At 39.4% G+C, this 112184-nt stretch overlaps 1 protein-coding gene across 1 annotated transcript; it reads left to right on the top strand.

Moving 5' to 3' along the window:
• Window positions 1-2217: 2217 nt before the first annotated feature.
• Window positions 2218-77125, top strand: bak1.S (BCL2 antagonist/killer 1 S homeolog). The gene is given in 6 exon segments (NM_001096118.1): window positions 2218-2279; window positions 13573-13636; window positions 36615-36747; window positions 44063-44209; window positions 74483-74663; window positions 75448-77125. Coding segments are annotated over 6 exon segments (678 nt in total). The 5' UTR covers window positions 2218-2225; the 3' UTR covers window positions 75547-77125.
• The last annotated feature ends 35059 nt before the right edge of the window (window positions 77126-112184 follow it).

The following is a 112184-nucleotide window of genomic DNA, read 5'->3' as shown; positions in this document are numbered from 1 at the left end:
TTCCTGGCCTCTGTGCTGCAGTGGCTGCGACCAAAAAAAAATTAATATTGTTTGCATTTATATGGCATATTTTTTCTGGCCTCTGTGCTGCAGTGGCTGCGACAAAAAAAAATTAATATTGTTTGCATTTATATGGCATATTTTTTCTGGCCTCGGTGCTGCAGTGGCTGCCACAAAAAAAAATTAATATTTTCAGCATTTATATGGCATATTGTTTCTGGACTTCTGGTTCAGTGGCTGCGACAAAAAAAACATAATTTTTCAGGAAAGTACACATGCCTAATTTTTCAGGGTTCTGCAACAGTGGCAAAATCGCATCTTTTATGGTCACCGCAGGTGATCAATAAAGTAGACCAAAACTGGGCCCACACTGCAGAATCAGTGTTTTTTTGGTTCGCTTCACTGTACATTGAATTACCTCTGCCTGACCGTGCACGTGCGCACAAGCACGGTGACTGCTAAACACACCACTACAGAAATATTGCCACCAACAGGACGAACATCCTGGAGGTGACAAGCAACTAGTAATTAAAAACTATTATTTGCTCACTTGACGGTATCATTCATTAAAGCTCTTTGCGTCTTTTTGCGTTGCAGTAAGCACCGCGTTTCGTCTTTGCGTGTGAACAGGCTGTAACTTTTACACGACTTGATTGGCATGTAGACGCCGGACGTTTTAAAGCATTTTATTACACAGGTTTAGAAATGTAGTGTGATTTCTGCCCAGCACAAAACGCAGCGCTGTGTCAACAATGGATTTTTTAGAAACATTTTTGCCCTTGATCCCCCTCTGGCATGGCACTGTCCAGGTCGTTGCACCCTTTAAACAACTTTAAAATCATTTTTCTGGCCAGAAATGTCTTTTCTAGCTTTTAAAATTCGCCTTCCCATTGAAGTCTATGGGGTTCGCGACGTTCGCGAACCGTTCGCATTTTTGACGCAAGTTCGCGAATATGTTCGCGAACTTTTTTTCCGACGTTCGCTACATCCCTATAGGTTGTATACAGGCAACTGGGATTATCAACGTGATTAGAAGCTTTGGGGCAAATTTACTAAAGGGCGAAGTGAAAATTTGCCAGAGTGTCGTCATTTCGGGACTTCGCCGATTTACTAGCTGGAGAAAATTCACTAGCAAAGGAGACAGACTCTAGCGCTACTTTGCACTCTAACGCCAGTCGAATTTTCGCTCTGGCGAATGGACGTAACTACTCAAATTCACTAAGATGCGGATTTTAATGAACGTTACCTCTTGCGCCAGACATGCCTTCGCCACCTCAGACCAGGCGATGTGCAATAGAGTAGGCAGGAGTTCCTCAAACAAAGTTGAAAATTTTTCTAAGTCTCAAAAAACGCTGGCGACTTTTACTTTTTTTTTTGGGTTCCCTCCTTCTCCCCTACATTTCCTAAATGCACATAAACTATACAGTGGGCACATGTGTAGGGCAATATAAAAACTCTATTTTATTTTATTAAGGTTCCCTGGGCTTGTGTAGTGTAATGTACGTCCATTGTAGTTTAACTTCACGCCGTATGCTAATTAGGCATCACTTTGAACTTCTTATCATATTATAGCTAGCGCAACTTCGTAAGTGTTCGGAACCCTGGACGCAATTTTGGATTTTTATGAATTAGCGTTGTCCTTGCAAAGTGTTGCGATGTCAGCGAAGCCGTCGCAAGTGCATTTTCGGAGGTAAGTAAATTTGCCCTTGTTCTAGAATCTGGACGATCTAGACACCCTTGTAATATAAAAATGCGCGCGACGCTCTCAGGCTGAACTGTCGGCTCAAAAAATCACAATTCCACCCGCCTCCTCCTATCTATGTAAACTCCTCCAGGAACTGTGCTACAGATCATCATTTCTCCAATGAAATCTGATACAGGGTGCTTTATTTCCCTCCGCACCCAACACAATCCGCCGGTCTGATTTAGTTCCGTATGGTTTAATTAAGACAACGTTAATCCAGCAGGGGCAGTCTAGTATGAGGCTGAATATAGCAGTGATCGGTACCGGGGCAGCGCCTCAGTTCATATACTTCCTGTGCAGAGCTTCAAGCCGGTGTTTTATGTTACTGTGCACGCGCGAAAACTCGTGAATATAAATATTACGACTTAACTCCTAGCTGCTCATTCAAAACCACTGCTCCTCGCTCTCCCTTCCGTTCTAGTATTACGTTTCCAATACGTCAGCTTCTCAGATGCCATTGGTTCTGGGCGTGGCAAAGTAAATGATCTCTTCCGCATGTGAAGTAGAGTTTTCATACCGAAATAGTGCACTGAAGGTAAGTTGCACGTAAATAGTTATATGGCGTTTCAGCTGGCACGATTCCTTTAGTTATAAACACACGGTGGTACTTCTATCGTTTAATTTCTTTTATCAGATATTTTGTATCACACCCTCCGAGGAATTACCAGCCCTGTATGCAATCTACATCTCCATACTGACACGTCTGGATTATAAAAATCTGCAATGTGCAGGGTTATGCTATAATCTTTGTAACCGCTAAAATATTAATTCATAATCATAAAGCTCACGTTTTAAAAAAGTTAATGTTGACCTAATTAATACAAATAACACCAAATCAGAAAATGTGAACAAGGCAAAGCTGGGTGACATTTGGCAGCTCTGAGCTATCACGTCCCGTAGTAACCTAAGGATATTCTGTAAGAGGATGTCCTAAAATGCGTTCCGTAGTTGGGAACTTACAGTTCTTCCTAAGTGTTACCTGGTTCCATCAGAAGCTGCAGCCACAGTTTTTACAAACAAAGACAATATAACATATGTGTCCATAGTTTCATTTAAATAGCGTAACTAACTTGTCATATGTTTCATAATTCCAGCATTATTTGAACAGCTCATACAGGGCATATATTTATAACATTTTAACTTGGAATGCATATATATTATACATAGGAACGGGGCAAATTATGGGTGCAGATCAAATGTTGCCTGACATTGGTGCAATTGACTAATAAAGTAAATGAGCCACGGTTTTCGCCTCATCCATATAAAATTGGACACATGGGGGGAAATTTACTAAAGGGGGAATGTTCGGCCTCGGAAGGCTCTGCCACACTTCAAAACTTTGTTAGCGCTGAGCTCTTTCGTTAGCAAATTGTCCTCTACGTCTGTTAGTAAATTGAAAATGTCCCTGCTGATGGTCTGTTTGGCGAATTTTCACTACTGAGGCCACTTTGCCCTTTAATAAAACTGCCCCATTAAATTTAGATCTTGGCCTAGGTGAAAATTACTTTCATCAAATGTGTTGGTTAGGCAGTAGTGATAAAGAGTAAACATGTTGGGACACTGTATACAATGTAAATGAGAATGGGATAATTTGCACACCATTACCCCTTTCCCCTTTCAATGGCAGCCATATACAGAAACATAATTTATTTTATGGATGAAAACCATAAATAAAGATACCCCCATCTATTATTAAATCTGTAATTTCACCAACTGCTAAATTAACACATTTACCCATATTTATGAGCGGTAACGCAACAAAAAGTATACTCACCCCAGACAGTCATATACTTTTGGAAAGTACGTTTTGCCCCAAATCCAAGATTATTTAGGATTACCCAAAGGCACATACAGGTGTGGGACCTGTTATCCAGATTGCTCGGGACCTGTTCTTTTCTGGATAACTGATCTTTCCGTAGTTTGTATCTTCATACCATACAAGTTTACTAGAAAATCATGTAAATATTAATGGGAAACTCCACAAAACATAACTTAAGCTTTTTGAAAAGTAAACATAATTTCAAGCAACTTCGCAATATACATCAATTAAAAAATATGCAGACTTTTCATGATATTAAATGGTGTCGAACAGTTCCCTAAGCCTAGCCCCCTAATCTCCTGCTCATCTGTCTGACTACTTTGCTGAGCTGGCTGGCTACAGTTACTTTGTATCAGCAGCCATCTGTCCTTAGCCTGCATCCTCCAAACCCACAAACGTGAGGAATGGAACATCATAGTGCAATGCATTGTGGGTTATGTAGTTCCTGCATGCTGTTTGTAAGCTGTGGAGAAGTTGTTACAATTTGTATCATCAGTGTTTAGTCCCTCCTTCCCTGCCAGGATTTCAAGTGATGCAGAAAGATAAAAACAGCTGGATTTCAGCATAGAAAATAGCATTTATTTATACTTTTTGAAGAAACAGGTAACTGTGATGGATATATTAGGGGTTTCTGTGGTATGTGGGCCTCTTCTTCAAATTTTGGCTCGGAAGCCGGAGTTCCCCTGTATATAAACCCAATAGCTGATTATACTTCCAATAAGGATTAATTATATTTTAGTTTTGGTCAGGTATACTGTACTGTTTTACTTTTACTAGGAAAGCACCGAATCCACTATTTTGAATTCGGCCAACCCCCCGAATCCTTTGCGAAAGATTAGGCCGAATACCGAACCGAATCCTAATTTGTATATGCAAATTAGGGGTGGGAAAGGAAAAACATTTTTTACTTCCTTGTTTTGTGAAAAAAGTCAGAAGATTTCCCTCCCTGACCCTAATTTGCATATGCATTGGATTTCGGTTCGGCCGGACAGAAGGATTCAGCCAAATGAGAATTGTGGCTGAATCCCGAACTGAATCCTGGGGGGGGGGCTGATTTTTAGTTTACCTAGGAAAACTATACATTGTTTTTTTCAGGAGAACTTTATCTTTCTAAATCTTCTGGAACAATATTTAAAGATCTAAATACCACAAAAAGTTTTTGATAAACAAGATGCTGTGTAGCCATGGGACAGCCATTCAAGACTCAGGTTACATAGCAGAAAACAGATGCACTCTGCAGAATACCATTGTATTACTCTACAGAGCTTATCCGTTATCGGATCTTGTGCCTTTTCTCCTTTTTCATCTTAAATGGCTGCTCCCAAGGCTACAAACAGCATATTCATATAAACTATAGTAGACTTTCTAACATAAACAAATAACTTTTACCAATGCAGGGCAACAATATATATTTTTATTGCTTTAAAACACGTTTATGTTTTGTTGTTACTGTTCCTTTAAATGCTCCCTCAGGACCAGTATAACAAGAAAATTATTTGTTATGATACAGTCATGTGAGAGTTAGAAAAACAGGCCAAGGTATCATAAAACATTTCTGCACCAAAATCAAATAAGGTCTTGAATCACCCATGTGTAAAGAGGTCACAGCCTGCGATGCCCTGCTCCAAGCCCTGGCTGATAAAAGCCATTTCATGTGGAGGGGTGAAAACTCATAGATGGGGGCTTTCAATCGAGTCCAAACAGGGCTATGTTTGGCTCTCAGTATCATCATCATCATCATTTATTTATATAGCGCTCAGTATAACAGCTGGGAATATCTGGGCAGGGACAAGTCACACTATTGTTGTTTAGTAACATAGTAAGTTAGGTTGAAAAAAGACACACGTCCATCAAGTTCAAGCTTTTAACTTTTTTTTTTTAACCTGCCTAACTGTCAGTTGATCCAGAGGAAGGCAAAAAACCTCATCTGAAGCCTCTCCAATTTGCCTCAGAGGGGGAAAAAATTCCTTCCTGACTCCAAAATGGCAATTGGACCAGTCCCTGGAGCAACTTGTACTATGAGCTATATTTTATAACCCTATAGTACACAAAAGCCATGAATATCTTGTAAATTATATCCTTATAAACTTCGCAATATACATCAATTAAAAAATTAAATTTTTTTGTAATTTCTGTCACATGACTCACTGAAACTTGTGTATTATAATAAATAAAGTACCCCCAGTTGCAAAATATGAGGATATTATAAGTTACCGAGGAGTTCCATGACCTGTATAAAAACACTCGGCCTTCGGCCTCGTGTTTTTATATGGTCATGAAACTCCTCGGTAACTTATAATATCCTTATATTTTACAAGAGGGGGTACTTTATTCACTATGTATTCCCTCACTTGCAAAGAAGCCATCCAACCCCTTCTTAAAGCTATCTAATGTATCAACCAGTACAACTGATTCAGGGAGAGAATTCCACATCTTCACAGCTCTCACTGTAAGAAACCCCTTCCAAATATTTAGGCGGAACCTCTTTTCTTCTAATTGGAATGGGTGACCTTGTGTCAGCTGGAAAGACCTACTGGTAAATAAAGCATTAGAGAGATTATTATATGATCCCCTTATATATTTATACATAGTTCTCATATCACCACTTAAGCACCTCCTCTCCAGCATGAACATCCCCAATTTGGCCAGTCTTCCTTTATAGCTAAGATTTTCCATACCTTTTACCAGCTTATCTTGCCCTTCTCTGGACCTTCTCTAATACAATAATGTCCTGTTATGCTGTATAGCATATTCTAGATGGGGCCTTACCAGTGCTCTATAAAGTGGAAGAATGACTGCTTCCTGCCATGAATCAATGGCCCTTTTAATACAGCTCAAGGCCTTATTTGCCCTTGATGCTGCTGACTTGCATTGCTTGCTACAGCCAATTTTATCATGAATTTCAGTCCAGTCTCTACTCACAGGAAGTTGTAAAAAAAACTCCATCTTTGTCCTGCTAGACCATGCCCCCTTGCATTTCAGAGGGAGAGGAGAGTGTCCATTTGCCTGATACCCTGAACTAATTGATAAATAGCTCTTTTGACTAATCCTTGGATTTACTTAGGAAGATCCATTTCCATGGGGAGTATATCCAGTTTGTTTCCAGTTGCCTCCAGGACCAGGAAATTGTATATTCAGAACTAAGTATAGGTTTAGCATGTTTTTCCTTTTTATTTTATAAACTGTATTTTTAATGCATGTCTCCTTTTGTAAAATCTATGTTAATGTACACTGTTATACCTTTTATGATATTACATTTTTTATATTATTTTAAATATGAATTAATTTAATTATATTAAAATAGTAATATTTACATTTATAAGCTTGTCTTTAATGCTCTAGCCCACAAGCGTGTTTGTTGTATAACAAATGAAGGTATCTCTCCTGAGATTGGTGGCAGCAAGATTGTGGGTGTTGGTTGGTCTTTGGGGTGCTTCTATGTTAGTCTAACCTGTGTGTGAGCGACTAAGTTAATGATCCCTGAAGCCTAAAGTCATGTGCAGCTGGAAGTGCCATAACCCGTGAAAGTATTGTATCTGTATATTATTATTATTATTAATAACAACATATATTTTTAGAGTGCCAACATATTGCACGGTGCTGAATATGATTTTAATTATAATTTACTGTTATCCTGCAGTGGTAAAAAATGTGTATTTGCTTTCTAAACACTGCTATTTATATGAACATGCTGCTGTTTAGTCATGGGGAAAGTTATTCAAGTTGGATGGGTTAAAAAGACTTGTTACATAATGCAATTTATTAAAAATATAAACTGTGCAAGATAAAATTGTTTTAGCTTTTACACAGGGATTTAATAACATTCATGGGTCTCTATAGGACTAGTATAAACCCTTTTTATATAAATTATGATGCTTGTGGCCTAAAAATAGTGAAACAAGCTTTAAATGTAAAAACATTTCACTTTTTGACATTTCTGGTCTGTCAACTAGGGCAGATAAATGGAATGGCTTTAAAGGGGACCTATCACCCTAATAAATAATTCCAAATTATTTTTTATCATGTTAGTTGAGAAAAATATAACTTACACTACATTTATTGTTTAAATTGTATTTCCTTCAGTCTTTGAATTACACAATCACAGCACACAGGCAGGAGCCATTTTGTGGACACTGTTATTAAGACAAGTTGTGTATCACCCCCAAAATCTTGTGTATGTGCCCAAATGGGGGACGTAATGCCCATGCGCAGTGCCCTACACAATTATAGAGTGGGAGGAGGGAAGGGGGAATGTGGAGAGTGCAGTGACATCTAGGAAGTGCTGAATGGAAAGTGAAAGTAATTGACAGGCATAGAGGTGGGGCAGGTAATATTTGATTGACAGCTCAGATATTTAAACGCCTTTATAACAGGTATGGATGCTTTAATGAAAATAACAATTTGGGTTCTTTGTTTAATTTGCAAACAACTTTTGTTATACAGCTTTTTATGTGTAGGTGACAGGTCCACTTTAAAGCTACTAACCATATAGACATTTCTGTACAGAGCTATGGCTTGGGAAAACAAGTAGAGTCACCTCGCACACCCTGGCTGTCCGAATTTTTTTCAAAACCTGGTGCTCGATGAAGGAGGTATTGGCAGCCTCCACAACAGACAGAGAAGTAGAAAATCACCGGCACAACAGGATATTTCTAGCAGGGAAACCCTTGCTCGTTTATTTGCGGATGCAATGTTTCGGGCGTACCCCTTTGTCAAGCATACCGGTAATTAGTGCTAATAGTATTTAAAGGCTTAACAATTACGTGATTAACAAACGTGATTACATAATTAGTAAAAATTGCATAATTAATTACTAAGCAAACAAGGCCATAGATACATAATTCAGCAAGGCGAACGTGCAAAAATTGTCCAGTATAACCATCAGAAAAACTGGTTAAAAACACCAAGGATTGTCCTGTATTATATAAATGTAAAAAGTTTAAAAAATATAAAGAATTGTGAAAAAATGTTTTCCCTCTTTTTCATTTCTGTTCCAAGAGTGTCCTTCCAGTGGTAATCCGTGTGAATGATTCAGGTAATAAAGGGTTAAAAATACAAAAAAATCCAGTGTATAAGAAACGGTGTGACAACATTAAAATTATCAGTACAAAAATATATTCAAGTTTAAAAAAATGTAACTATTCTGTGACCACTTTTCATAGTATCAAACCATTTTAACTAGTACATAGTAACAATGTTGCATAATCATGCATCAGTTAGATTTCTATCTTACCCTACACGTATGAAGAGGAAAATCTTTCCCTGACACATATCAACAAAATCTTTATCTAAAAGAGAGAAGTACAAGGGGTTAATACTGGTAAAAATTACAAAAAATAACTTATATTAAATTCCTCATTTAACCCTTTTGCATGGCATGATTGCAAAAGCCAAATCCAGTAACATTCTCTCTGGAGTAGTAATTTCTTTTTATCCATGCCAGGTTTGGGAAAAACTTTTTCTAAAATCTGCCAGCGAAGTTGTGAAAGTTGATGTTTATGTGAATGAAAATGTTTGGCTAGTAATGTTTCACTTCTTAACTTTTCTTTTGGCTTTTCTGTCACTTTCATGTCTGGAGTCTCCAAATTTGCAGGTGGTGATTGGAAGTTGCGAATTACCGATTTATGCGCATTTAACCTTAGCTTTATGGCCCTGCTTGTTTGTCCAATATACAACAAACAAATTTAATGCTGTACACTACGTCCTTAGTATCACATGTGCAATATCCATGTATTGTGTGTTTAGTACCTTGATGTGGATGTATTACATAAGCCCCTGGGATAATGGCATTACAATGACCGCAATTCCTACAAGGGTAGGTGCCTTTACTTTGTGTCCCCAAAACTGTACGAGCCCCTTTCTGTACCATAGGTTTTTTCTTTATAAGTTCTTCTATATTTCGACCTGTAGGAAAAGAGGGGTGGTGACCCAAAAAGATGTACGTATTTCTGGTCTGTGCTCAAAATATTCCAATGTTTTAGAATAATATTCTTAAAAACCTTGGAATTGGTGTCAAAGGGAGTTATGAAAGGCATTCTGTGGGATTTGGGCTTGTCTTTTGATTTCCGAATAAGGGCCTCATCTCTATGAATTGATTCCACCTTCCTTTTTAATATCCATGAGTGTCGATTGGTTGTATCCTTTATCCACAAATCTCTGTACCATATTTAGAGATTCTGATTCAAATTGATCAGGTGTGGACGTAATACGTTTTACACGCATTAGCTGGCTCCTGGGTAGTCCCTTAAAGAGACCTGGGGGATGGAAACTAGTAGGTTTAAGTAAATTGTTTCTATTGGTGGGTTGGCACCCGCGTATGCCAACATATTTATGGATAATTTTGAAAAAACCCATATTTTTTCAAATCCTGACTTTAATCAGTGTATTCATCAATATATGCGATATGTCGATGATACGTTCTTTGTGTGGACGGGGTCTCTATATATGTTAAAATAATTTGTTGATTATTTGAATAGTGTCCATCCGACCATTAAATTTACCTTTGAGTCTGATCCAGAAAAATTACATTTTCTGGACGTTAATATCCTGGTGGAGGCACACCGCTGGTTACCTCATTATAGAGTAAACCCACCGATAGAAACAATTTACTTAAACCTACTAGTTTCCATATATTTTTGTAGTGATAATTTTAATGTTGTCACATCGTTTCTTATACACTGGATTTTTAGTATTTTTAATCCTTTATTACTTGAATCATTCACACGGATTACCACTGGAAGGACACTCTTGGAACAGAAATGAAAAAGAGGGAAAATTTTTTTCACAATTCTTTATATTTTTTAAACTTTTTACATTTATATGATACGGGACAATCCTTGGTGTTTTTAACCAGTTTTTCTGATGGTTATACTGGACAATTTTTGCACGTTCGCCTTGTTGAATTATGTATCTATGGCCTTGTTTGCTTAGTAATTAATTATGCAATTTTTACTATCTATGTAATCATGTTTGTTAATCACGTTATTGTTAAGCCTTTAAATACTAATTACCGGTATGCTTGACAAAGGGGTACGCCCCGAAACGTTGCATCCGCAAATAAACAAGCAAGGGTTTCCCTGCTAGAAATATCCTGTTGTGCCGGTGATTTTCTACTTCTCAGAGCTATGGCTTAACACTTAGCTTGCTGGAACATATCTATGGTATGCTGGCAGGCAAAGGCTAAGATAGGCTGTTTTCAAGAGCTGCTAGTGTTGAGAGTGAAGACAGATGGCAACATTGGGCAGCGGGCCAAGGGCCAAGTTCAGTCCTCTAGTACTGATACAAATATCTTTCTGCTGTCCTCTGTAAGAAAGACATGCACGCTTTACTAACGTTCATTTTTTGCCACTGTTTTGCACACTTTTTGCTTTTCTTGTGGCATCCAGTCATATATAAGAATATGCAAATAACTCAGAATGGTAGAGGCATGTGCTATATCATTTGTTGCCTGAGTTTATTCAGTTTGCTGCAATTCTGCATTAATTTAGCTTGATATGGAGTTTGACTTCAAATCTGGGTGATGTCACAGTCCTTTTCCTTCTGTAGCCAAACACCACAACTTCGTGGCACAGGGCTATGCACACTCATTGTACCAAAAGCCGCACTGCATTCCCCCTTTTCCCCTGAGACCTCCTTCCAACCTTCAACAAAAAAAAAACAATTGCACCACTCTATTGTCCTCCACCTTGTTACATAGTTGCATTTCTTTTGCTGTGAAAGACAGTTCAGGCAGAACATGCAGTGGGTCTCTACATGGGAATTCTATATTTCAGAATACAAACATATCTAAGTTTTCAGGCAAGTTTTATTAATGTAATAAAAACACTAACTTTAGCAAAGCTTTTCAGTTTCATTTTGGTCATGGTATTAAAACAACATTCTGCCAGAAACAGATACAGGACTGGAATCAGCCTTGTATAAAGGGGTCACAACCTTTGATGCCCTGCTGATAGAGCCATGTGGGGGAGTGAAAGCCCACACAGGGACAACTTAGACTTCACATCAAGACCCATAATAGGTTTATGGGTTTAATACAATATTAACTGTTGAATGAGCCCAAACATAACTAGGTTTTACACTCAGTTTATTAGATGGGAATATCTGGGCAGTGGCAGGTAACAAAGCATTGATGTTGGGGAATGATGAAATAAGTGGGAATATTTGTGACCAATGAATATTACAATAGCATGGCCATTTTACATTTTTTGGGGACCAGGAAAAATATATGTAAAATCCAGGAAAATGTATCCAGGACCAGGAAATTCTTTCTCTTTGGTGAGAATATAGGTTTTCTATGTTTCCCCTTCCTTTTTCCATGGCCTTTTTGTACCATACTTTTGTACATATGTACTGTTATGTTATACCTTTTATAATATTAAATATGAAATTTAATAAGTTTTGTCTTTGATGGTCTAAAACAGTGATCCCCAACCAGTAGCTCGTGAGCAACAGGTTGCTTTCCAACCCTTTGGATGTTGCTCTCAGTGGCCTCAAAGCAGGTGCTTATTTTTTAATTCCAGGCTTGGAAGAAAGTTTTAATTGCATAAAAACTAAGTATACTGCCAAGTAGTAGACTCCTGTAGGCTGCCAGTTCACATAGGGGCTACCAAATGGCTAATCACAGCCCTTAATGGCCCGCAAGGGACTTTTTCAAGTTTGTGTTGCACCCCAACTCTTTTTACATTTGAATGTGTCTCACAGGTGAGAAAGGTTGGTGACCTCTGGTCTAAAAGGACCCTAGCTTGAAAGTAACTGTGTGCCTTAGCCATCTGTTGGTGTTGATTAACCAAGTGACAACTGGTAGGAAGAATGTGTCTGTCAATTACATAAACCCTTTTACTGCTAGAGTGCCTGGCATCTCTCATCTCCAGTGTGTGAGGGGTGGTAGCTAGTGTTTTATGAATTTTGTGGGTGTTGGGTGGTCTTTGGGGTGCTGTTATGCTAGTCTAACTTGTGTGCAAGGTGAGTGAGCGACTGAGCTTATGGCCCTTGATAGTCACACCTAAGGGCCTAGAAGCCTAGAATTTTTCTGGTCATATTTTAAAGGTGGAAAAATCTGAATTTTTAAAGGAGAAAGAAAACTGCTAATAGCTGAAAATCCAAATCCAAAAATACTCCTGTCGAAGTCATGTAAAAGTCAATTGCAGATGGTTCCTTTAACAATTGGAAGATATTTTTTGCCTTCATGATTCTCTATAGTTTTTAATTAAAAAAATAAGAAAAATACAAGTTTTAATAAATATATAAAAATTTGTTATTGGCGTGTTCAGGAGAAATAGAACTTTCCAAATCTCATCTGTGTTCTCATGCATAAAATAAATTGTGTTTCTGATATATGTGTTTGTATTATGGGAAATCTGTTTATTTTTTTTTTGTGGTGCTCAGTTGCAGAACCCCAGGCCGGTGCAGTTTTCTGCTGATAGGATCACCAGCCTGGGGTGTCAGGTAAATACAATCACTTGGGGGTGCCTAACTTTTGGCACCCCAAGTATAAATTGCCTTTCCTACTCCTTTGATGAACAAATAAAAGTGGACATAATACAGAACCCTATGGGACCCACTAAGAACCCTACTTCAAGTAGAGATTGTAGCATTGACAACCACCCTCTTTACATGACCCTGTACCCAGCTTCCTATCCATGTACAACCAACATCACAAAGACCAACAGACCTTATTTCAGAAAACAGTCATTTGAGGGGCATTGTATTGAAGCTTTGGCAAAATTCAAATAGATCATATCTACTGCAAGTCCACTGTCCAACTTGTAACTAACCTCCTCATCATGAAAAGCAATGAAATTTGTCTGACATGACCCATCCTTCATAAAGCCATGCTGTTATACTAATCATAAAGCTATTCACCAGAACATAATTTTGAATGTTAACACAAATTAGTATTATAGTTTGAATGCTTTTATTTTTATGTATTTAGAAGTTTTATATCTTGTTACTGAAGAAAATGAGAATTACAAAGAAATTCATATTAATGATATGATGTCTTTTTTTCTAGGTATCTGGCCTTCTAATGGCAGCTAAAGACGAGCAAGAGTCAGACCAATTGCAAAAATCTGATGGTGAGATATTGTTACGGTACTGCTGTGTACTTTTACAATCTAGGATAAAGAAAAGTTTGTGAACCTCTAGGCTATTCAACTTTTTCGAAAGCTAATTGTAGCTTGTGTGTCAGTCTGTCAGATTGGAGCAGGGGATAGTTGTTTAATGGGTTAAAGAAAGGGTTGGATAACTTTTTACCAAATACAGGGGGATTTAAAGAAGCTCTTAGTACAAAGCTGATCCAGGAATGGTCCAAGTACAACGTTAAAGCCAGAAAGGAATCCTCCTGGAATCTACCATTGCTTATACTTTTTGTAGATGGGTATCCCAGTTGGTACAAAAAGTGAAAACATCACCTGGGTATACAGAGGCATATTTACTATGGAGTTTGAAAAATTATTCTCTGAAATTAATGTAGTTTTCTCTTTATTGCTGTCCCTAAAGGAACAGTAACATCAAAAAATTAAAGTGGTTTCCCCTCTATGGACATCCTTAGAAAATTGGTTTGTGACCCCACATACAGCAGATGCCTTACTCTGGACACAGGCGAACTAGAGACCATTTATCACTAGCCCCACTTTGCGACATACTTTAAGTATCTGGGATACTTAAGCACAATCCTATACACTATTCTCCTTACACCATGGTAACCCAGTTTTTTCATAACCCTCAATTTATCAATTGTGGGTTGCTTGTGAGAAACTTACTTCCTGCAAGATGTCCAGCCACCCTAGACTACTTATGAGAGGTCCATAATCCTCCGGAAGCAGAAGATTTCCGAGCATATCAATTATTCCACTTTTTTACACAATGTTGGTACCAATGTAATCCAGATACTACAGACCTGACCTTTACTGAGAAATGGTGTGTTGATGGGGTTACACCTCTGAGATATATCACATTTCTATATAGATACATTAACTCCCCTAAACCATTACTAGACCTACATTATATACAGATGTAGGAGAATGAACTGGGGAAAACGTTAACAACAGAGACAGAATGGAGTAAACTATGGGATAACCGAAGGAGAAGTTCCAATAACAAAATATTACTTGAATCAGACTATAATGTTCTTTTTTCGTTGGTACCATATATACTCGAGTATAAGCCGAGTTTTTCAGCATCCAAAATGTGCTGAAAAAGTCTACCTCGGCTTATACTCGGGTCAGCGGGCAGTAGCTGAGATTGCAGTCACTTTTAATCATTCCTATACCAACAGTTCACTTGGGGAGAGACTGCAATATCCCACAATGCCCTCTGTTGGTTATATGAAAGAATAACAGTGCGCCCTCTGTTGGTTATATGAAAGAATAACAGTGACTGCAATATCACACAGCACCCTCTGTTGGTTATATGAAAGAATAACAGTGCGCCCTCTGTTGGTTATATAAAAGAATAACAGTGACTGCAATATCACACAGCACCCTCTGTTGGTTATATGAAAGAATAACAGTGCGCCCTCTGTTGGTTATATGAAAGAATAACAGTGACTGCAAAATCACACAGTGCCATCTGTTGGTTATATGAAAGAATAACAGTGCGCCCTCTGTTGGTTATATGAAAGATTAACAGTGACTGCAATATCACACAGCGCCCTCTGTTGGTTATATGAAAGAATAACAGTGACTGCAATATCCCACAATGCCCTCTGTTGGTTATATGAAAGAATAACAGTGCACCCTCTGTTGGTTATATGAAAGAATAACAGTGACTGCAATATCACACAGCACCCTCTGTTGGTTATATGAAAGAATAACAGTGCGCCCTCTGTTGGTTATATAAAAGAATAACAGTGACTGCAATATCACACAGCACCCTCTGTTGGTTATATGAAAGAATAACAGTGCGCCCTCTGTTGGATATATGAAAGAATAACAGTGACTGCAAAATCACACAGTGCCATCTGTTGGTTATATGAAAGAATAACAGTGCGCCCTCTGTTGGTTATATGAAAGATTAACAGTGACTGCAATATCACACAGCGCCCTCTGTTGGTTATATGAAAGAATAACAGTGACTGCAATATCACACAGCGCCATCTGTTGGTTATATGAAAGAATAACAGTGACTGCAATATCACACAGTGCCCTCTGTTGGTTATATGAAAGATTAACACTGACTGCAATATCACACAGCGCCCTCTGTTGGTTATATGAAAGAATAACCGTGACTGCAATATCACACAGCTCCCTCTGTTGGTTATATTAAAGAATAACAGTGACATTCTGCCGCTTTGGCAGAATGTGCGCTGCTGGGAGACAGTGCTGTAGTTGTGTCTAGGCTTATACTAGAGTCAATAAGTTTTCCCAGTTTTCGTAGGTAAAATTAGGTACCTCGGCTTATACGCGGGTCGGCTTATACTCGAGTATATACGGTATGTTATGCCTAGTATTTTAGCATTCATGTACCCAGACCTTAATGGTTGCTTTAGAGCAGTGATCCCCAACCAGTAGCTCGTGAGCAACATGTTGCTCTCCAACCCCTTGGATGTTGCTCCCAGTGGCCTCAAAGCAGGGGCTTATTTTTGAATTCCAGGCTTGGAGGCAAGTTTTGGTTGTATAAAAACCAGTTGCACTTCCAAACAGAACCTCAATGTCAGTTTACAATCCACATAGGGGCCACTAAATGGCCAATCACAGCCCTTACTTGGCACCCCAAGAACATTTTTCATGCTAGTTTTGCTCCCCAACCCCTTTAACTTCTGAATGTGCTCACCGGTTCAAAAGGTTGGGGATCCCTGCTTTAGAGGATGGGCTACACCAGGAACTATGACCCACATATGGTGGGATTGCTCCCGAGCATCTAAATATTGGATACATGTATATAACCTGATATTTGCAGTCGGGGTCGGACTGGGCCGACTGGGAACAGGGAAAAAACCTGCTGGGCCCTGCCCTCGTGGGCCCCGGGCAGGCCAGACACGCTCCCCGATCAGCTGGGCCCATTAAAAAAAATAAATAAATGTGGCGTGGAGTGTTCGAGCATACAAAGCTTGTGTCGCCGTTAAGGGCATGCACTTTGCAGAACCCGGTGGGCCCCCAATGCTCCATACGTTTGCAGTATTGAATGTGAACTTTAAAAAAAATCGTTACGAAGCACTAATGGGAGCACCACCACAAAACACAACAAGGGCACAAAAAGGGTTAATCAACCACATATTCTTAGCTGCTAGACAGGTCTTAGCGAGATCTTGAAAGTTCATATCCATTAATTCTAATCAAGCCTAAAATCGACTGGATATTTGTAAATGAATAACTGACTAGGGCTGCACCGAATCCACTATTTGGGATTTGGCCAAATCCCCGAATCCTTGTTTAAAGATTTGTCCGAATACCGAACCAAATCCTAATTTGCATATGCAAATAAGGGCAGGAAAGGAAAAAAAGGAAAAAAAATCTTCTTTTGTGACGAAAAGTCACGTGGTTTCCCCACCCGCCCTTAATTTACATATGCAAATTAGGAGTCGGATTCTGTTCGGCCAGGCACTAGGATTCGGCCGAATTCTGCTGAAAAAGGCCGAATACAGAACCGAATCCTGGATTCGTGCATACCTAAAATTGACCAACATTGGTATAGATAAATACCCCTCATTCCTAAAAGTGTGGCAACCCTGGATAGACTATAGATATAGAGGGACCCTCTCTTCTCATTTGTTATCACTGTAACTACTGGGAAATAGAATAGAGATCTTTACAAACTGATAATTTATAGAGGCTTAGAAATTGTGAGTCAGCCCACTTTCTAGTTCTTTCTTTTCTTCTTTTAGTTAGATTGTCTTCCTATTTTCATTTTATGTTTCTATTCTATATTATCACTACATATGTTCTATTGTTGGAACTAATTTTCCAGAATCAATACCAGAGTGTACTCTGATAGTGTTATGCGTTCATAAATATGATAAACTGAAATATTGTCAGAATCACTGGATATAAATACCATATGAAACTGTAAACTATTATTGGTAAAACAATAAAAACATATTGATAACAAAAAAAAATGATAGTGTTTTTAAGTTATGAATAAATAATGTAGTGTTGCCCTGCACTGGTAAAACTGGGATGTTTGCATCAGAAAGATTATTATAGTTTATATAAACAAGCTGATGTGTAGCCACAGGAGCAGCCAAGACACAAGTCAAATAGTAGATAACAGATAAGCTATGGAGAATTGCATTGTGTATATATATATATATATATATATATATATATATATATATATATATATATATATATATATATATATATATATATATATATATATATAGTCAAATACAAGAGTCCTCTGCACTCAACCCATTATCAATATATTTAAGACAGCGACATTTTGTGCATACTGCTACTAAAAAATGCCTTACCCTTTAAACAAAACAGGGATTGTTTGTCCATATATTGCAATATATTTAAGTTGGCCAACTACGTCAAAGTCATCCCATATCTGGCCAGTCCTATGCTCAATTTTATCTGATTCATTAAGAATTCTGTTGCTTCATTATACATTTTACAAAGGGACTTGGTTTTACCTGCAACTTAACTTGCTGCTTTCAAAGTAAACCTCCATACTTGGCTGCCCTTTTATTAGACACCAGTGGGATCACCTGACTATAGCTGGGAAGGGTGGGAGCTACAACATGGAGCTGGTCACTGCTCCTGTATAAACTATAACAAACAAGGGAAAGTTGTGCTCACCACTATTTTTTAAAACCATTAGGTGGGGGTGCAATGAGGCTGTGACCACAAAATACATATAGTCAAATACAAGAGTCCTCTGCACTCAACCCATTATCAATATATTTAAGACAGCAACATTTTGTGCATACTGCTACTAAAAAATGCCTTACCCTTTAAACAAAACAGGGATTGTTTGTCCATATATTGCAATATATTTAAGCTGGCCAACTACGTCAAAGTCATCCCATATCTGGCCAGTCCTATGCTCAATTTTATCTGATTCATTAAGAATTCTGTTGCTTCATTATACATTTTACAAAGGGACTTGGTTTTACCTGCAACTTAACTTGCTGCTTTCAAAGTAAACCTCCATACTTGGCTGCCCTTTTATTAGACACCAGTGGGATCACCTGACTATAGCTGGGAAGGGTGGGAGCTACAACATTGTTTGTCCATATATTGCAATATATGGACAAACAATCCCTGTTTTGTTTAAAGGGTAAGGCATTTTTTAGTAGCAGTATGCACAAAATGTCGCTGTCTTAAATATATTGATAATGGGTTGAGTGCAGAGGACTCTTGTATTTGACTATATGTATTTTGTGGTCACAGCCTCATTGCACCCCCGCCTAATGGTTTTAAAAAATAGTGGTGAGCACAACTTTCCCTTGTTTGTTATAGTTTATACAGGAGCAGTGACCAGCTCCATGTTGTAGCTCCCACCCTTCCCAGCTATAGTCAGGTGATCCCACTGGTGTCTAATAAAAGGGCAGCCAAGTATGGAGGTTTACTTTGAAAGCAGCAAGTTAAGTTGCAGGTAAAACCAAGTCCCTTTGTAAAATGTATAATGAAGCAACAGAATTCTTAATGAATCAGATAAAATTGAGCATAGGACTGGCCAGATATGGGATGACTTTGACGTAGTTGGCCAGCTTAAATATATTGCAATATATGGACAAACAATCCCTGTTTTGTTTAAAGGGTAAGGCATTTTTTAGTAGCAGTATGCACAAAATGTCGCTGTATTAAATATATTGATAATGGGTTGAGTGCAGAGGACTCTTGTATTTGACTATATGTATTTTGTGGTCACAGCCTCATTGCACCCCCGCCTAATGGTTTTAAAAAATAGTGGTGAGCACAACTTTCCCTTGTTTGTTCTATATATATATATATATATATATATATATATATATATACTGTACATATATATATATATATATATATATATATATATATATATATATACTGTACATATATATATATATATATATATATATATATATATATATATATATATATATATACAATCCAGAGATTTATCAGCACTCACAATTAAATGGTCCACAAATCTTTCGTTTATATTACAATGGAGAAGCCGCACAGGTCTTAAGAAAATACAAAATTTCTTCATTGTAGAATCACTAACGTTTCGGCTGTGTCTGAACTTTGACAAAAGCTGAGACAGACGAAACGTTAGTGATTCTACTATATGATTCTACTATATATATATGATGTAAATAAATAAAAGCAAATTTTTCTTCACATCAATACAGTGAGTGCTGATCCTTCTTGTTCTATATATCCTGTATTTGATCGTGCACCACGAACCAGTTTAAAGATCGGAGTGCTGGTACTGCGGGACTACATATATATATATATATATATTATATGTATATATATATATGTATGTATATATATATATATATATATATATATATATATATAGTGTCCAGCCAGATCGCAACACCTTAGTAAACGTAGCATTTATTGTTACTGTTAAAACATTCAAATATGTACTTCCGTTTGCAACATTGTTTCATCTTATCTGTACAGAGTCCAGCATTATTAAGTCCAGAGATATATCGCCACATATTTAAGCACCCACGCGACGTTTCGGGAAATCCTCCTTCCCTTTCTCAAGCGTTTCCAGCGTGCAGTGGCGTCTAGGACTCCATAGTTGCATCTAATGCGTCTCTATGCGAGGCGGAAGTAACGTGGCCGATCACTGTGATGACGCGTCTTCATATTGGAGACGCGTCAAACGACGTTCCCGAAACGTCGCGTGGGTGCTTAAATATGTGGCGATATATCTCTGGACTTAATAATGCTGGACTCTGTACAGGTAAGTTGAAACAATGTTGCAAACGGAAGTACATATTTGAATGTTTTAACAGTAACAATAAATGCTATGTTTTACTAAGGTGTTGCGATCTGGCTGGACACTATATATTTATTGAAAGCGGAATTACTCACCGCTACACGGATCAGCACCCTATTCAGGTTGTGACACGGTTTAATTGATTGGTGCATCATAATTGTTGGAATATATATATATATAATATATATATATAATACACATAAGCCATGAATATCCTGTAAATTATATCCTTATAAACGGTGAGTAGTGATGTCATCAGTTATAAACGGTGAGTAGTGATGTCATTTCTGTCACATGACTCACTAAATTTTGTGTATTATAATAAATAAAGTACCCCCAGTTGTAAAATATGAGGATATTAGAAGTTACCTCGGAGTTCCATGACCTGTATAAAAACACTCGGCCTTCGGCCTCGTGTTTTTATATGGTCATGAAACTCCTCGGTAACTAATAATATCCTTATATTTTACAAGAGAGGGTACTTTATTCACTATATATATTCCAACAATTATGGTTTGTTTGCTTCAGCAACAGTACTATAGCATATATATATATATATATATATATATATATATATATACATCTTCCTGAATCTGAGCGTGTGCCCTGACTCTTAACTCCAATAATACTCTAGTGTGGTTTCAATTTCTTGTAGTCTGGTAGAGACAGTGCTGTCCACTGACAAGCCAATAGCAGTGGCATATTCCTATGATTCCATAGAGTTATTTGAGGACAAGTAGAGGCATTTGAGGACAGTTGCAATTTTTTTGGAAACTTGACCTTCAAACCTCTTTCCTTTTTTAGGCAAATATTAACTTGCAGCAATTTGCTCTAAAACCCTCTTGCCAATTTTCAGGTGGAGTAATAACTTTAAATTTAACACCCTTCCCCCTTTTTTAGGAAGAAGGTTAAAGGACAAGGAAAGACTATAAACATCTAATGAATGAGTTCCCCTAAAATTCTGTGTCCATTCTTGAAAAAAGTTCCCTAACCAAATAATCAGGCCTCAAAAAAACAGTGTTGTTATCCGAAATGTGGTCTCCATCTTGGATCTGCTTTGTGACCACATAGCTCCCACAATCCTCAGCACACATGCACAGTTAACACTACCTGTTGCCCCTGATGAGCTTTAAGCACTGCTATTTTTTTAGGTATCAGCAAGCCTGAACTGCGTGTTGTGCACATGCGTTTGGTCTTGGTCTGAGACACCTAGCAAGTGACAACTCATTTACATTTTTCCCCTTCCCTTTTTAAGGTTTAGAGGTCATTTACCCATTAACCAATTTTTTTTGTGAAGGAATAACTTGCCCCTTATTCTGTCCTTTTGCAGGTGGCTTGGTAACTAGCACTAAACTACCTTCCTTTTTTCTGCTTGAGAAGGAACCTTAACTTTAGTTCAGTTTTTCTGTGGTGGGTTTACTCACCTTTCCGATAAGTTGCAACAAAAATTACATTCACACCAGGAAACCATATATAGCAACATATGTTGCTAGCATATGGGAAGGTTTGTTGTATAGAAAATAAAAGGTAAAATTTACCTGTGATTCTAGTTGCTGCTTTCTACCCTTTTCCTCTTAGTGCCATGCCTTATTGTTCGGGTGTCTCAGGCATCCCCTCCCCATATTGAGACTAGGCAGATGTGCAATGTCAGAAAAAGGCACAGACTTGTGCAGTTTTTAAGAAAGGAGAGCCTGCCCAGGTAGGATGTAAGTGAATACAATTCCTACCTCTTTCCTTTTTAGGCAAATAGATATATAAAAACTGGATAAATAGATAGGCTATGCTAAATATGTTTCTATTATATGTAACATGTTTCTATTATAGTTAGTTAGCCAAACATTTAATTTATAAAAGCTGTCTAACGGATGTTTAACATAATAGAACTGGAAACAACTTCCTGCTTTTCAGCTCTACCTAACTGTTAGTCAGACTAGAGTAGTGTTGGGGTGCAACATAGGAGTGGAAGCGTGCCTTTAAACACTCCCCTTACGCTTTCACGCAACTGTGATCTGTCTGCATATAAATTGCTTAGCCAAAGATTGTAATGTTTATGATCTGTACAGGTTAAGTGGTTATTAATCTTCATAATGTATTCCAATGGGAAACCGAACCTGGTTAGGGTGAGATGGACTAAAAGGAGCCAAAAAGCCCTTCACAAGCAATTACATGTAAAGTGAAACCTTCTGAAATCAGAAGGTATTTACTAGTCTCATGCCATACACACAGCACTGCCTAGATACCAAAATTTGAGTTTTAATTCTCTCATAAGGCATCATGGGCGGAGATATGCAAATCACTCCTTTTTAATGTATTCAAGTTACCGGTTAGTTCAGGCAGCAAAGAGGAAGTTCAAATACCGGTATATTGATAAGTAACATCAATTTAGAGCACACCAGGAACTTATTAAGGAAGTCCAATAGTAACTGGAGTATGGGGGCAAAGGCCACCATTTTGGATGCAACATCAGGGAATAATATCCCCTCCCCCAGGGGGGCCATTGGACCACCATGACCAGGTTTCTGTGGAATCCTCCTGAAGAATTCTCACACCAACTGAGGAGCTTGCGCATCAAAATGTTTCACTTAAGAACATTCCTCAAGACTGAAACCTTTCCACTGGATGAGGTATTGTAATGAGCCTCTTGAGTCAAGAATTTTATCAACTTCATACTCTTGCTGGCCATCCACAATGACAGGAGTTGGAGGAGACTGTCCAGAGGAGAAATGGTTAGAAATTGCAGGCTTATTAAGAGACACATGAAACAAATTAGGAATGTGCATCTCAGGAAAAAAATGGCATTAGAAAGCTACTGGGCTAATGATCTCTAGAACAGGGAAAGCACCATTAAACTTAGGCCCAACTTGGGAGAATGAATCTTAAGATGGATATTCTTGGTGGAGAGCCAAACCTTCTCCCAGTCAGAGTACTGAGGAGAAGATTTACGCTTCCTATCACGCTTTATTCCTCTACACAAACTCCCATCTGCTGTGGAACTGTCTCAACTCTCTATTCATCACATTTTACTCCATGGTTTTCCCAGTAGAGATTGTGTCTGACAGAGGCATAGTTCTTTTAGGCCATTGAACTCTTCTCCAAACCGGATTAAGTAGAATTCTAGATTGTAGACATGTGAGCCACTTGATAATGGACTGCTGGAACATCAGGAGGGGGGAAGTCCTGGGGAAAGGCTTGGGGTTATTGACCATAAACACATAAGAAAGGTGATCTTCCAGTAGAGGCATGAGAGGCATTGTTATGAGCAGATACTGCCCAAGGGAGAATGTCGGACAAATCATCCTGGCAAAGAGACACATGACATCTTGAAAATTGATCACCCCTTCAGCAGCTCCATATGACTGGGGGTGATTAGCAGAGGAAGATTGGAGAGAGGAACAATGTTGGAATTCCAGAATTTGGAAATCAATTGGGAGCCTCTGTCAGACACAATCTCTACTGGAGTCAAAAAATGTGATGAGGTAGGGATTGTAGTTGAGACAGTTCCACAGCAGATATGAGTTTGTGTAGAGAAATGAAATGTGCCATCTTACTTAAGCAGTCCTTTACCACCCATATGACTGTGTTGCTCTTGGAAGGTAGTAAGTCAACAATAAAGTCCATAGCTAAATGAGTTCACGGCCGAGAGTGAACTGGAAGAGGCTACAATAATCCACATGGGAGAGAGTGGCTAGGTTTGAAAGAGGAGACAGAGCAGGTTGCAACAAAGTCTTTGACATCTTTCTGCATCGAAGGCGACCACAGTAATTTTCACCCCAGGATGACTGGCTTGCATGGAACTGTGGGTCTGCTGTAGAATCAAAACTGAAGGGAACATAAGCCATGCCAATAGGGGTGAAGAGGATTGAGCAACTTGAATCTGAGAAGCAAATTGTGTTAGCAGAGAAGTAATAATCCTGCCAAATGGAATAATAAGATTGTTTTTGTCACAGTGACGATCTTTATTTATGAAGCTTCGAGCGAGTATGTCTGCTTTTTTATTCCTGGAGCCACCAAGTAATGACTAAATTCAAGTGGGAGAAAAAGAGTGCCCACCGAGTGATGCTACCACAGTGCTGGAATTGGTTCTATTTCTGCAGATGGAGTACTTAAGCTGGTAACTGTATGAAGATGGCCACAAAAATAATCACTTCCTAGGTTTACCTATGGTCACATGGTACAATATGGCAACATAAGAAAGATAAAAGCAATGCACATATACATCAACTAAACCAGTACAAACAATACAACAGTGCTGGAGGCATAACATTTAACTATTTTTTGTAGCTAATGCTTGAATGACTAAAGAGACTCCGTAGCCCTCAGGGTGGTCATTAAACTTTATAAGTCCTTTGATGACTTATAAAGAAATTGGCAAAGTACATTGTGGCCTGGTTTAATAGCAGGAGCAGAAGGTAGATTAGTGTAATAGTGAGAATGTGGTGTATAATCAGACCTGTCTGAAGGTTCTCAGATGGAGTACTTGAGCTGTCATTTCTTGGGTTTACACATGGTCACATAGTACAATATGACAACCTAAGAAAGTTAAAAGCAATGCACATAAACATCAACTAAACCAGTAGGTGGTCCTATACAAACAATAAAGCAATGCTAGAGGCATAACATTTAGATTTAGCTCTTTTTTGTAGCTAATGCTGGCATGGCCATTTAAAGAGGCAAGCACTGGATCTAAGGCAATGTTAAAGTCTCTGCCTACAATTAAAGGAACCGTAATACCAAAAAATAAGTAATTAAAATATAATGTCCCTGCTACTGAAACACTACTATAGTTCATACAAACAAGCTGCTGTGTAGCCATGGGGACAGCTGTTTAAGGCTCAGCTTACAGATGCACTTTGTAGAATCCCATTGTATTATATTACAGAGCTTATCTTTTATCTGCTGAGTATCCTGTGCTTTTTCTCCTTTTTCAGCTGAAAGGAGACAAATAGGATAAATGAAAAACCCCTAATTTTGTAGGCACTTATAAGCAATATATGGTGTTGCTTTTACATGGTGCTAAAAATTAATATTATCTTGAAAAATAGCCCCTAGATTGGAGCACCCTATAGATGTTCTCTGGTCCCTGTCTGTGTTTCATATGAGGGTGGGCGTGTTCTAACTGTCCCTGCCAGAAGCATAGTAGGAGTGGGACAGCCAATCACAGCACTGCAGCCACACAAGCACAGACAGGCTTCAGTTGACTTGGGGCAGCTGGGAAATTGACAATATGTCTAACCCCATGTCAGATTTCAAAATTGAATGGAAAAAAATCTGTTTGCTCTTTTGAGAAATGGATTTCAGTGCAGAATTCTGCTGGAGTAGCACTATTAACTAATTCATTTTGAAAAAAATGTTTTCCCATGACAGTATCCCTTTAAGGAGCTAAATGCGTGGCTCAAGTCCTTGTGTAGGAAGGTAGGGTATGGGTTCCTAGAGCCCTGGGCTGATTTTTCCTTGTCGTACAATCTATTTAGTCGTGAAGGCTTTCACTTCAATGGAAGGGGGTCCACTGTGCTTGGGGAAATAATGGCTAAAAGGTAAGAGTAATGTTTAAACTAGGCAAGGGGGGCTGGGTGAGCAAAAGAATTATAGGGATGCTAGGGTAGACAGGCCAGTGGGGTTAGTAAGGGGTCATGGAGGAGGAGTGAGGGGGGCATACAGTTTACCAGCTAAGGAGGTCCCTCTGTTACAAGGACAGGCTAATGCTAACTTAAGATACAATTCTCCATTAAGTAATGTAAATTACAAAAGGAAAAGTAGTGACCTTCACTGTATGCTGGCAAATGCACAGAGTTTGTCATTTAAAATGAGAGAGCTAGAGTTTATTGCATGCTCTAAAAATTATGATATAATTGGTATCACTGAGACCCGGTGGTGTGACTGGGCTGTGAATTTAAATGGTTACGCCCTTTTTAGGAGGGGCAGAAGGATTAAAAAGCCATGCACCTTAAGAAATATCCATTGATGCCACTGTGGGGGGGGGGTAGAATCCCTATGGGTAGAGATTTTAACAGGGCAAAAGGTTACAAGGAAAATGATCATTGGTGTATGCTACAAACCACCTCATATAAGTGACGAGAATTAAGCTACTTTTGCAATAGTAATTCATAGCTAGGTCAAGTTAATATTATGGGTGACTTTAATTTTTCAGACATTGACTTGGGAAATGGGGTTGCCAAGTCAGAAAAAGTTAACAGGTTTGTAAATATGCTGAATGACAACTTTTTATTTCAGCTCATTCAAGAACCAACTAGAAATCAGTCTCTTTTGGAACTTGTAATAACTAATAATATGGAATAATGGAATTTATCTCTAGTAAAGGCTAATCACAGAGGTAAGCTCTTTTAGTACCCTGGGATGAATACCATCTGGTCCTGAACATTTGTTTATTTTTACATGTTCAAGTCTTAATTTAATTTCCTCTTGTGTGAACCATGCATCATTGGTTGTTTTACTAGAATTGGGACTATTAAGAAGGAAACCTTTATTAGCTGGTTCATAATTTGTGTAGATAAACAAAAAATAACAGTTTATTAAGGGTCCCACCCCTTCCTGATTCATTTCTATTGTTGCTATTTACATATTTAAAAAGTTTTTCATTCTTTTACTTCTTGCTGCAATACTCATTTCCATCTCAATTTGATTTTTTTTTGCATGATTTATTGACCCTTTTGTACCTGATAAATGTTTTGTTGCAGCTTAAAGTGATACTGACATGTTCCTATAAAAAAAGGAACGTGTCGGTATCAGTGAAAAGAAGCTGCACGCAAACTATAAAAGCTGCCCAAAACTGCCCCAAACCCGGCGATCCTTGGTAACGGCGACCCTCCAACACCATTAAATCATCTTACTGAGTAGTTTGTCACGCTAGGCTGGGGGTGCAGCGCGATCCCTCCATAGGCTGGAGTCCTTTTTTCATTTGTAATTAGCCTATGGAGGGATCGCGCCACCCTCAGCCCAGCATGATTAAATCAATGAAGCAAGATGATTTAATGGTGTCGGAGGGTCACCGTTACTAAGGTTCAACGGGCTGGGGGCAGCTTTGGGGAGCTTTTAGCTGATATATATTAATTGAATGCCTTAAAACCATGTCTTTTCTTACCCATCTCAACACCAACACTTCTATCAAGCCACAAAGGTTTTGTTTTAAGACAAATTTCCTTGCCTACAAAGGGAAAATACTGATTTATATTTATTAAGCAGCATTTTAAAGACATCCCATGTTTGTTCTGTGTTTAACCCTGTGAAAAGCCTTTGCCAGTTAATATGTTGTAGAGATACCCTTATACTGTCAAAGTGTGCACGTCTAAAATTTAGTGTTTTAGTTGCTCCCTTAAAGAGTTGTCTCTGCAACATAATCTCAAAGGAAACTGTTATGATCACTATTCCCTAAATGCTGACCCATGCAATTGCTAGAGATCTGTATTATTAGTTATTAGTTCCTAGAAGTAGGCTAGAACTTTTGTACATTATGTTTTGGTTTTCTGTAGCAGCCCAAGGCAACCACAGCCCTTTAGCGGGGCAGATCTGTGCCTCCAAAGAAACCCCAGCAGCTTCCCGTCTTTGTTTCTGTTGGTTCACTGTACATGCTCTGTAATGATGTCAGTTACTGAGTTTAGGGACCCACTAACAATATACTGTGCACAGAGAATATCAATTTCACAATATAAGGCTGATTAGTAATTACTACATATTATTACTACATAGTAGCACAGAAACCATTGCAACTAGCATTAGAATTTAAAAATCAGCCACTGAGCATAAGTGTCGAAGACACTTTCCAAGATGGTGACCCACTTCTGACACGTTTGAAGCCCTGGAGTATTGCTGCTATTGAGAAGCTTAAAATTTAGGCTGGTTAAATAAGTTCAGTATATAAAATATGGCATTTTTAGCCATATTTATTTTTAGGGTTAAGTTCTCTTTTAAGTTCTGCAGGCTACTTGACACTGCACTATATGTGACAGAACTGTCATGTATTACAAGAGTGCTTCAAGAGGTACAGGGCTTGATTTCCATGCCGGGCGCCCCTAGGCCGGCAGGTCCTAGTGCCCCCCACTTCTATGAGTGCCTCTGTCCCAGCGCGAGTGCACGCTCATGCAGCTGCTCGCTTGGGGAGCTGGGGCTCCCCATTGCTAAAGGAGAATGCGGCTGGGCGGCATGCCGCCCCTGAAAATTTGCCACCCTAGGCCCAGGCCTATGTGGCCTCGTCACAAATCAGGGCCTGAAGAGGTAGTCTTTGAGTTTATTTTTGAAGAAACTGAGGGAAGATTCTCTCTGGAGCAATTCAGGGATGACATTCTAAATGTAAAGAGCAACAAAAAGATTTAATGCAGAAAACAGCAGTAGTTGTGGGGGTGTGACCAAGCAGTTGACCTAAGGGGAGAGGAGGAGACAGCCATGAACATATAGAGACAAAAGAGAAGAGAAGAGACATAGTGGGGAGCAGAGGAATGAAGGCCTTGAAGGTTATAAGAATGACTTTATGAGCAATACTTTCCTTTATGGGAAGCCATGATAGGACTTTAGCAGTGGAGGGGCCTGTACTCTTCAAGTCAAGAGTGAGTTTATTGTCATTTCATCCATATAAGTTTGTACAGTACACAGTGAAACAAAACAACGTTCCTCTAGGTCCATGGTGCTACACACAACATAGAAGTACCGGACAACAGACAAAAAGTGCAAGTGCAAAAATATGCAACTCCTGCACGGCAGGACAGCATAGTGCAGGGACAGGACAAGACAGTGCACACTCAGCAGAATATATGTTAAGTAAATAATGCTAAACGTCAGATATTATGGATAAGAGGAGGAGAATTCTGGCAGCAGTATATTTCATACATATTGTAGTTGGAAGAAATGGGAGTTAGGGAGGCCAGTTAGAAGAACATTTCAGTAGTCTAGGCAGTATAGGATGACAGCTTGTATGAGCCTCTTAGCTGTTACATTTGAAAGACTGGGGTGGATTTTGGCAATATTGCATATGGTTTGCTTATTGCATACTTCCAAAGCCTATTATAGTGTCCTGGACTAGGATCAAGCTTACCACCTAGACTGGACTACTTGTAAATCTTTTCACATCCTGGACTTTCTACAGGATGGAGCTATTTTGGCCCCAGTGTTTCTGCATTTAATGTGCAAGTCTATGCCCTTTCAGTCCTGTTTCAGACACAATACGCTCTTTCCAGAGATTCAGCAGTACTTTCAAGCCTTACTTAGACTTCATTCCCCACTTAATGAACCTCTAGCTCTGAGACCATAATCTGGTCCTTACTACATTTCAAAAACCTCAATTTGAACCTATGGCTTCAGTGCACATTAAGTTTGTAACATGGAAGTTGACACTACCTGAGCATAGTACCTTTGCTCCTGCCAAAGGTTACTACATACCACACTAACCAGGAGATAGTAATTCCATCCCTGTGCCCCAAACCTTCCAATGCGAAGGAAGTGGCCTTACATAAATTAGATACAATTAGGGCCTTAAAGTTCTATTTGTCCAGCTGACTTTTTGTTCTGTTTCTTAGAGCCAAAAATGAACTGGCACGCTCTAAACCTCTAACATGGTGGATAGTTCAGGTAATTATACAAGCGTATCAGTCCTCAGTGAATTACCACTACCAAACATCAAAGCACATGCCACAAGGAAAGTCAGTACTTCATGGGCATTAAGAAACTAATCACCACTACATATGATTTGTAAAGCAGCTCTACGTCCTGTTACTATACTTTATAAACTGACGGTGTTAGCATCTGCAGCATTTGGCAGGAAGCAGCAGAGCACTAAAGTAGTTCCTGCAACTATATATGTTAATAGGAAGGTGCTACGACCAGCAGCAGTGGAAGTTTGGGAGTTACTGTTCAGTTCTATAGTTACTGCCCCCCCCCCTTTTTTTTTTTGACGGCGTTGGGACTTCCCCAGTTATCCTGTACAGGTAGGGACCTGTAGAGAAAGGAATATTTTTTTATTAAAAAGATCCTTTTCTCATAGGCCCGTACTCTTGCAGAACCCCACCCATGTGGCAGGGGTGCTGGGTTTTTACTGTTCCTCCTAAGTTTGGTTAGTTGGGATTCTCTTCTATATCTCCACCAGAAGGCTTTGACAAAAAAGGATGGAGGTGGAAATACAGGGAGAGAAGCAGAAGAAAGAGTTCTTTAGTTTGTCCTGCCTACAGAAAGGAGCAACTTAATCCTTTTTCATCCTGTACTGATATTTATGGGCCTTTGAGAAAAGGTTTTTCTGGTAAAATAATCTTTCTAACCTTTGAGCTGCTGAATAAAGGATTAAAGTTGCTCATCTATGGGGGGGGGGGGCGTGACCGGCCAAGCAGCAACAAGGACGTGGATCTGGGAGCTCCAGGTTATCCACAAAAATCCCTCTTCATCTGCCAACTACGGCCACACATCTTGAGGAGCATCCCACAGCTGTACAGAGGTTCCCGGGAAATGGTTGCAGCCTAGCCGCGTGGAGGAGCTGGGGACTCACGTAATTGAGTTCCCCGCGGCAGGCCCAACCCGGAAGTGGCTACAGACTCACGTGGGACCCTATACCAGCACCACAACAGCCCGCAGATAAGGTCCCATCCCCCATTACACAGCAGCCTGCTTTTAATAAGGACAGATTGGGGTGTGTGGAGTGACTGCCTCTCCTTACCCGAACTCTAAGGACAACCATACCTTATCTGGCAAGCAATGGTCACATGGTGGGCAGCAGACACTCTCTACTACATTGACAGAACAAGCATCTGGCTGTATTAATCCCCTACAGAGCAAACACCCATAGGGGGATACTGAAACAAGTATGATGAGTCTCGAATAAATGATGCACAAATAACTGTCTGAGCACTACTCCACTGTTATCCTGACATTCCTCCCTGTCAGCAATCACAAGGAAGCTGCCCTATTCATCCTGAGCAATACATGGCTCCTACAAGCACAATGGGTAAACATTCTAACAGGGCCAAATCAGATGCAGCTGCCAAAGTGGATCAATTTGCCCGAGTGCAGCCCCGGGAGGACAGTACCTCTGTGCACTCTTCACTATACCCTCACACAGTTTGGAGCCTAATACAACGTCCAGTCCTCCGACCCCCACAGCAGCTGAGATAATGGCTCCAATCCTACAGTGGCAATCCAGCGTAACGTCTATGTTTACTGCCAAAGTGGAAGAATTGAAAGTGGATTTGTCATTTATTAAGCAAGATCTGCAAAATCTACAGGAGCGTACGAGGCACCTGGAGGAAAGACTAGGAGGGGTGGAGGACCGCGCCAGGGACATCCCCATAGAGATACTGAACCTGAAACAACAACTGGGCCCTTGGAAATTGCAGGGCCCTTTGGAGGCTTCCCCCTAAGTGGATTGCCCACCCTAAAGTGGCAGAGAAATCAACTTGAGCACTGTCACTGTGCTAAAGTTAACTATAATACTAGCATTTGCTCAGATCACTCCCTGCTAGTACTTAAGATCGCCCAAGACATAGGAAATTGCAGGGCCCTTTGGAGGCTTCCCCCTAAGTGGATTGCAGAGAAACCCACTTTAGCACTGTCACAGTACTGGGAGAGTAATGTGGGGTCGGCTCCTGAAATTATTGCAAACTCCTTTGTGAGGGGCAATTATATCTCCTTAATCAAAGCTGCTAGGAAGAATATGTTAGTTGATATTAATGAAGCCTGGATAAAACTCAATGCCTGTGAGACCACTCTTGTGGCAGACTTCTCATGGAGTAGCAAAAAACATGGCAGCTGCCCAAACTCCGTTGAATTTGCTGCTCACTGAAAAGCACTCCCAACGAGAACAGGTCAGCAGCATAGTATAACAATAATGAAAAAAATGGTAAGCTGCTGGCGATGCTAGCTAAAAGTAGCACTCCCGGGACTGTGATTACCAGGTATGCAGTGAGACAAGGGGAATTTGGTAACGAAGCGCGACTTAAAGTGGACCTGTCACCTACACATAAAAAGCTGCAGAATGAAAGTCCTTTGCAAATTAAATATGAAACCCCAAAAATATTTTTCATTAAAACATCCATACCTGTTATAAAGGTGTTTAAATATTTAAACTGTCAATCAAATACTACCTGCCCCGCCTCTATGCCCGTGGCATAGAGGAGGGGCAGACAATTACTTTCACTTTCCATTCAGCACTTCCTACATGTCACTGCTCTCCTCACATTCCCCCTTCCCTCCTCAGGCTCTATAATTGTGTAGGGCACTGCACATGGACATTAGGTCCCCCATTCTGGTGCATACACAAGATTTTGGGGTGATACACAATTTCCCTTAATAAACGGGTCCACAAAATGGCTGCTGCCTGCTTGCTGTTATTGTATAATTCCAAGACAGAAGGAAACAAAATTTAAATAATAAATACAGTGTAAGTAAAGTTTATTTTGCTCAACTAACATGATAGAAAAGAATTTGAAATTATTTCTTAGGGTGACAGGTCCCCTTTAACTGATCAGTTTCATAAATATAATCAGATGATATACACCTCAGTATCCTCTCACTCCCTGGATAGCTTCAAATAATTTCTGGACAATATCGACCTTCCCTCAATTCCCCGGAACAGGCAGCCTGGTTAGACCAGGACATTTCTTTAGTGTAAATCAAATATGCCATTCAGCACTTCCCGTCGGGGCGGGCTCCTTGCCCTGATAGCATCCCCATTGAGTGGTATAAGGCACACATGGAAATACTCTCCCCCAAACTGTGCTCCCTGTTTAACAATATTGGAGACACCACTGTCCTCCCCAAGTCATCCCGGATGGCATACATTTTCCAGGAGAAACCACCAGGGGCATGTGACTCCTACAGCCCAATTTCGCTACTAAACTGTGATGTTAAATTATTTTCCAAAATAATTGCAAGGCGGTTGAATACTGTTATTAGGGAGCTAATACAGCCAGACCAAACGGGCTTTATGCCAGCCAAAGCCACTGATATCAACATCCGTTGGTTATATACCAACCTTGCCTTTACGCATGATAACACTGGTAACAGGATAGTTGTCTCCCTTGACACAGCTAAGGCGTTTGATACAGTCCAATCGCAATATTTGTGGCGACACTTGCCAAGGTACGGCTTGGGACCCAGACTCTGTACCTGGATTAAGCAGCTATATTGCAACCCCCAGGCTAAAGCTGGCCATAGACACAAAAAAAAAATCGAGGATTCTTACGATTTACGGACTGTGTCTGGAGAGTCCCGACATTTTTTGTCCGGCGAAGATTGGTCGTTTGGTTGATCAGACAGGTTAAGATTTCTGTCGGCTGGCGATAATTTCTCTGCATGTATTGCCGATCATATGATTTTCAGTGGGAGACTGTCATTAACTTTTGTAAGATTGCTGTCAGGGGCAGAACATCGGCTGATCTGTGCTTTAACTACTTTATTTGATCGGAATGGTTAGTGGCAGGTCAGGAGATGGGGAAGTCCGATCGTTCGAGGTTTCTATTGATCTCTGCATCTATGGCCAGCTTAAGGTCTTGGTAAATGGAACGCTCTCAACAGCAATTACCCTACTGTGAGGCATGAGACAGGGATGTCCTTTATCCCCAATATTGTTTGCCTTAGCAATTGAGCCTCTGGCCACACAAATCTGGGTGTCGCCAGAGATTGACTGACTACACCCCACTGAAGAAAAGATTTCTTTATATGCGGGTGATATGCTCATCTACCTGGCAAATTCCAAAAATGTTTTGATAAAATTAATGCGGGTGGTCTTGGTCTTTGGATCGTTTTCGCCTCCAAGTAAATGAGGCAAAAATCAATTATCTTCCCAACAGACCCCCTTCCAGGGACCCCACTAACACACATTGAGCAGCTTCAAGTGGTGCCTAAATTCAAATACCTTGCAATAATAATCCACAAAGACTCAATAGGAGGCTCTTAATCTTACTCCAATAGTGCAGTCCCTGATCTCCAGAATTCAGGTGTGGCAGGATCTTCCACTAACTCTGCCTGGAAGGATCAATTTACTTTCTCCCTAAATTTAATTACGTCTTTCATAATTCCTCAGTGATTCCGAGGGCCCAATGATTCAGTTACCTTAACAAATTAATATGGGGGTTTCTTTGGGCAGGTACTCACCCAGGTCTCAATATGGCAATACAGCAAGCACCTATAAGAGGGTTGGCATTACACGACTTCCGATTATATTTCCAGCAAGCCAACTGGTTTATGCCCACTGGTGGTTTACACCAGAGGAGGATAATCTAGCTGTCAGGCTTGAGACGGCTGCCTTACATTCTCAAGATGCTCTGGCTAAACTTCCCTACCAAGGTGTAGAATAGAATCGCTACTCCTATACGCACTGTGATTACAGTGTTCCAAAAATCCCTTTGCCTGTCAGGGAGACCCTCTCAGGCGCAGGCCCGGACTGGCAACCTGTCAGGGCAGGCAAATGCCCGAAGGGCCGCTCCATTTACTGGAGAAATGGGCTGCTTCTGTTTTGTGGCGTCTGGGCAGGGGTAGAGAGACTACAGGATGCTGTGCTTCTCCTTTCACACACTGAGCAGTCTTGTGTTCCTCCCATCAGTCAGGGAATGACTGGCTGCCCGGCACTTTAGCACCCTAAGTAAAATTCATACCTTTCCCTACTTGGGCCTCTGACTATTAATGACCATTACTAAAGGTGAAGCTGGAACTAAAGGTGCGCGGCAGCAATTTCTGGCCGGGTTCACTTGTATCAAGCACACAAATTGTTGCTAGGAGACTCCTTTTGCCTCCTTGTCGCACCTGGAAGGCACCGGTTCCATGCAGCAGGGGAAGAGAATGAGCTGTCAGTGAGTATTGCGTACATAGTCCGGAAACGAAAGGACTCCAGCCTGTACAGCCAGCTAGAGAGGGAGGCTTGGTTGAGACCGGCCGGGAGACATGCGTTAGGCTCGGGCCCAACTTTGAATCAGATATATCAGAGCTGCATAATATGTTTCATTGCCACTAGGTGGCGTATTTAGTCTTTTCTCTCACACAAGCGATGCTGTCATTTCAGTGAATGGGAAGTGTTTGGAAGCAGGTTTGGCTCAGAGAAGTAATGACCATTTGGTATCCAGTATTTCAGCACTGGAATACACGTTTACTATAAAGATTAGGGACTTCAGTCTTGCTGCTCACAGATGTTGCTACAATGTAGCAGAAGGCAGCTGTGACTAACAGACCTGGAGCAGGAACAGCCACTTCTGCTTCATTGTTCCAAGAGTCAGAACCACAGAACAGAGAGAGGGATAAACAAATACTGCTTTCAGTCACATTTAAAACCATTTTTTTTTTAATAAACGTATATTGGAAATAGTTATTTGTTCAGTATGCAAAAAAATTGATTTTGGCTAGAGATCCCCTAGAAAAATGTATATTACAGTCCACAGCCGGACTGGGAGTGTGTGTGTGTCTGTCTGTTTGTGTCTGTCTGTTTGTGTGTGTGTCTGTGTGTTTTTACATTTGGGCTGCTTTTTTTTTGTTTTGCCAGGGCTGCTTTTTTCTCCTAGTCCGGCTCTGCTCAGGCGTGCTCTCTGTGAACACCCATGTGGGGGAACCCTGCTCTCTCCCACTTATCAGCATTAACTGACATCAATCAGTGGGCAGACAAAGGTATCAAAACACTACGGGACGTAGCTGACAGAGAACTTAAAAACTTAAGAGATGAGTTTGGGATGCCCCCCACCACGTCCTTTCGTTTTTCGTTATGTTCAATTTAGCCACTCTTTCTACTCCCAGTTCCCCACTATCCGAAACTACCCTGGAAGTTTACCTACATAGGCGAGATTTAAAAAAAACTGTCATGGTACTATACCCTGTTGTGGCAAGCCAATCCTGATCCGCTGGCCAGGATAAAAAAAAAAAAAATGGCAGAACGATATACCAGACCTCGAGGATGAAATGTGGGTAGATGCCATAAAGCAAGTTTCAGTTATTACAATGTCCATTAGGGACAGGTTTATTCAAATTAAATTCATTAACTAGGGATGCACCGAATCCACTATTTCGGATTGTGCCGAACCCCGAAACCTTCGCGAAAGATTTGGCCAAATACCGAACCCCCAAGTATGAGATACGTGCCAATTGTAATCTTGTGGTAGGCAAGATTAAAAATTTCTGGTGAACGATCTGAAAACAACTGAACTGAAAAAAATTGTTTGGAAGGTGAACAACCCTTTTGTTCTTCATTCACAGTTGAAGAGGTCACACAGCAAACTGAGATTGTTTTTCAAAGTTACTCCTTTCATCGTCTGCAACTTGAAAGGGATCAGAATGAATACTCTCCTGTCCTGGATGAAGAAATTGTGGAGCCCCAGCAGTCAGAAAGGTACTGAAAAGAAAAAAAAGAAAGTATTCCGTGTTTCAATAACTGTTACTGGTTATATGGAATCTTTGCTGAAAAACAGGGTTTTTTTGCCTAATAACATAATAAAAGAAATTGTAATTCCAGTGTATCGTTTATTAAAAAAGTACATGGCTTTAAATTTTGGGTATATGTAATTGCTGTTGAACGTAGTGTAGTAATATATGTAGACCATGTATTTATGAATTCACATTTCTTAGTTCCTGCCTACTTCAAAGCATTGTAATTAACCCCCAGTTAGCTAGTAGACGTCCTGAGCTTTTATGACCCAAACTGCTTTGTTTCCTAAATGATATGCTAACAGGTGGGTGACAACAAAATACCCAGAGAAACCATCTGGAGAGGGTCTTTTACATTTCAAAGAGGAACTGTTTGTATAGTTGTTATTGGTAAAAAGAAATTAGCTGGTTCCTGTTTAACTTGTTGACAGCCAATTAGAACCATTCCCCATATTTGTCAATAGGATAGAAAACAGTGGAGCTGTTTTTGTGAGAGGGAATCAGGGAAAGAAGAAGAGGGAGAGAGGAGAGATGGAAGGAAGTATAACCCATGGGCACATTTTGAAAGACCTCTGTATCATTTGCTACCTGGCTGTGTCAGAATCTATATTTCACCACACGGATACTATGATATTATTTTTTGAACACAACATTTTGGTGTCAAAAACGGTAGTACTGCAAATATAAACAACCAGGCAGATGTGCTTTCATATGCAATTACATTTACAAATAACATTAAAACCACTGAATGTTTATATTGCTGGTCATTTTACTTAAACTGGGCGCTAGACAAAGTACTTTCAAGGTGGCATATATACACCTACTCAAGGGGGTTTGTAAAGATGCAGAGTAAAAATGCCATATGTGGCACTAGTCTTGGGCCAAGCACACATTTTAAAGCCTGTGATAAATTTCCTTCAGATGAGGCAACAAAATGTAGAAAAATAGACGTTAAAACACTTTACTCCGCTGACGTGCTTTCCACTGTGGAACACACAGCCATCTTTAATTTATAATAATGAGTAGTGTAGCGGGAATGTTTTTGGCTGTGGTGGAATTGGAGTGGCGCTGGCTGGGTGGTGGTCCCTTGAGTTGGGAACCCAGTGAGCCTTTAAAGGATTGTTCACCATTAAATTAACTTTTTGGGACAGATTTATCAATGGTCAAATTTCAGATTGATGTGAATTTTATTTTACTCTAATAAATTTGAATGTACTCACAACTGGAATGGGAGGTTATTTATGAAAAAATACGAACGTCTAAAATACGACTGATTGGGAACGATCCACAGGGACATTCTAAAACATAAACTAGAAAATATAAACTATATTTTCTGATGTACAGTTAATTATTTATTTTAAAAACTTTTTCCACTATCTTTCGACCTAAATGTTTTCTCTGTTTTTGCATACTTGCATGCCTTACATGAACTGCAGCCATAAAAACCATTAAGAGAAAGACCTTTCCAGCTATTCCTATTGTACCTAGTAATGTTTTCTGTCTCAACATGTCATCTTTTCTCCATACAATGTTTGGTTTTTCAGTGTTTTTTTTTTATAATCATGCCAATCTCCAATGCCAATAGGGGTTATATTGTTTTATATTAAATCATATTGTTCCAAACCTCTTTTCTAGCCTTATCTAAAGCTGCTCCACTACTTGCTTTCTATAGCCCATTTAATAGAAAATCTATCCTTTAGTACTTTTGCCTGGGCTTTAAATGTTTCCACATCTGTGCAGTTTCTTCTTATTCTTTTAAATTGACCATAGGTATCATTGACCATTGTCTTATTTCTGCTGTGAATTTTATATTGTTAACATTCGTGTTAATATCCCTAAGAAAAGTTTCCAGGCTGTTAAAATCCCATACCATTGACATTGTCAATATAGCACCACCAAAGGGAAAGGCCCACCTCCTGTTCGATATTATGGATCTCCCAATAACCCATAAACAGGTTGGCATAACTAGGAGTGAACCTAGTCCATATGGTGATGCAACATATCTAAAGATGCCAGAAAAAACATGTTTAAGAATAAAAACAATAGCATGAAGTATACAAGTACAAAAATACTGTCATCAACTTATAAATAATGTTTCACCGACAACAACCCCTACTCAGGCTTGATGGAAGTGTAGAGGGAGTTACCAACCAATTGTCTGGTTTCCTTACTAGACCCTGAAGAACTTGAAGTACTTGTGTGGTGTCCCTTAAAAAAAGTGGTAACACATATTTTACAGTTGTTGATCAATGTATAGTAATAGATTTACTGATTCAGTTGGCTTTTTTTTTATTTGTAGTTTTTGAAAGATTTGCCGTTTTCTGACTCTTTCCAGTTTTCAAATGGGGGTCACTGACCCTTTCTAAAAAGCAAATGTTTTTTTAGGTTACAAATGTATTGATATTGCAATTTTATTACAGATTTTTCTATTCAGGTCATCTCATATTATTATTTGTCTTATTCAAATCAATGCATGGTTGCTAGAGTAATTTGAACCCTGGAGACCAGATTGCTGAAACTGCAAACTGGAGAGCTGCCGAATAACTCAAAAACAACAAATAAAAAAAGAAAACCAGTTGCAAATTGTTTTAAATGTTAATTTAAAAATTGAATTTTTAGCCTTGAAATCTAAAATATTCAGATTTCTGGAGCAGTGGTTGGGAAATTTGGTAGTGGTGTTTTTGAATTTTGTGAAGTCAGAATTCCCCATAAAGCTATACATATTTGCATATAACATATGTCTCTAGCAGGTACTGATATTATGAAAAATATACTTTTTATAATTTTCTGGTATTCCAGACGTTTCAACTAACCAAGCACTTAACCAAGCACTGGATGTTTTTTTTTCTGTCAATAGTAAAACAGTTGATCTGTACTTAGCTGCAGAGAGACTAAACAAACCTTGCATAGATTGTTGCATAGTCGGAATCAAGTGCTACTGTGTGAGGCACCAATGCTGCCCACCAACTATTATTATTGTATTGTGTGTATCGTGTACAGCAGATAGGTGTTACAGCCAGTTAAGGCACAATTTGTGCATATTCAATAAAGGAATAATTTCATACAGTGGCACAAAACACAGTTGTTGCTCTAAAGACTCACATATAGACATCATTTTGATGCTGAGTGCCAAATAAGATATAATCTAAACTCCTAAAATGTTCAGCACAATTGCATTCATTTTGTGCTGAAGTACAGTTGCATGAATTTTATGCACTGGATGCAATTGCATCAGTCGCATTTTCTACTTGCAGCATTTATTTTGGAATTACAGGGGGACATGCTGCATTGTTGGTAAAAAAACATGGTGACTTTTGTATGGAATTGCACTTTTTGTTGCTAGCTGCATACAGATGAATTCATTAACTGGGTTCTAAAGCCAAAAATGACTTAATAAAATTAAATTTTTTATAATAAATGTGGAAATATAGTTTTATGTTTTGCTGTGCCAACTGATGACAGAAAAGCTGCATTTCTTATGTAAGGATACATATTTAGAAGCCCATTACATTAACCTAATAAAGATTTACTGCTTTCCTTGCCCCTAAATGATTGAATATCATCCCATTCTCTTTTAAGGTAAAATGTACACACAACTTTTTTTGAAATAGAGTTGTACACTACCAATATTTCCTCCAGATTGACAGATAAAGCTGTCAATGCAGCTGTTTGGGGTGTACTAATAAGTTGAATTAGGGAAATGACACACAGAATGTTTTGCTTCCTGTGGTACATCTGTAATCACCACTAGTTTCCATCAACTAGCAGTGATGTGAATCACCAGTAGGAGTAATATGCACATCTTAAAGTAGTCTGGTGTTTTCACGTAAGGCAACTCCGAGCTACATTGGAAAGCAGAAGCAATGAGTTTGTTTTTCTAATATTTAGGCAGAACCTCTTTTCTTCTAATCGGAATGGGTGACCTCGTGTCAGCTGGAAAGACCTACTGGTAAATAAAGCATTAGAGAGATTACTATATGATCCCCTTATATATTTATACATAGTTATCATATCACCCCTTAAGCGCCTCTTCTCCAGCGTGAACCAATTTGGCCAGTCTTTCCTTATAGCTAAGATTTTCCATACCTTTCACCAGCTTAGTTGCCCTTCTCTGAACCCTCTCTAATACAATAATGTCCTGTTTGAGTGATGGAGACCAAAACTGAACGGCATATTCTAGATGGGGCCTTACAAGTGGAATACAGTGGAAGAATGACTCCCTCCTCCCGTGACTCTATGCCCCTTTTAATACAGCTCAAGACCTTATTTGCCCTTGATGCTGCTGACTGGCATTGCTTGCTAAAGCCAAGTTTATCATCTACAAGGACTCCAAGGTCCTTTTCCATAATGGATTGGCCTAGTGCAGTCCCATTAAGGGTATAAGTGGCTTGGATATTTTTACATCCCAGGTGCATGACTTTACATTTATCAACATTGAATCTCATTTGCCACTTAGCTGCCCAGATTGCCAGTTTGTCAAGATCGCGTTGCAAGGATGCCACATCCTGGATGGAATTAATTGGGCTGGATAGTTTTGTGTCATTTGCAAACACTGATACATTACTTACAACACCCTCCCCTAAGTCATTAATGAACAAGTTAAATAAAATTGGACCTAATACCAAGCCCTGGGGGATTCCACTAAGAACCTTACTCCAAGTAGAGAATGTACCATTAACAACCACCCTCTGTATCCGATCCTGTAGCCAGTTTCCTATCCATGTGCAAACGACTTCATTAAGCCCAACAGACCTTCGTTTAAAAAGCAGTCGTTTGTGGGGCACAGTATCAAACCCTTTGGCAAAATCCAAATAGATCACATCTACTGCCCCCCCACTGTCCAGCATCTTACTTACCTCATCATAAAAAGCAATCAAATTTGTCTGACATGACCTATCCTTCATAAAGCCATGCTGATTGCTGCTCATAATGCCATTCACTAGGACAACATTTTGAATGTGATCCCTTCAAATAATTTGCCCACCACAGATGTCAAGCTTACTGGCCTATAATTGCCAGGCTGAGATCGTAATCCCTTTTTAAATATTGGAATAACATCATCTTTTCTCCAATCCATAGGCACCATACCAGATGAAAGTGAATCGGAGAAATTCAGAAATAGGGGCTGGTGTAAAACTGAACCAAGCTCTCTTAGAACCCGGGGTTGTATGCCATCAGGCCCTGGAGCCTTGTTTACATTAATTTTTATTAAAGCTTTATAAATCATATCCTGATTCAGCCACTGATTAGATTGAGCTGAGCCATTAGTGCAGCTATAAAGTGAGCCTGGGAACTCAGACTCCTCTATTGTATATACTGAAGAAAAGAACTGATTTAACACATTTGCCTTTTCTGTATCTGTTACAACCATACTGGTACCATTATTTAATGGAGCAACACTCTCAACCTGCATCTTTTTACTATTAATATATTTATAAAACTTTTTAGTGTTAGTTTTCACCTCCATCGCAATGAACTATTAATTTCCTTTCTTTGCCTTCCAGATTGCTGATTTACAATATTTATTACAGTGTTTATATTCATTAAATGCAGCTTCTGTCCCAACAGATTTGTAGTTTTTAAGTTCCTTTCTCTTCTTTCCTATTAACTTCTTTACTTCTGTATTAAGCCACATAGGATGATTCTTAGAGCTTCTACATTTACTCCTTAAGGGAATAAATTGAGAACAGTAATGATTTAATATCATTTTAAATGACAACCATTTCTGTTCTGTGTTTTTAGCTGAAAATATAATGCCCCAATCAATACTCTGTAGGGCAGCCCTCAAGGCACTAAAATAAGCTTTTGCAAAATTCATGGTTTTTGTTGCCCAAGTATATATTTGTTTTTTGCACCAGACATTAAATGATATAACATTATGGTCGCTGTTACCCAGGGGTTCAATGACTTGCACATTTGCCATAAGTTCAGGGTCATTTGAGATCACTAAATCCAGAATAGCATTATTTCTGGTAGTCTCCTCAACAACCTGTGCCATAAAATTGTCATGCAACAAGTTTATAAATTTGTTCCCATTAACTGATCTGGCAGTACTGTTGCTCCAGTCAATATCTGGGTAATTAAAATCCCCCATTATCCCGACTAAACTAGCGGCCTTTTCTATTTGCATGAGAAGCTTCGCCTCCTCCTCCTCACTTACATTAGGGGGTCTACAGCATACACCTACAATTAATTTGCTGGACTCTTTACAATTGGTGAAGAACTCCACCCATAGAACTTCTGCCCCCTCATTTTCTAACATACCCTCCTCCTTTATATAAGCTTTTAAATCCTGCCTAACAAACAGACATACCCCTCCTCCTTTTCTATTGCCTCTGTCCATCCGAAAGGAGGGACACTAATATTTACTACCCAGTCATGCGACTCATTCAGCCATGTTTCGGCCACACCAATCACATCATATTTTCCCTCCAGGACCAGCACCTCCAGCTCTCCCATTTTACCAGTGAGACTCCTTGCATTTGCTAACATACATTTAATACTGGTACCATATTGAACATGTGGTCCTCCCTATCCTTAACAATACCCCCAGCCAAATCTCTTCCCCCCATTTTCCCTTTCTTTGCCCACTATCTCATCTAACCTGTTTTCCACTGAATCTTTTACTGAATCCTCCCCCCACCACGCCTAGTTTAAAATCTCCTCCAACCGTCTAGCCATCTTCTCTTCCAAAACAGCTGCCCCATCATCATTGAGGTGCAGCCCATCCCTAGCAAAGAGCCTGTAGCCGACTGAGAAATCAGCCCAGTTCTCCAAAAACTCAAAACCCTTCTCCCTACACCAATCTCTCAGCCACGCATTAATCTCACTATGCTCCCGCTGTCTCCTTAGCGTTGCTCGTGGCTCAGGTAATATCTCTGAGAAAATCACCTTGGAAGTCCTTGCCCTCAACTTTACACCTAGTTTTTTAAAATAGTTCTTCTAGTGCAAAATTACTACAAGAAAACAGAACATTCTGTGTTCCAATGCCCTAAGGGAGTTTATATTTAACAACTGCATGCCTGTGGTTCATACATCTCTGAAGGAAATTTACATTACTCTATGTGAGTCAATATGTCTGAAAAAGTAGATTGTTATTCATTACTCTACCTAACTATAATTATTTTGAAAGTAGGGACAAATGTCAAGTTGATCCGTATTATGCCTAATTTTCTGTAATTTTAGAACATTGTTTTGATTGTTAAAACTTAGCACAACGTACAAGATGCTGACTGAAGTGTTCACTAATTTATGCCATTACATTCCATGTTTCCTCACAGTGCAAACCTTATCAGTGTTGGCCAGCAGTTAGCAAAGATTGGTGATGATATTAATGAGCGTTATCAAGAACAATTTGATAACATTCTGAAGAATCTGAACCCCAGTCTAGACAATGCTTACTCATACTTCAAGAAGATAGCATCCAGGTAATGTAGAAAAATGTAATATGTAATGTGAGTGCATTATTTATGTCTATAGACTAAAGAACAGAAAATAGGGATAAACGTTATTGAAAAGTTGCCTGAAAGAAAAATACACAGGACAACAAATGAGAATTGTCAAAATTGTTTGTTAAACTGGTTGTAAAGATTCAATGTGCTGTGTAACCAGTTGATGTGAACTGTATGTTTAACAAAGATTTAATAACGAAAAACTGAGAATACAGACCTCTGTAGAATGTAACAAAGACGTGGGAAAATAATGTTCAGGGTCAGGACAGGCAGCAAGCAAAACCGATAGTCCGAGAACTAGCATAAGGTCAGGGCATGCAGCAGACAAGCGGAAATTTAATGAAAAGCCAGGGTCATAACTAGAGATGATAAGCAGAGTAAGAACAGACTTATAGAATGGGAACTCAGGACAGTAACACAAGGTTTAGACAAAGCTTATGGGCTAATGATCCAGCACCAGGGTATAGGAGAGACAGGCTTAAATAGCCCTATAATTTTGCTGTTGCCTATAGCTGTATTAAGGGTGTGGTTACCAGGGAATAGACAGGGGAATAAGTCACTGGAATTCTTTAGCACACCTCGACCACACTGCCTTATGTGGCTGAGGCTAGACTATCGGCACCCAGTACAGCAGGTCCCTGGTTCTAAACCGGTGCGTTCCTGACAGGAATAATTGTACTTCTGAAAAAAGTTGTAGCAACTTTTTTGTAACCATATTTCTTGCTTACTTTCCTCCAGTGCTGTTGCCCTATTTGAGTTATATTGAAAGCACTGTACGTGCTGGAGTTTGTATCTATCAATTAATGCCTCCTTGCTTTTGTAGGTTTCCTCAAAGTATTCTGGTTTCTTTCCACTTGGCAGACCATACTGAAAAGTTAATTGACTTAACTTTACCATTAAGTTAGTTAACTGAACAGTTCTGTCCCATGTGCCCCCTTCTTCAAGATGCTGACTAAGAGGTTGGACAGGGTTGGACTGGCTTATAATTATTTCCAACATGGAACTTTGTAAACACCTTCACTATCTGCCACTATCTATATTTATTTGCTGTGAGAGTGAGGCCAGGCTGCCAAGTTCTCTAGTGGGCCCTAGGAGATTCAGTCCAAAACTGGTTATATAGCTGCAACGTAGGAAGTTGTGTTCTGGCTATTAAGCTTACTAACAGGCTGGTGACTGGTGAAAGAAACGGAAGCAGAGAACACAAAAGCAGAAGTATTCTTTATTAACTGTTATTTAAAAAGGTTTGTATATTTAACTACTATGATTTAATTTTTAAAAGTTTTTCCGTTATAGGTTCTAAATAGCAATGTTTGGTATGCTATTCTGCTTACTGTTGTGTCCATGGAATATAGTGAAATACACAGACAAGTAGCTGCAGGAGTAATTACTGTAATGCTTAATAGGAAGGAGACTCCATAACACAGTAAGATTAAGGTAGCAGAGAAAACATAACAGCAGATTCAACATAAGCCTTATGCGTAAGACTCTAGTACTAGAACAGCATCAGCAGATTCAACAGAAAATATGCACAATTACTTTGCAGTTAGATTTCCCTCAATTTGAGGTGGGTGGGGTTTGATTAGCGCACCTGAACAGACTGTATAAAAACAACCCCTGTGACTACAGTGGAGCTTGCTCTAGTGCATAGCTGTTCTTTATTTGTGTGCTTTTTAAGTGCAGTTACAAACACTGGAGTTTCAAACAAAAGTAGGTTCAAACAAGGGTAAAAGTTTGTTATAAATTATTCATTTTTTCCCCTGTTTTTGCCCTGTAATGAGCTCTAGCAAAACTGAAGGTCTGACAGCACACAGTTTGCCAGCACACAGTTTGCCATATGTATGCAGATTTGGAACAAGAATTCCAAACTGCTTACCTCTGTGGTTGATGTGCGCAAATTGCCACTTGAGGCTTGTGTTAGAGCCCTAGTGCTACAAGTTGCAACACTGCAGTTGATTGATTCTCTTTCTCACTGAGCAGGACCTAGTTGGGTCAAATAGGTTGATTAATGGAGAACAGCAGCAGGATAAAGAGGCGTTAGCTGGGTAACCGTTAGAAAATCAAGTGTAGGCAAAAGGAAAAGGGAGGCTTCTCCAGTGTATGTGCATCCCAACAGATTCACCAGATTGTGTGAAGGACATGGGAGTGTGAACTCTGGATTGGCAGTTCTAGATGGGGCTCATCTCTCTTACACCCAGGAGACCATTTTTTTTAGTGATGGGAGGGAGGAGAGCAGATCCAGGCCTAAGCAGATTGTGGTTATAGGGGATTTAATTATTAGGAAAGTGGATAGGGTAATCTGATGTCCAGAATGCTACAACCAAACAGTTTGCTGTCTTCCTGGTGCCAGAATGTGGTTTATCAGGTAGACAAATTATTGGGTGGGGCTGGGGTTTTCATTTTTTAAATATTGGTACTAATGACAAAATTCATGGTAGATGGAGGACCTTAAAGAGTGAGTTCAGGGATCTAGGCTCTATGATTAAGGGAAGGTCTTCTAATGTAGTTTTTTCAGAGAACTGTGCTGATTTTTCCTTGGGGTGCAACCTACATAGTCGTGATGGATTACACCTAAATTGAAGGAGATTAGCTGTGCTAGGAGAAAGAATGGCTAAAAGGCTGGAGGAGTGTTATGAGAGAATTATGAGAAAGATAGGAGGAGGAGCAGTGGGATTAGTAAGGGGTTATGGGGGAGGTGTGAGGGAGGCATACCGTTTACCAGCAAAGGAGATCCCTCTGTTACAAGGAAAATAGGCTAATACTAACTTAAGATCTAATACTCCATTAAGTAATGTAAATATTCAAGGGAAAAAGTGGTAACCTCTGCTGTATGCTAGAAAATGCATAGATTTAGCAGGCGGAGCACGGTGAGGCAGGAAATGGTCGCACGTTGGGAGAGCTCCGTGCTTATCTCCAATTAAATACCTCAAATAACGAACCTGGCAGCAACAGAGGCGACCAGACACCCGAGGACATGGGCAGAAAGCATACGAAGGACCTAAGCCGCACCTTGTCTCCCTACCTTAATCGCAAAACTCCATACCGTACAGAGGACAAGAGCCAAGATGGCACCAACCATCTTTCCAGTGCATCTAACTGACCCAGCTACTCAGAGATAGCGACGCTGACGCAGTCTGAAATGGCGGACATCCAACCTGACTCACAGGTGAAACAGCACCACCACACAACCCGTGATCACAGCAGACATACTCTCTGCTTAGTTAGAAACGCTACACGACAAGCTTACACACAGCACCACAACCTCACTAAAATTAGCAGTCACAGAACTCAGGCTGGACATCTCAACATTGGGGAAGCATACAGATAATCTCGAAAATACCACAGATGAGTTTATACAAAAGCTGTTATATCTGGAGGATGAAAATTGAGGTAAGAGCTGTGTCAGGTAATGCTGCTCCAGGAAGACTTGGAGAATAGAAAGAGGAGACAAAATCTTAGGATCCAGGGGTTCTCTAATTCTCTAATTCTATTTAAATCAGAACATATCTGAGGAGGAGCCTCTTTTCAGCAACAATTCCCGACCTCCCACCCAAAGCCTGGTGGATGAACAGGGCCCACAGAGCACTAAGGACCCCCCCCTGCAAACTCCAATCTCCCTAAAGATTTCATGGTGCAACTTCATTACTTCGAAAGCAAGCAATCCATAATGCTAAAACTGATCCAAGTTTTAAATGACTTGTCACTGATCACACTCTCTAAGAGGAGAGCCATGAAACCCAATGTTGTTGCAAAGCAAAACTTTTGTGGTTCAACTTTTGTGTTGAGGTTGGTAATACAGCCATTGGATCCATTATCCAGAAAGCTTCTAATTACAGAAAGTACGTCTCCCATAGACTCCATTTTAACCAAATAAACCATTTTTTTGTATATCTGTTTATTCGTTTTAACAATAAAACATATATTTTTCAAACATTTTATTTGATTGTTCATTTTGCGGTTATTACATTTTCTGTGATGTATTTTGTTGGTACACAAGTTAAGTCATCGGTAACAATGTTGGAATTGAAAGGTTATGTAATAAGAATAACATAGTGAATAAAAAGAAAAAATAATAACAAATCATAATAATATTCTGATGAAGTATTTTTATCTATTACCTCTGGAAGACAATATGTTAAACCTTTGTAACTTTTTATAATATATATAAAACCTTTGTCATGATATTATTTAAGGTAATGAAAATTGTCTTGAGGGTATATTCTATACTTTATTTATTTTGTGCAGGTTGGTCTTAGTCAATGGGTAGCAGTTTAGTTTAGCTAATTTGTAACAGAAAGGAGGGTGATTTTTTTAAATCCTTCCCCTGGTTGCCATATTGTGGCATGAGTCTCACTTTTGTTCTCATTTATTGCATTTCTTGGATATGGTTGAGCAGCCCATAATTGTAATAATAAATAGTTAGTAGATTTGTTTAAACCTGGGAACGGGTAGTTCAATAAAATGTACTTTGGGGATCGCATTAGAGGAACCTTTAGTGTTACAAACGCTATCTGGACTATGTCACTGCAAAAATTTTCAACAATCGGACATGTCCACTAAGAGTGCTTATAATCACCTTATAGGAAAAAGATTAGAAGCGCACATAAGGATCACCAGATCGGTCACAGGATATGTTTCATAAAGATCTTTGGTTAAAATCCACGGTTATTGGGTCTTGTTAAAAGCATGTGACATATCAAAAATAGGGTAGGAGAGTGCAATGCTCAACGCGTTTCGTGACTGTGCTAGTCACTTCATCAGAAGCCAGTAGGCCCCTGCTGGCAGCATACTTATATAAATATTAAAACCAACAAGGGATATCAATTAAATAAAAGGATCACAATCACGATAGCATCAGTTGATTCATGGAATATAAGAGCATTTTATGTGTATAAATAGATAATTAGATAATTGATTGTAAATAAATAAATAATCAATTAGTTTAATAGCCTGTAGCCTACAAGGATTAAGTAGTTCATTCAGTGTGTATATAATACCAAAACATAATATAATATAAATACAATTAGGTAGTATAGCATGATGAAAAGGTAAGACAAAGTAGCAGACTGACATGTATAATACGGATTATAAATTAATAATGGACATGAAATGAGAACAAAAATATATATATCCAAAAGAATAAAGAAGCCACATTTTTTAAAGAGGCAATCATAATATGTTAAAGAATGGAAAATATAAAATAAATAGTGATTCATAAAGAAGTTACCATAAATACTCGGGTATAAGCCGAGTTTTTCAGCACCCAAAATGTGCTGGAAAAGTCTACCTTGGCTTATACTCAAGTCCGCTTAACTGCGCAAATGTACAGAATGTTCAGCAGAACACACGGTCCTGCGTGCGCTCTGCTGGGTAAGAAATAAAAATTATATACCAGTATGTTAAAGTTTCTTCTTACTCATTGATCTGAAGCATGCAGTTACTCCTCGGTGCTGCCCATACTTCTCCCCCCTCGTGGCTTGATCCTCCTTCCTTAGCCTCAGCCCCTCCCCTCTCAGCTCTCGTCATTCAGTCCTCCCTCCTCCTCCTAAGTCTGCGCAAGGGACAACCCTTACCGGCTTCTTGCTGTTCTAGGGATTCCTTTGATAATGGTATGCGCAGCATATGGTGCGTCACGGTAGGCGGGTCCAGAGACTTGTCTGCCTGAGATTACTGGCGCGAAAGAGAAGCAAGTGCGGAGAGATAAGGAGGGGGCATAGGAGAGACACAGAATAAAACGGGGTGAGTTGAAATATGACAGGGAGAATAAAAAGCAGCATGAGGAGGGAGGGGGAGGTGCGGATGAGATAAAGGCAGGAAAGTGGACGGGCACACTGTGTATAAATAGGAGAGCTGCAAGCTCCACCACAGACAGGGAAGCACTAAGCCAGAAATGAATTTAGGAGTCAGGACCCAAGCATAGCAAGACAGGCATGTTAACCATTTAGGAAACCAAAATATGGGTACCGTACTAATAATTTGAGTTGTCTTCCTTGCCCGCCCCCCCTGGAAAATTTTCTGCAGACGCCCATGCATACCGGTATATTTTTTAGAAGACTGCTTACTGATTTGCATTGTAAAACAAAACTGTACAATACAGTGTAAAACATTATGGGATTATTAGTGTCAACAAAGATGCTGGGCAACACCAAAGACACTCATCTGATATTCACTAAACTTCTTTTACTTAAGTGCCATTTCTTCCCTAGCAGAGCGCACGCAGGAACGTGTGTTCTGCTCAACATGTCCTAAAATGTATTTCTCATCCTAGGCTTATACTCGAGTCAATAAATTTTCCCAGTTTTCTTTGGTAAAATTAGGTACCTCGGCTTAAACTCGGGTTGGCTTATACTCGAGTATATACGGGTAAAGTATTATTAAGGGAACAGTTCAGTGTGAAAATAAAAACTAGATAAATAGATAGGCTGTGCAAAATAAAAAATGTTTCTAATATAGTTAGCCAAAAATGTAATGTATAAAGGCTGGAGTGACTGGATGTATAGCATAATGGCCAGAACACTACTTCCTGCTATTCAGCTCTATAACTCTGAGTTAGTCAGAGACTTGAAGGGGGGACCACATGGTACATATCTGTTCAGTGCATTTGCAACTGATCCTCAGCATTCAGCTCAGATTCAAAAGCAACAGATATGACCCATGTGGCCCCCCCTCAAGTCTCTGATTGCTTACTGCTTGGTAACCATGGTTACCAGACATGTAAACCAAGAGAGCTGAAAAGCAGGAAGTAGTGTTCTGGCTATTATGTTAGACATCCAGTCACTCCAGCCTTTATACATTACATTTCTGGCTAACTAACTATATTAGAAACATATTTTATTTTGCTCCCAGTTTTTATTTTTACACTGAACCATTCCTTTAAGACCAATATAGCAAAATATACATAAACTCATCAATACATAATTGGTTATCCATTAAGAGTATATTGAACACTTAATCAGTGAAACAGTTAAGATCCCATTCTTTATTAAGGCCCCTGGGGCTAACCATGTCTTGTTTAAAGATCCAAAAGGCTTCTTTTCTCAAGAGGGATTTTCTATATCACCTTTCCTAATTCCTGGAACGACTCTATCTATGACTTGGAACGAAACACAACTTTTACCCGCATGTTGTTCAATTAAGTGTTCAGATATCTGTTTTCTGACTGGTCTGTTGGTTTTGCCAATGTTTACCACAGACACAGTTGATCATATATACTACATGTTTTGTACCACAATTAGCATAAAACCTGATCTTATGTCTTCAGGGGTTGTTCCTAGCTGTGAACTCCTTCGAAGGTTTCATTAGGGCACAGGCATGGCAACGTGTCCTACCACATCTGTAACAACCCTTGACACTAAGCCAATTAGATGGACCTACTGGCTTATGTTCCAAAAACAAACCTGGGAATAATAATGAACCAATGTTTTTCCCCCTCTTGAAAACAAAACCAGGTTGGGATGGTTACATAGTTCTCAAAACAGGATCCTGCCTTAATACACTCCAATGTTTTCGCACTACCTTCTGTAAATAAGGAGTGTCTCTGGAGTATGTAGTAATAATACGAGGAAATCAGGGTGGACTTCTGAACGCTCTGATATAACATTACTGAACTTGTTGGAATATTTAGTCTTGTACAAGATCACATCGGTTGGCACCCACATCATATGCTCTTTTGATGTCAACCTTGGCAAATCCTTTGTATAAAGCGGTCCCACAGGGACATGGCTTGAGAGTAGGCATTAAGGAATTACAGTCGGATTTACTAAGACGGGAGGCTGATGTGGAAATAGCAGAAAGATTGGATCATTAAACATTGTGTCCACAAATTAGAGACGGAAGTGAAATACACCAAAAGGGATACATTTTTTTGCCCCTCAAAAATGTATCCCTTTTGGTGTATTTCACTTCCGTCTCTACGAAGGGAATATTCAGAGGAAAGAATTTACAAATTATAACATGTTTTTTACTGAAAAACCCCTCAAAGGCACTAGGAAGCATGAAAAAATAGTTAGATTTAAAGATGCAGATAACTAACTGTCGGATAGCTCTGCCTCATCCACCATTTTTTTACATTTCTCTTGGCGAATCGGAGGAAGACTCCAGGGGAAGGACCCACAGAAACTCTCCGATTTACAGGGAACGAGTAAAAACCAGAAGCCAAATGCATGTGATGGATTCGGGGGACTCGGAATGGACCCGGAGGGGGAGCGGCGAGCGAGGATGCAGCAGTAATTTTTGACATCTGACTCCAGTCTAAGTGTCCTTGGAAAAGGCTCTGATTTGGCATGTGATGTTATTAATATATCCCAACAGGTACTGACTGATATTGAACTCAAGGTGTTAAGCCTGGGATTGAACTTAGTCCCGGACAAGGGGATGAAATTTTTGATACCATACCGGAGACTTTATCTGTAGACTTACCTTGAAGAGACATTTTCACTCTGTCCCTAACCCTTGTGAAAATTTGTCAGTTAGTGTCGAGGAACAGGATAATTCATTGTCTTCACTTACTCCTTTTACATTGCATAATATCAATGATCAACATACAGTACTAGATATGCCCAGTCTGTCCTATGAGGATATATGTGCTGTTAAAGTGATGGAGGACCTTTTAGCTGAATCTAATCAGGGAGAAAATGTGTGTCGTTCCATCATACATACAGCATTACGAGATAAGACTAACTTTTATCCTGTTGCAAGTAGAGGCACATATGTTGATTTTTTTCAGAAGCTTGTGACTTGATCTGTAATAATTAGATAAATTTCAACAATCAAGAGGCAAAGGCCTTAACAGATCTAATGTCCAACAAATCAATTGTCATAACAAATGCTGACAAAGGGGGATCTGTAGTAGTTCTTGATGTGGAGTACTATAAATCTGAAGCTTTGCAACAGTTACATGATGGTAATACCTATCTTGTTCTAGTGATCCGACTACAGGCTTTTTTACTAGAATATTGAGATTACTGGATTGAGCCAAGTTTGAATCTATTTTGAGTGATAGTGAATACACCTATTTGAATAGAACTGATCCATGTATTCCTATCTTTCATTGGCTCCTTAAAGTTCATAAAAGTTTACGGAAGTTCAAGGTAGGCCAATAGTATCGGGCATTGGTTCTTTGAATGAAGCATTATCGGAATATGTTGATCGCCTGTTGTTATCAATAGTATTGAAATTGGCCAGTTATTTAAGGGATAGCATTGATTGCATTAATAAAATCCATAATGCCACCTGGAAGTCAACATACAAGTGGGTAACCTTAGATGTATCTGCATTATATATATATCAGCCATTCGTTTTTGGTTGACACATTTTGGATTATATTTGGATGTACAAAATGAATTTTTGATTGAGGCCCTACATTATCTTTTGTGTACCAATTATTTCATGTTCTATGGTTCATTCTACCTCCAGAAGGTGCGCTTTCATATGCAAACCTCTTTATGGGGACTTAATTTAATTTACAGTGATCTCAATCCCTTTTGTAAAAATGTTATTAGTTATTTTCAGTACATCGATAATTTGATTTTTATTTGGGACGGAGATAACTCCTCAATTGATGAATTTGTATGTTATTGTAATACCACAGTTTAGGGCATTTCGTTTACTAGCGAAATGAATCTCCTATCTAGACATTAAGTTCACATCTAAATTAGAGATGATAGATACCGATTTGTATCTTGAATCCATCACTCGTAATACCATACTCCATGCGAACAGTAGTCATCCTAGGCATGTTCTACGGGGAGTACTCTTTGGTCAGTTCTTGATACTGCATAGAATCTGTACCACATGGGACTCTTTCAACTCTCAAGCCATGTCCCTGTGGGTCTGCTTTATACAAAGGGGCTATGCCCAGGTTGACTTCAAAAGAGCATATGACAGAGAGGTGGGTGCCAAATGTTGTGATCTTCTACAGGGTGAACTTAGTTCTAATAACAAAACACACTCTCATAAGAATAAATATTCCAACCAGTTCAATAATGTTACATCAGAGAGTTCAGAAGTCCACTCTGATTTTCCTCGTATTATTACTACATACTCCAGAGACACTCCTTATTTACAGAAGGTAGTGCGAAAACATTTCAGTGTATTAAGGTAGGATCCTGTTTTGAGAACTATGTTACCATCACAACATGGTTTAGTTTTCAAGAGGGGGAAAAGCATTGGTTAATTTTTATCCCCAGGTTTGTTTTTGGAACATAAGCCAGTAGGTCCATCTAATTGACTTAGTGTCAAGGGTTGTTACAGATGTGGTAGGACATGTTGCCATGCCTGTGCCCTAATGAAACCTTCGAAGAAATTCACAGCTAGGAACAACCCCCGTAGACATAAGATCAGGTTTTATGCTAATTGTGGTACAAAACATGTAATATATTTGATCACCTGTGTCTGTGGTATACAATACATTGGCAAAACCAACAGACCAGTCAGAAAACAGATATCTGAACTTGAATGGTGTATCTAGAGGGGATAAGAGCTCTGCTGCCAAACATTAAATTGAACAACATGCCGGTAAAAGTTGTGTTTCTTTCCAAGTCATAGATAGAGTGGTTCCAGGGATTAGGAAAGGTGATATAGAAAAATCCCTCTTGAGAAAAGATCTTGGACCTTTACACTAGACATGGTTACACCCAGGGGCCTTATTAGAGAATGGGAACTTAGCTGTATTCAATATACTCTTAAGGGATAACCAATTATGTATTGATGAGTTTATGTATATTTTGTTATACTGGTCTTAATAATACATTAACGTCTTTATGAATCACTATGTATTTTATATTTTATATTCTGAACATATTATGATTGCCTCTTTCAAAAATGTGGCTTCTTTATTCTTTTGGATATATATATATTTTTGTTCTCATTTCATATCCATTACTAATTTATACAAAATTCCACACAATAATGGAGTGCTCTGACCTCATGCGACGAATCCTTTCGGATCAGGTGCTTGAGCAGTATTTGATCCAACCGGCCACTGATCAGAAATTCAATGCAAAGTCCAATATGCTGCAGCACACAGCGAAATGTATAATTTTCAAAAAGTGAATTTATTGGCTCAAAACATAATAGTCTGCTCACATGTTTTGAGCCAATAAATTCACTTTTTTTTAATTTATAATCCGTATTATATATGTCAGTCTGCTACTTAGTTTTACTTTTTCATCATGCTATACTATGTAATTGTATTTACAGTATATCTTATTACTTTTTGATATTATATACACGCTGAATGAACTACTTAATCCTTGTAGGCTACTTATATATTTAACTATTTATCTATTTACAATCAATTATCTATTTATACTCATAAAATGCTCTTATATTTCATGAATTAATGAATGCTGTCGTGATTGTGATCCTTTTTATTAACTGATATCACTTGTTGGTTTTAATGTTTATATAAGTATGCTGCCAGCAGGGGGCGTGCTGGCTTCTGATGAAGTGACAAGCACAGTCATGAAAAGCGACGAGCCTTGCACTCCCCTGCCCTATTTTTGATTTTTTTATATGTCACATGCTTTTAACAAGACCCCATAACCGTGGATTTTAACCAAATATCTTTATGAAACATATCCTGTGACCGATCCTGTGATCCTTAAGTATGTTTCTGATCTTTTTCCTATACGGCTGCCCACGTAACCACAGTGGAATGGTTCTACAGGACAGCGGGTAATGATTTTCTCTCCCTCCTACATGTGGCGTTCCGATGCGTGTATTCTCTCTTAGTTACTTATAATCACCTATCTCTCTTAAACCAAAATTTTTAAAGGGGAACTATCGTGAAAATGAAAATTGTATATGCCATTTAGCACACTGAGGTAAATATAATCAATAAAAATGATGTACCATTTCTGAAATAATCAAGTTTATTTCCCTCTCAGCATCTGTTTCTCTTCATTCTCTCTTCATACAGGAGTTGGGTGTCAAAAATTAATTGACAGATCCAATATATCTTATAGGGGGCTCCTTTTGCCTAGAAAATGTATTAGAGCTCACTCTATTAAAATCACTAGCATCATGTCTCTCTACATGCAGGATTTGTGCAAAAGGCAGTTATTATGTTAGATTTTGTTTGTACTGGAGTGAGCTTGAATTCATCTGATAGGAAAGGAAGCCCCCATATAAGATATATTGGATCTAACTGTCAATTAATATCTGACACATTACTCATGCAAGAAGGCAGAATGAAGAGAAACAGATGCTGTTAGTGGGATAGTGAAGATAAACTTGAGTATTTCAGAAATAATTGAGAATATTTAATTGATTGTGTTTAGAAAGTTTCTTATTTCAGTATGATGAAGCTTATATTACATTTTTATTTTTTGAGATAGTAAACCATTAAAAATAATTTCCCTTATTTCTGTAGTAATAAAACAGTACCTTGTACTTGATATAAACTAAGATATTATGAACCCTAATTGGAAACAAAATTAGCCTGTTGAGTTTATTTATTGTTTACATAATTTTCTAGCAGACATAAGGTGTAAAGATCCAAATTACGGAAAGATACATTATCCAGAAAACCCCAGGTCCAAAGCATTCTGAAGTCCCATACCATGCTTTTAAGGCATTCAAGTTAGCTGAAACAGACAAGCTTAAATTAAGAAGGAAAAAGGGTATTGCAGCAAGGAGTAAAAATTAGTTTTTACATTTTAAAAATAGTAAAAAATTAAGAAAGGGGTGACCCTAAATATTCCCAATTCTAGTAATACAACTAATGATGACATATGGTTCACACATGAGGAAATTCAAAAGAGACTTGAACATGTAAAAATAAACAAAGGTCCAGGACTGTATGGGGCTCATCTCAGGGTACTAAACGTACTTAGCTCTTTATAAGATTGTATATTTTCCAGGGAGAAAGGGTCCATGTGATGCAAAACATTTTGTGTAATAAAATAAAGTAAAGTAAAAAATAAAGTAGCAGCACAGTTCTGTGATTCAATTGGTTCCCTTCATGTTTTCTATTTGAGCTTAGCTCTGTGATTGCCAAACCATACTTCATTTTCAGGATTAGATGAGGTCTGGCATGGTGAATTACTGTGGAGTTGCTATTCAAAAAGGAATCCTGTTCTCCTCCTCAAAACTATTGGCTGGTTAGTCTGACATCAATGATTGGAAAGCTTTTCAAAGTGGTATTAAGGGATAATATGCTTTACTTCATTGCAGATCATAATACTATGAGTTTGTGCCAACATGCGCAACAGATCTTGCCAGACTAATTTAGTTGCCTTTAATGAGAAGGTGAGCAGGTGGTAGAAATAATATAAATGTGAGTTATGCACTGAATGGTAGTGTGTTGGGGTTTTTCTTGGTTAAGAAAGATTTGGGAATTTTTGTAGATAAGTTGTTGAATTCCTGGCAGTGTCATTCTGTGGCCACTAAAATAAAGTACTGTCTTGCCTAAAAAAGGGCATTAACTAAAGGGATAAAAACATAAGGTGCCCCTTTATAGGTCCCTAGTAAGGCCTCATCTGGAGTATGCAGTGCAGTTTTGGGCTCCAGTCCTTAAATGAGTGTGCAGAGATGTGCAACTAAACTGTTTAAAGGGATGGAAGATTGACTGTCAAGCTTGGGGTTATTTTCTCTGAAAAAAAGTTGCGAGACATAATTACTTTCATTTTTGAAGCAGTGTAGGTGGTTCTTCACAGTGAGGTTTTTGAAATGGGGTTCCAGATGATGTTGTGATGGCTGATTCTGTTAATACTTTAAAGAAGGGCTTGGATGATTTTTTGGACAGACATAATATCATAGGCTATTGTGATACTAAAATCTACAATTAGTATAGACGTTGGTATACTGTATTTCGTTTATTTCAATATATGGAGGAGTCGGTCTGAGTGTGTGTGTGTATGTATGGGAGCTGAGGGGTTAAACTTGATGGACTTTGGTCTTTTTTCAATCCTATATAACTTAATTGGACATCCGTTCCTTCCAGCCTTTAATGATTGCATTATTAACCCTTGAACTATAGTATATTAGAACGAATTTTTGTTTCCCACAGCCTATCTATTTACCCAATTTTATTTTTACACTGAACTGCTCATTTAGTGACCATGATTTCATATATTAATGGGGAGCTAAACCCAAAAATATGAATTTATATATAGGATGTTAGTGTGCTTTTCTGAGCACTTTTGCAACGTAAAATCCTTTTTATTTTATGATTTCATTGTGTTCTGAGATATTTGCATTTTAAACTGCTAAGAGCATCCATTTAGCCTGACTGAAGGTCAGCAACCCAAGGGTTAAGTAAATATAGGATGTGCATAGACAGTTATACATGTATTTATTATCATAATAGACAAACATTACCAGTGATGTTGCCCATTGGAATCAATCAGATCTTTGCTTTTGTTTTCTAACTTGTAGGTAACTCTTCAAATCTAACTGCAAATTGTTTGCTATAGCCAAGTGTTAATTAATATCCAGCTTAGTGTCACTAACACCCTGGTCCTTCAAAAAAACTATTGAGGTGAAGCCTTCCTAGCATTATTAGGGTAGGGGCACACGGCGCGATTTCGCCGCGATTCTGCACTAAGCGAGTTGTCGCTGCGTTTTTTAAGCCGAAATAGCTTTGCTAACTTTGGCGCTGGCGAAATCGCTGCGCTAATTCACACGCGGCGATTCTTTTTCTACTGTCGCCCGGAAACGCCCAGCGAGGCAACTTCGGACGACAATAGAAAACGAATCGCCGCGTGTGAATTAGCGCAGCGATTTCGCCGCGATTTGCATTGACGCCAGCGCCAAAGTTAGCAAAGCTATTTCGGCTTAAAAAACGCAGCGACAACTCGCCCAGCGCAGAATCGCGGCGAAATCGCGCCGTGTGCCCCTAGCCTAAAACTATCTAAAAACTGTCATAAAGCATGTACATTACAAAGGGGCTACTCTCTCTTTCAGTACAATTGTAGTTCCTATTGTCATTTGTAAAATGCTGTCTTGTTTTCTGCAAAATTCAATTAGATAGGAAATGCCTCTTCCTATAATTGCTCATCTTAAATAAATGTGTATGCCAGATTATAGTGTTCATAGGGTTTTTTTTCAGTTCAGTTGGTTTTAGAAACCGGTAAAAAATAAAAGATGGAAAACAATTGAAAAAAGTCTGTGGTGAACAATCTGAAAACAACTGAACTGACCAAAGTGTTTGTAAGGTGAACAACACCTTTAAGAAGATTGTTCAAAGAAGATTTGACCATGGAGTAATAATGGCAATTTACAGTTAACACATTGTTAGGATATTTTTGGGAAAATTAGAAGAAGATAAAAACCGCATTGCTCTAGCAAACAAGGAAAAAGGTAAACTCTTAAACCTAAACTCGAAATCCATCTGCCCCAGGTTCTCCAGGAATTCACAAATGGCCCATTTACCACCTTTTTACAGTCATATGAAAAAGTTTGGGAACCCCTCTTAATTTTTGGAGTTTTGTTTATCATTGGCTGAGCTTTCAATGTAGCAACTTACTTTTAATATATAACATGCCTTATGGAAACATTAGTATTTCAGCAATGGCATAAAGTTTATTGGATTAACAGAAAATATGCAATATGCATTATAACAAAATTAGTCGGGTGCATAAATTTGGGCACCCCAACAGAGATATTACATCAGTACTTAGTTGAGCCTCTTTTTGCAAATGTAACAGCCTCTAGATGCCTCCTATGGCCTTTGATGAGTGTCTAGATTCTGCTTCAAATCAACCCATAGATTTTTGATGGTACTCAAGTCAGTAGACTGTGACAGCCATTCCAGAATATTGTACTTCCTTCCCCCAACGTTGTGACTGATGCTTGAACATTATCCTGAAGAATTTGTTGAAATTGAGTTGAATTCTCGAATTAACAAAGCACCCAGTCCCTGAACTAGCCACATAGCCCCACAGCATGATGGAACCTCCACCAAATTTGACAGTAGGTTGCAGGTGTTTTTCTTGGAATGCAGTGTTCTTCTGCCATGCAAAGCACTTTTTGTTATGACCAAATAACTGTCTCTCATCAGTCCAAAGCACGTTGTTTCAAAATGACTGTGGCTTGTCTAAATGAGCTTTTGCATACAACAAGCGACTCTGTTTGTGTTTGCGTGAGTGCAGAAAGGGCTTCTTTCTCATCACCCTGCCATACAGATGTTCTTTGTGCAAATTGCACTGAATTGTAGAACGATGTACAGATACATCTGCAGCAAGATGTTCTTGCAGGTCTTTGGAGGTGATCTTTGGGTTGTCTGTAACCATTCTCACAATCCTCCGCATATGCCGTTCCTGTATTTTTCTTGGCATGCCAGACCTGGTTTTACAGCAACTGTGCCTGTGGCCTTCCATTTCCTAATTACATTCCTTACAGTTGAAACTGACAGTTTAATCCTCTGAGATAGCTTTTTGTAGCCTTCCCCTAAACCAGGATACTGAACTATCATTGTTTTCAGATCGTTTGAGAGTTGCTGGTTGCTCTGGAGGTTACAGGGTGCCATCCAGATGGTTGTGCCGTTAATGATAATGTGGTGGTTTTGTTCCACAATCATGTTTGCTCTTTCTGGATACTCTTTGAAACAAAATTGATTTGATTGCAAACATATATGTTGAGCAATGCTAAATCAGCTACATGCACAGGCCTCATCTGAAGTTAAAACATTGGGCCTGTTGAATGGATCCTTTAATCTGCAAGACTGTTTTCTCTATATCCTGCACTTAAAAGAGATGTCTAAAGGTGGCCATACACGGGCAGATAAATCTGGCAGTTTATCTGCCCGTGTATGGGGGCTTCCGACGGGTCTTCCCGATCGTTATCTGGCCACGATATCGATCGGGAAGGTTTGATTTTTAACCGACCGACCCATCGGAGCCCCATGGCGCATCGTAATTCGGTTGTTCGGCCATATGTCCGAACGTTCGAATTACCCCCGATATAGCCATGCCGTTAGTGGCATATCGGGGAAAGATCCGCTCGTTTGGCGATGTCGCCAAATGAGCGGATCTTTGAGTCTATGGCCACCTTAAGGGTAGGACTACGTGGACGTTTTTTGCATGATCCGACGCGCTCCAACAAAACGCATGCGTCAAATCTCATGCGACGAAAATAAGGTAAGTGAATTCATTGTCGGATGGTATCGCATCGTTGATCCAACGCGACACGACTGTCGGATGCAGACGATGCACGCTGCGTCTGCATCCAACAGTCGTGTCACGTCGGATCAACGTTGCAACACTTTCCATTACTTACCTTATTTCTGCCGCATGCGATTTGCCGCCGGCGTTTTGTTGCAGTGTGTCGGATCGTGCCAAAAATGTCCATGTAGTCCTACCCTAAGAAGAGGAGCCTTGTTCAAACTAATTAACAGGCTCATAATATTTTATTATATTCCCCTGCAGCTTACAATATTTCTGTGGCTAAAACACCTTGCTGGATGCAAAGTAATTAAAGGCTATACTCCAGTTGATAAAGCAAATGCTATTGTTTCATTTGCACAAGTGGCTAAAACAAATTGCTGGATGCAAGGTAATTAAGGCAGGACTGCTATACTCCTGTTGATCAAGCCAATGCTATTGCTTAATTTGCACAAGTGCCTTGGCTGCCTTACGGTGTAAGTTAGTATCCGCATATTATGTCTCGTAGTCTGTCTTATTTTATTGGCAAGACTAACACAGAGGCGTGACATGGAAGCACTTCTAATTAGCATTATAATACTGCCTCAGTACTTCATCTATGTTGCAGCTGCTCCATTATAATACTATATGCATTTCTGCTGCTGCACACTGTATGCATTTAGGCAGCAACTTGGTATTAATATATAATTTTACAGGTCTTGTAGGTTTAGACACATATCTTCCTCTTCCAATGAATTACATATCGTACTTTGCTTCTATACCGAAGCTTTGCTCAGTAGCAGGTGGAGCTTATCCTGAAAGCCCCTGGCTCACAAATCTACATGTGGGGATTGTGACAGGACTACAGATCCCATCCTGCACTGAGATTCATCAGTCCGATTAATGCAGGGGTTATCTTAATGTTTCCATGGAGTCTGTTTTCACCCTGCAGACACACAACTCCTGCTTTCCATAATCAGCTCTGCTCTGGTTAGTACCCCTGCACCATAATGATCCATGTGTTGTGCACATAAAAGACTGCATCTCTGGATGTAGTTTGAGCCTGGTATTCCAGAGTGATGAATAAGACAAACTTTTTACAAATGAATCTACCCTTAAGATGATTGTTTGTGCACTTGTGCAGTTATTCAGTATATCAATACTGTCAGCAGTTGTATTGCTATTGCTGTAGTACTGCTACTGTGTTGCAGTCCATATTCTGTACAATGGTATAGTCACAGGCTAATGACATGGTTCATCTGTGCATTTAATGATTGCTACTATGTGGCAGTCACTTGGTAATATGCTGGGTAATATCACAGGCAGTATTTATGTGCACAGTTTTACAATTTACAGATTCTACTATATTGCAATTATTCAGGAATTTAGCCCAGTTACTCGGTATAATGATACTGTTTTCAGTCTCATTACCACTAAGGTGCAGTTGTTCAGTGATATTCTATGCACTTTGTAAACTCATCAGCATTGTAAATGTACAAATATGCTGATACTGTTTTTACTTCTGCAGGTATTACTACTATGTTATAGTTACTCAGTAACATTTGGATAACTTTTACAGTTATCTGTGAAAGATTACACTATATATTTATGTGTGTGCATCCCTGAAGTTAGCTATTGTTGTAAAGCAGTTTTCTCAGCAAATTAGCACTATTATATTAAAGATATTAAAGACTTAAGATATTAAAGATATCTGTGGCTATTGCTGCTAGTTTACAGAAGCGTAACAAGCCCATTACTTTCTTTAATATAGACACTGCTGCCTTCCTGGTCATTTTGTTCCACCAACTCTGTATACACATGCACCTATGCAGTTAACTACTACAGTTATAATATATATCTCCTACAGTTTGTCCATATTACTAGGCGGCAACTGCTCAGAATAATAATGTTATCATGCAGGTCATTCTTGCAAATACGTATGCAACTTGTAGCAGATGCAGCTTCTTCGCGTAGGGGTACTATGGGAATTCATGTATTTTATTGTTGCAGCTATTTATGATAATAATGTGGACGCATTTGTTCAGATGAGTATATCTTTTTGGTTCTTTAATAGCTTGCTATTTAGGAAAATATGGCTGCTACAGCTTCTAGTACTGCAATGCTGCCATTTTACATAATTGTTAATCACCATGTGTTATTCATGTTCCATATAAATTTTATTAATTTCAACAGTTGTATTAAAAAACAATTTTTTTTGCAGCACAGATATGTCCTGTCGTAGTATTTATTTTCAATCTTACTTCAGTCAAGCATTTTTATGCAACTACCATTTCATTTACAGATAATTAAATCAACTACAGTGAATATAAATTGCATCTTATCATTTCCATAATATATTTCTCAGTGGTATATTCTACCAATTGAATGCTTGAGCATTATTACAACTTATCTGTATATTTATGGATATTACTAGCAATACTGAAATTATTTATTTTTAAGTGAAATCGTTGGTATATAATACTATATATGTCTCCATAACCTGTACTTGCTGTTACTGGGTACTGGCTGTTACTGGGGACTGACTGCTAACACACTAAAACAATAATAATGTAGAATGTAGATTATACTGTGTGTACTTTTGCAGCTCATGGTTCGATGTTGTATATATCCCTTATCTTGCTATCACTTATTATTACATTTTATTATTGTAAGATTAAAAAAAAATGTTATTTATGGTACAACTTTAGCTATTACTATGATTTGATATATCATCATATGCTACCTTGCTACTATATTAATATGGTTATATCAATGTTGAACACTACTATCATGCTACTGTTCCGTACAGCATACTAAAACCACCATTATTATGCTGCTATCTTTTGGGCCCTCAGCATATTATTCTGAGTATCATAACACCATTAATATTTGTTATTGTCATTACATAGGCCCAAAAGTATATCTTCTTTACACAGACTAACTATGTATTGATGCATCTACAGGGTGCATTTCAATTGACTCCATTGTGGGATTTGGATATGGTCCTTAAAGGAGAATTCAACCCATTTGTAAAAAAACCGAGCACCCCCACCCCAGATAGACCGACCTCCCTCCCTCCTCCCCCAGGCTAACTGACCCCCCAGGGAAATGCCCCATACTTAATACTTACCCCTCGGCGTAGAATCTGCCAGCGAAGTTCCATGCGTCCATCTTCCGGGTCCTCGGTAAGCTGACTGGGAGATCAGTATTTCTGTGCATGCGGAGTTGGAGCAGTTTGCCGGTTTGCGACAACTGCGCATGCGCTGAATTACACGGAAATTGCCGATCTCCCAGTCAGCTTACTGAGGACCCGGAAGATGGATGCGTGGAACTCCGCTGGCAGAATCTGCAATGAGGGGTAAGTATAAAGTATGGGGCATTTTCCCGGGGGTCAGTTAGCCTGGAGGGAGGGGGGGTCTACCTGGGGTGGGGGGTACTCGGTTTTTTACAAATGGGTTGAATTCTCCTTTAAGAATTTACAAAAGGGCACCCTTTGAACCATTAGAGGAAGCCTCCCTATTACATCTGACAATTAAAATTGTGTTGCTAGTAGTCATTTGCTCTGCAAGAAGAGTAAGTGAAATACAGGCCTTGTTCTGCCTCTCCAGTCTAAGCACTACAATGTGATCTCGTCTTAACTCACGGTTGTGTTGAGATGTCTATAACTGCAGTCTTAGGTAGATTGGCTGACAGTGACTCGATCCAATGACACCTTGAAGATCATGAAGAAGTTTATTTAAAACTGTGTAGATCAAATACCGATGAACAATGGATAGGTCAAAAAATCATAGTGTGAACAGCTAACAGAGCATGTAACAGAATGCAGGTTGAAGCTGGAATGAGCTAGAGTGAGAAGTAGGGGAGGAGACAAGAGATGAGAGGAGGCTAAGGGAAGAGAGATGAACCACACATAAGAAAAAGGCAAACAATGCATGTGTAACATGACACTCCCCGTCGGAATCTATGATTTCTAATAACAATAATAACTTTAGTTCAAGTCCGGGTATAAGATATTTTTTCTGCTTGGAAGACCTGCAACAGAAGAAACGACAAAGAGCAACAGGAAACATTACTACAATACTTGTAGAAGTACTTTTTCAAGTGTGGACACCGGACTTCAGAGGGGAAGGCAGCAACAGCACCAATCCTTCTTACCTCCCTTTGCATCAGGTCGGTGTTGGGAGTCTATCTTCCTGTTTGGGCAGAAGAAGTACCAGTTCTGATATGGGTCTGAAGTAGTGTCTTGCAGAACCTTCTTTCATTACTTTGACTTCTGCTTTCCGCACCTTGCCATCGTTACTTGGAACAGTCTTTGTGATAAGACCGATAGGCCAATTGTTACGATGAGCGTCTTTTTCTTTGAGGTGAACAACGTCCCCAACTTGCAGGTTGGGTTTACTGACTTGCCATTTTCTGCGACTTTGAAGGTTGTTAAGGTACTTCATCTTCCAGCGGCTCCAAAATGCATTAGCAAGATGTTGAACCCGTTTCCATTGTTGTTTGTAAACACTGGTACAATCGAAAGCCTGAGGTGGAATAGTATCTACCCCAATCTTTTGAGTTAGAAGGGTGGCTGGAGTTAACTTAGTTTTGCCCATGACGAATCCTGCATCTATTTCACCGTTGGAGTGTACAACTCGGAGATAAGCTACTGCAGCTATGGCTTCCATGGATGCATCCGAAAAGACATGGATCTCCAGTTTGGTATCATTCTTCAAGGAAGCAGGAATATAAGAGCGTGGTATCTTAAACTGTTGCAACGCCTGGATGGACTGCTTCCAGGATTCCCACCTTTGTTGTTTTTCTTTGGATAAAGGGGTATCCCAGTCAGTGTTCTCTGTAGTGAGTTGTCTGAGTAATATCTTACCCTGAATGGTAAAGGGTGCTATGAATCCCAAGGGATCATAGATGCTGTTCACTGCAGATAGTACTCCTCTTTTTGTGAAGGGCTTCTCGCAGGCTGATGTTTGAAATGTGAACGTGTCTTGTTTCACATCCAACAGCAACCCAAGGCTGCGTTGTGTGCGGGAAAGGTCAGATTTTAGTCGGAATTCCTTAGCACTGACAGCATGATCATCAAAGGGAAATGCTCCCATTACCTCATTGCTCTTGGAGATGATTTTGTGTAGTCTGAGATTGGCAGTAGCGAGCATGTTCTGAGTCCTGGCGAGAAGGTCAATGGCCTCTTCTTCCGTTTGTAGAGACTTAAGACCGTCGTCCACGTAGAAATTCCTTTTGACAAACTGACGTGCATCTGTTCCAAACTCTTGTTCACCCTCTTGGGCTGTTTTTCTCAGTCCATAAATGGCGACTGCGGGGGAAGGGATATTCCCGAAAACGTGAACCTTCATTCGATAGTCAATGACCTCATTGTTGCGATACCAACGGAATCTGAGGAAGTTTCTGTCATCTTCACGGACTATGAAACAATGGAACATTTGTTGAATGTCGGCCATAATGGCTACTGGCTCTTGTATAAAGCGGAGTAGGACTCCTAGGAGGTTGTTGTTCAGGTTAGGTCCAGAGAGAAGATTGTCATTGAGAGAAACACCTTCTTGACGAGCACTTGACGAGTCAAAGACCACCCTAATCTGGTCAGGCTTGCGAGGATGGTAGACACAAAAACATGGAAGGTACCAGCATTCTTCTCCATGTGAAAGAGGGGGTGCTGGTTCAGCATGATCTCTCTCGAACACCTTCTGCATAAATTCAACAAAATATTTCTTCATTTCCGGTTTCTGCTTCAGGGTGCGCTCTAAGGAGAATAACCGCAAATCTGCCTGTTGTCTATTATTTGGCATTCTCTTCCTCGGAGTGCGGAATGGTAATGGTGCCACCCAGCTGTTGGAATCATCTTGATAGAACTCTTTACTCATGGTTCTCAAGAATTCTTTGTCTTCCATTGTGGCCGCTAACTCATTGTCTTTTGTGGTTACCTCAAACACTGTGTTACCAATGTTGTCTTCCCGAAAGATGATTGCTTTCCCATCCTCTAGTATGATGCTCTCTTGTGTACCGTTGCTACACAGCCTTTCTTTCACACTATAGTGATGTTGTTGTCGTGGAAAGCAAGTGGTACGTCCATTGGGCAGGATGTGTGTTTTGAAGGAAGAAACAGAGAGAGGTTTCCCGGCATTGCTAAGACAGACGTTGCCTATAATGACCCAGCCTAGATCCAGACGCTGGCGTAAGGTGCATCGTGTGGGCCACTGATTTGACGGCGCACCTTGTGCACCCTTAGAATGTCTCTCCCGAGTAGCAACAGGATATCAGCATTTTCATTGAAGGCTGGTATTTGTTCAGCTATGTCTTTCAAGTGAGCATGGTGCAAGGCAGATTCAGGAGTGGGAATCTCATCCTTGTTGGTTGGGATCTGATTACACTCCATGATAGTAGGCAAGGGTATTTCTAAGTTGCTATTGAGAGGAGTAACTACAAGGCCACTGGCTCTTCTACCCAAGACTTCTGTAATGCCTGCACAAGTACCTAGGGTATAAGGTAGAGCATCTCCTGCGATGCCTAAGAGATCAAAGAACCTTGTACTTGCGAGAGATCGGTTACTCTGATCATCCAGAATGGTGTACAGTCTTATGGCCTTTTCAGGTTGGCCCTTTGTGTATACATGAACCAAGCATATCTTAGCGCAGGATTTCTCACAAAGTCCTTCTCCACAGACTTCAGTGTAGGTTGAGGACACTAGTGTGGAGGTAGTTATTTGTTCGACTTGCTGAGTGTGGAGTAGTGCTGTTTTGGTACAGATGAAGGGCTTGTACGTGGTTGTCACTCCCGCAATCCTTGCATTTAATGATGGCCTTACAGTCCTTTGCAAGGTGTTCTGTGGAGGCACAGCATCTGAAACAAACTCCAAATTCCTTTAAAAGTTCCTTACGTTCTTGTAGAGATTTCTTTCTGAAGCCGATGAACTTATTAAGTGGATGTGGCTTTTTATGTATGGGGCATTGACGATTTGGATCCTCTAGTTTCTTGTTTTGTCCAGTCCCTTGAAGAACTGTAGCAGCAGCAGGTTGAACATCGGTCCTTTTTTTACTGATACTGGGCCCCTGCGGTCTCTGTGTGTTGTGCGTGTGTTTGCAAGTCCTGGAGATGGTGGACTGAGAGGATTGCAGTCACCGTAGAAGAAACTTGGGTCGTTCTTAGAATCCGCAATTTCTTTTATGAAGTTACAGAAATAGGAAAAGGGAGGAAAAGCAACTCTGTACTTTTTCTTGTAAGTAGATCCCTGACTAACCCATTTTTCTTGGATGCCATAAGGTAGCTTAAGGACAATAGGGTTGATGCCACGAGGGGTGTCAAGGTAACTAAGCCCCGGTAGGCGGGTGTCTGCTTTAGCTTGTTGGAGCTCTAGTAGAAGATCACTGAGTTCTTGAAGCTTTAGATTGTCTTTAGCTGTAATCCTCGGAAAACCTTGCAACCTTTTGAGTAGGGCATCTTCGATGGCTTCAGAACTGCCAAAACTACGTTCAAGTCTGTCCCATGCAGCGTCAAGACCTGTAGCAGGATTGGAAGTGTAAACTGTTTTAAGTCTCTTGATGCGTTCAGTAGACTGGGGACCTAGCCACCTGATGAGTAGATCCAGTTCCTCTGCAGGAGTAATATCTAACTCGCTGATAGTGGCTTTAAAGGTGTATTTCCAGCCTCTGTAATTTTCCGGTTTGTCATCAAACATGGTGAGGCCCATCCTGGTGAGTTCTCTGCGAAGGATATACTTAGCAAACTGTGACATGTCTGTGTTTTCAGACTTTGGGTATTCGATTGCAGGCGGAACAGAGTTCATTGTAGTGGCAGGTACATTGGTGTTGAGTGGCTTGGGAACATAAGAGGGTGCCAAGGCGTTTAACACCGGAGCTGGGGTACAGTCCAAGGGTGTGTGGGTTTGTAGCTGTAAATTAGTGGGTTGGTTAGTAGGTGGCAGGTTACTGTGATATTGAGGTAGACGGTCTTTTCGACCGTCGCTTGTCGCTTGTGAAAGAGCAGTAAATGGAAAGAGAACACCTTGGTTAAATGCCTTGGCTGCTATGTCAGTGTGATGGAGTTTCGATGAGGTCTGTGATGAAACTGATGCATAGGATTTAACAGAGTGATTGCTACTGATGCCTCTTTCATTGTCACTTACAGCTTGTTCTAAGACTCTTAATCTTGCCATGTCTTTGGCGTGCTCACATTGTTTCTCCAAAACTTCCATCTGCGCGTTTTTCCACGCAGCCTCAGCTTCCATCTCTGCCTTCTTCTGTGCTTTCTCTTGGACGAAGGCTGCCTGGATTTTAGAAGCTTCGGCATCAGCTCGGGCTTTGATGAGTTGTTGACTGAGAGTAGAAGATGTTGATCTTAAGGATTTGGAAGATCGTGTGGAGCGCTTAGAAGTTGTGGAGAGATGGGATCTGAAGTCATAGAGATGTGCGATTTTTACATCTGTTTTTGCCCTTGTTTGTATTACTAAATCATCTCTTTCAAGATTGAGTTCATTCAATTCCTTTAGTTCTTGTAAGGAATTTTCTGTGTTGTACCGCTTTAAGAGATCAGCATATTTGTCAGACAGTCTTTGATAGTTCTCATAAGCAGCATTCAATTGCTTAACAGCGCCCTCTAGGTGCAATACCTCATGAGTTGGTTGTGACAGAGCTGACATGCATTCAATAGTCTTAGACCATAAGTGGCTGATGTTTCTCAGCAGCTCCTCCTTGTCAGCCTCATAGTTCTCTTGAACTTTCCAAGTTGGCTTCGTCAAACGTTTTTGTTTTATGTGGCTTTGAGGATCTGACCCCTGAGCTGTAAGAAGTTCAGGTTCTTGCTGTGTATTAGGTTCTTCAGGTTGTACATTGTCTTGCTCGTGCATTGTGTCAGGCAGAGGGTAGAATCAAGCAAGGTGTGTTTACATAGAAATGTATCAATCTTCTGCCTCAGGGAGATGGTTTCCTAGGCAACCAGTGGGCGGGGGAGCGAGGGACTAGCTTAGCAATGGCAGTGCAAGTTAACTTTGAATGCACAGAGATTTTAGATTCACTTGCAGACAGAATGAATATGGTGTATTCTAGGAGCACATTAAATGACAGTTGCATGAACAGTTTCTTCATTAATCTGTGCAGAAAACTGATGAATCTTATGCTGAGGTTTGCTTGCTGCCTGGAGTATGCAGACTTGCACATATATTCTGCTATAATCCAGTGTCTATATGCATCTCACTACACATGCAAGCTGGTAAGGATCCTTTGAAAGATATTAGCTGATCTTTTAAGATCCTTTCACAGATTTTTTGACTGTTCTGCCTCTCCAGTCTAAGCACTACCATGTGATCTCGTCTTAACTCACGGTTGTGTTGAGATGTCTATAACTGCAGTCTTAGGTAGATTGGCTGACAGTGACTCGATCCAATGACACCTTGAAGATCATGAAGAAGTTTATTTAAAACTGTGTAGATCAAATACCGATGAACAATGGATAGGTCAAAAAATCATAGTGTGAATAGCTAACAGAGCATGTAACAGAATGCAGGTTGAAGCTGGAATGAGCTAGAGTGAGAAGTAGGAGAGGAGACAAGAGATGAGAGGAGGCTAAGGGAAGAGAGATGAGACACACATAAGAAAAAGGCAAACAATGCATGTGTAACATGACAGGCCTTGTCCTGCAAGAAACCTTACATACAAATTCTTCAAGACAGAATTATTCTTAGAGCAGATCCCCCATTTAGTCCTAAAGTATCTCAAGTTTTCATGTCAATTTTGAGAATACCTTGCCTGATTTCTATCCAGACCCTAAGAATAAGAAATATTACTGGATGTAATCCTCATATGCGTCTGAATAAAGCCAAAGATTGATGTTAGCAGTGTCAGACTCCTGAATTATTCTTGATCAGCGCTCCGCAGCAGTTTGAAAGTTTGGTTTAAAAAAGGCAAGACCGCATCAAAGATGTCACTATGCAGATGGATAAAAAAGGCAATTACATTGCATATAGGACAGTGTCCTGGTTAAGCTTCAAAACCTTCTTGAACCATCGCAAGAGCAGTCTTAGTTGTTGTGTCTGATTAACCCTCCCGTTACTACTGCTTATAAACTCTCTGTAGTAAGTGCTATGGTGATACTTACCGTAAATTTCTTTTCCCTCGGTCCTGAAGGCAGCACGTTTATCCCTCCCTTTATTTAAAGGTGTGTTATTGCTTATTAATCACTGAAGGGTGTCTGGTGGAAGGGGCTTTTATAGGGAGGAATGGGAGGAGTTTTTTATTGTGCTGGGCGGTGGTTTCCAACCCTAAGGAGGAGCTCTCTCTGTAGTAAGTGCTGCCATTGGGAATGAGGGAAAAGGAATTTACAGTAAGTATTAAATTATTTTTTTCTCATGATTGGACACACCTGCCTATGAAGTTCAAGGCTTAACGAGCTAATCCAACCAATTTGGTGTTGCCAATAATCAGTATTGAGCAGTTACATGCACTCAAATTAGCAAAATTACTAGGGTATCCAAATTTTGCACAGCCAGTTTTTCACATTTGATTTAATTTCATACAACTGAATACGGCTTCACTAAAAATCTTTGTTCAGAAAACACCCAAGTACTCAGATGTTCCTGAGAAATGAAAGACATACCACTGTTATCTTTTTTGTTGAAAGTGGAGTAAAATATTATGCAGGCTGAGAGGGGTTCCCAAACCTTTTCATATGACTGTAGATGTCGCTGTACCTAAATATAACAAACTGAACAGGTCACATGTAAATCTGCAGGTGCAAAGTGCAATTAAGAGTGCATTTGGCACAATACCAAGTTGGGAAAATTCCAGCAACAGTTTCCACATTTCATTGCAAATCAGATGCAACTGCATGGAAGCCTGCCATTGTGGTTCTCAGCACATGATTGACATCTGTGCCTGATTCTTTTGGTGCAAGTGTGCTGAGCTTATTGATGCTGGGCACAAAGAAAATCCTGTGTTAATAGCAGCCCTCAATTAGGATGTGCAACTTATTTAATTGTATTTGCCACAGTCCTTCAAACTCCACTCTCAATTAACAGCATTATTACCATTCAATAACACATTCTTCATGCCTAAGGATTATTGACTGTAATCTAGTCACACATTCAGATTGCAAAATATTGCAGTTTACATCTATGCAAAATAACCTGGCCACATCTTACTGTAGAACAATCATAACATGTATATTATCTTTCTATTCTCAGACTGCTGCAATTTACAGACATTTCGCTCTGTTTTTAACAACTACCCTGTGGAAATTCCTTAATTTATTTTATTTATTAATAAAAGTCACACTCTTAGCACTTAAAATATTCAATGCTCTTAACAATTAAATCATTTAGTCTAAGCTCTGATCTTAAATACATTCCTTCAGGAACCTTACATTTAGCTTCTGATTTTGCCTCTTTCTTCTCATGATCTCATCCCATTTGCACTGTCAAGAATATGCACTCTTCTGCCTGTCTCTGGAATGCTTTGTCACAATCTTTCAGATTCTCTTCTTAAAAACCCACATTTTTTACAGCACTCTAAATTATTAGAACTCAGCATACCATAAAGAACCATTAATATTTATTTTCATCAATTGTATACAATTAGAAGAAAAATGTGCAAACCCTTTGTTACTGAATTAAACACAATATTAAAATAACTTACATGAGTACTCCATTTTGTTAGTATAGAAAAAGGTATCTGAACCCTTAAAGTTGGTGTTTACAAAGCACACCTTGCTTAACATTGCAGTAGATGTAAGCAAACTGCCAATTTTGAAGACAAAGATTAAGCGTTATCAACAATATTTAAAGGAGAAAAATCAGTCTGCACATTGGGGTTAAACAGTTTACAGTTGATCTTAACCATGTGTTAAAATGTACCAATACTACTAAGCTTTAACACCCCATAGCAAGAATAGAGATTGACTGCTCAAATAAATGTAAATGGTTTGATAAAAATTTTCCTGTCATGAAAATGTTCCATTTTTATTTTGCAAGTTTAGTCAGTACACAGATTACTCCCCAGCATAACGGAATTCTGCTTATTTCCACACACATCATGCACATCATTTTGATTATTTTTCCTATTGGGTCTTCACACTAATTCCAAAGCACACACACAACTGACATTAAAGTAGATACAAGAGTTAAAGTTGATAAACTGATGATTTGTAACTGATCATAAACCATTTTCAGTAGAGGTGATTTATTAAACAAGTGAGTGGCATTAACAGTATTGTTATATTTATTGTTATATGCCTTGTGAGCAGGTTGAACAGACCGTTCTTTAGCAGGTTAAACTCCATTTATTGTACAGTTTTCTAGATTTGGAAAATAGGCGTATAAACAAGATAAAACACAACCCTTGCCACACTTGGGCTCTAACTAATACGCATTGTAGTTTCCCTATATTAACACATATATTAACACAATTTGCTGCCAAATATAAAAAATATAGCTCCAAAGAGGCTGTACCTCTTTTCATTAGGAAAAACATTCCACGCTGTTCCACATGCAACGCAGATCCCTCTCTTAGTTTTTCTCTGGGAAACACCATATCAGCTAGCAGATCTACCCTGCTAATTATTCCCCAGCTAAGACTTCCTAGGGGAATTAGCCCACTGTTTAACACTGTTGTCTAGACCCTGTGCACATCATCAGAAACTTAACCAAAGTGATACGTTTTCTACACTTTCCATCACTCAGGCCAGTTGTTTTGCACATGAGCCAGGTATAAGTGTAGGTCCATTTTGTAAGGGAAAATGATGTCATGGATAATATGTCATAAAGGCATATTATAAAAAATAATTATTTAGAAATAATTTTATTTTTTTCAATTAACTTAAAGAATACAATATGACACTTAAACAGTAGGTAAGGGACTGTGTAATACTCTGTATGCAAGTACAATTTGAAGTTCCTCATGGCAATATTACAATATGGAATTGCTTTATTTTGCTTTTCTGCCTAAAATTTTTTTTTTTGTTTCTACTTTCTAATGTTCCCTAAAGGACCACACTTTCAGGTACATTAAGCCTATTATTCATATTTCACTAACCTAAAGAGTATAATCATCAATTTATAAAAATAATTGTAATTTCTGCATAGGACAAGCAATTTTCCTTATGAATTAACTCTGGCAACCTTTGAATATGACTGCAGCCATGTTAATATGTGACCTTATCTATTTTGCAGTCTGTTTGAGAATGGAATAAACTGGGGCCGTATTTTGTCACTGCTTGGTTTTGGATATCGAATGGCAGTTTATGTTGTCAGGAATGGGCAGCGAGGATTTTTCAGAATAATAAATCAGTGGATGATGACATATGTTATGGAGAGCTGTGTTGCACAATGGATATCAGACAGAGGAGGTTGGGTAAGTGATGTAAAAATGATAAGAAAGAAATCAATGGACCAAGGGGGTAGAATTTCTGGCAACAAAAAAGAAAGGTAAAGGCTAATAGTTGGGGCCAAAATACAAATTTATGTATGCCTGCTATTGTCATGAAATGCTTATAGGTCCTTTTATAAACAACAAATGTTAGTGGTATTAGAGCTTTTTGAAAACACAATTAAACTCTATTTCTCTAATACCATGAATGCCATAAAAGTTATTAAAAGATCAGAATGTTAAAAGAACAAAAAAACACTGAATGATTCTATAAAAAATATGAAAACCTCTAAACAATTAATAGTGAAAAAAAATCTGAAAAACACTAAAAGGTGGAAAGGCTAAAAAAAAAGGTCCATAGTATCAGTGGAGCTTCCATTGCCTTCTATGGGACCTCGACAGCTTTTACTTGACGCAGTTATGTATTAGAGGTTTTCATTGTCTTACACTTAATAAATCTCTGAATTTTAGAGTTTAGAGAGTTTTAGAAAAACAGATTTGTGAAAAAATAGAGATCCGAACGTTAATAAAATACTTGGAAGTCACAGTGCGTCATGAAATGCTTGCGGGCCATAGTGCATTTGGCATAAAATGCTGGTGTACCTAGTGCTTTTCCTGAAGCCTCCATTACAACCATCTTAAGCAAGGGCGTGTTTCAGTGTTAATTGGGCATGGTTTTTTTGGGAGTTGATACAAACTGAAATGGGGGGCATTTTTCACTGGTTAATATAATCAAGCTTTTTTAATTGTTTCTTCCCTTGTCTTTTAGGCGGCATTCTTCCAATTAACAAATTACAGTATAAAATATGTCATCGTGGCTCTCAGTGTGGCACTTACCCTGCAGTTTCTGCTTCAACGATTGACCTGACCACCTGCTATCTTAACATCCAACTGCCAACACAGTTACTAGTTAATTTATTAACCCTGGGCAAATTCATACTTGGGCATTAAACCATGGCAACTTATCAGATTTTGATTTTGTTATTCTACCTGCAGCTGGTTGTAAAAAAATAAGCACTGATTGATTGTTATAGGTTACTGCACAAGTGTAGATTTGCCCAATGTTGATAAATAAGTCCTCTTGTCTTTTTGAAAGCAGACCAGGTTTCATTTTTAATTAGTAAACAGAGTTCAGAATAATCTTTGAGGCTTGAGGTTTTGTTCACTGCACGACAAATGTATTTAATTCCTTGTCAACATATGGATTATGAATTTTACCTGCCATGTTTAACACAGTCTATGTAAGGATACTTGTGACAGACATTTGATCTGGACCAGCAGTGCTGACATTTCTAGTGTTTTGTACTACAAACCACATTTGCAGTTATACTTGTAAAGATAATATTATGGTTTACACAACATGTAAACTAAGTTACTCAGGTTCATTTAAACCAAGTGCTTCCTTTACCTATTGGGACTACAAATTAATTATTGGCAGGGTTTCCCACCCGGGCCTCAGGTGACCAATGGGTTAATAAATCGTGCCTCCATTTGGCAGGAGGGCACTTCTCAATTAAAATATTAGCTCTGCCTTAACCCCTCCAAGGAAAAGCATCATGAATGATTAATTTCAATTGTGCTTTTAATGTCTTTATCCTGCAGATACTTTGCATTAAAGTCAAACAATACATTTTCATAATAGTTGATTTAGAAAAATAAAATCTGTTAAAAACAATGGACCAACGCACAGTTTCCAAGATTTGCTGTATTTGTATAATGAAGTCCACAACTAAAGAATGTATCCAACTGAAATGTGTGTTTCATGATTATTGACACAAATGGAAAAGGGAGGGTAAAATTAACAGAGCAGTGATTCTAGTCCCTTACCTGCTACACTGGACCGGTACATCGTTTTTTAAAAAAACAGACGAGCTTGGAGTACTGTTTCAGTATTGCTACTCTGCCTTGGTTATGGTATCCCATGTAAGGGGGTGAAAACTCATATAACAAATGATCATTTTCCATAAGATAACTATATAGGTCACATTGCAAAAGTCAATCATTCCTAAGAATTATTAAACCTAGAAATCTCTCTCTGCTTTAAATGTATTATAAATTTAGCATGTCCACTAAACCACTAAATCATTCTACACATCCGTGCCGTATTTCAGTGTACGTCACTCACAAACCTATACCAGCCTAGCTATTATCATTAAATATTATATTATGCACATTTCCACGTGTCTGTTGAAAAATCAGACCATTACATTTTATATAATTTTTGGTCAAGAAAAAAAACGCTTTACACAACAATATATCTTGTGTTAAATCTGTGGCTATAAAAGGCTATTCTTATATCACTATTACGCGTATTAGTGAGTTGTGTTAACTTTGGGAAAGATGTATCAAAATTTGAGCTTGAGTTTTTTTCTCAATTTAAGAAAGAATTCAATATTCTTTCAATAGTCACTATTTTGTGACATTTTGAATAGTCAGAGTTTTTAAAAGAAAAAAAAGCAAAATCACATAAAAAAAACTCAGCTAGTAACATAGTAAGTAAGTTAGGCACATCCATCAAGTTCAACCTTTATGTATCACCTTCCTAGCTGCAGAGTTTCTAATGAAGTCTACAAGAATTTTCTCAGTATATTTATACATTTGATATTTTTATTGAAAATGAATGGGGCTATGTGATCACTTGTTTGTTTTTCTTTTATGAAAGAACTGAACCATAACTATTATACTATTTTTTTATGAAATAAGAAGTTAAGTGTGTTTTATCACTAGAATTTGAAAATGAATAACTCTGCGGCCCTATAAAAAAACACAGCAAGCACCCATTTTTCAATGTGACATAGAACCTGTTAAAAACATAATTTCTTTCTTTCATAAGTTCTTTCAAGAACAAGCTTTGCTGCCAGCTATAGGTTGCAACATACAATCCAAATATTTATTCTCTGAAAAACTGATCCAACACTTGCCATGATAGCTCTCCAAAAGAATGCTCAATGAGTTCAATGAATAGGGCATCCTACATCACAAAAAATATTGTTTTTTGTATTTGTTAAGTATTTGTTAAGCTAAACAAAGCAAATTTAAGATAGTTTTTGTTACTCTATTTGCACATCTCTCACATCTCTCAAACACATTTAAATTCTCAATTTAAACAAAAGGAACATGGGGCTCATTTATAAACACTGGGCAAATTTGCACTCGGGCAGTAACCCATAGCAACCAATCAGCAATGAGCTTTTTTCAGTCAGCTGCATGTTGAACAATGAAAGCAATCATCTGATTGGTTGCCATGGGTTACTGCCCGGGTGCAAATTTAATCAGTGTTTATAAATGAGCCCCAGTGACTTATTTTCATTAATCCATAACTTTCGTTTAATATCTTATTTTGTTGCATAAATGTAATTTTTATTTTCAGATAAACATATTTTAAATGTCTTTTATTGACTATTTTATAATATAACTAGTGATGGGCGAATTTATTCCCCAGGCGCGAATCGCGGCAACAATTTATAAGACGCCGATTAACTTTAATGGGCACTGGCGTCGACTTTGATGCCAGCGCCCATTTTGACAAAATCATTGTTTTGAAAACTTTCTGCCAGTTTCGCCAATTTCGCTGGAAATCCATGGCGAACTGAAATGGGACCAATTCGCCCATCACTAATTATAACCAATTGTATAATGCATATTTATAACTTGAATTTAATAGTTTAAATAATAATAAGGTTTTGTAAAAGGAATCTAATTAATTGTTGAAATTGATTATTCACTATTGCTTGGGAAGGTAAAGGAAGCATTTTGAATTTTAAATTGACTTGGGTTAATTATGAATACACTTGACAAAATACTAAATGTTATGTAGGCCATGATAATAAAGTGTACACTGAAAAAGAAGTTAGAAGTATTATACCTGTTGTGCTAACATGCTAACTATAAAAATAAGCAGGAAAAAATATGATTTTTTTTATACATTAGATATTTTAAAATCTGGTCTCAGAGAACATTCCACAAGGCTGATTTGTTATCATTCAATGGTGGGTGCACGTGAATTAATGTAAGAAATGTGAGTGAGTTATTTAGCTTGCTTGTATCCTCTTGCATTATTTGGTTTTTTTACACTTATGCGAAAAAAAATGTCCTCCACAATGGTGTTTTTCAAAAGACAGCTTTTTATTTTTTTAACAGAAAACATGCTTGTGGGGGAAAAACTCTCTTTCATTTTCTAAAATCATTTCATCCAATCATTAAATTAAACAAAATGATCCCTTACTTTCTAACCTTTTCTCTGAGAGTCATACTCTTTTAACCCATACATTTTTTTTAAAAAATAATGAATTCACCCCAATTTATCATTGACTCAGGGATTATTTATATTGTCTGTTTCAAAAAGTGAGCTGTTATTTTTAATAAAAAATAATTTTGCATAAATTCAGAGGCAGTGCATTTCTTTTCTTTGTATATATTTTGCTGGTACTGCTACTGGCCAATTGGACTGATTGCGTCCATTCAGGCCCAAAGCCGATGGGGGCCCCGCACTATGAGCCACCAATATTCCAACGTTAATGTGCTGAGGTTTTTGAACAAAATAATTGTGTATAATTTTACCTCTGTGCCATCAGATCTGGGGGTATTTATACATGAAATTGCCACTGTACCATACTGCTATGAGATCTCGGGGTATTCATACATTAAATTGCCACTGTGCCATCCTGCTATGAGTTCTTTGGGTATTTATACATGAAATTGCCACTGTGCTATTCTGCTATGAGTTCTGGGTGTATTATACATGGAATTTCCACTTTCATCCTGCTATGAGTTCTGCGGTTATTATTAGGGATGCACCAAATCCACTTTGTGTAATTCAGCCGAATTGTTTGTGAAAGATTCGGCTGGATACCGAACCGAATCCAAATCCTAATCTGCATATGCAAATTAGGGGTGGGAAAAATGTTTTTTACTTCCTTGTATTGTGACAAAAAGTCACATGATTTCCCTTCCCACACCTAATTTACATATGCAGATACAGATTTGTTTCAGGCATTGCATAAGGATTTGGCAGAATCCTGCTGAAAAAGGCTGAATCCTGGCCGAATCCCGAATTGGCACTGTGTTCATTCTGCCAAGTGTTTTATGGGCATTATGAATGAATTTTCATCAGTGTCTTTTTTCAGAATGATGATATTTATATTAAGGAAGAGCTAAAATAGATGCTTAGCTCTTCTCCCAAAGTGGGCATGGTCTAAATGCTGTAGGAACAGCCCCTAGATTTGTTCATAGCCCGTACAGAGAGGTGCCATAATACAATATATAGCAGCATAGGTATTCCCTGTACTAAACACAATTCAGGAGTAACAGTACCCTACATTTGCTCAAAGCCTGTACAGAGAGATACCATAAAACTATGGCAGCATGGGTATTCCCCTGTATCAAACACAATTCAGCAGGAACAGCCTTTTAAGTTTGCTTATAGCTCATACACAGATATACTATAAATGAATGCCAGCATTGGTATTGCCCTGTGCTATTTACTATACAGCAGGAAGGTTTGAGGGTAGTCCTTTAAAGAATGCATTTTATGTTTGCATATATTATGACATTGAATACATGTTCTGTCTATGCAGTTGAACTCAAAAATAAAATGGATAATGAATGGTGCTGTACACACATTTGTACACTGGTCACCAAAGTTGCACAAAATATTTTGTAGTACCAACCCCGACTGGCGGCAGTCACTTAAACAGAGAGTATGGCAGGCACTTTTTGCCCACCCAGCCCTGGAACCCTGTGCAAGACAGCAAAACTTCCTTTCGGGACCCTGCCAAAATTGTTCCAATTGGGTCCCACAGTTGGTAAGACCAGCCCTGGGTATTGCCACAGGACTAGTTACGTATCAGTTTTCTATATTGTAATAGAATTTTGGGTATCGAATATTACAATTAGAAAATGTGCTCTTTTAGATCTGGTGATCTGAAGTAAAAATTGGAATTGTTCAAAAAATAAAATGTACTGTATGTGTTTGCACCTGAAAAAATCATGCATGTAACCAAAAAAAGTAATGGAAAATAATGATTAACTTCTGAATTCTGAAAAATACAGGGACTTCAGTGCTGGAATAAATGATCATATCACCAGTGATGTACCTACACCACACCAGACCTCCCTGCAAAAGAACTTCTGAGGGGTGCAGCATGCACTTTAGCATTATGGCCACAATTTAGCTACCCTCCCTCCCACTCTTCCAGCTGCCTCTGTCCACCCACCCATCCCTTCCTCCATTTTTCCCTCTGGGCTGCCTGCCCATCCTCCCTCTGCCTCTTGGCATGCCTCTGGGCTGCCTGCCCATCATTGCTCCCTCCAAATGCTTCAAATGGCACCCCACCAACCCCTTTAAGTGCCGCAGAACATAGATTCTATGTTCTGCAGAACTTCTAGAGCCGCTCGTTCCGTTCCTTCTTGATTCCCCACCCCTAGACAACGAGTGGAGTTTGAGTGGCCCCTGGGAAGTGATCGCCCAGGGGCCCAAATGCAGCAGCAGGCATGTGTATTCTAAGTGTCCTGCTGCTGCCCGCATTTCTGCACCGCCCAGCGCCGACCCCCACAGCCAGATGAAGGAGGAAGTCACAGGATCTTGTCACGAGAGCCCTCCAGCCCATCCAGAACGATCTGCAGCCTGTTCCCCAGGTTAGGGTCACACTTACACATACAAACATACACTTATTACACTAATACACACTTACATTAACACTTACACATCAATACATTTTTGGGAATCGGGGGGGTCACACTGAGCACTCACATAACACGTACATTCACCAATTGTACACATACATACGGACATACACTAGTTTGTGAGGGGTTTTGTTTTTATCGCATTATCTGTTTTTTTTGGTGCATAATACACATGGTGGGTGCTTGTATTGTAGCAGTCAGAGTGTCATACGTGAACATTCATATGTACTATTTTCATTTTGAGTTCTCTGTATGCCACCTAGTTTGGTAAATCAGGCATCAAACTGTTCAGTAGACCCCTGGCGTTCATATTTAGAATGCCTTTCGTTGGTGGGGTGTATATATTACTGTGTTTTTACCCCAAAAGTTTCCCCTCAGAAAATGCTCCTAAAGTGAGAGAGCACAAAATGTCTCAAAAATGTCTGGCATTTCTTGTAACTGAAACGTCAAATTCTGCTGGCACTTAAAGGGTTAATGAATGTGTCCTTTTATTTATGCAAATATAAATAAGTTTACATACAACAAAAATCGAAACAATTGATAAACCTTAGAATAAATGCAATTATCACAAGGATGGGCGAGATGATTTACAGTTAAGGCACAGTGAATTATTTACAGCACTTATTTAGTTCCAACATAGTACTATAACAATTCAGATTTCTTAAAAAAAACAGCTGCATTGGAAGGAAATTTAGCTTGTTGATTATACGTACCTAAAGGTTGCTTTGGTTCGAGTACCAAACCCCTGAACATGTTGCTTTAACCTTACTTTATTCATAACAAATCCGTTAATATCTTGTGCAAGGAAGTGGTATGTTTTATAATAATATAGTCAACTACAAGAGGTCCTCTGCACTCAACCCAATATCAATATATTATCAATATATTTAAGACAGCGACATTTTGTGCATACTGCTACTAAAAAATGCCTTACCCTTTAAACAACACTGTTGTTTAAAGGGTAAGGCATTTTTTAGTAGCAGTATGCACAAAATGTCGCTGTCTTAAATATATTGATAATGGGTTGAGTGCAGAGGACCTCTTGTAGTTGACTATATGTATTTTGTGGTCACACCCTCATTGCACCCCCGCCTAATGGTTTTAAAAAATAGTGGTGAGCACAACTTTCCCTTGTATGTTTTATAATAAATCAGACAAAACAGTCACACGCAGCACATCAGCCCAAACCTACAACCAGATAATCACAGAACACAGAAAGAACCCCCTCCAATGCACAACAGTTCTCCCAGTCACAGCATAGAGTAGCACACCTAACCTAAGTTATGGCACAGCAGCTGAGCACGGTCACCTTCACAGCATGCCACACAAATAGCCCACAGGCCAGGACAAAGCCACAAGATTTGTTTTGTAGTATATATGTACATAGCACCCATAAAAACAATGAGGGAACTGAAGTAAAAAAAAAATTGTCATTGCCATACCTACCAACTGTTCATTTTCTGTGGGACAGTGCCAATTTTGACAGCTCAGCCTGCAGTCCCAGGTTTTTTACTGGAATGTCCTTTGTTTCTCTTTGATCTCCTGCACTGACACTTGAAAACAATACAAAGTTTCTGAAGCTTTATTAAACTAAGAGCCTTTTTGGTAGAAAGCCCAGAACACTGAGCAGCTGCACTTAGATACATTTGTAACAATTTCAGATAAGAAAAGATACAGATGCCTTTAAGAGGCACATTTATCAAAGGTCGAATTATGAATTCATGTGAGTTTTTAAAAACTCCATTCCAATCGAAATTTATCATAAAAAAATCGACTGAATATAATTGACCCAAAAACTTTAATCGAATTTAAAAAACTCGGAGATACAAAAAACTCTGATATCAGGAGGGCTGTAAGCAAACTCCAAATTGATCCTTGGATATCTCCCATTGAATTATACAGCAATTCGGCAGGTTTTAGGTGGCAAATAGTCAAATTTGAGGTCCAGAGTATGATAAATTTCGAAAATCGAATTCAAATTTTTTCAAATTCAAAAACTCTAATCTAATTTGAATAACTCCCTAGTCGAATGACTAGGGAGTTTTGACCATAAAAAAACTCAAAAATTCAAATTTTCAATTCGTCCCTTTATAAATCTGCCCCCAAGATTGCTGCAAGTAAAACCTACAGTATTACTCGTCGCTATCTGATTTAATTGTGGGAAAATGCCTCCCTATGCATTTTCCTATGTTTACGCCAAATCGCCTTAAGTAATACATTTTCCTTGTGACGATCATATTGTTATTCTGTTGCAAGTTTTTTTCGGGGGAATTGTCATCTGTAGTAGCGAAGATTGAACCATGGGCGACAAATGTGTCCTCTGTGCCATGGCCCCTACTCAGGAAAACTTGGAGCCTTTACAATCAATACCCCCCGCCCAGCAAACTTTTATTTTGTCACCTTTCCATTTTTCAGTTGACAAGCAGACTAAACAGGGCTCTATATACATTTACTTTTGTAAGCTGGTAAGAGAGGTATTTACCCCACTTTGCAATGAAGCTGTAAAGATAGAGTACAATTAAAATGGGACAATATCACTTTCGTTTCTTATTAACCACCTGACTTGTATCTGATAAGATTTTACATTACAGCTTAAAGTTTTAGATTTTTATTAAATCTGCCATGTAATTTTTACAGGTCCGTAATCTTGTCTCTAGCAAAACTACCCGCTGTTTGCTTTATAGTGACAAGCAATACAGGTGCTGCTAGGTCCAGTAATTCATACAAACACTAAGGGGCCGATTTATCATAAAACTTCGAAATTCAAATTCAAAAAGTCCAACCAAAATTAAGTCGAAGTTTTTTTTTTGTTGGTCAAATTGGTCCATTTTTGATTGAGTAGGTCCATATTTGGCCGAATTCAAATCGTCCTAATCGAAGTAATAGCACATTAGATCGAATTTGATTCGAAGTTTTTCCAATAAAAAATTTAGATTTTTCAAAATCCACCAATTGACTCCAAATAGGTCATAGGAGGTCCCCCATAGGCTAAAACAGCAGTTTGGCAGGTTTAAGATGGCGAATGGTCGAAGTTGAATTTTTAAAGAGACAGTACATAATGACGATATTAAAATTTTTGAATTTTTTAAAAATTCAAATCGAATTTGGACTAATCCCTAGTCGAGGTTCACAAATTGCTTGAAATTAGAATTATTTTCATTTGAAAATTCACCTCGACCTTTGATAAATTTGCCCCTAAGACATCTCAGTGTTTTACAAATGGCTCCACTGTAGCTCCCTTCTGGTAACTTGACAAGTAGTGATGTGAGAAAAATTTTGGTGTTGAAATTTTCATAATACTGTGTCACCAACACAGTAAAAATCACCAACCCAGCTTGTGTCGCTTTGCACAACAGTAAAAAAATACACTGCAAATGCATACTTCATTTTGTCCTTCCCCTCTCTTCCACTTTGAATAAAGGGATCTGAGCGTCCCAAAAAAACACCCATATGGGCAAATTTACTCACCTCCAAAAATGCTTCAGCGACGTCTTCGCTGACTTCACCAGGCGTAGATTCGCCAGGACAACGCTAATGCACGAAAATCCAAAGTTGCATCCCAAACGCTTGCGAAGGGTACCAAACGCTTGCGAAGTTGCTCTAGCGATAATACGATAAGCAGTTTGAAGTTACGCTAGCAATGCCTAATTAGCATATGGCGTGAAGTTAAAGTACAATGGAAGTATATGTTGCAGGAACTACAGTGTTAATGAAATTTTCTACATGAATGAGATATAAATTATCACTGCTTAAGAGCTGTTTATTTAAATGACAACATTTTATTTTAGAGCTTTGAGTTGATTTTGGTAAAAAGCCTTCATTAGGATTTCGAGTTCATGAGAGTTTGTATAAATTCCCACAAACTCCCTTGAATGAGAAATTCATGGGGAAAAAATTACCAATTGAAATTTTTAAAATAAAATCGAATTTTTCAAAATCGGGTGAATGGGATCGACCCGCAAACTCGAATCGAATTTGATTTGTTTTTTCACCAAAAAAAACAACTTGGTTTTCAGGATGTCTACAAACAACTTCAAATCGATTCCAGGATATCCCCCATAGGCTAAAACAGCAATTTGGCAGGTTTAAGGTGGCGATTAGTCGAATTTGAATTCTTAAAGGGCCAGTACATGATATATTTCGAAATTCTATTTCGAATTTTTTTAAAAACTGGAATCAAATTTTAATATTCCCTAGTCGAATTACACTAAAATAAAATCTAAAATTCAAAATTTGAATTTTCACTTCGATCCTTGATAAATCTGCCTCTATGGGGCAAATTCACTAAAGGGCGAAGTGACTAAAGCTGGCAACTTCAATTTGCTTGCCGAATAAATGGAAGTGAAAATTCGCTCTCGTTCAGTGCACTGGACGCAACTTTGCATTAGCGTTGTCCTGGCGAATTTTCGCCTGGCGAAGTGTTGCGATGTGAGTGAAGCCGTTGCGTGCAAATTTTCAGAGGTTAGTGAATTTGCCCCTAATTCTACTGCTAAAATAAACACTTTGACCATAGGGATGTTAGAAAAAAATAACTACTTTGAAATCCTGGAATGAAATCAGCACTTACGCTATCTTAGGTCCTGCAACATCTCCAGCACTGCACACTATGTTGGCACTCTATAAAAACATGTTATTAATAATAATAATCTCAGTGGAGTAAGGGGTCACCAACTTCAGTCTCCAAGGGGTATATTTATCAAAGAGTGAACTTATAGATCGCCGCAGTCCACAGAGTCAAATACCGACTCTCTCCATTTATTTCTATGGGATTTTTAAAAGGCAAATTTATCAAAGGGTGATAGTGAAAGGTCACCATTTGATAAAACACCTTTAAAAATCCCTGAAGAATACACACCAGTGTAGCACAACACTACACTTTATTTACATTACTTTTAAACACTTTGATTTTTTGGTGTTACTGTTCCATTAAGCAGTGTGCATTGCCAGACAATACCATTCATGCTATGCTAATGAGTAAAGTGGAGGAGTTGTTTGCCCTACACGGAGCTTCTGGAAAGGAAACCACCAATGGACTTTCAGGTCAGCACTGATTTCTATACATGATATACAAAAAGCTAGCAATTTTTTCCCTATTGTCGAAATGCTTATTTTGCTTATTTTGTCAGTAGTGACTTGTTGTTATATTGCTCTGCTCAAAGGGGAATTATCATGAACATTTAGGGGCAGATTTATCAAGGATCGAATTTAGAGTTCACGGGAGTTTGTATAAATTCCCATAAACTCCCATGAACCGGGGGAAAAACTACCAATCGAAATTTATCAAAAAATTCACCAACACAAACCATTTAATGACCTATGTTACAAGCAGCTTCAAAAAAGTAATTATTCATTAAGATTTATATGGGCAACATGCTTCACTCATAAAATCTAGATCAAACATATATAATGCACCACCCATTTGTGACCTGATTCTCTCCCCATGTAGAGCTAGTCAAATACATGCACCAATGGGAAAATGATCAAGTCAAGAGAGAGTTTATTGTCATTTCATCCATATACATTTGCACAGTACACAGTGAAACAAAACAATGTTCCTCTAGGACCATGGTGCTACACACAACATAGAAGTACCGGACAACAGACACAAAGTGCAAGTGCAAAAATATGCAACTCCTGCAAGACAGGACAGCTTAGTGCAGGGACAGGACAAGACAATGCACACTCAGCAGATGTAATATGTTAAGTAAATAATGCTAAACCTCAGACATGATGGGTGTATCATTGTGATATAGTAGTAAGAACATGATAAAGTACATGATAGAAGTGCAGATGTGCTCATAGAGAACAATTGTATCCAATGGCTATTTATTTATACAATGGTGTACAGTTGCTGTGTAACATTGTGGTATATAGTAAGGTCAGATTGAGTGTGTGTGTGTGTGTGTGTGAGAGATCTGTCCGGTCCCTTAGTATTCAGGAGCCTTATGGCTTGGGGGAAGAAACTGTTACACAGTCTGTTAGTGAGGGCCCTAATGCTTCAGTACCTTTTTCCAGATGGCAGGAGTGTAAACAGTGAGTGTGAGGGGTGTGTTGGATCAGCCACAATGCTGGTGGCTTTACGGATGCAGCGAGTGGTGTAAATGTCCGTAATGGAAGGAGGAGAGACACCTATGATCTTCTCGGCTGTCTTCACTATCCTCTGTAGGGTCTTGCGCTCCATGACAGTGCAGTTCTCAGCCCAGACAGTGATACAGCTGCTCAGGATGCTCTTGATAGTCCCTCTGTAGAAGGTTTGAGTATGGATGGTGTTTTGGGACCAGGTGAGGTTCTCCGTCAGGTGGACACCAAGGAATTTGGTGCTTTTGACAATCTCCACATTAGAGACGTCGATGTACAGTGGCAGGTGGTCACTCCTAGTCTTCCTAAAGTCAGCAACCATCTCCTGTGCAATCCATCCATCCCAAAATATCGCTTAAAGAAAAAGTAACTTCATAGAGTCGAAATTGCAGCTGAACTGTCTTGCACATCCTGCAATGAAAATCACTTATTAAAGCATATATAGCTCTGGATAATAGCAGCTGCTATAAGATGTAAAGTCCGTCATCCGACTGTTTTGTTGGAGAGACTGGTCAATATAGTTCAACAACATTCCAAATGTTCATCGGCAGACTTGTCAAATGCACACGCACACACTACACAGGCGCCGCGACTGCCGGGCCTACCTAGGGTGCCTGCCCAGCATGGCCAGCACTGCCCGAGAGCCTCCTGCTGATAAGGTATCAGATTGCCAAGAATAAGTCAGATAATAGAGTTATCATACGGGATACCTTACAGTATGCATGTTCATTGTGCCATTCACCATTATTATTTTATTATTAACATGTATTTATATAGCGCCAACATATTGCGTAGCATTGTAAATTAAATGTGATTATACAACTAAAACACATGAATTCTATACATAGAAAATATGGAGTTACATATATCACAATCAATACCGGTACAAAAGGCGAGGAAAGCCCTATGCAGAAAGAGCATACACTCTAAAGGGAAGGGAGTAATACACAAGGTGTGGGAGTGGGCAAGATCGAATTAAGTGAGTGAGGAATGTCGTACTGTATGTGGTATTGCATTTGGTAGTTAAGCAGAGTGAGGGAAGCTTCTCGAAAGAAGTGCGTTTAAAGAGATTTCTTAAAAGCAGAAAAGTTGGGAGAAAGTCGGACAGACCGTGGGAGAGAGTTCGAGAGCAGGGGTGCAGCCCTTGCAAAGTCTTGAATGCGAGCATGTGAGGAGGTAATGAGAGAAGAGTTGAGTAGCAGGTCAGTAGAGGAGCGTAGTAAGCGGTTGGGTGAGTATATAGAGATGAGTTCAGAGATGTAGGGTGGGACATAGTTATGAAGTGCTTTGAATGTCAGGGTCATTAATTTGAATTTGATTCTAAAAGGTAGTGGAAGCCAGTGCAGGGATTGACAGAATGGCATGGCAGAGGAGGAGCGGTTTCTGAGGTGTATGAGCCTCGCAGCAATGTTCATTATGGACTGGAGAGGTGACAGTCTCTGGAGGCGAATGCCAATTAAAAGAGAGTTACAGTAGTCTAGATGTGATATGACGAGAGAGTGAATCTGAATTTTGGCAGCATCTTGGGTGATAAATTATCATATTTTGGATATGTTCCTCAGGTGGAAGTGACATGATTTAATAAGTGACTGGATATGAGGAGTGAATGACAGGGCAGAATCTAGGATAACCCCAAGGCACCGGGCCTGGGGAGAGGGGGCGATAGTGGAATTTTTAGCTATGATGGATACTTCCGGGATGTTACTGGTGTTAGTTGGAGGAAAGAGAACCATTTCAGTTTTAGAGAGGTTTAATTTAGGGTAGCGTTGTGACATACAGGTAGAGATAGCGGACAGGCAGGAGGAGACGCGAGTTAGGAGTTCTGGGTTGAGATCAGGAGATGAGAGATAGATCTGAGTATCGTCAGCATAGAGGTAGTAGTGGAAACCGTACGAGTTGATTAATTTGCCGAGGGAGGAAGTGTAGAGGGAGAATAGTAATGGTAGGGGAGAAGATGCTACTCCATTGTAGGAGACACTGAAGGAACGATTGGTGATGTAAGAAGAGAACCAGGACAGGGCTGTGTCATTAAGGCCAAGCGAATGGAGGGACTGGAGGAGGAGAGGGTGATCTACAGTGTCAAATGCAGCTGAGAGATCAAGCAGTATTAGTAGTGAGAAATGATTGTTGGCTTTAGTAGTTAAAAGATCATTAGTTAGTGGAGTCAGGGTAGTTTCAGTGGAGTGTTGTGGCTCAAAACCAGATTGTAGGGGGTCCAGCAGGTTAGGAATGAGGTTAGTCAGTTGTAGACTAGGCGCTCAAGTAGTTTAGAGATGACAAGAGCATATTTTAGTTGAAAAGGAAACAGTCCAGTTGAGAGCGAAAGATTAAATAGGTGAGTTAAGGCTTTGATTAGACAAGGATTGGTATTGCGGAGAAGTTTTGAGGGAATTGGATCAAGTGGGCAGGTGGTAAGGTGAGAAGAGGCCAAAAGCTTTGAGACTTCCTCATCAGTGACAGGGGTGAAGGAGCACAGGAGAGACTGGGGAGTGTGGAGGGAGGGTGGTGGAAGTCTAGGGGGGTTGAGTAGTGTAATGTCCCTTCTGATAGTGTCAATTTTGTTTTTGAAGTGCTCATCAATATCTTGAGCAGAGACAGATGTGCATGGAGGGGGTGGAGAAGAGGAAAGGAGAGTGTTGAAGGTGGAGAAAAGTTGTGCTGGTTTTTTAGAAAGGGAGTTAATGAGTGAAGTAAAGTATGTTTGTTTGGCTTGGGAGAGGCTGGTGTTATAGGAGCGTAGGGCAGATTTGTAGCTCTAAAAGTCTGATTTGGGTCTAGCACGTTTAGTTTTTATAGGAGCAAGCTCATTAAGGGCAGTGAGTTGTGAGAGTACTATAGTAGACAGAGGTAGCCACATTAGGACAAGAGATGGCTGAGATATTAGAGTGAAGAGAGTCAAAGGAAGAAGAGAGATGTGACAAGTCTACAGCTTGCAAGTCACGGTAAGTACGTGTTTGGGGAATTGCAGGGGGTGAGGAGGATGTTAGTGAGAGTTGAAATGTGAGCATATTGTGATCAGAGAGGGGAAATGGTGAGTTAGTAAAATTGGCGGTTGAACAGAGTCTGGTAAATATGAGATCCAGAGCGTTACCATTGGAGTGAGAGGGGGAGTCTGAGCACAAAGATAAGCCTAGGGAGGAGGTTAGTGAAAGAAGTTTAAAGACAGAATGGTTGTTAATGTTGTTAACGGGTATATTAAAGTCACCTAATATGATGGATGGGATGTTAGATGAAAGAAAGTAAGGAAGCCAGGCAGCAAAGTTGTCCAGAAATTGTGCAGTTGGTCCTGGTGGTCGATATATGACAGGAGAAAAGAGCCTAATGCAGCGAGTCTCAAATGAGGAGAATGACAGGGAGGGAACAGGTGGAAGAACTTTAAAAGTACAGCGGGGAGAGAGAAGCAAACCTATCCCACCTCCAGGTCTGTTACCAGGCCTGGGAGTATGAGCAAGGTGTAAGCCCCCATAGGACAGGGCAGCAGGTGAGGCAGTGTCGGTAGGAGAGAGCCAGGTTCCAGTAAGTGCGAGTAGTTTAAAGGAATTTGCAATGAAATGGGCGTGTATAGCGGTGAGCTTGTTGCAAACAGATCTGGCATTCCAGAGAGCACAGGAAAGAGTAACTGGGGTTTTGGGTATAGGAGTAAGAGTTCTGTACTGTTGGAGTTTGCACCGAAGAGAAGGAGCTTGTGGCCGTGATATAACTGGGATGGGGTAAGGGCCAGGGTTTGGGGAAATGTCCCCAGCTGCTAGCAATAGAAATGAAAGATAGACTGAGAGCGGGATTTGTAAGTTCTTAGTTTGTATGAAAAAGAGGAGTTTTGTGGAATAGCTAGACAGAGTACTTTATAAACTTCATGTGTGGTGAGGGAAGGAGAGTAGAGAGGCTGAGATTTGTATAGAACTGGGATTTGATGGGGGAGGTAGTGAAAAATGTTTTATGAAGCATGAGTGAAAGGAGGAGAAATGCAGGATAAAGCATGTTTGGAATAAGAAGTTACAAACTGGCAGGTATAAACAAATCTCTGTTCTTCTTATCCCATCAATAGTTGTACGGAATCCATCCTCTGCCATCTCAGGTGCAGGAATCAAAGTCAAGATGTCAAAATGAAAACAGAAAATGCATTGCGTTTGGGACGGTCACCATTTTTTGGCTATATGGAATCTTATATACAAGGGTGCTCAGCATCAATAATCAAATACAGTCCAAGGAGATGCCAGCACTCTCTAAACAAAATAATATGCCTGGGTGCAGAATCAAGTAAATGTTCCACAAACTTCAAATAGAGTCTGCACTCTCAGGATTTAAAAGTAAAACTTTCGGCCCCCTTGAGGCCTTTCTCAAAGTAACACATACACATTAGAATATGACTTTTAACTGCTTTTGAGGAAGTATAGGAAAAGTATTAGGAGAGCAGCGTTAGGTTGTATCTGATTTTATTGATTTTGTTTTTTTCTTGTTTTGTGTTTGTGTTTTAATAGTTTATTTGGTTTTGTATAAATATCGAAAATGTGTATTAATGTGTATCTAGGTAATGGATTGCCTGTTCAAAGTTAATGGGAGCTATGAGATTCACAGTTCAAGTGACAATGGATACAACTGGCGCTCACATCTGACGACGGTTACACGTCATCTCTATTAAAGCTGTTTTCCCGCCAGTATGGCATAAAAGGCATATTCTAATTTTTATGTGTTACTTTGAGAAAGGCCTCAAGTGGGCTGAAACGTCAGTCAGTAGCTTGTATTAATAATAAAAAAGTTTTACTTTTAAGTCCTGAGATTGCGGACTCTATTCGAAGTTTGCATATATATATATATATATATATATATATATATATATACTGTATATATAAATATATATATATATATATATATGTGTGTGTGTGTGTGTGTGTTATAAGTTAGCAGCATTTGTTTATGCCTTTCGGTTCTCTTATTCTGACCCTTGAAACAACAATTTAGAAAACAGTTCTTCTCTATGTCAGTTAACCATCTGACTTGTTCAACGTTGTTTCACCAGTCAGAACCAGAAATGTAAAAAAAATATACACAGCCAAGTGGAATCTCCATTAAATAGGAATTAATATCAGACAGGATCTCAGACAACAGTGTCTTGATACTCAGTTTAAAGATAGCTAGAACCTAAGCATTAAGGTCATTGGCACACAGGTGATTTACACATTTTTTTGCTGCTTTAAAAAAAATAAAAAAAACATGGCATTAGAATGCCACATATCAATCACCCTTCCTGTCTCCTATGGAGTTCTTCATTTTTATGTGTAAGTGACTAGATTTACTGGGCAGTGCCTTTTATTTATTTTTATTTTATAATGATTTAATAATAACATAGAAAGTGTTTGAGAACTACATTTTATTTAAACAATGTTATCAATGGATTTTAAGAAGCTAAATAACAATCTGAAGTCCATACAGAAAATCCTTGGGAGACCACATTCTGCCCACAGACCTTTGATTGGACAACCAGTGACTGGACTTTAAGATGATCAGTTAATTCAGCTGGTGGAAGTGCTAACATAATCCTACAATATCATTAAAATATTGCAAGGATGATCAGCCACATCTACCCTTATGACTGCAATTATGTTGGAATTGTAGGAGAAAATTCTGTATTGTGGCTAAACTGGTTCAGCCATAAACACAGTAGTTCAAAGCAAGCAAAGTCTTTACTTTCAGCTTGCAGCTGACTGAAAAATCACTGATTGTTTGCTGTAAGTTACTGCACAGGGGCAAATTTGTCCATTATTTATAAATGACTCGTGCCCATAATGCATAAAATTGAGTTTGGAAAATTACCACTATAATGTAGATTAGAAAGAGAGAGCACAAAAAAATAAAAGTAGAGATGAGGAGGGGATAGCAGTCTAGATTCTTGATGTATTTCTTAATTTGGTCTCCTCAGAGTGAATAGGTAAGATGTTTACTGTATGTGCAGAGCACAAGAAACCGCGAGTAGAGAAATACCAAGTGGGGGGGGGGGTGCAGAAGAAAAAGGTGGGGGCTGTTGAAGGAAAGGAAATGAGGGCATAAGAAGAGAAATATTACAAAATAAACAGAAAATGAATAAGGAAAGATGATAGTTTAACCCTCCAATCTCACATTTCATATGTCAGACATTAAAAAAATAATAAAAATTTGGAAAAATCACCTCAAAATGTCCACAGTTTGATGCCCATTGGATTACCAAAATATCTGGCATTTAGAGACCCCAAAATTAAGTTATAGCATACAAATTGTCCCGGAGGTCACTTCAGCGAATGAATAATCAACACATTAACATAATTAATGTTACATTTATACACTTTAACAAAGGCTTGGCAACCAAGTAGTATTATGTTCATCTGGCTGCCAGATAAAGATGTTACATAAGTAACGCATTATAAATGACTGAATATTACTTTGCAGTAGCTAAAATGACAGTCGTGATAGATTGTAGGGCCATGGAAGGATGATTTTCTGGAATGAAAGGAATTCTGCAAAAGTAAGATTTAAAACATGTTAAGGCCCAAAAATAGACACTTTAGCACCAGTCAGACAGTAGCCTACAGGGATTCATTTTCAAATCAACATAAAGTAGGCTGTGTGTGTGCTATAGTAAATAGGGATGGGCAAATTTTTTCGCCTTGTATTGCCGCGGAAATGATGCCCATAGACTTGTATGACATTGTGCGTCAAAAAAAATGACGCTTGTCAAAAAAATTTCAGCACGTGTCAAAATTTTTTTGACGCCTATAGATTTAATAGGCGTCTGCGACATTTGGCCGTCGAACCAGTCAGATTTGCCAAGCCTAATAGTAAAAAGTGGACAACAGCTCATGGCTCCCTCCTCAGCCTAGGCGTCATCCCATCCAGCATGGTGACATTTAGTATAGAATACTTTTCCATACCTGAGCAAACATCTCTAGACACTGTCTCTTTTTGTTTAGGATAGAAGCTGCCATATTAGCTTGCTGTGACTTCAATTCCTGCCTTTTTCCCTGCTCGCTCATAGGTCTAAGATCAGATTACAGCAGGAAGGGGAGGAGGGAGGGAGAGAGAGAGGTGCAAACTGAGCATGCTCAAACCCAAACCCAAACCCAAGGGGGCCAAAAGTTTTACTTTTAAATCCTGAGAGTGCAGACTCTATTTGAAGTTTGTGGTACATTTACTTGATTCTGCACCCAGGCATATTATTTTGTTTAGAGAGTGCTGGCATCTCCTTGGACTGTATTTGATTATTTATGCTGAGCACCCTTGTTTATAAGAGACCTTTTTAAGTATTTGCTAACTATGCGGACTACTACTACTACTACTATTGGCGAGGTTTAAGCTGAAAGGAGGAAGCCCATGTCTACACAATAGAAAGAAGGAAATGCTGTGTTTCTTTTGACAGAGGACTCAGAGCAACTTTATTTTGAAGGTTACTTAGTTTTTCTTCTTTCTTTCTCCTTTACATAATATATTTCAATATAAATTATTATATATAACTTGTGTTATTAGACTTCAGGAAACATTGCTTATTCTGCTGTTTTACCTTAAAGCCTTGCAAAGTCATACTTTACAGTGGGCAGGTTTTAGAGGGTAGGGGGTGTTACAATGTAGGTCTTGTCTGAAGAAGTGGGAAGAGCTTCATTTTCACAACAGTCTTCAATACATGCAGCATCACCTATTTGCTCTGACAGCCCCAACATCTTCTGCTGCCTATATCATGCATTCACTACGTCTAATATTTGAAATACCTAATCTATTATCAGACTTAACTAAAAGAGTAGAAATACCATGGAAAGCATAGTATAAAAACTGAAAAAAATATAAGCTAAGTAGAACATACTGAATAAAAAATAGTATTAAATATGTTATATTTATGTTTAATATATCAAATTTCAGTTGAAAAAGTGCCTGCCCTCCTCTTTTTCCCAGAAGTAAAGTTAGTAGGTCCAGCTCCTCAAAATCCATTTTAACGCTCTCTCTAATTTGAATAGGTCAACTGCTTTAAGTGATAAAAAGGAGTGACCAAGTTTGGACAGGCCCTGACATTCAAGCACACAGGAGACCAAACTGCCCCCCCCCCACAGGCCCAATAAATCTTGACTGTATATGTCATCTTACAGAAGCACTGCAATTCTCCAGAACAGATAGATTGCCAGATCGGGCCTGGCAATGGCTGTGGGCAAAGTGTCTGACTGTTTCCATTCTAATGTTTCCACAAATGTTGCACAAACTCAGCTGTTGGAATAGTAGTGGAGGGTGAAGTATTTGAGGAGTCAAAAGTCACTAACCCCTGACTTATAGACTATCTTATTACAAGTCCACATTCAGCCAGTCCAGATTCTGTGCCTACTAGGGTTGCCACCTCTGCGGTTTTCACCCAGGTTTTCATAAGATCTACAATATTTGAATGAAAACAGCCTAATTTGGAAATCCAGACAGGTCTCTGAAATGAATGATGTGGCGATCAGCTCATTGCTGACTGCAGACGCCATAGCCACACATCAGATATGTTGCCAGTATTTGTTATTGTATTATTATTATTTGTTAAAATATAGAATATTACAAGTATGGGATCCGTTATCTGGAAATTAAGAAAATAATCAAAAATATTAAAGATGTTTTTCTTTTTCTCTGTAATATAAAAACAGTGCATGATTACATGATATGATTAATTGGTTTCTGTTCTCTGTTTCTTCCTTCGGTCCCCATTTGTTGGTGGACTACATAGTAACAAGTTAGATTGAACTCACTCACTATGAGCTATATTCAGGCACTACAACTCCCAGAATTGCACACAATTACCACAATTATATGTTGTAGAATAACTGAGGGGCAGATTTACCAAATGTTTTAGAGCTCACCACCAAAAAATCACTCCCTATCGCTCTTCTTCATTCCTTGATTTGATAATTCATCCTCACTTCTGGCCTAAAAAAAGTCAATACTGCCGCCAGCTGATGCACAATATTACCCCCCCCCCGAGTAACACCAATACTTGCAGTCTTTGGGCTCCTCTACTCTTTGACCCCTTTTTCTTCATTTTACTTTCCAGCCTGTGTCTGACATGCTCATTAATCTCCCAGCTCTCGATTACAGTGGCTTGCCAAGTAACAGATTTCTATGCATCCAGAATGAAAAGTGCTATGACTGGAGGAATACAAAAAAAACACCACTATCCCCAGTTTGGGGAATTCGAGTTCCACACAGAGAAGAAAGCTCTGGTAATAGAAATCTTTCTCCCCTGGAGACTAATAATTAAATCATGTAATTCACTATGTGTACACAATAGAGGAGTCAGAGTTCCCAGGCCCACCTCACAGCTGCACTGTTGGCTCAGCTCAGTCTAGTCAGTGGTATGATTCATAAAGCTTTAGCGAAAATTAATGTGAACAAGGTGCCAGGGCTAGATGGCATTAATGAAGTTGTTTGCACATGGATAGGAATCTGGCTATAGGATAGGGTACAGAGGGTGGTTGTCAATGGTAGATTCACTTCTTGGAGTGAGGTTCTTAGTGGAGTTGCTCGGACTCAGTATTGGGTCCACTTTTATTTAACTTGTTCATTAATAACTCAGGGAAGGGTATTGTAAGCATACCTCCCAACTGTCCCATTTTTGGCGGGACAGTCGCGATTGACAGTTCAACCCACAGTCCCGACTTTCTCTTCGATCTCCTGCACTGAACAGCCAGAAAAAAATACAACGTTTCTAAAACTTAATTGGCTTTTGGCAGAGAGCCCAGAATACGTGGCAGGTGCACGTAGATACATTTGTTACAATTTAAGATAAGCAAAGAAACAATTGTAAACATTCAACATAAGCAGGTCTCTTTGGAAAAATGTGACTTGCAGCTTAAAGGGCAATTCTTGACAAACTGGCAATCTGGGCAGCTAAGTGGCAGGTGAGAATCAATGTTGATAAATGTAAAGTCATGCACATGGGATGTAAAAAAATCCACGCCACTTATACCTGGGACTGCACTAGGCAAATCCATTATGGAAAACGACTTTGGAGTCTGTGTAGATGATAAACTTATCAGCTGTAGCAAGCAATGCCTGTCAGCAGCATCAAGGGCAAATAAGTTCGTAAACTGTATTAAAAGGGGCATAGATTCGAGAGAGGAGCCAGTTATTCTTCCACTGTACAGAGCACTGGTAAGGCCCCATCTAGAATAAGCTGTACAGTTTTGGTCTCCAGAGCTCAAATAGGACATTACTGAACTAGAAAATACAGAGAAGGGTAACTAAGCTGGTAAAATGTATGGAAAATCTTCGCTATGAGGAAAGACTGGCCAAGTTGGGGATGTTCACACTGAAGAAGAGGTGCTTAAGGGATGATAACTATGTATAAATATATAAGGGGATCATATAATAATCTTTCTAATGCTTTATTTACCAGTAGGTCTTTCTAACTGACACAAGGTCACCCATTCTAATTAAAAGAAAGGAGTTTTCGCCTAAATACTCTGAAGGGTTTTTTTCACTGTGAGAGCTGTAAAGATGTGGAATTCTGTCCCTGAAGCAGTCGTACAGGCTGATACCTTAGATAGCTTTAAGAAGGTGTTAGATGGCTATATTGCAAAGGAGGGTATACAGGTAGAACATATTACAAGCTGATTAAGGGACTAGTCCAATTGCCACCTTGGAGTCAGGAAGGATTTTTCCCCCTCTGAGGCAAATTGGAGTGGCTTCAAATGTTTTTTTTTTTGCCTTCCTCTGGATCAGTTAGCAGTAGGCAGGTTGTATATAGATCAAAAAGTTTGAACTTGATGGGCGTATCTTTTTTCAACCTAACTTACTATGTTACTTCAGATAGCTACGGCCTCAGCTACTCAATTCGTATCCAAGGTGTATATGATTCCAAAAAATGCCTTACCCTTTAAACAAAACAGGGATTGTTTGTCCATATATTGCAATATGTTTAAGTTGGCCAAATATGTCAAAGTCATCCCATATCTGGCCAGTCATACACTCAAATTGCATCTGATTCATTAAGAATTCTATTGCTTTGTTATACATTTTACAAAGTGATTAAGTTTTACCTGGGTTATAATGGGTTGAGTGCAGGGGACCTCTTGTATTTGTTTATATGTTTGGCACTAGCCTGAGATGGACACAGTTCGGCATAAGGAAGAAAATACCTGCATTGCTCATAGCAGTTTTCCTTTAATTTTTAAACCATGGTGGGAAGACAGGGTTATTTATTATTAGATTAGTAAAGATAAGTCTTAACAATACATTTTGTCATATTTACTGGTATCCAGTCACTGACATCCTTTGTTAAATGAACACAATATTAGTTAAAGCCCTCAGTAAATTGTTGTAAATGGTCTTTGGGTAAAGACAACTTGAGTGCAAAATATTTACTAGGATTTATATTGAAATGAGCTCCCCTTTACATGGTCCAAGTCTGTAAAGAGGCATTAGGATGGTGAAAGGTCTATATACTGCGTGCTAAAATGATGTTAATCTTTATGCACTGCCTACTATGATGGTTTTGATCCATTTGCTACCTGTTAGGATGATGTTGCCCTATACACCTGCCTAGAATGGTGTTACTCCTTTTACACTGCCTGTTGGATGGTGTTACTCCCTAAGCACTGCCTACTAGAATGGCATTGCTCCCTATGTTCTGCTTGCTAGACTAATGTTACACCCTATACATTGCTTGCTGGGATGATGTTTCTCTTTATGTGCTGTCTGCTAGGATGGAGTTGCTTCCTATGCATTGAAGGTAATGATGGCATGACCTTATGGGATGTCTGCTTGGGTGATTATTTCCCTATCTGCTGCCTGCTAAAACTATGCTACTATGTATATTAAATAAAAGCAATTTCAGTACAATACTTAATATGCTGAATTATTCTCATAGTGGGTGCTTGCTGACATGTAGAAGTAAGGTCCTGATACAGCAGGTTAGTTAATGCCTCAAAAAAAAATTGGCCCAATTTCCAGAACAGTCAGCCTGAAACCAGCTGGTTGGCATGGAAACAAAAAACGAGCCAGTGGAAACGTAAGCCCTTTTCTAGAGCGTTCTGCGTCTTCCCAATAAAAGAAGCAGAACCATTGAGTAGCTTCCACTATTTATTCTGCAAGGGAACTGCATAGATATACTAGTATGATGTTCCTTAAAAAAAGGAGGGGCAACAGTAGACATTCCTTAATCCTTTCCCCTTGGCAATTCCTCTAATTATATGCAATTTATATGTATTATTATTATTAACATGTATTTTTATAGCGCCAACATATTGTATAGCACTGTCAAGTAAATGTGATTATACAACTAAATCACATGAATTATACACATAGAACATATGGAGTTACATACATCACAATCAATACCGGTACAAAAGGTGAGGAAGGCCCTATGCAGAAAGAGCATACACTCTAAAGGGAAGGCAGTAATACACAAGGTGTGGGAGTGGGCAAGATCGAATTAAGTGGGTGAGAAATGTGGTACTAATATACTGGTAGATATGTAATATGGGAATGGAGGACTGATGCATTGTTTTAACTCATACTATAAACCTAGCCTGCACAATTCTCAGAGGCGAATGCACTGTTTTAAAAGCCTTTTCTATTTTGAAGAACACTGTCATCCTCTGACTTAAATTCTGGTGTGTTACTTAGATGAAACGATGCATCATATTTCTGAATTTTGTGAGCTCATAACCCTGAAAAAACCATCATCTTCACGAATCTTCATTTATATTATGATATATTATTATATTATAAAGCTCATAAACCCCCTATACATGGTCCAAACTTCTACTTACCTTCACAGACACATACTGTATTATATGAATTTCAGATTGCCTAACATGCATAAAACGTTGTTATTTAATAGAACTTCATTTTTAGAATCCTGTCAGATAGCAAGACATTACCTCCTTTTTCCACAAGATTTGAATTAAGCTCTCTAAGTACCCAAGTGTGTATTCCATCTGCCCCTGGTGCCTTGTTCACATTAATTTTTAGTAAAGCTTTATGAACTGTATTCTGTGTCAATCACTGACTAGATTGAGCTGAGCCAACAATGCAGCTATTGGGTGGTTCTTGGAACTCTGACTCCTCTATTGTATACACTGAAGTAAAGAACTGATTTAGTACATTTGCCTTTTCTGTATCTGTAAACCATACTGGTACCATTACTTAAAGGGTCCACAATCTCATCCCACATCTTTTTACTATTAATAGACTTTAAAAACATTTTGGAGTCTGTCCTAGCCGCTGCCACTTTTAATAACATTCAATCCCCTGCAGCCCCTAGGCAATGAGCGGAGCCAAATCAATAGTGGCCCCTGGGCCCCATAGGCACAGCAGTCGTGTGTCTGCTGCTACCTGCTCGCATTTACACCTGCCACCAGTGGCACACCCCAATCTGAAATGAGGAGAACACTACTTCATTCTTCATTCATACTTCATTTACACTTACAAACATACATACATCTTTGGTGTATTGGGAAAGTGTCACACATTCACACCACTCACATACATATTTGCACATACACATATAAGAAAAATATGTGTATATATATATATATACATACATATAAGAATGCATACTTTTACACATACAATTTTATGCCTTTTTTAACTGCATCCTTTTTTTTTTTTGCCTGAAAATTCGTTTTATTGCCATTGTGAATAGCGTATACACTAACCGCTAAGTAAAATCCCCTCCAGGAAATGTCCCTAAATTGAGATAGCAAAAATATTATATTAATAATATAAAAAAAACAGCTGGCACATGAAAAATGATATGCAATGAAATGTGAAATTTTGCTGGCACATGAGATCACAGTATGGTCACTATTACCCAGGTGTTCACCCACTTGCACATTTGCGTTATACGTTCTGGGCCATTAGAGATCACTAGATCCAGTATAACATTATTTGTTATGCATCAAATTTAAACACTTGCTCCTATTAACTATATTGACAGTACTGTTTCTCCAGTCAGTATCTGGGTATTTAAAATCACTCATTAACATTAATTGCCCTGAACTAGCAGCCTTTTCTGTTTGCAATAGGCACTTAGCCTCTTCCTCTTCTCTTACTTAAAAGGGATGATTCTCCTTTAAGTTAACTTTTCGTATGTAATAGAATGGCTAATTCTAAGCAGCTATTCAAATGGCCTTCATTTTATTTTTTTTCCATCGTTTGTGAATTATTTGCCTTTTCTTCTGCTTGTTTCTAGCTTTCAAATTGTGGTGGTCGCCCCATCTAAAACAAATGCTCTGTAAGGCTACACATTTATTGTTGTTTTTTTTTGTATTCCAAGATTATTTTTATTAATGAAAATTAAACAATACATGTATGTACTTATATTGTGTTACATATTAGACATTAGCCTTATAACTTCTCGGGTTAACATATGTTAAGGGAGAAAAGTAGAGAGAGGTGATAGGGGAAGGGGTGGTAGACTGAACTTGGAATTCAAAATTGTCCTGTTTTTATAGTATCTTATGTATGTGTAGATAGGAGACTCAGGGCTGCCACATCTTTATAAATTTGTCTTGTTTTTCCTGCTAGATAGGATGTTATTTCTTCCATAAGATATATATCATTTACATTGGTAATCCATTCCTCTAGGGTAGGAGGACTGGTGTCTTCCCAATATCTTGGGATCAATATTTTTGCCGCTAGCAGCAATTGTATTAATAGACTGTGTTTGATCATATATTCTTGGGTTTCCGTATGGAAAAGTAGTATTAATTGGGGTGTGACGGTAATCTGGCATCCCAGGATCTCCCGACATGCATTTTGTACATTATTCCAAAAGTCCTGTAATTTTTCGCAAAAATACCATATATGAGAAATATTTCCTGGACATTTGTTATCAGGGATTAAGTGTTTCAGTTGTAGATTTTGTATTCCAAAGGCTGTCGATATCCCTTTGTCTAGTATTCCATGTGTAAAGTCCAAGTTTTGGCTCAAGGTGATAGGTATGGTCTAACTTGCTATTTTTGGTTAAATGTAAAACATAATAAGAGCTGTGGACTGGGGGTTGTCCTTCATATTAAGGTCTGTATGTCTCATTTTATTCCATAGAACATTTTTTATGGGGTATTTTGCCCATTGTTCCTCCAGTCGTTTCCATTGTTTTGTTGAGTTTACATTAGAGTGTTCAATTAGTTTAGCAAGTAGGCATGCTTGGTAATAGGAGCAGCAATCTGGTAGACTTAGTCCTCCTTTTGCTTTGGGTTGGTATCGTATGGTCCTACGCAGTCTGGGATGTTTGTTTGTCCATACAAATTTTCTTATTATAGTATTTAGAGTCTGGAAAAACCCTTTAGGTATCAGGATTGGTAGGGTTTGAAACAAGTAGAGGAATTTATGATAGAAATTCTCCCTGTCCATGTAAAATGTATCTTGTTCCAATCCTCAGGTAGGTTTATTATTGTGGTTAGCGTCGGTTATAGTTATATATATATATATATATATATATATATATATATATATATATATATATATATATATATATACACATTGTTTAAAGAGATACTGACACCAGATATTAAATTCTTTTTTACATCTGTAGCGCTATAGTAATTTTAGTGCACCTTACTCTACTATGGGCTTCACTCCTAATACATATGCTCCGAATGAGACCTTAAATCTTAGGGAGTGAGCCTTCGCATCGAGGTGGAAGCAGGGTGTAGTGCAACTGTAACAGTAATCAGGGTGCAAAGAATTGGGCGCCAGTGGTTCTTATAACTTAACCAAATAACAGATTTATTGAGCACAGTATACAATCCTCAGTGGAGTGTACATAGATCAGAACATTGCAGGTTCATACAATACATTGAATAGGCAGTACTCACAACACCTTTGGTCAGTATGATTCTCCTCAGAGATAGGAACAATACATGCAGCTTTGAGGAGGTACACCCAGCTTTCAGCCTTTTCCCTAAGTGGAACCTGAGGGGAATCTATCTACCCTAGGTCTGTACACTTAGTCCCTACTTCTGGGCAATGAGTACCCTGGGATCTTAATCCCACTACAATCCTCGTACGAGCCTCAGACTGCTCAGCTAAATAAACTGACTGACTATCACTCCTAGAGTGATCTATAAAGGTGAGTAGCCTATTCTTACTAGACCTGACCTGTCTAGGTTCCAACTCGAGCTCTGCCTCCTGCACAGGCTAGAGCCAGCACAAGATGGACGACTGAAAGCATGGCTTCAGAGCCTTTTATATCCCAGCACAGTGCCATCTGCTGGTCACTGTTAGTAGTAGCAGGGGCCTAGCTTGAAGCAGAAAGAGCAAACAGTACCCCTCCCAACTGTATTTTAGGACCCATTTAGGTGTCCATAACATGGAGGGACTGCCTGACAATAATACTAGGGGTGGCTATTTACACATCCCTACATTCTCCCCCTGGTGAATTCCTTACTTCCCGGCAAGGAACATATTCAAATAACAAACACAAAATACATGGTATTGCAACATTAACACAAGTATTGCATTTACTGTATGGTTAACATTTCCATAGTAGCCTCTCCATAGGCCTACTAGGGAACCATGGTTAACCTGAAAAGAAAGCAGTTTAGGCATATCATGCTAGGAGCCCATTACGAGCCCATTTTGAGAAATATATCTCTATCATAGAACAGTGGTCTAAGTCTTCTCACTACTGGAGACTTAGTACATTCATATCAAACACTTTACCAAAAAGTAATACTTAGCCATTACCTTATAACCTCTTCGGGGTAACTCTCCTGAGTAACCCAGGTACAATGGCATATCTGAAAGAAACAGCATCATAGAAAAACAATTTCTTTTACTGTCACTTAACTGTGCATTTATTAGCTCCACATTGCATACTAATAGTGCAATATCATAACATTCATCACATTTTGTATAACCATTTCTTGAGTACTGTCCAGGTACCCTGAGCAATGAAAATCTGTAAGAGAAGGCACAGGTTATACATATTGCATTGCAAATACTTTATCATTCCAGTCCATGTAATAACTCAAACCCACAGTCCTTTAAAGGAAACATTTCTTGCACAGGTTGTATAAGCACTATTGATTATAGCATCAAGCAGTCACAGTCCACAACCTGTTTCTTTTATATTTTGGCCCTTGTACTATGCAGTTGAGCTGAAATCACAGAGAAGTATTGTATCATCAGTCATCAGTGCTTGCCACTTAACTCTGGCGTTTACCTTTACGCTTAACTCCCACTGGGAATCATCAGCAAAACACATCAGCCCACCAGGATCAAACACGGGTAGCTGATTCACAAGTGGTATCATTGGTACTGGGGATACAGGTTGAAATATATTAGGATTGGCCCATCCAGATGAGATCCAAGTACCTTTTTCTCCCTTCTGGGAAAACTTTTCCCAAATTAAGCCATACTCAGGTGGTACAGCCACATTAAACACGTCTTCCCCAGACTCACTGGGGGAAGAGGGTGTAGCAATAACCGGGTCACTCACCATGATGCTTGGGCACACAGAACCCTCCTCATGAGGGATGTCGGAATTTGGACTTGCAGCAGCAGAGGCCCCGGAAACCTTTTCTTCCTCTCTTTGCACCAGAGAAAAAGGCAATTTAAGCTCAAACCTTGGTGGGATGTGGATCTCTGAAATTTGGGGCCACTGACAAAATGGGCCCAAGGCAGCCAAAGGGAAACATACTCCGGTCTATCCCATAGTCTATGACTGTAGCTTGGGCTGGTTCAACAAGTACAGTGCAAATAGTCACAGTCAAATCTACAGGTGAGTTTGAGGCACTTACCGACACTTTGCGATGCACAGGGGCCTCTATGGAACCCACCACTTTGGCAGCCTCCTGGTCAGCTGCAACAATATCCTCTTCAGAGGCGGCTTTGGGGCAACTTACCCCCATGGGCATATCTGGCTCACTCACACTTTGAGCTTCATCTGATACTTGGAGCTCCGTGCAGGTGTCAGGGACCTCATCCTCTTCGGGCCCCAGACTAGGCTGCAGACTTTCCTTGTCCAAGTTCAACAGGACTGAGTTGGCACTGGGGGTCACATCTGCATTCACCCCTATCTCTTTCAATACTCTTGCGATCGACTCCCCTTGTTGCAATAAGGGAAGACTCTGACACACGGGGGCCTCAATGGCTCTTTGGGCCCACACATCTCCGTCAATGGGAACCGGCAAAGCCACCAGCAAATGAGCTTCTCTCGGGTGCGCCAGTGGGTCATCCCTGGTCTCCACCAGGGGAATAGCATCATCAGGCAACACTGCAGCATCGGTAGTGCCAAGTTCCATTGCCAAGTCTGGCTGTAACAGTTCGATCACCGCAGCCGTGGTGAACTGGATATCACCCTCGGGTGACATAGCAGCAAGCATAGGAGTCTCCTCTAATTCAGCTGGGGCTTCACTGTGCAGGATAGCTGGGGTAAGCCCAGGCACGGGGGTCGCAACCACTGACACCCCCGGGGCACTTTCTACCTCCCGGTACACTAGAGCACATGTTCCACTCACCCCACCTTTGATAGTCTCTTTCTCCATAGCATCTCTAATGGCGGGCTTTGCAGCCAACTCCGCCTTCTTCCTCAAGGTGGTCGCCACTAAGGTCAAAATGGCAGTGGTAATATCTCTCAGATGGTGACGTCTCGCCATTAATCTGGAGGCCTCTCCTCGAGTTGGTCTGCCACACCCCCTTTGTCTAATCTGCGCGCTCACTGACTTAACCCCTAGAGAGCAGGGTGGTGCCGGAGGGGAGTGCGCAGGGCAAATGTCCACAACAGCAACTTCTCTGTGTGCTCCCCCTGGTGAAACACTTTCAGCAGGGGAATGTTCATGTCTTATGTTAACACAGGGAGCTTCTATGACAGGAGAGTTTACCACCTTCGCCGCACACAACTCAGTCTTTAATAAAAGAGAACTCAAATCCATTTCAAAATATGGGGGCACATCAGCAATTGGCCCAGGCTCTTCCTGGGGCAGATTCGCTACACAACCCTGGTCTCCATTGTCAGCTAAGGAGAGGGGAATTACGGTTGTAGGAGTGCTCTCTTTTAATAACGCTACCGAACTCTCAGGCTCACACGGTAGCTCAGGAACAGGGACCCCGAATTCTTCCAAGCAGTTCTTGCGGTCAGTGGATTCGGTTAACCCTGTACTCTCCAATCCTGGAGTACAGGCAATCACAACGTCAGCACTCTCTTCCTTTAAGGGAAGCTGAGTTGGCAGGCTTGCATTAACACAGGGGTCACCCGGGTAAATGAGGGGACAGCCCCCTGAGGACAGACCCACAGGACAAATTCTACAAAGTCCTGAATTGTCCCATAGTTTCTTGGACACCTTATAAAGTAGACTGGAATACCCATTCTCTCCGGAGGGTCTCCTAGCGACCAGCAGAAAATCTTTAAGTCCTAACTCCAACCACTTGCAGTTAATGCCCCCAGCACTGTACTCTATGGGTACCCAATCAACGACAACAGCATCTTGAGGGTTAACATTCTCCCTCGTAGCCCACTCGAATGCCTCCTTGGGGGTTAGTGTGGCTGTCATAACTGATTTGAAATGGCTGGGCCTCTCAGGTTCTGTCGGTACTACAGGGCAATTGGTCTTCACCTTCCCCCAACTTCGGGCTCTCTTTGCTCCGGGATGAATACACGTACCCTGGGCCCCTGACCATAGCGAAGGATCAGAGTAAATAACTGGGCATCCATGATAGTGAACTCTCACTGGACTAACATAGGGGGCCGTGCGATAATTTACCTTCACTGGAACCCGATAGAATAATGTGGAATGCCCTGGTTTTCCAGAAGGTTCCTTGGCAACCAACTGAAAACCCTTCAGCTTGGGGTAACTGTTTAACTCCTCGTTAACCACCTGCACATTACAATCCTTGGGCACATATTCCACAGCAAAAACCGGCCTCGGGTCAATGCCTTTGGCAGCAGCCCAGGCAAATATCTCATGGGGCCGTATCATAGACATTTTCTCTGTATGCTCAATATTATAACACTTTCTGCGCCAGAATATTTTGCACGGGAAAGAAGAACCACAGAAGTCTCCCGCCGTTTCCTGGCCTTTTTCCTATTGAGTCCGCACCTGCAGCGCCTGTCACACTAGGCTGCAGTGCGGTGTTACAGTTTAAACCCCTCGAGCCCCACGTACCGGGCGCCAAAATGTAGTGCTATATTAATTTTAGTGCACCTTACTCTACTATGGTCTTCACTCCTAATACATATGCTCCGGATGAGACCTTAAATTTTAGGGAGTGAGCCTTCGCATCGAGGTGGAAGCAGGGTGTAGTGCAACTGTAACAGTAATCAGGGTGCAAAGAATTGGGCGCCAGTGGTTCTTATAACTTAACCAAATAACAGATTTATTGAGCACAGTATACAATCCTCAGTGGAGTGTACATAGATCAGAACATTGCAGGTTCATACAATACATTGAATAGGCAGTACTCACAACACCTTTGGTCAGTATGATTCTCCTCAGAGATAGGAACAATACATGCAGCTTTGAGGAGGTACACCCAGCTTTCAGCCTTTTCCCTAAGTGGAACCTGAGGGGAATCTATCTACCCTAGGTCTGTACACTTAGTCCCTACTTCTGGGCAATGAGTACCCTGGGATCTTAATCCCACTACAATCCTCGTAGGAGCCTCAGACTGCTCAGCTAAATAAGCTCCTGAGTGATCTAAAAAGGTGAGTAGCCTATTCTTACTAGACCTGACCTGTCTAGGTTCCAACTCAAGCTCTGCCTCCTGCACAGGCTAGAGCCAGCACAAGATGGACGACTGAAAGCATGGCTTCAGAGCCTTTTATATCCCAGCACAGTGCCATCTGCTGGTCACTGTTAGAAGTAGCAGGGGCCTAGCTTGAAGCAGAAAGAGCAAACAGTACCCCTCCCAACTGTATTTTAGGACCCATTTAGGTGTCCATAACATGGAGGGACTGCCTGACAATAATACTAGGGGTGGCTATTTACACATCCCTACACATCCATCATAATATTGCCTTTGAAAGCTACTTATAACTTTGCAATAAAGTATTTTCTCAATGCTTTTACATTATCTGTCTGATAGTCCGTTAGCATTAGAAACTTTAACTGACAGGCTCAGATGGGACAGTCAGATTGGCAACTTCAGTTAACAATAACTTACAAAAACAAACCTCTCAGATTATATAATTAGTTTAGAACTATCAAATGATCAACATGACCTATAGGTAACTTTTAATGTAATTCATATTTTAAAAAGTAGTTTTTTAGTGTTAGTATCACTTTAAGTCTTTAGGTATGTATACACCTAAGTATTTAATTTTCTCCAGTTGCCACTGAAGTTCGATTTTAGTTGGTTCGTCATAGATTATTGCATATATATAGCGAGGGCTTCAGATTTGGTCATATTTATTTTATAATATGAGAGATCGCCATAAATTTTTAGTTCTTTTATAGCGTTGGACATTGAAATATGGGGGTTGGTTATGAATAACATGAGATCATCTGCAAAGGCTGCAATCTTATACTCCTGTGAGTTTGTAGACATTCCTGAAATATCTGCATTGTTTCTAAGTGCTATCAGTAAGTGTTCCATACATAAGACATATAACAGCTGGGATATGGGGCATCCCTGGTGTGTCCCATTTCTTATGAGATGTGTCTGAGAGAATACCATTCAGCCTTATTTTAGCTGAAGGGGTTGTGTATACTGCCATGATCCTATCTCTGAATGATTTTTCCAAACCTGCTCCCTCCAACACCAATTTGAGGAATGTCCAACTTACTCTGTCGAATGCCTTCTCTGCATCCGTTGAAAGAAGCAGGGAAAGCACCCGGATATGTCTGGCTCAATTAACTAGGTGAAGGATTTTCATTGTATTTTTGCCTACCTGATCTTCATGTATCCACTTTGGTAGGAATGAGGAAAATCTTACTTAAAGTGATTTTCTTTTGCTGGACTGGAACATGGCAGTGGGCACTAATGGGTTAACCCCCTCGTCATGTGAAGGACAGGAAATTACCTCAAAATAAAAGACCTCGCTTGACACTGACTCGTATTCCTATTTTTGACTGTACACATAAACTCCCCTCAAGGGCTGGGAAGTCTTGCCCACTGCCATGTTCCAGTCCAGGAAAAGAAAATCACAGTAAGTATGATAAGATTTTCCTCATTCCTGGTCCTTCACATGGCAGTGGGCACTAATAGGATCTTACCAAGCAGTAAAGACACTACATGGGTGGGATAATGCTACCAAGTAATTTATTTATAAGTCACAGCTTGAAGAACTGATCTCCCAAAGTTTGTCTGGCTTGAAGACCAAACATCCAATTTATAACATTTTATGAAAGTGTTCAAATTAGAACAGACAGCTGCTTTGCATTGGTCTTCCGCTGAAACTTGGGCTTAGAAGGCCCAAGACGCTGAAACAGCTCTAGTGGAGTGAGCCTTAATATTAGGCTGGACTTGCACTACACTTGTCTTATAAGCCTCTGAGATACAGGCTTTAATCCATCTCGCCACTGTGGATTTTGATGCTTTACAACCAGCTTTCAGACCTGACAGAATGATTAAGATATTCCGATCTTTCCTTATTACTTACTCTATGCAGGTAAGTTTTCAGACACCTGATGACATCTAATTTGTGCCACACAGCTTCTTCCTCTGTTTTTGGAGATTGAAAGAAAGCTGGTAGTATTATGTCTTGATTCATATGGAATTCAAATACCACTTTAGTTAGGAAGTTTTGAGGAGTTCTCAGAATTACACAGTCCTCTTTAGAAGTCAGGTGACTATCTGAAGCCAGAAGTGCTTGAATTTCTCCAACTCTCCTGGCGGAAGTTATGGCTAATAAAAAGGCCATTTTCCATGTAACAAATTTTAGAGGGGTCGATTCCAATGGCTCAAAAGACTCCTTTGTTAGGGCCTGAAGGACCAAAAACAGATCCCAAGGAGGAATTCTTTCTTTCTTTCTGTTTTGGTCTAATTCTTTTTAGAGCCTGAAAAAATTGAATGATTAAAGGCTTTAAAGTCCATGCCTCTCCATAAAGGGCCGACAGAGCTGATACTTGCCCCTTGAGTGTAAAGACACTCAATTCTCTTAACAAACCTTCTTGGAAAAATTCAACAATATTCTCTGGAGAGGTAGTTTCATAGGACCTGTATTGCGCACCAATTAAGATAAGTCTCCCAGATTCTGTAATATTTTTGCGATGTTGACGGTTTCCTGGTTGCCAGTAATGTATTTATCGCAGTTTCTGAAAGACCTAAATATTTCATATTCAGCCTTTCAGTTGCAAGGCTGTTAACTTCAAAATTTCTGGTGTTGGGTGAAAAAGTGGACCCTCCCGTAACAGCTTCGAATGTACAGGGATTCTGAATGGAGGAGCTTGCCTCATGTTGAATAGCTGAGGAAACCAATTCCTCCTGGGCCACAATGGTAAAACAGCAATCACCTCTGCCTTGTCCTCCCTGATCTTCCTGAGGAGTTTGGGAATCAAAGGAATGGGCGGAAATGCTTAAGTCAGCTTGAAGTTCCACTGGACTCTGAAACAGTCTTGAATCAAGGCCCCCTTGTTCTTGAATCTGGAACAGAACATTGTCACTTTCTTGTTTCTTGGAGTCGCCATAAGGTCGATCACTGGTTGGCCCAGAACTGCTTCTATAAGATTGAAGGTGTTCTGATCTAATTCCCATTCTCCTGGATGAGGGTTCCGACTGAGCCAATCTGCCCAAACATTAATTTTCCCAGGAACATGAAGCACTGCCAGATCTGTAAGGTGAACTTCTGCCCACTGGAAAATCAGCTGTGCACTCTGCATTAGAGATCTGCTTCTTGTGCCACCTTGCTTCATCAGGTATCTTACCGTAGTCATATTGTCTGAGTTGATCATGACCGCTCTCCCTCTGATCACTTTCTTGAATTTCAGAAGAGCTAAACGGACTGCCATAATTGAATTCTGTCCTATATGGGCTCCCCATCCTATCTTGCTCGCATCTGTTAGATGTAGCCACTCTGGGGTCTTCAGAGATTTTCTCTTCAGCATATTCTGAGGATTCTTCCACCACAAAAGGTTTTGCCTTACCTCTTGACTGATTTGTATGACTTGAAATTCTTGTCTTCTGTTCCATTGTTTCAAAAATTCTGACTGACGGAGTCTTATATGATGTAAGGCCCAGTTGACCGCATCTTTTGGCGCTACTAATTTTCCCAAAAGTTGTTGGCATGTCAGTGCTGTCGAGGCTGGAAACTTGGAGAAACTGGTCACTATTTGTTGAATTCTGACTGCTTTCTCCGGAGTAAGTAAAATTCTGAAGCTCACTTTGTCCAGACCTAGATAATTTAGCCTTGGAGTAGGAATCAAAGAGGATTTTTCTAGATTCAAAATCCATCCGTGTTTTTGTAGAACATTATGTACTATCAATGTTTGATGAATTAGGGTTTGAAGACACAATGCTTTTATCATTATGTCATCCAAATAGGCAAAAATTTAGATGCCATGGGACCTGCTCAGTGCCAGGATAGGAGCTAGCACCTTCGTAAAAGTTCTTGGCGAAATGGCTAAACCAAAAGGTAGCGCTGCATATTGGTAATGTCTTCCCAGGATGTAAAAACTGAGGAACCTCTGAAGAGCTGGGTATACTGGAACATGTAAATAGGCGTCTTTCAAGTCTATTTTTACCATCCAATCGTTTGGTCTTATCATCTGGGATATTGAACTAATGGTCTCCATGCGTAATTTTCTTACCTGTAAATATCTGTTCCAATTTTTTCAGATTCAGGATAGCTCTGAATTCGCCCGAAGACTTCTT

Source organism: Xenopus laevis, chromosome 2S (assembly GCF_017654675.1).
Source record: "Xenopus laevis strain J_2021 chromosome 2S, Xenopus_laevis_v10.1, whole genome shotgun sequence".
NCBI classification, from domain to species: domain Eukaryota; kingdom Metazoa; phylum Chordata; class Amphibia; order Anura; family Pipidae; genus Xenopus; species Xenopus laevis.
The sequence above is the reverse complement of the archived record's forward strand: the minus strand, read 5'-3'. Positions and strand labels throughout refer to the sequence as shown.